Source organism: Ranitomeya variabilis, chromosome 2 (genome assembly GCF_051348905.1).
Source record: "Ranitomeya variabilis isolate aRanVar5 chromosome 2, aRanVar5.hap1, whole genome shotgun sequence".
Lineage (NCBI taxonomy): Eukaryota > Metazoa > Chordata > Amphibia > Anura > Dendrobatidae > Ranitomeya > Ranitomeya variabilis.
In genome coordinates, this window is record NC_135233.1 from 452,128,213 (window position 1) to 452,241,959 (window position 113,747).

The 113,747-nt window shown below is 45.3% G+C and overlaps 1 protein-coding gene and 1 long non-coding RNA gene across 3 annotated transcripts; one reads left to right on the plus strand and one right to left on the minus strand.

Annotated features, from left to right (window-relative positions):
- Positions 1-232: 232 nt before the first annotated feature.
- Positions 233-28,325, minus strand: CTCF (CCCTC-binding factor). 2 transcript variants are annotated; one of them, XM_077287285.1, is made up of 11 exons: positions 28,225-28,325; positions 14,050-14,830; positions 13,346-13,516; positions 13,002-13,135; positions 9,131-9,251; positions 5,634-5,783; positions 5,301-5,461; positions 4,674-4,856; positions 2,882-3,029; positions 2,302-2,472; positions 233-1,011 (listed from the first exon to the last, which is right to left on the minus strand). In XM_077287285.1, exons 2-11 carry the CDS (start codon positions 14,819-14,821, stop codon positions 827-829), a joined length of 2,196 nt encoding a protein of 731 aa, XP_077143400.1. In that variant the 5' UTR covers positions 14,822-14,830; positions 28,225-28,325; the 3' UTR covers positions 233-826. The 2 variants fall into 2 exon arrangements, with proteins under 2 accessions (XP_077143400.1, XP_077143399.1); XM_077287284.1 differs by having other exon boundaries at positions 28,107-28,255.
- Positions 28,326-28,377: 52 nt separating this feature from the next.
- On the plus strand, positions 28,378-86,217 carry LOC143806585 (uncharacterized). The gene is made up of 3 exons (XR_013221514.1): positions 28,378-28,464; positions 52,173-52,222; positions 85,809-86,217. It is a non-coding gene; the product is annotated as an uncharacterized LOC143806585 (long non-coding RNA).
- The last annotated feature ends 27,530 nt before the right edge of the window (positions 86,218-113,747 follow it).

Genomic DNA, 113,747 nt, shown 5'->3' on the forward strand with positions numbered 1-113,747 from the left:
ACAGTTTTCCACAGATTTAAACTTCTTGATAGAAAAAGATTAAATGTAAAAAAGTTATTTACAGAATCAAGTGTAGCACAACAAAGCCAAAGTCTGGAAAAGAAAGTCAAAATAAACATTTAAGCATGCTGTATATATATATATTTATACTAATGATGGACATCCATGGTTTGCAATCAGTTGTACTTATTGGAACAATGTTTTCCACCATAATTTTTCTTTTTATAAAAAAAATAAAAAAAAAAAAAAAATAATGTAGGCCTTACCAGAATTCAATGCTCCTGAATGCAAACATAACAGTTTAAGCAAAAGCAATATCTGACAATTTGGCCAGTCCATTTGCAGTTGACATTTGTCTATTTACCATTTAAAATTTGAAAGAATCTGCTAAAAGTACAAGCTATGCAGTTTATGTTTTTTTTTTTTTTTTTTATTGGTGGGGAAAAAAGAAAATTAAAAACCCCTTCTTGTGATCTCAATGCCAATACATAAAAAAATAAAAAATAAATGAGCAACCATGACCAGTAGTCAACTCTTCTTTTCCTCATGAAACCGCTAAAACGCCATCCTCACTACGTACAGCTCACGAGTCCATGACTTCAGGCTTTTCCGACATTGAAGACCACATCCTTTAGTCGGCTGATGTGCATCACCACTTTTCCCATTATGGGTTGTTTTTGTAAAAGTTCTTAAAACTTACCGAAAGCAAAAAATAAAATTAAAAAAGTGAACTAAAATAAAAAATAAAACAATTTCCCATAAAATAGTGAGCCATTTAAACACAGCCCGGGCCAGTTCAATCAGAAGGCAATAAATCTTTCAGTCATCACCGGTCCATCGTGCTAAAGATCATCTCTGCAGTAATATCTCCATTTGGAGCTTCGACAGTAGAAACAATTTGTGGAGCATCTACTACTACTTCTGCCTCCAGGTCAGATTCTTTCTTCACTTGTACTATAATGTCTTCAATTTCTCCCGTACTGTGATCCTCCACTTGAATAATTGTAGGAGCTATAAAGACAATACATTTTAAGAAGTGGTATGAAGATCAGTAAACTGGACTAAGATTATGTTTTTGATAGTGCTTAGACATTTGCAAGAAAACCATCTTCATCCAGTTAGGCAATCAACATTAAAACCTCAATCTTTGGAGACTAAAATTGACTTTGACTTGACTGATCTGCTGGCTAAAGAAAAGAGGCTGGAATACTTATCCCCTTCTTATTAGGCCGGTTTCACACGTCAGTGGCTCCGGTATGTGAGGTGATAGTTTCCTCACGTACCGGAGCCACTGACACACGTAGACACATTGAAATCAATGCATCTGTGCAGATGTCATTGATTTTTTGCGGACCGTGTCTCCGTGTGCCAAACACGAAGACATGTCAGTGTTCGTGGGAGCGCACGTATTACACGGACCCATTAAAGTCAATGGGTCCGTGTAAAACACGTAACGCAGATGGAGGTTTTCCCTGTGAAGTCCGTGTGCCATGCTGGAGACAGCGCTTACAGTAAGCGCTGTCCCCCCAGCATGGTGCTGAAGCCGCCATTCATCCGTTCTCTCCAGCGCTCGCTGGGGAGAAGGGATGAAAAATCTTTTTTTTTTAATTTTTTTTTTTATGTGTTTAAAATAAACTTTAGGGCATCCTCCCCCCTCCTGTGCGCCCGGCCGCCGGCATTAAAATACTCACCCGCCTCCCTCGACGCTTGCTCTCCGCCCTGCAGCTTCTCCTGTATGAGCGGTCACGTGGTGCCGCCCATTACAGTGATGAATATGCGGCTCCACCCCTATGGGAGGTGGAGCCGCATATTCATCATTTTTCATCCCTTCTCCCCAGCGAGCGCTGGAGAACGGATGAATGGCGGCTTCAGCACCATGCTGGGGGGACAGCGCTTACTGTAGCGCTGTCTCTCCTGCACGGTCCGTGTGGTACCCAGGCGGCACACGGCTGCCGCACGTGTGCCACACGGATGGCCTACGTGAGCTCACAGACACGGATAACTCCGGTACCGATTTTTTCCGGTACAAGAATTATCTGGACGTGTGGGACAGGCCTTTGGCACAGTTTGTAGTGGCTTTAAACTACAGATTACACACAACTACTGCAAAAATAAAATCTGCATCAGAGCATCAGTAGAAACCTCCTACTAGTGGCAGCAGAATACCCAATGGTTTCCTGTGTCCCCTAATGAAGCAATAGAGAAATAGGAGTTTTGTTCCTAAAACTAAAGGCTGGTAGAGGTTTTTTTTTATTACACTTCCACCTAACATAATGTGATCACAATAGAACTGAAACGTACTTTGTTTGTTAGCTTTTCCTGGAGGTCTTCCTCTGCGTTTCTTAACCGGTGGGCTTAGAGAGGTTAGGGCCTGTTCTGAGTCGTGATCATGGTCAGCGTCTATTTCAATTGGAAGATCGTCCTCATCATCCTCATCTTCTTCGTCATCCAAATCTGGATCTGCGTTATCCTCTAAAAATTGACAAAATACAACCTCCATCATCAAGAAGTTTGGAAATGAAAGCAGTAAAGAGAGTCTTATTCCCAGACTGATCATTTGGAACTGGGAGAAACCCCAACAATTGCTGTAACTATATGGTGGAAACCAACAGATGATTCGTGTCAATTCCACTGAAGATGGAGCCATATCTCCTGGGAGAGTGTATGGATTCAGACAATTTCTATAGCGGATTCACATTCAGCTTTCGACCCAAAGCCAAAAAAAAAAAAATTAAATTCAATGTTCCAGCAGCCAGACCACCATTTAATTAAACCTTTTGCCTATCACTGACGAAAAAAGTACAAAAGGACAATGATACTTTAAAAGGTAATCAGTTAGGCCAGGACTTGTGCGCCATTTATCCAAATGGTATTTTCTTACCACTATCAGTTGATCCTTCCTTTTTGGAGCGCATCTTTCTTTTGCGGCCACGTTTCCCTTTTTTATGCAATACTTCGCTGTGACCTCCATTCTCTCCATCTGTTCCATCAGGGCCAGTGCAATTATCTGCATGTCTTGACATTGTGTTCTGAAGAAACAAGTTGACAAATAATCATTATTGCATCCACCACACACAAAAAAAAAACAACAAACAACCCAAAAAACTATGCACCGTTTAATTCAAAGGCACAGAAACATGAACACAGAGGATTCAACCCTTCTCATCTCATACAGAGGTTGTAAATATTTGATGTTCAAAGGGATTGTGATGGCATGAATCAAGGAACGCTAGAGGTACATTAGGACATCAGTTTATGCAGTGCTTGTTAGGGGTAAAATGGTTTTGATAGTGGCTGTTATGCAGTATATAAAATAAAGTCCCTGAAAAGTAAAAAATTATACTTTTATTACAGTTGTTTCAGTTTTTTTTTTTATGCAAGACCCGGGCGCACTGGCTAGTAATTTCTGTTCACAACTTTTGCTTATTGGCATAACTTTTTCTTCGGCTAATACAGCTTTATTTTCTTATTTTTTACAAAAGCCGAACTTGTGGATATAATGCCTAGTACAAAAATCCCTTCCACGTGAAGTGCCCATTGCACTCCAACAAGGGGAAAAGGGGGCGAAACTCCCAAATAAATTGGATCCCATCAATAACCAGGAGCATAATGCCCCATAAATGTTCATGACAATAAATTCAGTATAAAAATATATAAGCTTTATTCAAGTAAATACAACATCAGAAAAATAATCGTACAGTACCAAATGATGAGGACAACGTGAAAGACTAAACCGGAAACCAGCCACATGGGAACACACGCTTGTTAGGCTTACCCTCGGCAGCCCCCCGAGGAAGCACAGCACGCGAAACGCGCGTCGGGGCTATCTGCTGGTCACCGACTGCACGGGAGTACACACATGGGTAAGCCTAACAAGCGGCACGCCACTTAGGCGTTTTTAAGGTCACTTGCACTTTATGGGCACTGTTGCAATATGGATGGGTTAAAAAGGGATAGGAAAGAGTAATGTCTTAGGCTAGGTTCACATTGCGTTAGGGCAATCCGTTTAGCGCTAGCGGATTGCGCTAACGCAATGTTTATTTAGGGGCCGCGTTAATGTCCCCGCTCTCGCAGATCCCCGATCTGCGAGAGCGGGGAACGGACCTCGGGCACGCCACGGACGCTGCAAGCAGCGTCCGAGGCGCGCCACAGAAGAACGGCACACCGCTAGCGCGAGCCGAAAAAGGCACGCGCTAGCGATGCGCTGCAGGCGAAATTTACATTGCTGTCAATGGGTGCGCTAACGGACCCGTTGCACAGCGTTAATTGCGACATTTTCGCCGTGCAACGCTGTCCGTTAGCGTGCACACATTAACGCAATGTGAACCTAGCCTTAAAGTTATTGGCCATTGTGCCTCAGACTATTATGCCTCCCCTCCATTAGCGCCTTAGATAATGCCCTGTCTTTTTTCTTGAGACAGTTACTATATTAGCTGCTGATTGGCAGTACCCCTACTCTTTGGGTGTGTGTTCCCATGGGGCTGGTTTTCAGTTTAGTCTTTCACCTTGTCCTCATCATTTGGTACTGTACTATTATTTTTCTGATGTTGTATTTACTTGAATAAAGCTTATATATTTTTATACTGAATTTATTGTCATGAACATTTATGGGGCATTATGCTCCTGGTTATTGATAGGATCCAGCTTTATTTTCTTAGAAGCAAACACCTTACCCTTCGTGTAAAGGTTTTCCCACACTTGGAACAGACAAAAGCAGCGGGAACGAAGCTTGGATCGTGGTATCTCTTGAAATGCATGTCCAGGAGTTGCTTCTGGCGGAAAGTTTTGTCACAATGGCTACAGGCGTAAGGCTTCTCGCCGGTGTGAGTACGTTTATGCATTATCATGTGACGCTCCTGAATAAAATACAAAAAAAAAAAAAAACTCTTAAATTATAGACAGTAGCTCCCCATATAATCACTTTAAAAAAAAAAAATCCATGAAATTGGACTTCAGATTTCGTTTTCTTTTAGTGTATTTGTGTAACTTTTTAAATTCACTTTATTAACCCCTTCAGACTTTATGATGAATATGCACATCATGGAAAGGGTCAGGAGTATATGAGCAGGCTCAGGAGCTGAATTTGCACCGCAAACGACAGAAACCAGCTGTGTTAGAGAGCCATCAGAGGTGTGATAACCCCTTTACTACATGATAGGGTGGGGCTTCATGAGAGATCAGGATTTACCCTATACACTATAAAAAAAACAGACTAATATATATATATATATATATATATATATATACACACACACAAAAAAAACAAACAAAAAAACTGTCACCCCACTTCATTATGTTACCTGTCTGCAGGCATATTCACACTGGTCGCATCTGAATCTTTTTTCGTTTTTATGAGACTTCTGGTGCTGTATGAGGGCATAACGCTCATGGAAGACTGTATCGCAATAGCGGCACTTCTTGCCTTGCTCGATGAAGGAATGCTGTTTACGTAGATGGACACCTTAAGAAGAAAAAAAAATAAAAATAAACCTAAAGTGTTACTGGCTTGCCTATAACTCCATTTGTCAGTCTCTTCTGTGCTTTAGCTAAAGATCATTGCATAGCAAGTCTATAACAGGGTTTGCAGACACGTCCCTTACTTCTGTAGGGCTTGTACCCAGCGTGTAACTTACCCAAATCACTTTTCCTTGCAATAACTGTATCGCAGTGTGGACAGTGGAACTTAGCGACATTCTCTGTATGCTTCTGTAATATGTGCATTTTCATAGTGCCACTTTGGGTAAAACGTGCGTGGCAAATATAGCATTCATATGGCTTTTCACCTAGAAGAAATTGAAGAATTTGCAGATTACCAGCAGAAAACAGAGGAAGTAAGATACTGATCATCTCTAGTCTGTTGTGACCGTATATTAATTTATTGTATTTTCTAATACAGATTCTCCATGTCAGTCTATTAAGCTTATAGTGTCCAGAATGCAAACTATAGACTTGTTTAATTACAGGCAGTGAAAGGATTTTTTTTTTTTTTTCAATGAGCAGCTTATTAAAAAACTGCAATCACTTTTCAGTAGAGCCCTTATCACAGGTAGAAATATAATGAAGCACAAAACACCCGAAATCCACTGACAACAGGAGACAACGGTCACAGCTCTCTTCCATTACTGTACAGGACACAGACCATGTCTAAAAAATGCTATTAACCCCTTTCTGTCATCGGACATACTATTCCGTCCATGTGGGGTGGGCCCTAATTCCCAAGGACGGAATAGTAAGTTCAGCGCGATGAGCCTCGCTCACGGGGGGAGCGCGCCCAAGTGTCAGCTGACTATCGCAGATGACATCCGGCACTATGTGCCAGGAGCGGTCACGGACCGCCCCCGGCACACTGCGATCAAACATGATCGCAGTGTGACGGCGGTATAGGGAAGCATCGCTCAGGGAGGGGGCTCCCTGCGGGCTTCCCTGAGACGATCGGTACAAGGCGATGTGCTCACCTTGTACCGAGCGTCTCCTCCCTGCAGTCCCCAAATCCAAAAAGGCCGCGGGGCTGCATCCGGGTCATGCAGGGAGGTGGCTTCACAGCGCCTGCTCAGAGCAGGCGCCGGGAAGCCTCCCTGCTGTGCTGTGTGATCGCCGATCTGACACAGTGCACAGCAAAGTGTCAGATCGGCGACCTGTCACTTTACTGTGATGTCCCCCCCTGGGGCAAAGTAAAAATGTAAAAAAAAAAAAAAAAAAATTTACATGTGTAAAAAAAAATAAAAAAATTCCTAAATAAATTAAAAAAAAATATTGTTCCAATAAATACATTCCTTTAGCAAAATAAAAAAACAATAAAAGTACACATATTTAGTATCGCCGCATCCGTAACGACCCGACCTATAAAAAAACTGTCCCACTAGTTAACCCCTTCAGTGATCACTAAAAAAAACACACACACAAAAAAAAAAAAAACAAGGCAAGAAACAACGCTTTATTATCATACAGCCGAACAAAAAGTGGAATAACATGCGATCAAAAAGACAGAAATAAATAACCATGGTACCGCTGAAAGAGTCATCTTGTCCCGCAAAAAACGAGCCGCCATACAGCATCATCAGCGAAAAAATAAAAAAGTTATAGTCCTCAGAATAAAGCGATGCAAATCTAATTATTTTTTCTGTAAAATAGTTTTTATCGTATAAAAGCACCAAAACATAAAAATGATATAAATGAGGTATCGCTGTAATCGTACTGACCCGAAGAATAAAACTGCTTTATCCATTTTACCACACGCGGAACGGTATATAACACTGGCGGTATTATGTGAGATCTATATGACGGTATTATGTGTGCTCTATATGGCGGTATTACGTATGTTTTATATGGCGGTATGTGAGAACACTGGCGGTATTATGTGAGATCTATATGACGGTATTATGTGTGCTCTATATGGCGGTATTATGTGTGTTTTATATGGCGGTATGTGAGAACACTGGCGGTATTATGTGAGATCTATATGGCGGTATTATGCGTGCTCTATATGGCGGTATTATGTGAGATCTATATGTCGGTATTATGTGAGAATACTATGGCGTCGTTATTTGCAATCTATATGATGGTATTATGTGAGAACTATAGGACAGTATTATGTGTGCTCTATATGGCGGTATTGTCTGCTCTATATGGCGGTATTGTCTGCTCTATATGGCGGTATTGTGGTATGTGAGAACACTGGCGGTATTATGTGAGATCTATATGACGGTATTATGTGTGCTCTATATGGCGGTACTGTGGTATGTGAGAACACTGGCGGTATTATGTGAGATCTATATGACGGTATTATGTGAGATCTATATGGCGGTATTATGTGAGAACACTATGGCGTCGTTATTTGCAATCTATATGATGGTATTATGTGAGAACTATAGGACAGTATTATGTGAGAACTATAGGACAGTATTATGTGAGAACTATAGGACAGTATTATGTGTGTTATATATGGCTGTATTATGTGAGAACACTATGGCAGTATTATCTTCATAAAGGGGACCCATTCTAGGGTGGTCCTGGCTGAGCAGCTGCACACGGGTCTGGGGTAATAGAGGCGGCAGTAGTCAGGGGAAGGCTGGTGAGGTAGCTGAAGAGAGGGGGTCTCATGTTTATCGTTACTATATGGCTACATTTCTTTCCCAGCGTCACCCCGGACTGCGCCTGTCGCCTCGCTTTCACACATCGCCAGGACAGGATGGAGAAGACAGGATCTGAGGAGGGGAATGGGGTCTTTGCATGCAAAGTCTGGATCAGAACAGGCCATCAATCCACAGAAATGTTTCCTGGATTTCTGTGGCGCAGACAAGCAGACGGACCATCCATGTGTATAAAAGACAGCGCTCTATGTACAATCCCTGGCCGCTCCGCGCACTGAATATGGTGCTTCCATACACCAGCACCCTGCTCTCCTGAAATACTCCATGCTGCTGTCACCCTGCTCCCTCCACCATATATCTCCCAGAATCCTTGCTGCCTGCCATCCTTGGGGACTGTCTACTTGTCAGTATAAGGCTGCCGTCACACTATCAGAATTTGGTCAGTATTTTACCTCAGTATTTTTAAGTCAAAATCAGGAGTGGGTGATAAATGCAGAAGTGGTGCATATGTTTCTATTATACTTTTCCTCTGATTGTCCCACTCCTGGTTTTGGCTTACAAATACTGAGGTAAAATACTGACCAAATACTGATAGTGTGACGGCAGCCTTACTCTGCAGTCACCAACAAAATGGCTGCTCACTGGGTTCCTGAATCTCATCCTCTCTTATCCCTTAGCAGACACCCAGAAGGGAAGGAGAGGAGACATCACACACGTCAGCAGACTCCGCCCATATTTACTGCAGTGCAGTAATGTGAGCTAGTTGTACACTAGGTTTTTCTGAAATTTCAGCAGCTGCTCTCCCTAGTGTTTAAAAGTGGAAATTCCAAAACTTTTCAAATTATTTTTCAGATTTTACTAAATTATAAACAAATGATAATATTTTTTAAGAAAATGTAAACATTAATTCTTTACATTTTTAGAATTGCTGTAAAAAATTTTTTTTTATGGCACCTTCCCTTTAAGTCTAGTTTTTCCATGTACAAACAGCTGCATAAAGCGTACGCTTTGAACTTGAGGCGATGGTGTGTGGAACTTACCTGAATGAGTTCTCATGTGTCGCTTCAGTTTGTATGTGTCTCTGCTGGCATAACTGCACAAACTGCACTGAAAAGGACGCTCCCCGGTATGAGAACGAATGTGTCTCTTCAACTTGCTTACCTGATCAACAGAAAAAGGTCAAATTTTTAATAGTAGTTAAAGTCTTAGTGACTCTCTAAGGTTTGGTGGAAAACACCTTTTTGTATAGCAAATCGCAGGAGTGGATTTAAAGGGAACCTGTCAGCAGGACTGTGCCGAGTAACTTACAGACTGTCAGGTTGGCGCCATTATACTGATTAAAATGATACCTTGGTTGATGAAATCAGTCTTGTGGTTGTTTAATCTTTATTTTCAGTTTATGATATCTCGTGTTCCAGGGCGGCCTGTGGGGTGGGGGTGAGATCGTTGTGGTGCTCTGCTTAGCTATTCATCTGTATGGCTTTTGAAAGGTCACTGGTCCCTCAGTGGCCTGCCTTCTATTTTACATAATGAATATTCTATATATTAAGAAAAAAAAACAAACAAAAAACCAGCAGGCAGGTGCCTGCGCTACAGCATGATCGCATGTAAAATGTGCATATATTTCAGTTAATTGGTGCAATAAATAATTTAAAAAAAAAAAAGCCTCCTCCAAGATTATACCGCCTGTGCAGTAGCAGCTATTGGCGATTGCCGATAGATGCCACTGCACAAGCGATGATATCTCGCTAGAGAAAGAAAAAAAATAGCCTCCGCAACGACTGCGCCGCCGGCACCTGCGCAGTATCATCTGTCAGATCGCCGATAGATGCTACTGCACAGGAGGGGATTGAGTCATCATAGTGGAGACAATAAGATGGTGCCGTAACCGAAAGCTGCTACTGCGCAGGCAGCGTCATCTTGGAGGAGTTTATTTTTTTTTCCTGTAAATTTATAGCACCAGTGAACTGAATTATATGCACATTTTACATGCGATCATGCTGTAGCGCAGGGGCGCCGCGATCAAGCTGTAGCGCAGGGGTGCCGCGATCAAGCTGTAGCGCAGGGGCGCCGCGATCATGCTGTAGCGCAGAAGTGAAAGTGTTTTTTTTCTCCAATATACAGAATATTCATTATGTAAAATAGGGCAAAGGTTACTAGGGATCAGTAACCTGTCAGAAGCAACACAGATGAATAGCTAATCAGAGCACCACATGAAGTTCTTTTCGAATGATGATTGCCAACAAATGTTAGTAATCATTCAAAACACCTATCAAGCACGGTGGGGTTTTTTTTGGCCAGTGATCTGCACTAGTTAAGGTTGATTTCAAACTTGCGTTTGACTGGTCTGCGTATGGCTGCGTACATCCTCCCTTAAGCTTCGCCTGCCTACTTCCGCATGCATCCTGCGTGCCTATCTTTAACATTAGGTTCGCAAGGACATGCGTTGTATGTGGATGAGTCCGCATGTGGCATTTTGACATTCCCGTGCGGTCGGCGGGCATGTCAAAACGCCGCATACAACGCATGCCCTTGCGTACCCAATGTTAACCCCTTAGTGACGGAGCCAAATTTTTGAAATCTCACCAGTGTCACTCTATGTGGTAATAACTCTGCAACGCTTCAACAAATCCCAGTGATTTTGACATTGTTTTTTCGTGAAACATTGTACTTTATGATAAATGGTAAATTTAGGTCAATATGTTGTGTGTTTATTTATAAAAAATATCAAAAATTTGAGAAAAATGTTAAAAAATTAGCAATTTTCTAAATTTGAATGATTATCCCTTTAATCCAGATGGTCATACCACAGCAAACAATTAATAATAAACAACATTTCCCACATGTCGGCTTTACATCAGCACCATTTGTAAAATGTTATTTTATTTTGGTAGCATTTTAGGAGGTTTAAAAATGTAGCAGCAGTTTTTCATTTTTTTCAAGGAAACTTACAAAATTTTTTTTTTTAGGGACCGATCCATGTTTGAAGTGACTTTAGGGGTCCCATATATTGAGAAACCCCCAAACATGATACCATTTTAAAAACAGCACCCCTAGACATATTGAAAACTGCTGTCAGGTAGTTTATTAACCCTTCAGGTGCTTTACAGGAATTAATGCAAAGTGCTATGAGAGAAATGAAAATGTGTATTTTTACCACCTAAATGCCTCTAACTTCTGAACAGATTACTAGAGCCGTCAGACTCTAAGGCCGCTATTTGGTCATGAATTGCCATGGCAAACATCAGGACCACAAAATCATGATCTGAGGGCACCAGTTTGGATAAAGAGGAAGCCCCCGCACTCTGTTAACCATTTATACTGATGTAGTCACGATTGACAGCAGCATCTAAGGGGTTAAACAGATTTGGATGGTGCAAACACTGATCGTGGCTGATGCAGCAAGTTGTCAGCTATAGTGTACAGCCGACAGCTGCTGGATTGTCACCTTTATGGGGAGGCTATTCTCTTATATCTCAGGTCAGTTAAAAGACGTATTGGCGGTCATTAAGGGGTTAAAGATAGGTGTGCGGGACACATGCGAAAGTAGGCGGAGCTTAAGGGAGGGGATGTACACAGCCATACGCAGACCAGCCAAATGCAAGTGTGTAACCAGCCTTTGTCACTGGCTGGAAAACAGTCAATAATGGCTGATGTCTGTCATATTTGCAGGCATCAACAAATGATTGTTCATCAGCCCATTTTCATCTAATTATGTAAAATTTCATAATTTGCCATCCATTACACACTTTAAAGCCATCTCTGACAATTACTTTGAAGTTCTAAATTAGCAGTGAAAAAAAAGAAAATTAAATACAGTCGTGGCCAAAAGATTTGAAGCTGACAATTTTTAAATTTTCACAAATTTTGCTCCTTCAGCAAACATAGAAACATCTGCCTAAAAGATCTAAAACCACTGATGTACAATAAGCTTTTAATAAGTTTTTAAAATTTTGACAAATACATCAAGACTATTTACAATGTTGTCCCTTATTTCTCCAGACTTTTCGCCCTGGCAGCTCGATATCAGCTTCTGGGCTAAATCGTGACTGATGCCCCAATCTTGTCTGATGAGTGCTTGGAGATTTTCACAATTTCTGCCTTTTTGTTTATCCGCCGGCATTTTAAGGTTTGAATACAGGTTCTCTATAAGCTTGAGATCTGGGGAGTTCTCTGGCCTAGAACCCAAAATGTTAATGTTTCCTTCACAGAGACAACAAATTACCACTTTTCCCCTGTGACATGGTCTCCATCATGTAGGAAAATGCATTGTTCATCACCGCTTTGCTCCTGGATCGCCTTAAGAAATTGCTCTTAGAGGAAGTTTAGATCTCATGCTTTGTGGCCGGGTTCTTAACACAATTAACTGAGCCCCCTCTGTGGATGAAAAGCCCCCACACACGAATGGGCTGAGGATACATGACTGTTGCCATGGCGGAGGGCTCACAGAAGTGCCTTGGCCTTGTTAATACTTTCTCCAGAGAAAACTTGAAATGAAGTAAGCAAGTCATTTTGTGGTAGGGTTAAATTTCAGTGTATTTTTTTCCATTAAAGGGGTTGTCCACTACTAGGACAACGCCATTCTTTATCTAAATGTTTAGCCCATGTAAAATAAAGCCTATACTCGCCTCCTTTGTCGATGCCGTTCCAGCGGTGTCAGCACTTGCTGTCCTGGGGGTCTCGTTCAGTTGTTATAAACACATCTTAGTAGTGGACAACCCCTTTAAGTTAATTTTCATAGCAAGAAAGGACTTTGCATTATCTCTAAGACTGTGTTGAAGGGTGAAAAATAATGGAAATTGCTACTAGAAGATCTGAAGTAGTAAACTTTGTGAAAAATTTAAAATTTGTCGGTCTCAATTTTTGGCAACTAATGGACTATGTAAAAGATAAATCCACAGTTTCACTTACCTCAACACTGGCATAATCGCACATGGAACATTTAAAAGGTTTCTCATGAGTATGTTTGTAACGGCGATGTCTGACCAACTCGCCACTTGTCACGAAGGCCATGTCACAGTCTGGACACTTATGAGGCCGAGTACCTAGTAATAAATGAGCAGATAAGCAACATTATAGGACATCACCAAAAAGCTGTACTGAACAGGAGATTTTACACAAGTACAGCATTAACAATCTTGGAAATTAGATATCTTAACACAATTCAATTTATGACGTTTATGCCAATAAATCTACCCTTTCTTTATTCTGATATACAATATAACAGTAAAGAAAAACTGATGATTAAAGCCAACCTGTATGAGTGTTAAGATGGTTCCTAAGCAAGGTAACCGTTCTAAATGCCCGACCACATAGATGGCATTTGTGAGGTCGTTCGTCGGTATGACTCTTCATATGGCGATCGAGGTTTGAACGTCTTGGACAAGTATAACTACAAAGTTCGCACTGAAAAGTTTTCTTTACACCTGAAAGAAAAAAAAATACAAGTAAGTCGAAAGCTTATCTGCCAGACGTAGGGCATTAAAGGACGTCTCAGCACGTAAGGGACTTTCAAACACATTACTTTTGCACTGGGAGGCGAGTGGTGCTGATGCGGCACACACAACGACAAGTATTATGGCACTGCTCACTTCCGCATCGGGAGTGCACGATACCCGAGGATTGCGCACGTGTCATGGCAGGTACGTGCAGATCATCACTGCTTCTGACCTTGCACCGCGGGATCGAGTGGCGTCTGTCAACTCCACGGGTGTCATATAGCAGGTTGGGCAGAACTAAGCCTAATGTGTAACCTTTATGCCGACAGGTATGATATAATGCCACACAGAAGTATTTTAGTGTACTATATCAGTGATTCACTTTTACATGTTAGACATTTTATTTAAAATATAACGTCAGTATTGTGCCAATTTTTCAGTGAACAACAAAGTTCAAGGCACATTGCCTGAATTGCGGTTCCTTCCCCCATCCACCCCCCAAAAAAGTTGGATTACTGCACCTTTCTTTTTAATTTTTGTTGGTTTAGGGGGCTTCATATTTCCGACTACTTTTTCTGCGTTCACTTCAGACAGCAATCCTTCCTGCTGTTCCTCTTCAAAGTCGTAAACTGAAACGTCAACGTCCTTCCCTTCCTCTGTGTAGCGCAGTTTACTTTTCTTAATTTTCTTTATTTTTTTGATGGGTGGTGCGTAATCGGGATCTTTTTGCCATGGCGATTCATCTGGTGACTGAAGCTCGGTTTGCTCTAATGTTTCCACTTCACCATTTGCTCCAACCTTAACAACTTGGAAACCCTCTGGCAGAGGCAATGTGTGACAGATCATGGGTTCTCCTGTCAGAACATCTTTGACCACCTCATTGTCGTACGCTGCGTGAAGCTCACCCACTGAGGTAGCCGTAACGGGAACCGCTACCGGCACCTGAACAAGCTGGAGTTCTCCTAAATTAATTGGCTGTTCCTCCATATTTACAACTTGCAAGGTTATAATTTGTGTATCATCCACTGTAGAATCACCCTCTTGGGGGACTACACCCTCCATGTCTTCAGTCTTCATCTGTAGTATGGTAGAGTCAAGCTGCTCCATCATAACCATCTGAACGTTGCTGCCGACATCGCTGGACATGTCGCTCACGTCTGTCTGACTCTGGACAAGAACACAACCATCTTCGTCTGCGCCTCCCTCTCTGCGTCTCTGATAAGTCTTTGTTTCTTTTCTTTTCAGGAACGACTCAGAATCTTCCACAATGGCTTCTGCCATCTCGCCTTCCATTTTTAAAAACTAGAAGAAATAAAGATGCGAATGTAAAATATATAATTGTATAATGCAAATTCAAAACATAACATTTTTAAAGTCTTAGGCTATGTGCAGACGTTCAGGAATTCTTGCAGAAAATTCCTGAGAAAAACCTTTAGAATTGAGAGTCCTCAGTGGTTGATACCTTTTAATGTATTTTGAGAGTCCTCAGTGGTTATTTTTCTATCTACTGGCTAACACGGTACCAAGATATATTTCTTTCCTGTGAGAAAAACCTGAAATTTTCTGCAAGAAATCTGCCTGCGTTTTTTTGCACGTTTTTGGTGCGTTTTTTTCCAGACATTTCCCAATGCATTTGATAGTGGGAAATCCGCAAAAAAAAAAAAAAAAAAAAAGCAAAATTAATGAACATGCTGCGTTTTTTACCGCGATGCATCGTGTGCACAAAACATGCGGAATTCATTCTAAATGATGGGATGCATATTGTATGCTGTTTTTTTGCGGTTTTTAGCGTTTTTATTGGGAAAAAAAAAAACCGCGAAAAATCAGCAACGTGTGCACACAGCCTTAAAGGGGATTTCCAGTTCCAGAAAACTAGTCTGTGGCTATAGTATTTTTTATTTTTACCCATTGTACTTTTTTTTTTCGTCTTATAAACATTTTTAACTGATCGCAGGGCATGTTTACACAGAGCAATAATCAGGAATAGGTCTTCATATTAACTTTTTTTTTTTTTCCTAAGGCTTTATACCATTGCTCAATTGTGTAATTGTGGCTTCGATTTGACAGTGTCGGTCCCCTTGACCCTTCCCCACTCACAGGATAAACCATGGGCGATTGTAAGGAGAAGCCTTTGCCCGTGGTTTGGGCAGCATGAACCTCCTGAAAGTCTCCCTTTAGCTGAATGAGGCTAAAATGCAATGCCATCTAAATATCAAAAGTAAAGAACCCCTTCAATAAGTGCACACACAAAAAATGAAACTGTTGTAAAAACAAAAAAATAAATAATGGACATTCCACAAGCTATTAATAAAACCAGGAATCCATGATTTACTTGAAGACGCTGCAATTGTTAGAAGGGAAATGTGTGGAGTCTTCAGCTGCAAAACTAGATACTTGCAGACCACCAGCCTCTAATAATAAATCCTCCTCATATTGGAGGAAGCTGATGGACTGGTCCGGTCACATTCTCCTCCATCAGCAACAGTTTAATGGACATAAGTGCTGCTCAGTTTGTGAGAAAAGCTGCACTAACGGGAGAGAGAAATTGGCCAACCCCTTTAACCCCTTCACCCCAAAGCCTGTTTTCACCTAAGTGACAGGGCCAAGTTTTACAATTCTGACCACTGTCACTTTATGAGGTCATAACTCTGAAACGCTTCAACGGATCCTGGCGATTCTGAGAATGTTTTCTCGTGACATATTGTACTTTATGATAGTGGTAAAACTTCTTCGATATGACTTGCATTTATTTGTGAAAAAAACAGAAATTTGTCGAAAATTTAGCAATTTTCAAATTTTCCGTTTTTATGCCCTTAAATTAGAGAGTTATATCACATAATATAGTTAATAAACAACATTTCCCACATGTCTGCTTTACATCAGCACAATTTTGGAAACAATTTTTTTTTGTTAGGGAGTTATAAGGGTTAAAAGTTGACCAGCGATTTCTCATTTTTGCAACAAAATTTGCAAAACCATTTTTTTTACGGACCACCTCACACTTGAAGTGACTTTGAGGGGTCTATATGAAAGAAAATGCCCAAAAGTGACACCATTCTAAAAACTGCACCCCTCAAGGTACTCAAAACCACATTCAAAAAGTTTATTAACCCTTCAGGTGGTTCACAGGAATTTTTGGAATGTTTTAAAAAAATTGAACATTTAACTTTTTTTTTTTCACAATTTTTTTTTACTTCAGATCCAATTTGTTTTATTTTACCAAGGGTAACAGGAGAAATTGGACCAAAAAAGTTGTTGTACAATTTGTCCTGAGTACGCCGATACCCCACATGTTGGGGTAAACCATTGATTGGGCACATGGCAGAGCTCGGAAGGGAAGGAGCGCCATTTGACTTTTCAATGCAAAATTGGCTGGAATTGAGATCGGAACCCATGTCGTGTTTGGAGAGCCCCTGACGTGCCTAAACAGTGGAAACCCCCACAAGTGACAGCATTTTGGAAAGAACACCCCCTAAGGAACTTATCTAGATGTGTGGTGAGCACTTTTAACCCCCAATTGTTTCACTAAAGTTTAGAATGTAGCGCTGTGAAAATTAAAAAAAATCATTTTTTCTTTCCACAAAATGATGTTTTAGCCCGCAATTTTTTTTTTCCCAAGGGTAACAGGAGAAATTGGACCACAAAAGTTATTGTCCAATTTGTCCTGAGTACGCCGATACCCCATACATTGGGGGGAACCACTGTTTGGGCGCACGGCAGAGCTCGGAAGGGAAGGAGCGCCGTTTGAAATGCAGACTTAGATGGATTGGTCTGCAGGTGTCATTTGCAGAGCCCCTGATGTACCTAAACAGTAGAAACCCCCCACAAGTGACCCCGTATTGGAAACTAGACCCCCATGGAACTTATCTAGATGTGTTGTGAGAACTTTGAACCAACAAGTGTTTCACTACAGTTTATAACGCAGAGCTGCGAAAATAAAAAATATATTTTTTTCCACGAAAATTATATTTTAGCCCCCACGTTTTTATTTTCCCAAGGGTAACAGGACAAATTGGACCCCAAAAGTTGTTGTCCAACTTGTCCTGAGAACGCTGATACCCCATATGTTGGGGGGAACCACTGTTTGGGCGCACAGGAGAACTCGGAAGGGAAGGAGCACTGTTTTAGTTTTTCAAAGCAGAATTGGCTGGAATTGAGATCGGACGCCATGTCGCGTTTGGAGAGCCCCTGATGTGCCTAAAGAGTGAAAACTCCCCAATTCTAACTGAAACCCTAACCCCAACCCTAACCCCAGCCCTAGCGCTACTTTCACACTAGAGTTTTTTTTGCATACGTCGCAATGCGTCGTTTTGGGGAAAAAACGCATCCTGCAAAGTCATCTGCAGGATGCGTTTTTCCCCATAGCCTAACATTAGCGACGTATTGACACGTCGCAAGCGCCGTGCGACGTTGCGTCGTGTTGTGGCGGACCGCCGGCAGCAAAAAACGTTACATGTAACTTTTTTTGTGCCGACGGTCCACCATTTCCGACCGTGCATGCGCGGCTGGAACTCCGCCCCCACCTCCCCGCACCTCACAATGGGGCAGCGGATGCGTGGAAAAACAGCATCCGTTGCCCCCGTTGTGCGGTGCTTGCACAGTATGCGTCGGTATGTCGGGCCGACGCAGCGCGACGGCCCCGTACCGACGCTAGTGTGAAAGTAGCCTAACGGGAAAATGGAAATATATTTTTTAAAATTTTATTATTTTTCCCTAACTAAGGGGGTGATGAAGGGGGATTTGATTTACTTTTATAGCGTTTTTTGGGCGGATTTTTATGGTTGGCAGCCATCACACACTAAAAGACGCTTTTTATTGCAAAAAATAGTTTTTGCATCACCACATTTTGAGAGCTATAATTTTTCCATATTTTGGTCCACAGAGTCATGTGAGATCTTGTTTTTTGCGGGACGAGTTGACGTTTTTATTAGTACCATTTTCGGGTACATGACATTTTTTGATCGCTTTTTATTCCGATTTTTGGGAGGCGGAATGAACAAAAACCAGCAATTCCTGAAATTCTTTTAGGGGGGGCGTTTATACCGTTCCGCGTTTGGTAAAAAGGATAAAGCAGTTTTATTCTTCGGGTCAGTACGATTACAGCGATACCTCATTTATGTAATTTTTTTATGTTTTGGCGCTTTTACACAATAAAAACTATTTTATATAAAAAAATAATTGTTTTTGCATCGCTGTATTCTGAGAGCTATAACTTTTTTATTTTTCTGCTGATTATGCTGTATGGTTGCTTTTTTTTTGCGGGACAAGATGATGTTTTCAGTGGTACCATGGTTATTTATATCCGTCTTTTTGATCGCGTGTTATTCCACTTTTTGTTTGGCGGTATGGGAATAAAGCGTTGTTTTTTGCCTTGTTTTTTTTTTTTTTACGGTGTTCACTGAAGGGGTTAACTAGTGATATAGTTTTATATGTGGGGTCGTTACGGACGCGGCGATACTAAATATGTGTACTTTTATTGTGTGATTTTTTTTATTTAGATAAAGAAATGTATTTATGGGAATATTTATATTTATTTTTTTTTCTTTATTTAGGAATTTTTTTTTTTTTTTTACACACATGTGGAATTTTTTTTTTTTTACTTTGTCCCAGGAGGGGACATCACAGATCGGTGATCTGACAGTGTGCACAGCACTCTGTCAGATCACCGATGTGACAGGCACATTGCAGAGGCTTGCCGGCGCCTGCTATGAGGAATATGCCGGCAAGCAGGGTCATCTCATGACCCGGAAGGAGTCCCGCAGCCATCTTGGATCCGGGGACTCCTTCCAGGTCACCGGAGCAGCGCGATCTCATCGCGTTGCTCCGGTGGGAGAGCGCAGGGAGCCCCCGTCCCTGCGCGATCCCCCTCTATGCCGCTGTCACTATTGACAGCGGCATCAGAGGGCTTAAATGCCCGCGATCGGCGGGTGGGCATTGCTGCGGGGTGTCAGCTGTCATATACAGCTGACACCCGCACCCGATCACCACGGCGCTCAGCGTGAGACCGCGGTGATCGGGGCGCCGTACTAGTACGGCGCATGTCAGGAAGGGGTTAAAGAAGATGTCTTGGCATTTTTTCCGCAAATATGCATGTAAATGTGCTTTACATCAAAACACCAATCACTGTCTTCCCTAGTTCCCAGCGCTGCTCCTCTTTTGGCCCACACGCCCGGTAATCAGACTAGACGGCCCTTGTAGAGGGTTTGTGTGTGGCACTGAAGTCAGGGTGTTAATTTATGCCTATGGAGCCTTGTTTGGACTATGAAGAGTGATTCTGTCTCTGATTATATATATATATATATATATATATATATATATATATATATATATATATATATATATATATATATATATATATATATATATATAATTTATTTTCTTGGCTTTTCTGTGTACACCTCATCACGGTTATAGATTGCAGATGGAGCTTTTTAGTTGACATGTGACACTGGAGTCGCAATGTCGCTGGGTAGCCTAGAAATAAATGGAAGCTGTCATTTGCACTAAACTGCTGCCACCTTTGTTGGCTCGCCTAACAGTTTTCTACATGGGTCCACACAAGCATCTTATGAACAGACTCATCAGTGGGCCTAGGAACAGTGAGCGAAGCACTTTGCTTAAAAAAAAACTGCAACCGGTGATCAAGATTTTGTTGACAACCAACATCCCTTTTTAACCCCTTTCCAACATCGCGAGTAATAGTACGCCAATGTTGGACACCCTCCCTTTCATGTGGGCTCCGGCGGCGAGTCCACATCTTTTCCAGCACGTCAGCTGTTTTGAACAGCTGACATGTGCCGCTAACAGTTGCGGGAGGAATCACGATCCTACCGTGGCTGTTAACACGTTAAATGCCGCTGTCAAACTGACAGAGGCATATAACATGCGCTTCCATAAATCCCGCCCATCAGCACATGTGTCACCAGAGGTCTCTATGGTTGTCACTGCTGGTTTGCTATGAGCACCGCCCAGTGGTCGGCGCTCATAGCAAGTCTGCTACATACAGGAGATCTGATCATCGCCTGTATGTGGCAAAGCCAATCAGGTTATGGCAGCTTCTAGTCTTCCATGGAGACTATTGAAGCATGCCAAAAGTAAAAAAAAAAAAAAAAAAAAAAAAAAGGAAAAAACTGAACAAAAAACTAAAGTTCAAATCAGCCCCCTTTTGCCCCATTAAAAATAAAATTTTAAAAAATATCAAACATACATGTATTTGGTATCACCACATTCAGAATCACCCGATATAGATTATATATATAAAAAGAATTAACCCGATTGCTAAACGTCGTGAAGAGAAAGGAAAAAAAAAAAAAATGTAAAAACGCCAGAATTACATTTTTGGGTGGCCTCACCGCAACATTCCATTAAAATGCAATAACAGGTGATCAAAAGATCATATCTGCACCAAAATAGTATCTTTAAAAACGTCAGCTCGGCGCGTGAAAAGTAAGACCACAACCAACCCCAGATCACGGAAAATGGAGACGCTACAGGTATTGGAAAATGGCGCAATTTTTTTTTTTTGTAAACAAAAGTTGGAATTTTTTTTTTCACCACCAGATAATAATAAAAAAAAACCTAGACATGTTTAGTGTATGAACTCGTAATGACCTGGAGAATCATAATGGCAGGTCCGTTTTAGCATTTAATGAACCTAGCAAAACAAAACAATTGTGGAATTGCACTTTTTTTTTTTTTGCAATTTCACCACATATGTAATTTTATTCCCATTTTCCAATACACGATATGTTAAAACCCAATGGCGTTGTTCAACAGTCCAACTCGTCCCGCAAAAGACAAGCCCTCACGTGGGGGAAAAAAAAAAAAAAAGAAAAGTTATGGCTCTGGGAAGAAGGGAAGCAAAAAACGAAAACGCTAAAAACTAAAAAACCTCAGGTCATGGAGGGGTTAAAGAATATAGTGAAAGTTGAACTTCTTACTAGGGATGAGCGAATAGCTTTGGATAACTCCTTAGGCTACTTTCACACTAGCGTCGTGCACTGCACGTCACAATGTGACGTTGCGGCGTACCGACGCAAACTGTGAAAGCGCCGCACAACGGTGGCAGCGGATGCAGTTTTACAACGCATCCACTGCCCCATGGTGAGGTGCGGGGAGGCGGGGGCGGAGTTCCGGGCGCGCATACCCGGTCGGACAAGACGGTCACGACGCATGAAAAAAACGTTACATGTAACTTTTGTGGCGACGGTCCGACGCAACCGTCGCACGACGGTTGCGACGTGTGGCAATGCGTCGCTAATGCAAGTGTATGGAGAAAAAACTCATCCTGCAAGCAATTTTGCAGGATGCGTTTTTTCAACAAAACGACACATAGCGACGTGCAGAGCACGACGCTAGTGTGAAAGAGGCCTTATCTGAATAGCTGCATCGGGAACCCGGATACTTGGTGCGCTCCTGATAATTAGGCTATGTGCACACGTATTTGTGAGGGCTGCGGATTTGATAAATCCGCAGAGCAAAAGCACTGTTTTTTTCCTGCGGATTTACCGCGGTTTTTGTGCGGATTCCACTACGGTTTTCTATTATGGAGCAGGTGTAAAACCACTGCGGAATCCGCACAAAGAATTGACATGCTGCGGAATGCAAACCGCTGCATTTCCGCATGGTTTTTTTCGCAGCATGTGCACTGCGGATTGCGTTTCCCATAGGTTTACATTGTACTGTAAACGCATGGGAAACTGCTGCGGACCCGCAGCTGCGGAAACGCGGCGAATCCGCAGCAAGATCTGCAGCGTGTGAACATATTTAGCTGTTCGGTGCCGCAGTTGCATGTGTCACGACTAGTGTTGAGCGATACCGTCAGATACTTGAAAGTATCGGTATCGGATAGTATCGGCCGATACCCGAAAAGTATCAGATATCGCCGATACCGATACCAATACAAGTCAATGGGACACCAAGTATCGGAAGGTATCCTGATGGTTCCCAGGGTCTGAAGGAGAGGAAACTCTCCTTCAGGCCCTTGGATCCATATTACTGTGTAAAATAAAGAATTAAAATATTGATATACTCACCTCTCCGGAGGCCCCTGGACATCACCGCTGGTAACCAGCAGCCTTCTTTGCTTAAAATGAGCGCGTTTAGGGCCTTCCATGACGTCACGGCTTCTGATTGGTTGCGTGCCGCTCATGTGACCGCCTCGCGACCAATCACAAGCCGTGACGTCATTCTCAGGTCCTAAATTCCGAATTCTAGGACCTGAGTATCAAAAAGTACAAAAGTATCCGATCTCGGTATCTCAATTCCGATACCGCAAGTATCGGCCGATACCCGATACTTGCGGTATCGGAATACTCAACACTAGTCGCGACTGTATGACAGTCACAACACATGAAGAGAGACAAACAAACAGGCTATCCATGCATGTGTTGTGACTGTCACACAGCCGCGAGACATGAAGCTGCGGAGCCGGACAGCTGATTATCGGGAGCACTCCAGGTTCCCGATGCAGCAATTCAGTAAGCGCAATAGCTATTCGGATAAGGCGTTATCCGAAGCTATTCGCTCATTCCTACTTCTTACCCATTTTCAAAACTATATATTTTCCCCACATTTCCTTCACAAATGGAGAAGACACCCCAAATACAGATCTCATCCAATCCTACCAGCTGACTGTATTCAGCGGACGGGTGAACAATTTTGGGGTCGTTCCCTCTACAGGTGCAAAGAACCCACATAATACATATAATATCAGTGTCCATTCCCCCATATTACAGATATTCAGAGAACACCGACATTTTATTACAAGCCGAGAAGCATGGCAAGTTTTCCGTTTTTACTCACTTTGATATGATTCTCACAGTGAAAAAAAGATTCCATATGAAAATCAGTCATAAAAAGGTATGGTGTAGCCCAGGACACTTTGTTCTGTCAAACTACAGTCATATCGAAGCCTTAAGACTTTTTTTTTTTTTCATGAATTGTTGCACTTTTATTTAAACTTAAAGATTAAACATTTTACAAAATGTGCATTTGGACAGGCTGAAATTCAGCGAATGAATGTTCGCGGTCACTGTGTATGAACATGTTAGGCTACTTTCACACTAGCGTTAACTGCATTACGTTGCAAATGCGTCGTTTTGCCGAAAAAACGCATCCTGCAAAAGTGCTTGCAGGATGCGTTTTTTTCTGCATTGACTAACATTAGCGACGCATTTGCGACACAATGACACACATCGCAACCGTCGTGCGATGGTTGCGCCGTGCTGTGGCGGACCGTCGGGAGCAAAAAACGTTACATGTAACGTTTTTTGCTCCCGACGGTCCGCTTTTTCCGACCGCGCATGCGCGGCCGGAACTCCGCCCCCACGCACTTCCCCGCACCTTACAATGGGGCAGCGGATGCGCTGGAAAAATGCATCCGCTGCCCCCGTTGGGCGGCGGAGACAATGCTAGCGTCGGGGACCTCGGGTCGAGCCCGACGCTAGTGTGAAAGAAGCCTTAGTAATCACTGGAACAATGAGTAAAGCTCTCATTTGTCAAGTGATTGGACCATTTGCGGTGGCACAAAGGTCATAGTTATCTGCAGCACATTGCTCTGTAGGTAGAGGGAATATGCTGCCGATTACATGATACTATGGGGACTGTCGAGCTTCAGTAGCATCTGGAGAGTGCATTCATTGCTTCCAATACCAGTACGGCCCATGTTGGACCCATAGGTAAGTATGACAATGCCTCAAGGTCTTATTTTATGATAACCCAAGGCTAATATATATTGTATTAGCTCTGGGCAGGTATTTAGAATTTACTGTTCTGTAAGCCAACAAGGGGAATGGAAGAAAACAATGGCATATGTCAAATTGATCCATGATATCGTTCTGTTATCACCTTTACAGCATATGGATACAGCTGGCAAAAATACAACATATTAAGGGATGGGGAGGTCTATATTATCAAGCCAACAGGGGCATCATAACACGGAAAGTGGGCTGACTAGTCTGGAGCAACTAACACCATAATTAGTATAGGAAAATGGGACATTATAAATGCTTTTGTTAAATATTTGATAATATACAGGGCTGGTTAGGTGGAGAATTTAGTCATAGAAAGGTGAATACTGCTGGGTTGGAGGGCATGGGGGACCTGACAGGTTCTCTGATATCCAAGGCAAAAAATGCACAAGGCAGTCACATCGGTACGTTTGCAGATGTGTCTTAAACAGGGTATCAACATGACAATGCCTGGCCACATGTTGCTCGTACTACTGTGAGCATCTTACATAGTCTAAATGTGATCTCATGTCTGCAGCGTCTCTGGACTTGTCTCCCATCGGGGTCCTCATTGGTTGGTGATTACACAGAAGTTGCCAGCAGCGGATCTTGATGATTTGTCCAGTGCATTAACCTTCCTCAGAAAACCATTAAAGGGAACCTGTCACCCCCAAAAAGGAAGATGAGCTAAGCACACCGGCATCAGGGGCTTATCTACAGCATTCGAGAATGCTGTAGATAAGCCCCCGATGTATCCTGAAAGATGAGAAAAAGAGGTTAGATTATACTGAACTAGGCGGGCGGTCCGGGGCCTCCCATCTTCATAGGATGACGTCCTCTTCTTGTCTTCACGCTGCAGCTCCGGCGTACTTTGTCTTCCCTGTTGAGGGCAGAGCAAAGTACTGCAGTTCGCAGGGCCTCTCTGACCTTTCCCGGCGACTGCGCACTGCAGTACTTTGCTCTGCCCTCAACAGGGCAAAGTACGCCTGCGCCGGAGCGTGAAGACAAGAAGAGGACGTCATCGTAAGAAGATGGGAGGCCCGGACCGGACGCCCATCGGACCGCACCGAGGACCGCCCCTGAGTGAGTATAATCTAACCTCTTTTTCTCATCTTTCAGGATACATCGGGGGCTTATCTACAGCATTACAGAATGCTGTAGATAAGCCCCTGATGCCGGTGGGCTTAGCTCCCCTTCAATTTTGGGGGTGACAGGTTCCCTTTAATAACTTCAGTGTTCACAGCCGAGACTGCAAGTGCCGGGAATTCTGCATGAGGCACTTATGCTAAATACATTGAGATAAAATAGTTTGAAAATTTTGATTATATTTGCATTGAAGTAACATGTCTCCATCCTGTGAGATTTCCATAATTTATGACTTTTCCTTTCAATTTTTATGAAAAACACCTTTTCAACATGTTTGAGAACTGAGTCAAAGCTCTTTTTGTTGTCTGTATGCTTTTTTTGTATGTAAAAAAAAACAAACAAAAAAAAAAGCTATAAACCTGACAAAACTTAGAACATTGTTTACTTGCCCTAGTTGGTTTAAGGGTAATGCTTACACATATTATGGTGTCTTGGATGTCAGTCATATACGTCCAGCAGAGAACACTATAAAATACGAACTGGGGCTAAAACATTGCCTGCACCCACAGCCTCCGGGGTCACAAATGGGAGAGGAAAAAAAAAAAAACACAACAACTTGCCACCAACGACAATTCTGGCCTGAAAAGCGTTGGTAGATGTGAAACGGCCATTGCCTGTACCTTGTATCTAACAATTTATCACAGATGTGCCGCCAGTTTCTTTATACTTTGCATTGGACCTTTGAAGCGATAAACACACCAGCATCACATCCATTAGCCACAAGCCCCACTGTCTGCTCCAACCCCCACTGGCACAAGGCAAGACATGCACCCGCGCCACAAACCCACATCCCCCAAATACCGAGGCAACACCTGCACAAGCCCCCCCACCTCCGAGGCACCATAAGAACTCCCATCACCCCACCTCCAAGGCAACATCCGCACAAGCCTCCCATCCCTCCATCGACGAGGAACCGCAAGCCCTCCCATCCCCGAGGCACTGCAAGCCCCCCATCTCCGAGGCACCGCAAGCCCATCACCCCACCTCCGAGGCACCATAAGAACCCCCATCACCCCACCTCCAAGACAAAATCCGCACAAGCCCCATCCCTCCACCTCCGATGCACCATAAGAACCCCCATCACCCCACCTCCGAGGCAACATCCGCACAAGCCCCCCATCCCTCCACCTCCAAGACACCGCAAGCCCCCATCAGCCCTCCGAGGCACCGCAAGCCCCCCCATCCCTCCACCACCGAGGCACCGCAAGCCCCCCATGCCTCCACCACCGAGGCACCGCAAGCCCCCCATCCCTCCACAACCGAGGCACCGCAAGCCCCCCCATCCCTCCACCACCGAGGCACCGCAAGCCCCCCATGCCTCCACCACCGAGGCACCACAAGCCCCCCATCCCTCCACCACCGAGGCACCGCAAGCCCACATCACCCCACCTCTGAGGCACCGCAAGCCCCCATCACACCACCTCAGAATCACCGCAAGCCCCCCATCAGGCCATCTCAGAGGCACCGCAAGCCCCCCATTACCCCACCTCTGAGGCACCACAAGTCGCCCCCATCACCCCACCTCCGAGGCACCACAAGTCCCTATCACCCCACCTCCGAGGCACCACAAGTCCCTATCACCCCACCTCCGAGGCACCACAAGTCGCCCCCATCACCCCACCTCCGAGGCACCACAAGTCCCTATCACCCCACCTCCGAGGCACCGCAATCCCCCCCATCTCCAAGGCACCTCACGCCCTTATCCATCCTGAAGCAACAAACGCCCCATACCCCGCTGTGACAGACTATGCGTCCGCACCACACTGCCACATTTCTCCCTGACACTTTCCCCCCACAGCCCCAGATGCCCCTTCCAGCAACAAAATCTCCACCACAGGACCCTCAAACCGAGAACCGCACCTGTGTGACCGCGGCAGAAGGACACGCGCCCCAACCTCTGTATGTATGTATGGTTGTTAGGTGCCATACAGACTGAGGCGACAGGAGCGGAGGAGAGCTGCACCGGGGCTGGGCCGGGGACACCGGAGCCGCTCTCCTCTCCCGGGCTCCCGCATATAAGGCCGCCCCGCCAGCCGCTCAGTTACCGCCAAACCCAGGCAGCGGCGCCGAGCGCCCTCCGTCCTGAGGCGGCCTGTCCCCTCCGCGGAGGATCTGTCCGGCTCCATGCACGCAGGAGGACGCGAGCTGCTCGGGTGGATATATGGTTTTTTTTTTTTAATAACCAGGGAGTTTTTTGTATTTTTTTAATATATTTTTTCCCCTCACGAAATTAAAAAAATATAATAATAAAAAAAAAATGGTAAAAATATAAATGCGCGTAAAAACCGCGGGAACCGGCCGGGCGCGCAGAAATCTGTAATAATATAGTCCGCGTAATCATGAGGTGAAAAAATGGCGCACAAGCCGTCTAGAAACATATAGAAGTGACAGATTGTGGCGGCCGAGCGGCGCGACAGATCCGGCTGCACAAGAAAAAAAAGGCAGCAGAGAGGAAAATGGAGGAGAGGCCCAGAGGAGAGTCAGCGCCATCCGCAGCCCGGAGCAGCGCCATCCTGGGGAGCAGCGCGCATCGCACCGCCTCACAGCGGCTGCTCCTGGGCCCGGGCTGCACACAGCTTCCCAAAATACAAATAACGATAGAGGGAGACAAACACCCCATCAGCCGCCCGAACCGGAGCCCCATCGTGACACCTAGAGGCCGGAGAAAGATCCTGCAAAACCGCCTCTCCCCCTCTCCTTACCTCCCTAGAGCAGCTTTTTCTCTGTTTTTTTCTGCTTTTCCGCCAGATTTGGATGATCCAGACTCTACAAACCGGCGGGCGGCCGAGAACGGAGGCGCCAAGGCGATAACCAGCTCACCGTTTAATCTCTCCGAAACCCCTGCTTCACAAAATGGCGGAATAATCGGTGACTGAGCATGCGCACTCCGAGGCGTGGCCAGAAGGGCTTCTGGGAGTTGTAGTTTTGGAAGCGCTTGTAGACTAGGAAACTACATAACCGCTCCGGGGAGGGGGGAGGGAGAGGAGACGCGGTTTGGGCGCCAAAGTTTGAAAGGTGATGACGTAAGAGGAGGCCGTGCAGCCCCGGATGTTGGGGCAGGTGAGGTACAGGGGGGCTCCAGTGAAGTGCTCACATTAGAGGGTTCTAAAGTACAAGACTTATATGGAAATTATATTTGAACTTTACATAAACTTGCATTTGCTAAAAATGTGTAATTTTTCTTTTTCGCGCCAGCGCGTTGGCTGCCATCCTTACTGATCGTAAAAGGCCATGAAAGTGTTTAATTTTTATTTATTATTTTTTTTAATCCTTTTATTCTTCTCTGTGCCTCACCGTCATCCGTCGGGTGCTCACTGTGTCCCTGGGCGGCTCGTGCTGGGCCGGGAGGGATCTGCTCAAGTGCGGTAAGGGTCACACGACCACACGGTGCGCGCCTCGACCACACGGTGCGCGCCCCGACCACACGGTGCGCGCCTCGACCACACACGACCACACGGTGCGCGCCTCGACCACACGGTGCGCGCCTCGACCACACGGTGCGCGCCTCGACCACACGGTGCGCGCCTCGACCACACACGACCACACGGTGCGCGCCTCGACCACACACGACCACACGGTGCGCGCCTTGACCACACACGACCACACGGTGCGCGCCTTGACCACACACGACCACACGGTGCGCGCCCCGACCACACACGACCACACGGTGCGCGCCCCGACCACACACGACCACACGGTGCGCGCCTCGACCACACGGTGCGCGCCTCGACCACACACGACCACACGGTGCGCGCCTCGACCACACACGACCACACGGTGCGCGCCCCGACCACACACGACCACACGGTGCGCGCCCCGACCACACACGACCACACGGTGCGCGCCCCGACCACACACGACCACACGGTGCGCGCCCCGACCACACACGACCACACGGTGCGCGCCCCGACCACACACGACCACACGGTGCGCGCCCCGACCACACACGACCACACGGTGCGCGCCCCGACCACACACGACCACACGGTGCGCGCCCCGACCACACGGTGCGCGCCCCGACCAGACACGACCACACGGTGCGCGCCCCGACCAGACACGACCACACGGTGCGCGCCCCGACCAGACACGACCACACGGTGCGCGCCCCGACCAGACACGACCACACGGTGCGCGCCCCGACCAGACACGACCACACGGTGCGCGCCCCGACCAGACACGACCACACGGTGCGCGCCCCGACCACACACGACCACACGGTGCGCGCCCCGACCACACAGTGCGCGCCCCGACCACACACGACCACGGTGCGCGCCACGACCACATGGTGCGCGCCTCGACCACACGGTGCCCACCGCGCTCTCACACACGGACAGGTCCCTCCCTGGAGCCATCAAGACCACAAGTCCGGGCTGCGAGTGAGAGGCCGGGGATCAAAGGGTTAAGTGAGGAGACGAAAGTACTGATTTAGTTAGGGTAAGTTCACACTAGGCGGTTTGTTTTTTCTGCATTTTTTTTCTGCAGCAAAACCTGATCTCTTGGCAGGAAAGAAGCTGCAGAAAAATAGCAGATTTTGCTTTTTTTGCTGCAATTTTTTTTTTGTGTGCAGTTTTGGCATGCAAGATTTGTCTCTTGTGCATGCTAATAAAGTTTAGTAAAAAAAAAAATCCTAAAATTTGCATTAAAAAAAGCCTAGTGTGAACTTACCCTTATTTGATCATTGTAACATCACCCCCGCCTTACTACATATCGCAGTGATTGTCTTTCCGCTGTTTCTAACATCACGCTGCATCAACGGCTGTCAATCATCGTGGCAGGGAATGATTACAACCAACACTACCTGTATAGTGAACAGTGACTGTAATCGCTCTCTACCAACGCCTATATAACTGAAAGCTGGCGGCTACCAGGAGGAATAAAGTTCATTTTTACTCTTCGCCACGACAGCACCCCACTGGACAGCACCCCACTGGAGAGAGGGATCCGCCCCGCAGGAACAGGAAACCTATTGAGAAATAAAAGAGGGCGGTCCGCCTCTCCTCCTCAGTTTAGGTTTCCTGTTCCTGCAGGAACGACAGGATTTCTATGAAGAAAAAATACCTGGGCATGCACGCCGCCTGTGCGGTGTCTTTTAAGAACGGCAGGGGCTGCAGTCCAGAGGCAGCGTCGGGGGAGATCCGTTTGACGGCTCCCTCCTCGCCTGACAGAAGCCCGGATGATGACCTGGTCCGGGTAAGGCCGCCGGGCATCGTTTCCGAAGCAGGTGGCAATAGCAGGCGCCGGAATCCTCGCTGAGCAGGTGAGGACAGCGTTCCGGAAGTGAGTCCGGGGCTCGGACTGCGCACGCGCCGACCACCACCAAGGATTACCCGGAAGTATAGCTTGAACTTCCGGAGTATCCAAGCTGCGGCCGGCGGCGGGGGGAAAGGTGCGGTCCTTGCGCATGCGCAAGAGGGAGGACGCTTAGGCGCCATATTTAAATCAAATGAGCGCTACTATCCGGCGATGTAAGATGTCATCCCCAGGTGCCATGGACCCTGAAACAGGAGACCAAGTACCCCCTGCCAAAGATCGTCCCAGCAAAGGATCTTCAGACACCGGTCATAAGAGCGGTTCGGTGATCAGATCCAGGACAGGATCTCGGGCTTCTGATCCGGTATTATCAGCTTCACTGGGTGAGTGTGAGTGACTCTACCTATTAAGCTAATGCTATTTCCCCTCTCTCTCTCTCTCTCCCTCCTCCTTCTCTCATCAGCGCACGGGTCAGGGTAAAAAACGTGAAAAAACAAAACATAAAGAATGTGCTCTATGTAGCCAGCCCCTACCCGACTCATACCCCAAAAAACTTTGTCAAGGCTGTATATCTGAGACCACACAAGGAGCAGCAATGTCCATTACGGACTTGCGTACCATTATCAGGGAAGAATTAAGAGCCATATCCCAAGATAAACCGCATAAAGCCAAACCCAAAATACCGACACCCTCGTCAAATTCAGACAGTGACCAGGTTGTGTGTTCAGACGCCTCCCTGTCGTCATCATCATCATCATCATCTTCATCGTCTGAAATTGAGGGACGTCCTTGCTTCCCGGTGGAAAGTGTGGACAATTTAGTGAAATCAATACGAGACACTATGGGGTGTGAAGAGACAAAAGGAGCACAAACCACGCAAGATATAATGTTTGCGGGTTTGGCAGAGAGAAAAAGGAGATGCTTTCCGGTCATACCGGCAGTGAAAGCGTTAATAAAAAGGGAGTGGGAAAAGCAAGATCAGAGAAGCTTTTTACCCTCATCGTCAAAACGAAAATACCCGTTTAGTGACGACGAGCTTCTCACATGGACAAAAGTCCCTAAAGTTGATGCTGCTGTAGCCTCTACCTCGAAGCAGTCAACTCTGCCTGTAGAGGATGCGGGACTGCTCTCGGATCCTCTAGATCGCAAAGCCGAGTCCTCCCTAAAAAGATCCTGGGAGGCAACCGGGAATATTTAAGCCAGCAGTAGCAAGCACTTGCACAGCCAGATCAATGCTCATATGGATAGATCAATTGGACCAACAAATTGAGAATAAAACCCCAAGAGAGAAATTACGGGCAGCCATCCCCTTAATACGGGGTGCAGCAGCCTTCATGGCAGACGCATCCGCGGACTCCCTTCGGTTAGCGGCAAGGTCTGCAGGTCTGGTAAACAACGCAAGGCGTGCACTATGGATGAAAAGCTGGAAGGGCGATGCGCAGTCAAAATCTAAAATATGCGCCATCCCATGTGAGGGTGAGTTCCTCTTTGGCAAAACTCTAGATGACATACTAAAGAAGGCGAAAGACAGGAAAAAAGCTTTTCCTGACTCTTCCATTCCTTTTTATAGGAGAGCCTTCAAAAGGAGACCGTTTGGCAAAAGAAAGCAAACGGATAGGTCTACAACATGGACCGCTAAAGATGAAAAGCAGAGAGGTACCATGTTCAGAAGACCCAACCCCTCAAAAGATAACAAATACTGAGGATATACCAGTTGGGGGTAGATTGAAGTTTTTCGCCACTCAATGGGAAAAGATAACATCTAGCTCGTGGGTTTTAAATATCATCCGAGATGGAATTAAATTAAAATTCTCTCGTGTCCCCCACGAGTCTTATATTATAACATCTTTCAGCTCGCCTATACAGCAACAGGCGTTAGAGCTTGAAATTCAAACCCTATTATCAAAACGGGTCCTAGTCCAAGTTCCGGTGGGACAGGAGGGTAGGGGGTTCTACTCTCCCCTATTCCTAATCTCTAAACCCGACGGTTCTTTCAGGACAATCATTAACCTTAAAAAACTCAACTTATTTATCGAAAATTATACCTTTAAAATGGAGTCCATTAGATCCACCATAAAGCTCCTCTTCCCAAATTGTATGATGGGGGGCATTGATCTAAAAGATGCATATTATCATCTCCCTATTCATAACAGATACCAGAAATTCCTCAGGGTGGCGGTAAAAATCAACAACGAGGTTCATCATTTTCAATATGTGGCCCTGCCCTTTGGCCTCTCAACAGCACCGAGGATCTTCACCAAGATAATGCTAGAGGTGATGGCCTACCTTCGCCAGAAGGAAACCTTGATTGTGCCCTATCTGGATGATTTTCTGGTAATAGGAAATTCAGCTACTCAATGTACTGACCGTTTAGCTCACACAATTTCCTCTCTACAGGGCCTGGGCTGGATAATCAATACCGACAAATCCAGACTCACTCCACTTTCCCGTCAAGCGTTCTTGGGGTTCCATTTAGACTCTATATCTCAAAAGTGTCTTCTGCCACAGGTAAAAATTTCACTGATCAGACACAAAGTCCTAGCCGCAATAAACAATCCACATATATCCCTAAGACAGGCTATGTCATTATTAGGGTCTTTAATCTCTTGTATACCTGCAGTAAGATGGGCTCAACACCACACTAGAACACTGCAACATCAAGTTTTACAAGAGGATAAACGGTTATTGGGTCATCTAAATGCAAAAATAACCTTATCTCAGGAGGTTTTAACTTCCTTAGAGTGGTGGCTAGACTCAGACCATTTGATGAGTGGGGTTCCATGGGTAATAACGCCATCTCATACCATAACCACTGACGCCAGTCCTCATGGATGGGGCGCTCATATGGGGAATGATTATTGCCAGGGATCATGGAGCATAGAGGAAAGCTGCAGCTCCTCTAACTTCAAAGAACTAAATGCTGTAAAGTACGCCTTATACCATTTCCTCCCACAGCTTCGGGGGAAAAACGTCAGAGTCCTGTCCGACAACACCACCACCGTGGCGTATCTAAACCGTCAAGGAGGTACGCGATCAGAGACTCTGATGTCTTCTGCTACGGAAATTTTAAATCTAGCAGAAAATCATCTAGCATCCCTTACTGCGTTGCACATAAGAGGAGCAAGCAATCAGCAGGCGGACTTTCTAAGCCGACACACCCTAAAACAAGGGGAGTGGTGTCTAAACCAACAAATTTTCCTGGACATAGTATCTCTTTGGGGCCGTCCTCAGATAGATCTCTTCGCCACAAGAAGAAACAGAAAAGTTCAGAGATTCGCCTCCCTATCACCAGCGGATCATCCGGACATTCTGGACGCTCTCCAAGCCCCTTGGCAGTTCAGTCTGGCGTACGCGTTTCCTCCGATCATATTGCTACCTCAAGTCATACGCAAAATCAGGGAGGAAGGGGCGAGAGTTGTACTGATAGCTCCATTCTGGCCCAAGAGACCATGGTTCTCGTGGCTACAGACTATGTCGATCTCAGATCCTTGGGTCCTCCCCTCAACGCCCAATCTTCTCTTCCAAGGTCCGTTTTTCCACCCTCAGGTGGACAATCTTCACCTGACGGCCTGGAACTTGAGAGGCAGATGCTAAGGTCAAGAGGGTTCTCGGGGGGTTTGGTTGATACACTTCTCCATAGTAGGAAACCCTCCACCACAAAAATCTATACGAGAGTATGGAAAAAATTCCTGCAATTCCATACATCTACCAATACATCAGAAATTCCTATATACTCTATCTTGGAATTTCTTCAAAAAGGGAGAGAACTGGGTCTAACTGTAAACACCTTTAAAGGTTCATGTTTCAGCACTAGGAGCCCTCTATGGCCATAACATCGCGGGGGATAGATGGGTATCCAGATTTATTACGGCCTGCGAAAGAATGAATCCAGTTAACATACCTAGGATTCCACCCTGGGATTTAAATTTAGTCTTACAAGCCCTAACAGACTCTCCATTCGAGCCAATAGACTCAATATCAATTAAATGTCTATCACTAAAGACGGCCCTCTTGGTAGCACTGACTTCAGCTAGGAGAATCAGTGACATCCAAGCACTCTCCATAGATCCACCTTTTTTGTTAACCTTTCAGGATAAACTAATTCTTAAACCAGACCCTTCCTATCTACCCAAAGTAGCGAAAAAATTCCACAGGTCACAAGAAATAATCTTGCCCACTTTCTTCAGTAATCCATCCACTCCTAAAGAACAAAAATATCACACTCTAGACGTTAAAAGAGTAGTGTTAAAATACATTGAAAAGACCAGCAGCTGGCGACAGAGTAGGGCTCTGTTTATTTCCTTCCAGGGTGTCAAGAAGGGTCATGGAGTAACAAAAAGCACCTTATCCCGGTGGATCAGAGAATCTATCAGACTGGCTTACTCCGCGAGGAAAGAAATCCCTCCGGAAGGCATAACGGCACACTCCACCAGAGCGATGGCATCCTCCTGGGCAGAGAGGGGAGACGTCCCGATTGAAACTATATGTAAGGCGGCAACGTGGTCAAATCCTTCTACATTCTATAACCACTATAGGCTAGACCTATCGTCAACTTCTGACCTAGACTTTGGCAGGACTGTCCTCAGCACGGTGGTCCCCTCCCTAGGTGATGGTCTCTGAAAGATCTCCAGTGGGGTGCTGTCGTGGCGAAGAGTAAAAAGCCGGATTACTCACCGGTAATGCTCTTTTAATGAGTCCACGACAGCACCCTCTTACATCCCGCCCTAGATCAATATAATACTGATTGAGTAAATTCCTTTTAATCATAAGCAAATAAGTTTAAAGAATGAAATAAATGATATTTGCCTAATACTGGCGGTCCTCCGGGTACTCTGAAATCAAAACTGAGGAGGAGAGGCGGACCGCCCTCTTTTATTTCTCAATAGGTTTCCTGTTCCTGCGGGGCGGATCCCTCTCTCCAGTGGGGTGCTGTCCAGTGGGGTGCTGTCGTGGACTCATTAAAAGAGCATTACCGGTGAGTAATCCGGCTTTTCTCCCAGTAGCTGCAGTTTATGTAAGGCAGCCAATCAGCATTGTAGCCTGCAGATTATTTATTTTGAGAGCACCATTGATTCCATGGTGCTGGCTGTACGTGAGGAGGTCTTGCATACAAAATGTAAATTACGATGAACAAACTAATAATGACAGACTGCTACACAGGACTGTGGAGTTGGTAAGCCAAACCTCCGACTCCTCAATTTCCATGACTCCGACTTCACAAAAATGGACTCCACAGCCCTGCTGCTACATAGGGGAGAAGGCCCTGCCCTTGCACACTTACAGTCTGCAGGGTGATGGGGAGGTTGCAGCATCATCGGTGGTAACTTTGGTGGTGGTGAGGTGGCAGCTGGGTTATTGCAGGCTGTAAGCTTTCTTGATGCATTTTCAAGTTGTCTGAAAGTGTCTCCAACATTAGGAAATCAGACGTGTGGTGGCACAGAATTCTAGAAGATTGGGGGATGCTCAAGAGAAGTCTTGGAGGCAATTGGGTGAGAAACGTATGAGTGTGAAGGAGAGAAGATCTTGGGAGGACTAGAGTTAGGGTACTGTCACACAGTACCATTTTGATCGCTACGACGGCACGATCCGTGACGTCGCAGCGATCGTATGATTATCGCTCCAGCGTCGTAGACTGCGGTCACACGTTGCAATCACGGCGCTGGAGCGATGCCGAAGTCCCCGGTAACCAGGGTAAACATCGGGTAACTAAGCGCAGGGCCGCGCTTAGTAACCCGATGTTTACCCTGGTTACCAGCGTAAACGTAAAAAAAACAAACAGTACATACTCACATTCCGGTGTCTGTCCCCGGCGTTCTGCTTCTCTCCACTGTGTAAGCGCCATAGCCGGCAAGCACAGCGGTGACGTCAGACGTCACCGCTGTGCTCGCTTTCCGGCTGGCAGACGCTCACACAGTGGAGAGAAGCTGAGACGCTGGAGGACAGACACCGGAATGTACCGTATTTTCCGGCGTATAAGACGACTGGGCGTATAAGACGACCCCCCAACTTTACCAGTTAAAATATAAAATCTTCTTAAAAGTCGGGGGTCTTCTTATACACCCTATGTCGTCTTATAGGGCCGGTGAATATGTGCCTTTTGGGGGGGGGGGGGAGTGATCCTGATGACGAGGGGGCGTCTCACAGGAAAGTGAGTATCCCCCATTACCTTATCGTAGCGGTGCAGCGTGGGGGTCTCAGTGCTGGGAGTGGCGGCGGCGGCTGCTGTGCTCTGGTGCGGCGGCTGCTGTGCTCTGGTGCGGCGGCTCCTCTTCTGTGTGGGGCCTCTGTGCTGTGAGGTGGCGGTGGCGGCGGCATATCTTTATCCAGTTGGGGCTCCTCCGGCATCTCCTTAGCCCTGGAGGCCCCGCCGCAACTCCATCGGTGCAATGCAGCGGCCATTTTCCCGGAGGCAGCTCAATAGGTGCGATGCGGTGGCCTCCGGGAAAATGGCCGCTGCTCAGATTCAGATCTCGTCCCGAAATCTCGGGACACGAGATCTGAATCTGAGCAGCGGCCATTTTCCCGGAGGCCACCACATTGCACCGATGGAGTTGCGGCGGGGCCTCCAGGGCTAAGGAGATGCCGGAGGAGCCCCAACTGGATAAAGATATGCCGCCGCCACCGCCACCTCACAGCACAGAGGCCCCACACAGAAGAGGAGCCGCCGCACCAGAACACAGCAGCCGCCGCCGCTCCCAGCACTGACACCCCCACGCTGCACCGCTAGGATAAGGTAATGGGGATTACTCACTTTCCTGTGAGACGCCCCCTCGTCATCAGGATCACTCCCCCTCCCCACCCACCATATACACCGGCGTACAAGACGATTCCCGGCGTATAAGACGACCCCCGACTTTTAAGAAGATTTTCGGGGGTTAAAAAGTCGTCTTATACGCCGGAAAATACGGTAAGTATGTACTGTTTGTTTTTTTACGTTTACGCTGGTAACCACGGTAAACATCGGGTTACTAAGCGCGGCCCTGCGCTTAGTTACCCGATGTTTACCCTGGTTACAAGCGAACACATCGCTGGATCGCTGTCACACACAACGATCCAGCGATGTCAGCGGGTGATCAAGCGACGAAAGAAAGTTCCACACGATCTGCTACGACGTACGATTCTCAGCAGGATCCCTGATCGCTGCTGCGTGTCAGACACTGCGATATCGTAACGATATCGCTAGAACGTCACGAATCGTACCGTCGTAGCGATCAAAATGGTACTGTGTGACAGTACCCTTAAGGACAGACTGGAGAGGTGCAAGATTGTAAGCAGGTAGGCCACAGACGAGGAGGTTGAAGTGGTCGAGGTGGGAAATGATGAGGGCATGGACTAACGTTTTAGCAGATTGAGAGTTGAGGAAAGGATGGATTCTTTAAATATTTTTGCGTTCGAAGCAGCAGGAGGCGGAGAGAGCTTGGTTCTGCGGTTTGAATGACAGGGCAGAATCAAGGGTTACTCTGAAGCAGCTGAAATTCAGTACTGCGGATGGCATGATGTCATTCATTGTGATAGATCAGGTAGGGGGTTAGGTGAGATGGAGGAAAGATGATGAGTTTGGTTTTGTCCACATTATAGAACGCTGTAAATAAGCCCTGAAAGGCGGTGGCCGTATCTTATATCGGCCAAATCTGGTGACAGGTTCCCTTTAAGTTTTAGGAAGCGTAATGAGAAGGAGGATATGGCTTATAGACACTGGGATTCTGGACAGCAGAGAGGTAAATCTGAGTATCGCAAGCGTATAAGCGATACTTTATGCCATGGACTGGTCCCAGGTCAAAGGTATAAATGGAGAAAAGTAGGTGTCCCAAGGCAGAGCCTTGAGGGACACCAACAGAGAGATGGGTGGATGAGGAGGTAGTATAAGAATGGGAGACACTAAATGTGTGGTTATTAAGGTGTGAAGAGATCCTGGATAGGGCAAGGTCTTTGACACTAAGGGTACCGTCACACATTGAAATTTCCATCGCTACGACGTTACGATTCGTGACGTTCTAGCGATATCGTTACGATATCGCAGTGTCTGACACGCAGCAGCGATCAGGGATCCTGCTGAGAATCGTACGTCGTAGCAGATCGTTTGGAACTTTCTTTCGTCGCTTGATCACCCGCTGACATCGCTGGATCGTTGTGTGTGACAGCGATCCAGCGATGTCTTCGCTTGTAACCAGGGTAAACATCGGGTAACTAAGCGCAGGGCCGCGCTTAGTAACCCGATGTTTACCCTGGTTACAAGCGTAAACGTAAAAAAACAAACCGTACATACTCACCCGTCGGTGTCCTTCAGGTCCCTTGCAGTCTGCTTCCTGCTCTGAGTGCCGGCCGGAAAGTGAGAGAGCAGATCACAGCGGTGCTGCGCTCTGCTCTCACTGTACGGCTGCACTCAGAGCAGGAAGCAGACTGCAAGGGACCTGAAGGACACCGACGGGTGAGTATGTACGGTTTGTTTTTTTACGTTTACGCTTGTAACCAGGGTAAACATCGGGTTACTAAGCGCGGCCCTGCGCTTAGTTACCCGATGTTTACCCTGGTTACCCGGGGACTTCGGCATCGCTCCAGCGCCGTGATTGCAACGTGTGACCGCAGTCTACGACGCTGGAGCGATGATCATACGATCGCTGCGACGTCACGGATCGTGCCGTCGCAGCGATGAAAATTTCAATGTGTGACGGTACCCTAAGGGAAGAGAAGATATGAAGTAGGAGAAAATGGTCAACTGTCGAAGACAGAGGAGTATAGAGAACGGTCTGTTAGCTTTGGCTGTAATTCGTTAGTAATTTTGGTCAGGACAGTTTTGGTGGAGTGTTGGGGACAGAAACCGGATTATAGGCTGTCAAAGAGTGAGTGAGTTGGGTGGAACGTTCAGTATGGACATGCTGTGCGAGGAGTTTGGAGGTGAACGGGTGCAGCGATATGGGACGATAGCTGGTCAGGTCGAGAGATGGATTCTTCAGTAAAGGTGTGATTGATGTCTTCCCTTCTGCTTTCAAACATGCCACAGAGGTTAGCGATAGGTTGAAGAGATGGGTTAGGGCTGGGATGAGCGTGGCTGTGAGGTTCAGGAGGTGGGATGGGATCGGATCCTGTGCACAAGTGGTGAGATGCCATGTAGCGAGAAATTACTAAGCTCGCTTTCAGTGATGGTGGGGAGGAAGGTTATGGGGGAAGGGCATTGGCCTGTTAGATGTAGGGGTTGTGCTGTAGACTTGCCTGATTTGGTTGAGCTTGTTTTTTAAATGTGGGGCAATGGTGGGGGTGGACCAGGGAGTAAAGTGTTGAATAATGCTTATTTATACTCAGATAAATCGTTTTCTGAGGTGACAGGTTGCCTTTAAATCCTTCCCTTTTAGAAAAATTTTTCTTTTTGGGGTTTTTATGATTTTCTCCTGCTTCATTTTCCAAGAGCCGTAACCTTTTATTTTTCCATAGGTATAGCCGAATAAGGGCTTCTTTACTGTGGACGAGTTTTAGCTTTGAATGACGCTATTTATTTTTACTATACTATGTACTGAAAATGAGGAAGACGTTTCTAAGTGAGGTGAAATGGTGAACAAAAAAATAATACAATTCTTTTTTTTTTTCTTCTCTACAATGTTCATTGTGTGAGAAAAATGATCTGGTAACATGATTCTCCAGGTCAGTGTAATTACGACTGCCAAAACTTGAAAAGCTTTTTTTTATGTAATAAATTTGTGTTTAAAGAGGACCTTTCACCAGTTTGAGCATGTTATACTGGCCACACCATGGAATGGGGGCTACAGACTAAAATGTAGTTTTTATTTGTAAATTTCTTCTCTGTTGTGGAGACATTCACTTGTAAAGTCTAGATTTAAATACAAGGGGGCGTTACCAGAGATTTGTCTCTGGGGGTGTGTACTAACCCTGCATGAGGTTGACCAATCATAAGCAGGCAACACACAGGGGAAAAGTGACACGCCCTCTACAGTAGCTTAGATCAAGCTTCTCCTGTGTGAGGCGTGTAATGACAGACATATATGCTCCCACTGCACAGCTGTGTGTGATTACAAAGTACCAGGAGTAGAGCACTCCTCCGAGTGCTGACACCCTCCTACCCCCTCCAGTGCTCTTCCAGACTCACTTGCATTTGGTTTTTCTGCAAAATTTCTCATGACTGGCACATCTGACGCAAAAAAAGTATAATTTTTATCTGGTGACAAGTGCCTATGAATCGATACCACTACCTCCAGATGTAAAAACCAGATGACCTGTTCCCCTTTTTAAAAGTGTTGTTCACGATTGAACTATTAATATTTTATTTGTAGGATGGGTCATCATTATGGGATTGGCGGGGGTTTATCACCTGGTAGTCCCACCTTCAGCTGAAAACTGCACTGGACAGAACTAAGCACTATAAAGAGTTGCCATGTTTTGCCCCAGACCTCATTTAGTCCCATCTGCTGTCAGAGTAGTTGTCAGCTGATTAGTGACGGGTGTTGAGTGTACATCATATTGATGGCCTATCCCACACATAGGTTATCAATAGTTCAGTCGTATACAAATCTTTTAAGAATTCCCTTTAATAAAAGGGTTTCCATGACTGAGACTCGTTTATCCTTCAATATAGAAAAAATGCATTAAAGGCATATGCCCCGACAAAAAGCGGTGAGAAAAAAGGCTCTTATAGAGGGGGAGTATGTCAGAAGAAAATTGGCCATGCCCTGGCTAAAAAAGGCTCACCTTTTAAAGGGAACCTGTCAGCAGGATTGTGCTCATTAACCTACAGACAGTGTCAGGTCGGCGCCGTTATACTGATTACAATGATACCTTGGTTGATGAAATCCGTCTTGTGGTTGTTGTGTAATCTTTATTCTAAGTTTTGAATTCATGATATACTTGTGCTCCGGTGCATCCTGTGGGGGGTCTTCATGTGGTGGTGGTCTTCTTCGCTATTCATCTGTATGGCTTCTTACAGGTCACTGATCCCTCACTGACCAGCCCTCTATATTTTACATACTGAATAGAATGTTTTGAAGCAATAAAATTCACATGCCACAGGCAGGCGCCTGCACTGTAGCGTGATCGCATCCATTTTAATTATTGCATTTGGTGATTATCAATTTACTAGATGGAGGCCCGATACTATTGCATCAGGAGGGTGGTAATGTCACGATGGGGGCTGGCATGTGGCGCTGTTGTTGCCTAATGGCATCCTGTGGTAATCTATTGACTTTTGCATCAGGGGACTCATGTGCTTGACGCCTACGCTTATATGCATTGTTTTTGTCCCAGCGATGCTGTCGCTCTTCGAGTTTCATTTGCCCATTGTTGTCTTCGACGTTGTGCCTTTGCTGCTTTCCTTTCAGTGTCATTGGCGTACTTTTTAGGAGGAGCCATGATGGCCTTGATATTTGCTTTATAAAGGGGTTTTCCCACAAACAAAAGTTCATTTCAAAAATTGTCAGTGTCTGAGCGTGTACAGAACATACCACAGCTCCTGGGCAGGGGAGGAAGCAAAAGACAATACTGACATTACAGAAGGAGATCGCAGAGGATACATTTTGTGAGGTAAAATATTATTAAATATTTAAAAACAATCAGTGAAATATTTTACCTCACAAAATGTATCCTCTGCGATCCCCTCCTGTAATGTCAGTATTGTCTTTTGCTTCCTCCCCTGCCCAGGAGATGTGGTATGCTCTGTACACGGTCAGACACAGACAATTTTTGAAATGAACTTTCTTTCGTGGGAAAACCCCTTTAATGTGACCGGCTTCCTCTGCCTGTAGACACGTCGCGCATCTGCCGCTGGGATCAGCCAAATGATTTACTGCGCCTGTGCGGAATTCACGCTGCAAGGTAAATCAGACCACCGCCATCTTTGTGCAGACAGATAGCGGCGGTCACATTAAAACTGCGCATGTGCTCCTCCTGTACAAAGATGGCGGCGGTCAGTGAATCATTCGGCTGATCGCGGCAGCGTGTTAGTGACGGTGTTCCGCTGGTGATACCGCGCAAGAGGCTGTGTGAGTGTCAGTGTGAAAGTGTGTGTGTGGTGTGACTGTGTTCCGCTGGTGGCACCGCGCAATAGGTTGGTATTAGCAGCCGTTTCCATATTGAGACACCCATCACTTGGGTGTCCCAATATGGCGGTCTGTGAACTTCCTCCGCTTGGAATACTGGGACACAGTGACATCTGGACAGAACAGAAAATGAAACAATTACAAGGCAATTATATAAATAGATTTAGAAAAAATAAATTTTCAAAATGGCACCAGCCGTGCCTGCGTAGTAGCAGCTATCGGCGCTCCAATAGATGCTACAACACAGGTGCCGCTGGCACAATCTTGGTGGAGACAAATATATATTTTTTCCTCTAGCAAAATAGCGCCGGTGGTGCTTGCTCAGTAGCATCCATCTACTGCGCAGGTGCAGCCAGCGCCATTTTGGGAGATAATTATTTATTTCTGAATAAATTTATATCAACAAATACAACAATTATCTGGACAATATACTGTACATGCTTTCATGCTGCAGTGTCGCCGCCTGCCGAATGTGATTTTATTTTTTCCCAAAACACATTACGGTATATTCAGTATGTAAAATAGGCAGTGGGTCAGTGAGGGTTCAGTGACCAGTCTGAAGCCATCGGTATGACTAGTGTTGTCGCAGGTCTTGACCTACTCTCTGAGTCCACTGTAGAGATGACCTCACGGCACCGGAGAGACATGACACAGTACACCAGGGCTGTATCTGAAATATCTCTAGTCTTTAATAAGCTTACACACACTTTTTCTGCATTGTTGTGTTGGAGGCGGATTCTCCATGTATTGGCTAAGCTTCGGAGTGTATTACTCCCTTGCCTCCCTACGGTTTCGCAAACACATTTTTACACAGTACATTATTCGTTATTTTACCAAGGACATTCCCTGCTACAATTAGTTCTTAGGAATCAGCGATAACAGCACAATGAAGAATAGTGAATTATGTCTTGTTTTTCTGACCTCTAATAACACTTATACAAAATGGAGGCAAGCAAAATAAAATGGATCCTGCTCTAACATTCCCCCATTTTATTCACTATTCTGAATAAGCTGTACTGTTTCCTGGACGGAGGATTTGTTAGTATATATCATCATCAGCTATGTGAGTGCAGAATTTCCCAGCGCATACTACACCAAGGACCGAAAATACAGAGAAAACTGGAACGCAGCTACATGCCCCCTCCATAGCAGAGATAAGAAAATCACAGCATTCCTCAACACAGAAGAAAACAATTGCGCAGATGTTTGACTCCTCCCTCCCATCAGGTATTTTAGAAATTTCACACAGAAATGGAATACAGCAGTTCTCAGACTTAATTAATTTCTACAAAACCTTCATCACACAAATTCAAAGTCTTCTTCTTCTTCTACAGAAACTGATTATCTAGCAGGGAGACCCTCTGTCCCAAATTTTTAACTGTTTGCTTTCCCGACACATTAATCTCAGTCACTTTCTCAGTTCCTTCTTGCACCACAAAACATCCAGTTTTTTGTCATAGTAATAGACAACTTTTTTTCAACGTGACAAAACAATCAGAATTCACTTCCTCTGTTGATCCTCAATTTGCTATATATCAACCACTCAACTTGAAGCAGGTAAATCTTTTACCAATCTTTCAATCACACTGATAACCAAATAATCACTTACAAGTTTCCTTCTAAAACTAGGCACCATATTTCACCTTCAACTTCCAACTTCAAGTTACAATATTTCTTTCTACTGCAAAACAATATTGTTGCTTTAAACAAAACACAGATCTCCCAGCACATACAGAGATACACTTAAAAACTATTTTGAACACTATATATGCAATAAGGACAATCACAACTATATACAATAAGCTTTGTGAAATCCCAGCTACCCAGCCCCCGATCCCCTTAAACCAATTGGCTGGGTTTAGGAAAGAGAAAGTATCTGACCACCAGCTGTCCGACAGTAGTGTTCCACAACTGAACATTGTTCGTGGCATTGTTGGCAAGTGTGTCAGAACAATCAGTCCAGGCAAGCAGTTCCTCAGGTGACACAGGGATAGCTAGGAAGGGGATACTTGTGGCTGACAGTGAATGCGTACAGATCCAACAGTCTGATAAGGGCTGGGAATTTCTCAACAAGTCATCTATCAGTTTTCGGTGATGTTGCACAAACTTATTGTTCAAGGATGTTGGAGAATTTAGACTGTCCCATGCGATTACACATAATATCATGGAAATCGAAACCAGCCAAAACATTGTTTCCTTTATCGATTGTCGAGTTCTTTAACTCGCTTGCAGTGTGATGCGTGGATCTAACTAGATTTTCCTTCGAGCTTGACAGCTGTAGCTGTGGTCAGGAGCACTTGATATGGTCCGTCAAATCTTGGTACCAGGCTCTTCCGGACGTGCCGCTTTATCACTACCCAGTCTCCTGGCTCCAAGGGATGGTGTCCAGGAACCTTGTCTGGGTCTGGAAGAGAACTGAAGACAGTTAAATGCACTTTGGCAAGGTGTCCATGTAAGGCCTGCACATAGCTAGTCAAGTCCTGGTACTTGAGCTGCAACTGTTGTGGAAAGAAACATCCAAGATTGGGGCCCCTGCCAAACAGAATCTCATATGGTGACAGTCCTGTCTTCCTGTTTGGGGTATATCTTTACTGAAAACAAAGCTAGAGGAAGGCATTCTGTCCATGGTTTACCAGTCTCTGCCATTGCCTTCTGGATTTTAAGCTTAAGAGTTCCATTTAGTCTCTCCACTTTTCCACTGCTCTGTGGATGGTATGGAGTATGCAATGCTTGACTTACCCCCAGTGCTGCCATTACCTCTGACATGATCTCTCCAGTAAAATGGGAGCCCCGATCACTTTCAATGACTTCAGGAACTCCATACCTGCATATGATCTCAGCCATCAGTTTCTTCGCCGTTATCTTAGCCGTAGCTTTGGCAACTGGGTAGGCTTCTGGCCAACCTGAAAATAAATCAATGCAGATCAACACATACTCATACGTCCCTACCCTAGGCAACTGAATATAATCAATCTGCAGTCTCTGGAATGGGTAAAGGGGCCGGGGAGTGTGTTTGGATGGAGTTTTCACTGTCCTACCCTGATTATGTGTGGCACATATCATGCAGCTCTGTACCTGCCTTTCTGCGCAGGTGGAAAACCCGGGGGCAATCCATTGTTTCTGTAGGGTGTCACACATGGCCGTCTTCGAGTGGTACACATTCCCGTGCAGAACCTGTGCCATCATTGGGTACAGTACCTGTGGTAGGCAGACGTTTTCACCCCTCCCCCATAGTCCAGTGACGGTATCAGAGCAAGCCCCTATCTCTTGCCACCTATTTTTCTCCTCCTTACTTGCCTGTTCTTGTAACCGGGCTAAGATGTCTTTCAACACAAGTGGAGATGGTGGGGTGTCTAGGTGATGTACTTTAGAGGCTACAGGAGTGCTTGCTGCTTTCTTGGCAGCCTGGTCTGCCAGTGCGTTACCCTTTGCCTGTCCATCAGTGCCTTTGGTATGTGCCTTTACCTTTATGATGCCTACTTGGGTGGGAAGCTGTAGTGCATTCATAAGTTGCTGGACTGCCTCAGCATGTTTAATGGGGTGGCCATTTGCTGTCAGGAAAGCCCTGGCTCTCCAGATAGGCCCATAATCGTGTGCAATGCCAAAGGCATACCTGGAATCAGTGTAGGTATTTACAGTCTTGCCTTCTGCTAGTTTGCACGCTTCTGTGAGCGCCTTGAGCTCTGCTTCTTGTGCACACATATGAGCTGGCATTGACTCTGCCTTGATTACCTCATGTTCTGAGACCACAGCATATCTGGTACAGAAGCGTCCTTGGTCATCTTGGTGACGGGATCCATCTACAAAAAGCTCAAAATCAGCATTAGGTATGGGCACACTAGAGACAGTAGGGAGACCAGCCGTTTCCTGAGACATCAATTCTAGACAATCATGTGGTTTGGAAACCTGATCTTGTTCCTCTGGATCCATTCTAGAAAGAAAAAGAGTGTCCTTTTCCATGTCACCTACCCCTCCCCCATTTGGATCCATGGGAACTGGGAGAAGAGTAGCGGGGTTTAGGACAGTGCACCTTTTCAAAGTCACATTAGTAGGCATGAGAATAGCACACTGAAGTCGCAGCTGTCTGGCCATAGACAGGTGGCCAGGTTGTACTTGGTTAAGGATACTATGTACATCATGTGGGGTATGGACCATCAGTGGGTGACCCAAAACAATCTCTGAAGACTTGTGTAGCAACAGCTGGACAGACAACACGGCCCGAACACAAGAGGGACTTCCTCTTGCCACTGTATCCAGGCGGCCGCTGTAATAAGCAACAGGTCTCTGTTTGTCTCCATGAAGCTGAGTCAGCACACCCATAGCATGTCCTGCATTTTCATGAAGAAAGAGGTTAAAGGGAAAGGCATAATTGGGGATGCCCAAAGCTGGAGAAGAAACAATGCATAATTTCAGAGAGTAAAAACAGTCAAGTGCCTCTGGTGTAAGGCAGAAGGGGACAGATTGCATACGGTCATATAGAGGTTGCATTAAGATGGAGGCAGACCGAATCCATGGACGACAGTAGGAAGTTAGTCCTAGAAACACACGGAGGCCCTGCAAATTCCGTGGGGGCTGCATGTCCATGATAGCCTGTTTTTGCTCAGGGGTGAAGTGCTTTTTCCCTGGAGAGAGACAATGTCCTAGAAACACAACAGTACTTAAGCAAAACTGTAATTTTTGTTTGGATACCTTGCACCCCTGTTGATGGAGAAAAAAAGAGTAAAGAGATTTTGGCCATTTTTCACAGAGAACGAGAAGGAGCACACAGCAATAGGTCATCAACATACTGAATGAGAACTACTCCTTTAACATGCCAGCCTTGTGATACTGACAAACTAGGTGCAATGGAACACTGAAAAAGGCATTTGCTAAGTCAATCTCTGAAAAACAAATACTGTTAACAGGTATATGTGCCAACAAGGTGTGAGGGTTAGGAACCAAGGGAGCAAGCAGTCCTGTTGCGGCATTGACTGCTCTGAGGTAATGGACCATTCTATAATTCATTGGCTCCCCAGCCCTAACCTTCTTTACTGGATACAGGGGAGTGTTGCAAAAGGACTGTGTAGGCACAACAACCCCTGATTCCAGCAATTTTTGTAACTGTGCGTCTATTGCAGCCTCCTGAGCAGCACTCAGAGGGTACTGACGCAATAGGGGTGGTGCTACCCCTGGTTTCAATTTGACTATTATGGGAGGAACTTTGAGTTTTCCCACATCAGTTTTGCCTTTTGCCCACAGATCAGTGGGGAGTTGATCCAGGGCAGGTGCAGTGGGCAGATCACTTTCTGCAGTACTTGCAGCTGCATCCAGGGCCATAATCTTGCAGAGGGTACTGGGTTTAAGTCGAGGGGTCATAGTCACTGTTCCGTCATCATGGTAAGTAATAACCGCCTGTAGTTTCCGTAAAAAGTCAGCACCTAGCAAATTACATTGTCCCCTGGGGGCTACCATTAACTGAGTCAGAATGGTCTTCCCACAAATGGAGAGGGGAATGGTTTCCGTCATTCCCAAGGTCCGGGTTGGCGCATTGAAAGGTGTGGCCATGACAAAGTCGGTGGTGTCACGGAAGGATAATGGACAGTCTGAAAGCGTAATAACTGAGTTGTCAGCTCCCATGTCAACCTGAAAGTCAGCTGTAGTTCCTCCTGGCAGGCTCACCTGTACTATACAGTCGGGGGTGGGGGGTAGCGTGACTAAAGGACACAGTTGCAGGCTGCAAGTTACCTATTCGTCGGTCTGGGGGGGTAGCAGGGGTGGGAACCTTATCTGGGTATGGGTTTGTGCGACAATCTTTCCTAAAATGTCCTGGTTTCTTACATCCGTAACACAATCTAGGACCCGTAGTGGGTCCTCCACGTCCTCCACCTCTCTGTGAGGGTCCACTCCTCTGAAAGTGAACCTTAGTCTTTTGCTTCTGTGAGTCCAAACTGACTCCATGTGCAATCTTGGCAAGATCGCCTGGGGGGCAGGATCTCCAATCTGGTCTACTTGCCATCACCTTCTCTCTCACATACTTATCAATCCCTTGCATATATGCATGACTTAACAAACGTGTCGCAGTTCTATCATCTTCACCATAACCCATATCAGACCACCGTTGTTGCAACCTGTAGAAATAATGAATGGGGAGCTACTTCGGGTCCTGTATACAGTCTTCTAAATGCACCAATACTTCCTCCTGTCTAATCTTACAGGCTTTTTCTAGTGCCTCAACAAAGTCAGACCCTGACCTGGCATTGTTAGGTTCTCCGTCTTGGGGACCATTTCCCCCTGGGTACATTTTAAATGTCTCAGCTGTCAGTCGGGTGGAAGGTGCTTCCCCCAGGGCTGAACGCACTAACTGTTGCATGTCCTGTCTGGTTGCCTGGTAAGTGTTCTGTATCACCCCACACTGTATGGCAAAAGTCACAGGTCGTTGGTTAATGTCTGGCAGCTGGGCAGTCAAAGACATCTGTTCTGTGGGAGACCATGGCTGATAGCTACTAGCAACATGGTAAGTCGGAGGTCCACTGTCAGTTGCACCCTGTGGGTTTTCATGAAGTCATGCCATTTACCTGAATCTAATTCCCCTGAGGGGTGGAAGCCTCCTGCCTTCAAGAGCACACTAACCTGCTTCTCTTCTGGGATTCCTTCCCTTCTGGACTATTCTCTGGACTAATTCTCTAGCACTATGGAACCCTGCACTTAGTTCCCAATTCTATTGCTAGTATACTGGACTCTGGACTAATTCTCTAGCACTATGGAACCCTGTACTTAGTTCCCAATTCTATTGCTAGTATACTGGACTCTGGACTAATTCTCTAGCACTATGGAACCCTGTACTTAGTTCCCAATTCTATTGCTAGTATACGTGCAGGCTGAAAACTTATCAGACGGACCTTTCCTCCTCACCTAGAGTAGGCTATGTCCTCCTGCCTTAAGGTACCATCACACTAGGCGATATCGCCAGCGATCCGTGACGTTGCAGCGACCTGGATAGCGATATCGCTGTATTTGACACGCAGCAGCGATCTGGATCCCGCTGTGAAATTGCTGGTCGCTGCTAGAAGGTCTGCACTTTATTTGGTCGCTAGGTCGCCGTGTATCGCCGTGTTTGACAGCAAAAGCAAGGATACCAGCGATATTTTACACTGGTAACCAGGGTAAACATCGGGTTACTAAGCGCAGGGCCGCGCTTAGTAACCCGATGTTTACCCTGGTTACCAGCGTAAAAGTTAAAAAAACAAACAGCACATACTCACCAGCGCGTCCCCCAGCCTCTGCTTCCTGACACTGACTGAGCGCCGGCCCTAAACTGAAAGTGAAAGCACAGCGGTGACGTCACCGCTGTGCTGTTAGGGCCGGAGCTCAGTCAGTGTCAGGAAGCAGAGGCTGGGGGACGCGCTGGTGAGTATGTGCTGTTTGTTTTTTTAACTTTTACACTGGTAACCAGGGTAAACATCGGGTTACTAAGCGCGGCCCTGCGCTTAGCAACCCGATGCTTACCCTGGTTACCCGGGGACCTCGGCATCGTTGGTCGCTGGAGAGCGGTCTGTGTGACAGCTCTCCAGCGACCAAACAGCGACGCTGCAGCGATCGGCATCGCTGTCGCTATCGCTGCAGCGTCGCTTAATGTGACGGTACCTTTAGTCCTAAACCTATAGGTTTACTGTGCTTACAGGTTACTGTATTAGCTTGCTTCCAAGATTGATAACACAGGTATATGAACAGACAAACAACAAACACTCCACAAGCACAACATACAAAGAGTCAATCATTTTAGTCTAACAGTGGAGTCATCAGTAACCACACAATGAGGGTCAATATCTGGGTTCAAGGGTACCTGAGCCGGGCAAAGCCCTTGATCTTACCTGGTCCCGGTCGACTAGAAGCAGGGAAAAATCCGTCCACAAGTGGAATGACGTAGGCAGAATATAATCAGTATTCTCACCCCAGCGCTGTGTGATGCCACTAGTCCCGGGAAGTCCCCTGGTCCATTACTGGAGTCGGCCGGGTCTCAGATGAAGCACTCAGGTCCCTGTTCGGGCACCAGAATTGTTGTTGCAGGTCTCGACCTACTCTCTGAGTCCACTGTAGAGATGACGTCACGGCATCGGAGAGACATGACACAGTACACCAGGGCTGTATCTGAAATATCTCTAGTCTTTAATAAGCTTACACACACACTTTTTATGCATTGTTGTGTTGGAGGCGGATTCTCCATGTATTGGCTAAGCGTCGGAGTGTATTACTCCCTTGCCTCCCTACGGTTTCGCAAACACATTTTTACACAGTACATTATTCGTTATTTTACCAAGGACATTCCCTGCTACAATTAGTTCTTAGGAATCAGCGATAACAGCACAATGAAGAATAGTGAATTATGTCTTGTTTTTCTGACCTCTAATAACACTTATACAAAATGGAGGCAAGCAAAATAAAATGGATCCTGCTCTAACACTAGCAACACATGAAAATAACACACACACGCCAAATATGTGTATATTTGATTTATTTTATTGTGAAGGGGTGATTTTAAATATATAATTTTTTTTTTAGAAACATATCGCCTGTATGTAGCAGAAATCCTCACTTGCTATGAGCGCCGACCACCGGGAGACCTCTGGTTGTCATGCCAACCCATCGGTGACCCGTGATCACGTGACTGTGGTACCGATGGGTGGGATTTCCTGTGCGCCTCCCGGAAGCGCAAGTTAAATGCCGCTGTCAGGGATTGTCAGCGGCATTTAACTAGTTAACAGCTGTTGCGGGCACTTGTCAACTGTATGTATCAGCTGACATGAGCCCGGAAAGATGTGGTCTCAGTGCCGGGGCCCACATCAAAGGGGGAGACATGATATGCGCATGTCATTAAGAGGTTACTAGCTTGTGGAATATCCTTCTTTTTTTTTTTTTTACAACCTTTTCATTTTGAGGGGAGTCCGACATCGGCTTACTATTACACCCAATATCAGAAAGGGGTTAATTGCATATTAATGTGTATAACCTATTATTCTGTGTGTTGTAGTTTTAATACAACCAGCGTTTTATCAGCAGGAGATTATCACTGCAGGACTAGGTCTTACATGTAGACCAGTCAGGTTATTCTGTGTTAACTCCGCCCCCACCACTGATTGGCAGCTTTCTCACTGTGCACACAGGAAGCGTCCAATCAGACTTGGGTGGTTTATACACAGTTCAGCATTCTGAGATCTGCAGCAGAGATAATACCCCCAGTCTGCCCACCTTAGGGGAGAGATGTATGACAGTGGCCGTCTAGTACAAGCTGGTATCTCGGTGGCGTTCTGGGGCATGATGCGGGGTCAGCACACGGGCACCTCCACTGCTTCACTTCCCCGCCTTAATCTGCAACATCAAAAGCTCACAAGGGAACATAGCCTAAAAAAGAAAGCAGGAAGGATGTGTACCCAGCTACAGTACTTGATGTTCTTGGTTACACACTGCAGATTCTGATGGACTTATTTTTATTTTTTTTAGATATTCAAGAACTAGGAGTGGATCTTAAACATGTAAGATGTGACCAGTAAGTACAGTACCTATCGCATGTCTACATTTGTTAATGCACTGACATGACGTGCAGTCGCAGGTAAAATTGGGAATAGCTCTAAAAATGAAAAGCCATTGTGAGCCATCCCCGTATGTGAGACCTCCTCAGTGAACACAAATACACCAAAACCAGTCCTAGGGTATGTGCACACGTTCAGGTTGTTTCGCGATAAAAACGCTATGAAAACTAATTAAAAATGCATAAATTATGCATCCTATAATTTAGAATGCATTCTGCATGTTTTGTGCACATGGTGCGTTTTTTTCCGTGAAAAAAACGCATTGCGGTAAAAAAAGCAGCATGTTCGTCAATTTTGCGTTTTTTTTCACGTTTTTCCCGCTATTCTGTGCATTGGGAAAAAACGCGGTAAAATCGCGGTAAAAACGCATGCGGATTTCTGGCAGAAATGTCCGGTTTTTGTCAGGAAAATTTCTGCCAGAAATCCTGACGTGTGCACATAGCCCTACTGTACAAGTTACTATTCCTCCCTTTGTCACCTGCAGCTACTGGTTGCACAAGTCCCAAAACACAAAGGGCCCTTTGTTTGCCAGCAGGTGTGCTAATTGGAAGCAAGAATAGGCTGATAACTTGTAGCTTCCTGGCAGCAGCAGGCAGAGAGTAGATGTGCAGATAGATATGCAGATTTCTGCCCATAAACTAAAGAAACAAGACAGAAGAATCAAAGTCTTCGAACTATGGTGCTGGAGAAGGACGTTATTGATACCATGGATGGCAAGGAGAACCGTTTTGAAACAAATCAAGCCAGACATGTCACTCAAAGCAAGGATCATCAACCTATGACTTGTCTACTTTGGACACATCATCCAGAGTGAGAAATCACTGGAGAAGGACATCATGGTCAGAAGAATAGAAGGAACAAGGTGAAGAGGAAGACTAGCAACCCGATGGCCTGATACTTTCAAGATAACGGAGGAGAAGACCCTGGTGGACCTATCTAGGCTTGCGAAAGATCGATCTTCCTACAGAGCGTTCACCCATCAAGTCGCCATAGCTCGAGATCAAGCTGAAGGCCGATTAATAATAAATTATTATTAACCCCTTTCCGACATTGGGTGTAATAGTACGCCGATGTCGGACTCCCTCCCTTTGATGCGGTCTCCGGTGGTGAGTCCGCATCTTTCCCGGGACATGTCAGCTGTTTTGAACAGTTGAAATGTGCCCGCAATAGCCGCGGATGGAATCGTGATCCACCCACGGCTATTAATCAGTTAAATACCACTGACAGCGTCATTTAACAATATACGAAAATGGTTGCACTCAATCGCGTTAAAGGGAACCTGTCACCCCCCCCAAAATCGAAGATGAGCTAAACCCACCGGCATCAGGGGCTTATCTCCAGCATTCTGTAATGCTGTAGATAAGCCCCCGATGTATCCTGAAAGATGAGAAAAATAGGTTAGATTATACTCACCTGGGGAGGGGGGGCGGTCCAATCCAATGGGCGTCGCGGTCCGGTCCGGGGCCTTCTATCTTCATAGGATGATGTCCTCTTCTTGTCTTCTCGCTGCGGCTCTGGCGCAGGCGTACAGAGCAAAGTACTGCAGTGTGCAGGCGCGGGGCCTCTCTGACCTTTCCCGGTGCCTGCACTCTGCCCCTGGGTGAGTATAATCTAACCTCTTTTTCTCATCTTTCAGGATACATCGGGAGCTTATCTACAGCATTACAGAATGCTGTAGATAAGCCCCTGATGCCGGTGGCCTTGGCTCATCTTCGATTTTGGGGGTGACAGGTTCCCTTTAAAGCATGTTGAGAAATATATGAAATGTGAATAGCAAAAATGGCTTTGGAATATCAGAAAAAATACAGGAGATGCTTTGCACAAAATTTGGTCAAATAATGTCTGCTCATCAACCAACGTCAAGGTGGCCTCATGAGTCTGATGGGTCCTTGACTTCGATTACATCAATCTAATGCGTCCCTGATTTCAATTAAAGCTGTTTCCTGCGCTCCTAGCAAGTGAGTAATTCTGCTATATAGAGGCGATCTGATCATCGTCTCTATGTTGCAGAGCCGATCGGGTTATGACAGCTTCTCCCATGGAGACTATTGAAGCATGGCAAAAGTAAAAAAAAAAAAAAAAAAAAAAGTTTTAAAAATATATTAAAAAATGAAAATATAAAAGTTCACATCACCCTCCTTTCGCCCAATTCAAAATAAATAAAAAAAAAAAATCAAAAATACACATTTGGTATCGCCGCGTTCAGAATCGCCCGATCTATCAATAAAAAAGCGATAATCTGATCGCTAAACGGCGTAGTGAGGAAAAAAAGTAAAAACGCCAGAATTACTTTTTTTTTTTTTTTTTTGTCACTGCGACATTGCATTAAAATGCAATAACGGGCGATCAAAAGATCGTATCTGCACCAAAATGGTATCAATAAAAACGTCAGCTCGGCACACAATTAATAAGTCCTCACCTGACCCCAGATCACGAAAAATGGGGATGCTACGGGTATCGGAAAATGGCGCAATTGTGTTTTTTTTTGCAAAGTTTATCTTTTTTCACCACCTAGATAAAAAAGAACGTAGACATGTTTGGTGTCTATGAATTTGTATTGACCTGGAGAATCCTAATGGCAGGTCAGTTTTAGCATTTAGTGAACCTAGTAATAATAATAATAATTTTATTTATATATCGCCAACATATTCCGCAGCACTTTACATTATAGAGGGTCTATGTACAGACAATAGACGTTACAGCGTAACAATAAACACAGATCAAAACAGATATCAAGAGGAGTGCGGGCCCTGCTGCTCACAAGGTACAATCTATGAGGAAAAAGGGGGGACACGAGAGGTGGATGGTAACAATTGCATTTGTTGTCCGGACCAGCCATAGTGTAAGGATCGGGTGTTCATGTAATGCTGCATGAACCAGTTAACAGCCTAAATATGTAATAGTACAGACACAGAGGACTGTTAACTACATAAAGTGTATGAGAACATGATGCGAGGAACCTGATTATGGTTTAAGTTTTTTGAATGGGCCACACAGGGATAGTTAGGTTAATGCATTGAGGCAGTAGGCCAGTGTCACGATCCAATTTTGGATTTGCGGCAGATCTGGTTTCCCTCAGTTTAAAACCTTTTTTCCTTTCTGGTCATTGGGGGTTAATGCAGTAGGCATCCCCAAGGCCGCTAGTGTTATTGTATTGCTGCTGGGTCAGCTGATGTTGGTGGTGACCACTCCCACCATCCTTTAAGAGGTCACCTGGTGCATCAGCTGACTGTCAGTGTTAGTTCATCCTGCAGCGACCAAGCTTGGTAGAAGGCGCTTGCTGGGAACAGTTCTTCTGCTGTGTCAGGTGAATCTGGTGTTTCTTCCCGCTGTGCTGTGATTGCAGCAAAAAGCTAAGTGTTGTTTGCCTATACCTTGTCTGCCTTTCCTTACCCCTTGTTGTATTAGTGCAGCGGTGGGACCAGTGCTCTCACCTGCCAGTTCCCTATGTAGGGATAAGTGCAGGGCAAGTGAGGGACTAGGTATCCTGTTTGGCGACGGGGGTGAAAGAACCTGTATAGGGACGATAACAAGACCAGGGCACATCTGCAGGCCAGTGCAGGAGGTGCCCATTTCCCCAGTCCCTACCGACAGGGCCCACCATTGTAATTGTGTTCCCGATGTTCTCGTTTGTTGTGCTGTTTGTGGCAGACCTACAGTTGGGTCGTTTCATAACTGGTCAGTCACATCGTGACATTAACACCGACCGTCACATTATCTCTGGTGAGCCATGGCCCAAATACAGGCCTTTGCCCAACTGCTCCAGACACTCACTACTGAGCTTAAAGATCTGCTTGGTGAGGTGGTGCAGCAGCTGCAGCAGTTGTTGGGGTTCTAGGCCTCGGCTCAGGTACAGGCTCAACCAGAACCCAAAACATCTCTCCCTGACAGGTTCTCTGGAGGGAGAGATACATTTTTGGTTTTTAAGGAGGCCTGTAAGCTATACTTCAGGCTCCGGCCTCGTTTATCGGGGAGTGAGGAACAATGGGTGGGAATCATCGTTTCCCTTCTTAAGGGTGATCCCCAATCCTGGGCCTTCTCCCTGGCGACTGGTTCTCCATCTCTACGGTCAGTGGACGAGTTTTTTGCAGCTTTGGTATATGGTGATCCGGATGGCGTCTCCTTGGCGGAATCCTGACTCTATAAGATCAAGCAGGGGGGCCAGCCGGCTGAGGATTATTGTTCAGAGTCCAGGAGGTGGGCCACTGACACACAGTGGAATGACCCTGCCCTTTGGAGCCATTTTGTGAGGGTCTGTCCCCTAAACTGCAAGATACTCTGGTACAGTACGCCGCCCCCAGGTCGTTGGAGGCCGCCATGTCCCTTGCCATCCGGGTGGATAGACGCCTGAGGGAGAAGCATACATCAAATGTGCCCCCTGTAGTCCTTGCTAGGGAGGAGGACACACCTGACCAGGCGGATGAACCCATGCAGGTGGGAGGAGTTGGTTCCCAAACTGGGTTGTCTGTGGGTCGCCGTGGTGTGGGGGCATGTTTTTACTGTTGGCAGATCGGTTATTTTATCAATGTCTGTCCAGCTTGCACCAAAATACCTGTTCCACCTAAGAATCTGCGTCCCCCTGGTTGTGTGGAGGAAAGCGACCAGGGAGTGTATATTTTCTCCATTTTCTCGTCTCAGTGTACCTTACCTGCTGAGGTGGTTGTTGGTGGGGTAACTGAGAGTATTCCGGTGCTCGTGGACAGTGGAGCAGGAGTCAATTTGGTGGATTCTCATTTTGTCCAGACCCATGGCCTGATGAGTAGGATTCTAGCGAGACCCCTAAGGGTCCAGGCCGTTGACTCTGCCCCGCTCAGCCAGGGGAGCATTACACAAGTCGTAGACAATATACATCTGCGTATAGGGGATTGTCATGAAGAGTCCCTATCATGCTACATCTTGGAGGGCATACTAACTCCCATGGTCTTAGGAATCCCTTGGTTGAAAAAACACAACCCGGTCATAGACTGACAGTCCAGGGAAGTAGTCAGCTGGGGTCAGTCGTGTGAGGACTGCTGCCCGGGAGCTACGATCTCTGCCGTCCTTTTACTAACTGCCTCTTCTTCTCCAGTGGGGGCAGTAGAGGTGCTTCCAGGGAGTAGAGGCAAGACTCTACCCTCTCTACATGCTATCCTGGTATGTCAGAAACCTCTTAGGAGGAGGGGTCAGAGGAGGGTGGTGGTTCTCTCGGTGCATAGTGGGGGTGTGAGTTTGGTGACACAGGGGGATACCTCTGTTGTCGGTTCTGTAAAGAGTTCACCATCTTGTGGCAGACGCATGCGTGAAAATAAATGTTCAGGTCCGGACCTGTGTGTGAATGAATACGTATGGGTGTCCACCAAAAATATCAGGTGGAAGTGTGGTACTGGAATCTGGAGTTCGAGGGTTATCGGGCGTCAGCTATTGTCAGCCCGGGGACTTACCAGTTGGAGTTACCTTCAGTAATGCCCATACACAACTCATTCCACAGGTCGGTGCTCTGGATATTTTTGCCGCCTACGTTGTCATCTCCATCGTGCTGTGCCCACCGTAAACCTGAGGGTCAGGTGACTGACAAGGTGAACTCTGGTGAATCGAGACGTCCTCACTGTAGGTTGTTTACTGGTGAGGTCCAGTGTTGAGAATCCAGAGGCCCCTCATTGAAAGGGGGGTACTGTCACGATCCAATTTTGAATTTGTTTCTGGTTTCGACCTGCTGTTGGGTTGTTTCATACCTGGTCGGTCACATCGTGACAGCCAGTCTGAACAAATGCGTTTTTAGGGCACTCTTAAAACTGTGGGGATTGGGGATTAATCATATTAACCTGGATAGTGCATTCCAATTAATTGGCGAAGCACGCGAAGTCTTGGAGACAGGAGTGGGAGGTTCTGATTGAGGATGTTAATCTCAGGTCATTAGCAGAACGGAGAGTGCATGTAGGGTGGTAGGCTGAGACCAGGGAGAAGATGTAGGGTGGTGCTGAGCCATGGCGTGCTTTGTGGATGAGGGTAATAAGTTTGTACTGGATTCTGGAGTGGATGGGTAACCAGTGTAATGACTGGCACAAGGTTGAGGCATCGGAATAACGGTTGGTGAGGAATATGATCCTGGCTGCAGCATTCAGGACAGATTGGAGAGGGGAGAGTTTGGTAAGAGGGAGGCCGATTAGTAGAGAGTTACAATAGTCCAGACGTGAATGAATAAGTGAAACAGTAAAGGTACCGTCACATTAAGCGACGCTGCAGCGATATCGACAACGATGCCGATCGCTGCAGCGTCGCTGTGTGGTCGCTGGAGAGCTGTCACACAGACAGCTCTCCAGCGACCAACGATGCCGAAGTCCCTGGGTAACCAGGGTAAACATCAGGTTACTAAGCGCAGGGCCGCGCTTAGTAACCCGATGTTTACCCTGGTTACCATTGTAAATGTAAAAAAAAAAAACAGTACATACTCACCTTCTGATGTCCGTCAGGTCCCTGGCCGTCTGCTTCCCGCACTGACTGAGCGCCGGCCGGCCGTAAAGCACAGCACAGCGGTGACGTCACCGCTGTGCTGTGCTTTACGGCCGGCCGGCGCTCAGTCAGTGCGGGAAGCAGACGGCCAGGGACCTGACGGACATCAGAAGGTGAGTATGTACTGTTTTTTTTTTTACATTTACAATGGTAACCAGGGTAAATATCGGGTTACTAAGCGTGGCCCTGCGCTTAGTAACCCGATATTTACCCTGGTTACCATTGTAAAACATTGCTGGCATCGTTGCTTTTGCTGTCAAACACGACGATACACGCCGATCTGCCGACCAAATAAAGTTCTGGACTTTCAGCAACGACCAGCGATATCACAGCAGGATCCAGATCGCTGCTGCGTGTCAAACACAACGATATCGCTATCCAGGATGCTGCAACGTCACGGATCGCTATCGTTATCGTTGCAAAGTCGTTTAGTGTGAAGGTATCTTAACAGTTTTTGCAGAGTCGAAAGTAAGAAAAGGGCGAATTCTTTTTTAGATGCAGATTAGAAGAGCGAGCCAGTGATCGGATGAGGGGGTGAAGAAAAGCTCTGAAGGTAGGTTAGTAGAGGGAGAAAACACGAGGAGTTCAGTTTTTGACAGGTTCAGTTTCAGATAGAGGGAGGACATGATGTTGGTGACAGCGGTAAAACAATCACTGGTGTTTTCTAAAAGGGCAGGTGTGATGTCAGGAGAAGTGTATAATTGGGTGTCATCAGCATAGAGATGGTACTGGAACCCAAATCTGCTGATTGTTTGCCCAATATGGGCGGTATACAAAGAGAATAGGAGGGGGCCTGGGACTGATCCCTGAGGAACCCCAACAGTAAGGGGAAGGTGAGAGGAGGAGGAATCAGCAAAGGATACTGTGAAAGAGCGGTCAGAGTAAAAAAAGCAAAACAAAAAACAAGTGTGGGATTGCACTTTTTTTGCAATTTCACCACACTTGGAATTTTTTTTACCGTTTTCTAGTACACGACATGCTAAAACCAATGGTGTCGTTAAAAAGTACAAGTCGTCCTGCAAAAAACAAGCCCCTCTCATGACCAAATTGACGGAAAAGTAAAAAAAAGTTATGGCTCTGGGAAGGAGGGCAAAAAACAAAAATGTAAAACCAAAAAAAGCTCCGGGAGTTAAGGGATTAATGCTAATAATAAACTACGGTAGCTCCGATTGTTTGGTTCTTGCACAACCTCTTCTTGCCCCAGCGAATCTTCATTAGTGTACTTTCTGGGGGGTTTTTCCTCCCTTTTAATTTCTAAAAATTATCTGACAATATGAGTCTTTAGGTCATGTATAGTACAGTTTTGACAATACTAAACTTGTATTTTTTTTTTTATTTTAATTTTATTTTTAAATGAAGGAAAGGGGGTGAATTGATCCTAGCTAGCTGCAGCCGCTGCTTTTGCAGGCATTTGCTCGGCTCCCACCCCTCCCCCAGCCTGGACCTGTCATACCCTGAATGTGTATTTAAGCTGAAGGCCGCTTTGCACTCTGCAATACCAGTTAGGTGGGAAAAGAACTGCCATTAATACAGTGGTTCTGTGTCTCTACAGCATGCATGTTGTCTACAGCACAATCTTTTTACACAGGGTGATGTGCTGCTGACTACAATGATTTTCGCGCCAGCACAAATCCAACCAGCTGGTAAATGAGTGTCAATTGCAGCATGTTTAGGCTGAGTTTATATGCTGTACTCAAGTTCTGTTTTTGATTGCGACTAAAATGCGCTGTCTTGATGCAATTTTCAAAAATCCTGCAAAAAAAAATGCAACATGTGTGAATGCATCTTTACAAGGGTCGATAATTAGGAACAAGCTTTCTTTACGAACTTTCATTTGCTGATCATTAGCAAGTGCCATGGCAGCAATCCGAGACTGAAACTTGGATTTCTGCTGTTTGACGTGCGTGCAGATTAGCGCATATTTTTCCATATTGAATCTGCAGCAATAATAAAGTTGCTGTGAATTTTATAATCTGCAGCTCAATCGTTATCCAGCATGGATTTTTTTTTTCTCCAGAGCATATGAATTGTGTAAAGTAAAACATTCACTTGCATCACTGGGGAAATGTCAGCCGATAATGTCAGTATGTAGTTGTGGAATCCACACACAAACCCTAAAAAGAAAATCAATGGCCTACTTAGAGGTCCTGTGCAAGGCTGTGTTCATGAATCCCTATACTTACTAACCTGGTAAACTAGATTTGGGTAAGATTTGTCTTGACCTGACATAATTTTATTTTATTTTTTACTGCTAGAAAAGAAGCCGGAAACATACAGAAGGTGAAATGAGTATTGAACTTGTCACCAGTTTTCTAAGTAAATATATTTCTAAAGATGTTATTGACATGAAATGCTCACGTGATGTCAGTAACAACCCATCCAATCCACACAGGCAAAGAAATCAAACCATGATGCCCATAAATTATGTGTAGTAATGAGAAATAATACAGGGAAAAGTATTGAATACGCTTACTGAAATGTGTTTAAAGAAGTTGTCCACTACACTGTGTGCAGAATTATTCGGCAAGTTGTATTTTGATCACATGATACTTTTTATACATGTTGTCCTACTCCAAGCTGTTCAGGCTTGAGAGCCAACTACCAATTAAGTAAATCAGGTGATGTGCATCTCTGTAATGAGGAAGGGTGTTGTCTAATAACATCAAAACCCTATATAAGGTGTGCTTAATTATTAGGCAACTTCCTTTCCTTTGGCAAAATGGGTCAGAAGAGAGATTTGATGGGCTCTGAAAAGTATAAAATTGTGAGATGTCTTGCAGAGGGATGCAGCAGTCTTGAAATTGCCAAACTTTTGAAGCGTGATCACCGAACAATCAAGCTTTACATGGCAAATAGCCAACAGGGTCGCAAGAAGCGTGTTGGGTAAAAAAGGTGCAAAATAACTGCCCTTGAATTGAGAAAAATCAAGCGACAAGCTGCCAAGATGCCATTTGCCACCAGTTTTGCCATATTTCAGATCTGCAACGTTACAGGAGTAACAAAAAGCACAAGGTGTGCGATACTCGGGGACATGGCCAAGGTAAGGAAGGCTGAAAAACGACCACCTTTGAACAAGAAACATAAGATATTTCTAGGCCCAGTCTTGACGTTTTATCTTAAGACTGACTTTTCAAAGGTTTTATGGACTGATGAAATGAGAGTGACTCTTGATGGGCCAGAGGCTGGATCAGTAAAGGGCAGAGAGCTCCATTCCGACTCAGACGCCAGCAAGGTGGAGGTGGGGGACTGGTATGGGCTGGTATCATCAAAGATGAACTTGAGAGACCTTTTTTGGGTTGAGGATGGAGTGAAGCTCAATTCCCAGACCTACTGTCAGTTTCTGGAAGACAACTTCTTCAAGCAGTGGTACATGATTTTCATGCAGTGGTACATGATTTTCATGCAGTGGTACATGATTTTCATGCAGGACAATGCTCCATCACATGCCTCCAACTACTCCACAGGGTGGCTGGCCAGTAAAGGTCTCAAAGAAGAAAAAATAATGACATGGCCCCCTTGTTCACCTGATCTAAACCCCATAGAGAACCTGTGGTCCCTCATAAAATGTGAGATCTACAGGGAGGGAAAACAGTACACCTCTCGGAACAGAGTCTGGGAGGCTGTGGTGGCTGCTGCACGCTATGTTGATCGTAAACAGATCAAGCAACTGACAGAATCTATGGATGGAAGGCTTCTGAGTGTCATCATAAAGAAAGGTGGCTATATTAGTCACTAATTTTTTTTGGCTTTTTGTTTTGCATGTCAGAAATGTTTATTTCTAAATTTTGTGCAGTTATATTGGTTTACCTGGTGAAAATAAACAAGTGAGATGGGAATATATTTGGGTTTTATTAAGTTGCCTAATAATTCTGCACAGTAATAGTTATCTGCACTAACAGATATCCTACTAAGATAGCCAAATCTAAAAAAAAAAACCACTCCAACTTCCAAAAATATTAAGCTTTGATATTTGAGTCTTTGGGGTTGATTGAGAACATAGTTGTTGATCAATAATAAAAATAATCCTCTAAAATACAACTTGCCTAATAATTCTGCATAAAGTGTACTTGGACAATTTCTGCCCGGAGGGGTGTATAGGCTTTATTATTTTATGGAGGCCAAACATTTTGATCAAGAAGGGGTTGTCCTAGTAGAAGACAACCCCTGTGCAAAAGCCTTTGTTGGTGATGACCGCTTTAAGACGCCTCCTGGAAAAACTAGTCACAGGCATTGCTCAGGTGTGATTTTGGCCCATTCTTCCACACAAACACTCTTCACGTCCCATGGACCCCTTCTATGAGCTCTGAGCGTTAGTTCCTTCCATACATTTTCTATTGGATTCAACTCAGGTTATTGGCTGGGCCATTCTAGCCGCTTTGTCTTTCTCTGAAACCAACTGAGAGTTTAACTGGCTGTGTGTTTGGGATCATTGTCTTACTGAAATGTCCACTCTGTTTCATCGTCATCATCCTGGTAGATGGCAGCAGATTTTTATCAAGAATGTGTCTATAAATTTGTCCATTCATCCTTCCATCTATTATATGGAGTTTGCCAGTGCCATGTTGTCCCTCCTCTATACACAAGAAGTTGGTACACAAAATGAGAATGCTGGGTCTGGGGGGAAAATGTGTGTAAATGGGTAAGTAACTGGCTTAGTGATAGAAAGCAGAGGGTGGTTATAAATGGTACAATGGTACTGGGTCGCTGTGACCAGTGGGGTACCGCAGGGGTCCGTGTTGGAACCAGTTCTCTTTAACATATTTATTAACGATCTGATAGAAGGTTTACACAGTAAAATATCGATATTTGCAGATGATACAAAACTATGTGATGCAGTCAATACAAGAGAAGATAGTATTCTACTACAGATGGATCTGGATAAGTTGGAAACTTGGGCCGAGAGGTGGCAGATGCGGTTTAACCATGATAAATGCAAGATTATACACACGGGAAGAAGGAATCAATATCACCATTACACACTGAACGGAACTTAACTGGGTAAATCTAACATGGAGAAGGACTTGGGGATCCTAGTTAATGATAAATCTACCTGGAGCAGCCAGTGCCAGGCAGCGGCTGCCAAGGCAAACAGGATCATGGGGTGCATTAAAAGAGGTCTGGATACACATGATGAGAACATTATACTGCCTCTGTACAAATCCCTGGTTAGACCGCACATGGAGTACTGGATACAGTTTTGGGCACCAGTGCTCAGGAAGGATATAATGGAACTAGAGCGAGTACAAAGGAGGGCAACAAAATTAATAGAGGATGAGGGAAATACAATACCCAGAGAGATTAGCAAAATTAGGATTATTTAGTCTAGAAAAAAAGACGTGAGGGGGCGATCTAATAACCATGTATAAGTATATAAGGGGACAATACAAATATCTCTCCGAGGATCTGGTTATACCAAGGAAGGTGATGGTCACAAGGGGTTATTCTCTGCATCTGTAGAAGAGAAGGTTTTTCCACCAACATAGAAAAGGATTATTTACTGTTAGGGCCCTGAGAATCTGGAATTCCTTGCCTGAGGTGGTGGTGATAGCAAACTCAGTCGAGGGGTTCAAGAGAGGCCTGGATGTCTTCCTGGAGCGTAACAATATTGTATCTTACAGTTATTAGGTTCTTTAGAACGTAGATCTGGGGATTTATTCTGACGGAATATAGGCTGAACTGGATGGACAAATGTCTTTTTGGCCTTGCTAACTATGTTACTATACAGTGGGGGAAATAAGTATTTGATCCCTTGCTGATTTTGTAAGTTTGCCCACTGACAATGACATGAACAGTCTAGAATTTTAAGGGTAGGTTAATTTTAACATTCAGTAAAAGAATATCAAAAATAAAATCCAGAAAATCACATTGTATAAATTATATAAATTTATTTGCATTTTGCAGTGAGAAATAAGTATTTGATCCCCTACCAACCATTAAGAGTTCTGGCTCCTACAGACCAGTTAGACGCTCCTAATCAACCTGTCTTTAAATAATCACCTTTATAAAAGACTCCTGTCCACAGTCTCAATTAATCAGTCAGACTCTAACCTCTATAACATAGGCAAGACCAAAGAGCTTTATAAGGATGTCAGGGACAAGATCATAGACCTGCACAAAGCTGGAATGGGCTACAAAACTGTAAGTAAGACGCTGGGTGAGAAGGAGACAACTATTGATGCAATAGTAAGAAAATTGAAGAAATACAAAATGACTGTCAATCGACATTGATCTGGGGCACCATGCAAAATCTCACCTTGTGGGGTATTCTTGATCATGAGGAAGGTGAGAGATCAGCCTAAAACTACACGGGGGGGGGGGGAACTTGTCAATGATCTCAAGGCAGCTGGGACCACAGTCACCAAGAAAACAATTGCTAACACATTACCCCATAAAGGTTTAAAATCCTGCAGTGCCTGCAAGGTCCACCTGCTCAAGAAGGCACATGTGCAGGCTTGTCTGAAGTTTGCCAGTGAGCACCTGCATGATTCTGTGAGTGATTGGAAGAGGGTGCTGTGGTCAGATGAGACAAAAAATTTAGGTCTTTGGCATTAACTCAACTTGCCGTGTTTGGAGGAAGAGAAATGCTGCCTATTACCCAAAGAACACAGTCCCTACTGTCAAGCATGGCGGTGGAAACATTATTCTTTGGGGGCGTTTCTCTGCTAAGGGCACAGGACTACTGCACCGCATCAATGGGAGAATGGATGGAGCCATGTACGGTAAAAACCTGAATGACAACCTCCTTCCCTCTGCCAGGACATTAAAAATGGGTTGTGGCTAGGTCTTCCAGGAGGCAATGACCCAAAACATATACAGCCCAGGCAACAAAGGAGTGGCTCAAAAAGATGCACATTAAGGTCACGGAGTGGCCTAGCCAGTCTCCAGACCTTAATCCCATGGAAAACTTATGGAGGGAGTTGAAGCTCTGAGTTGCCAAGCGACGGCCTCAAAATCTTAATGATTTAGAGATGATCTGCAAAGAGGAGTAGAGCAAAATTCCTCCTGACATGTGCGCGCAAACCTCATCATCAACTGCAAAACCGTCTGACTGCTGTGCTTGCCAACAAGGGTTTTGCCACCAAGTATTAAGTCTTGTTTGCCAGAGGGATCAAATACTTATTTCTCACTGCAAAGTGTAAATACATTTATATAATTTATACGAGTTTCTGGATTTTATTTTTCATATTCTATCTCTCAATAGTAAAATTAACCTACCCTTAAAATTATAGACTGTTCATGTCTTTGTCAATGGGCAAACTTACAAAATCAGCAAGGGATCAAATACTTATTTCCCCCACTGTCATGGCTAGGGATAGCACAGGACAAGCAAAGTACAAATATATTACGGACGAGCTCTAGGGTGATGGAACCTGGGCTGACCGCTGCCCTACGCCTGACAAACGCAACTAGAGATAGCCAGGGAGCGTGCCCACGCTGGTTCCAGACGCCACGCACCAGCCTAAGAGCCAACCAGCACTGCAGAGAAAATAAAGACCTCACCTGCCTCCAGCGGAATGAACCCCAAAAGATATAGTTGCCCCCCACATGTATTGACGGTGAAATGAGAGGAAGGCACACACATAGAGATGATATATATAGTTTTAGCAAATTGAGGCCCGCTGTAAACTAGAAAGCAGAACGATACAAAAGGGGACTGAGCGGTCAGCAAAAAACCCTAATCAAAAAAACCATCCTGAGATTACAAGAACCCATGTGCCAACTCATGGCACATGGGGAGAACCTCAGTCCACTAGAGCCACCAGCTAGCATAGAGACATAATAAGCAAGCTGGACAAAAAAACCAAACAACTGAAAATCAGCACTTAGCTTATCCTGAAAGATCTGGGAGCAGGTAGGCAGGAACCAAACAGAGCACATCTGAATACATTGATAGCCGGCAAGGGAAATTACAGAAAGGCCAGGTAAAATAGGAAACAGAAGAAAAAAAAAAATGAGACAAAACCAGCTCACCTACTAGGCATTTGTTGTGGGGAAGCCCGGATGACGTGCAGTCTTCACGTGAGGCAATAGAACAAATAGAGGAGAAAATCCAGCTTCCAAAAATATCAAAATTTATTAAAGATAAGCAGCTTTGAAAAAGAACTTATTGTTCGAAACATGTAGCTTGCTGCTATTTCTTCTCCTGTGAACCATGTTTTTGGACTTTGGATTTTATCTTTAATAAATTTTGATATTTTTGGAAGCTGGATTTTCTCCTCTATTTGTTAAAATAGGAAACACCCAGCCACTGATGGACAGGTGGAAACCAAAGGCCGCAACCCACCAAAGTCACCCAGTACCAGCAGTAACCACCAGAGGGAGCCCACAAACAGAATCCACAACAGTACCCCCCCCTTGAGGAGGGGTCACCGAACCCTCACGAGAACCCCCAGGGCGATCAGGGTGAGCTCTATGGAAGGCGCGGACCAAATCAGTCGCATGAACATCGGAGGCGACCACCCAGGAATTATCCTCCTGACCATAACCCTTCCACTTAACCAAATACTGGAGTTTGCGTCTGGAAACACGAGAATCCAAGATCTTCTCAACAACATACTCCAATTCTCCCTCCACCAGCACCGGAGCAGGAGGCTCAACCGAAGGAACAACGGGCACCTCATACCTCCGCAACAACGACCGATGGAACACATTATGAATAGCAAACGATGCTGGGAGATCCAAACGAAAAGATACAGGGTTAAGAATCTCCGAGATCCTATAAGGACCGATGAACCGAGGCTTGAACTTAGGAGAAGAGACCTTCATAGGGACAAAACGAGAAGACAACCACACCAAATCCCCAACAAGAAGTCGGGGACCCACGCGGCGACGGCGATTAGCAAACTGCTGAGTCTTCTCCTGAGATAACTTCAAATTGTCCACCACCTGATTCCAAATCTGATGTAGCCTGTCCACCACCACGTCCACTCCAGGACAATCCGAAGGCTCCACCTGACCAGAGGAAAAACGAGGATGAAACCCCGAATTACAAAAAAAAGGAGAGACCAACGTGGCCGAACTAGCCCGATTATTAAGAGCAAATTCGGCCAGTGGCAAAAAAGCAACCCAGTCATCTTGATCAGCAGAAACAAAACACCTCAAATAAGTTTCCAAGGTCTGATTAGTTCGCTCCGTCTGGCCATTCGTCTGAGGATGGAATGCAGACGAGAAAGACAAATCAATGCCCATCTTGGCACAAAACGTCCGCCAAAATCTAGACACAAACTGGGATCCCCTGTCAGAAACGATATTCTCCGGAATCCCATGCAAACGAACCACGTTCTGAAAAAATAAAGGGACCAACTCAGAGGAGGAAGGCAACTTAGGCAAGGGCACCAAATGAACCATCTTAGAAAAGCGGTCACACACAACCCAGATAACGGACATTTTCTGTGAAACCGGGAGATCAGAAATAAAATCCATGGAAATGTGCGTCCAAGGCCTCTTCGGGATGGGCAAGGATAACAACAACCCACTGGCCCGAGAACAGCAAGGCTTAGCTCGAGCACACACTTCACAAGACTGCACAAAGGTACGCACATCCCTAGACAAGGAAGGCCACCAAAAAGACCTGGCCACCAAGTCTCTAGTACCAAATATTCCAGGATGACCAGCCAACACAGAAGAATGGACCTCGGAGATGACTCTACTGGTCCAATCATCCGGAACAAACAGTCTTTCTGGTGGACAACGATCCGGTTTATCCACCTGAAACTCCTGCAATGCACGTCGCAAGTCTGGGGATACGGCGGACAATATTACCCCATCCCTAAGGATACCAGTAGGCCCAGAGTCTCCAGGAGAGTCAGGCACAAAACTCCTGGAAAGAGCATCTGCCTTCACATTCTTTGAACCTGGCAGGTATGAAACCACGAAATTGAAACGAGAAAAAAACAACGACCAACGAGCCTGTCTAGGATTCAAACGCCTGGCAGACTCAAGGTAAATGAGATTCTTGTGATCAGTCAAGACCACCACACGATGTTTAGCACCCTCCAGCCAATGACGCCACTCCTCAAATGCCCACTTCATGGCCAAAAGCTCCCGATTACCCACATCATAATTGCGCTCGGCGGGCGAGAATTTTCTAGAGAAGAATGCACATGGCTTCATCACCGAGCCATTAGAACTTCTCTGTGACAAAACCGCCCCCGCTCCAATCTCGGAAGCATCAACCTCAACCTGAAAAGGAAGTGAAACATCTGGTTGACACAACACAGGAGCAGAAGAAAACCGGCGCTTAAGTTCCTGAAAGGCCTCCACGGCCGCAGGAGACCAATCAGCAACATCAGCACCCTTTTTAGTCAAATCAGTCAAAGGTTTAACAATACTGGAAAAATTAGCAATGAACCGACGATAAAAATTAGCAAACCCCAAGAACTTCTGAAGGCTCTTAACAGATGTAGGTTGTGTCCAGTCACAAATCGCCTGAACCTTGACGGGATCCATCTCAATAGTAGAAGGAGAAAAAATGTACCCCAAAAAAGAAATCTTCAGGACTCCGAAGAGACACTTTGAGCCCTTCACAAACAGAGAATTGGCCCGCAGAACCTGAAACACCTTCCTGACCTGTAGAACATGAGACTCCCAGTCATCAGAAAACACCAAAATATCATCCAAATACACAATCATAAACTTATCCAGATATTCACGGAAAATATTGTGCATAAAGGACTGAAAGACTGACGGAGCATTGGAGAGTCCAAAAGGCATTACCAAATACTCAAAATGGCCCTCAGGCGTATTAAATGTGGTTTTCCACTCATCACCCTGTTTTATCCGCACCAGATTATACGCACCGCGAAGATCTATCTTAGTGAACCACCTAGCCCCCTTAATGCGAGCAAACAAATCAGTCAATAATGGCAATGGATACTGATACTTGACTGTAATCTTATTCAGAAGGCGATAATCTATACAAGGCCTCAGGGAACCATCTTTTTTTGCCACAAAAAAAAACCCTGCTCCCAGAGGGGACGAAGATGGACGAATATGTCCCTTTTCCAAGGACTCCTTAATATAATTCCGCATAGCAGTATGCTCTGGCAGTGACAGATTAAATAAACGACCCTTAGGGAACTTACTGCCAGGAATCAATTCTATAGCACAGTCACAATCTCTATGCGGAGGGAGCGAATTGAGCTTAGGCTCCTCAAAAACATCCCTATAGTCAGACAAAAACGCAGGGATCTCAGAAGGAGTAGATGAAGCGATAGAAATCGGAGGTGCATCAACATGAACCCCCTGACATCCCCAGCTTAACACAGACATTGTTTTCCAGTCCAGGACAGGATTATGAGTTTGTAACCATGGCAGACCAAGCACTAGTACATCATGTAAATTATAAAGTACAAGGAAGCGAATCACCTCCTGATGAACGGGAGTCATGCGCATGGTCACTTGTGTCCAATACTGCGGTTTATTCATAGCCAATGGTGTAGAGTCAATTCCCTTCAGAGGAATAGGAACTTCCAGAGGTTCCAGACTAAAACCGCAGCGTTTAGCAAATGACCAATCCATAAGACTCAGGGCAGCGCCCGAATCCACATAGGCATCGACGGAAATGGAAGACAGTGAAAAAATCAGAGTCACAGACAAAATGAACTTAGGCTGCAGAGTACCAATGGCAAAAGATTTATCAACCCTTTTTGTGCGTTTAGAGCATGCTGATATAACATGAGCTGAATCACCACAATAGAAACACAATCCATTTTTCCTATAATTTTGCCGTTCACTTCTGGACTGAATTCTATCACATTGCATAGTCTCAGGTGCCTGTTCAGAAGACACCGCCAACTGGTGCACGGGTTTGCGCTCCCGTAAACGCCGATCAATCTGAATGGCCATAGCCATAGACTCATTCAGACCTGTAGGCGTAGGGAACCCCACAATAATATCCTTAATGGCCTCAGAAAGACCATTTCTGAAGTTTGCAGCCAGGGCGCACTCATTCCACTGAGTAAGCACCGACCATTTCCGAAACTTCTGACAATATATCTCCGCTTCATCATGCCCCTGAGAGGGCTAATAAAGCCTTTTCAGCCTGAATCTCCAGGTTAGGTTCCTCATAGAGCAATCCCAATGCCAGAAAAAACGCATCCACACTGAGCAATGCAGGATCCCCTTGTGCCAATGCAAATGCCCAATTCTGAGGGTCGCCCCGCAGGAAAGATATAACAATCTTGACCTGTTGAGCAGGGTCTCCAGAGGAGCGAGATTTTAAAGAAAGAAACAATTTACAATTGTTCCTGAAATTCAGGAAGGTAGATCTATCTCCAGAAAAGAACTCTGGAATAGGAATTCTAGGTTCAGACATGGGAGTGTGAACAACAAAATCCTGTATGTTTTGAACTTTTGCCGCGAGATTACTCAGGCTGGAAGCCAAACTCTGGACATCCATGTTAAACAGCTAAGATCAGAGCCATTCAAGGGTTAAGAGGAGGTAAGAAGCAGCTAGACAGCAATTAAGGGCTAGGCAGCAAAACTCTGAAGGGAAAAAAAAAAAAAAAAAAAAAAATTTCCCTTAAACACTTCTCTTTCTCCTGCTTCAGCCCAAACAATTAACACTTTGTGGGCCGGCTATACTGTCATGAATCCCAATGGCTAGGGATAGCACAGGACAAGCAAAGTACAAATATATTACGGACGAGCTCTAGGGTGATGGAACCTGGGCTGACCGCTGCCCTACGCCTGACAAACGCAACTAGAGATAGCCAGGGAGCGTGCCCACGCTGGTTCCAGACGCCACGCACCAGCCTAAGAGCCAACCAGCACTGCAGAGAAAATAAAGACCTCACCTGCCTCCAGCGGAATGAACCCCAAAAGATATAGTTGCCCCCCACATGTATTGACGGTGAAATGAGAGGAAGGCACACACATAGAGATGATATATATAGTTTTAGCAAATTGAGGCCCGCTGTAAACTAGAAAGCAGAACGATACAAAAGGGGACTGAGCGGTCAGCAAAAAACCCTAATCAAAAAAACCATCCTGAGATTACAAGAACCCATGTGCCAACTCATGGCACATGGGGAGAACCTCAGTCCACTAGAGCCACCAGCTAGCATAGAGACATAATAAGCAAGCTGGACAAAAAAACCAAACAACTGAAAATCAGCACTTAGCTTATCCTGAAAGATCTGGGAGCAGGTAGGCAGGAACCAAACAGAGCACATCTGAATACATTGATAGCCGGCAAGGGAAATGACAGAAAGGCCAGGTAAAATAGGAAACACCCAGCCACTGATGGACAGGTGGAAACCAAAGGCTGCAACCCACCAAAGTCACCCAGTACCAGCAGTAACCACCAGAGGGAGCCCACAAACAGAATCCACAACACCCCACTGTACCTCACTGTTGGTATGTTGTTTTAACATGGTGCGTGTTATGACATTCAAAGAGTTCAATTTTGGTCTCATCGGACCAGACTGTATTCTCCCAGTATTTAACATGCTTCTCTAACTGTTCAGCAGTGAAGTCTTGAGTGGTGATCGTGCATACAGGACATAGAGGTTGCGTGCATTACTTATTTTCTTTTACACAATTGTACGCGCATATTCCAGGTCTTTCTGTAGCTCTCCACAGGTGGTCCTTGTCTCTTGGACAACTGTTCAGATAATTCTTTTCATGCCTCTGATATCTTGCGGGAAGCACCTGGTCATGCTCAGTTTACGATGAAATAACGTTCTTTCCACTTTCGGATAATTGCCCTAACAGTGTTCACTGAAAGTTTAGTAGTTTAGAAAATCTTCTGTAACCAATACAATCAGTATGTTTTGCAACAATAAGGTTGTGAAGGTCTTGAGAGAGCTCACTGGTTTTACCCATCATGAGATGTTTCTTGTGTGGCACCTTTTATTTGAGACACCTTTTAATAGGACACCAGTTGAACCAGCTGATATTATTTTTACACTAAGTGGCAAAATTGCTTTCTAATTGCTGACAGATTTCAGCTGGTAACATGACTTTGCGGGACTTTTTTCATCTCTTCTTAATGTGTTCAATACGTTTCCCTGGGTAATTTCTCATTATTACACATAACTTAACGTAAGGCTGCCGTCACACTAGCAGTATTTGTAGAAAAAAAAAAGGGAGAGGGCTGACAGCACTCACTCAAGGGGGCGCCCGTTCCATGTCCAGGGAACCATCCTGGATACTCCAAACAGTCCAAAAATCGATGAACAGCGCTCCAGCCAGGTGTAATAGTATCAAGAAGAATATTTATTTCGCCATGAAACAGCAACGTTTCGACCAGAATCTGGTCTTTTTCAAGCATATACAAGAATACAAAATGCCGGCTTAAATAGTGTGGATACCACGCAGGGCACCAATCACCATCAAGCTGCTAACTACTAAAAATACACCACATAACATACATCAGATAAACACATAATCACTAGTGACCAATAAAATATAACCTACAGTATAGATAAATGTGAAACCATTACAAAATGCAAAGTTAATGCTATGTTTATCTTCTGTTGAACAAATCAAGAGTCCGGCATCACCGTGTCCATAGTGATGTTCCACCAATAAATGAGCCCGTGTAATAATCCTCCAGACCAATCCGGTGTATCCAAGGCATCGGCGCCAAAGACAGAGACAACCAGTCCCACCTTAACATATATTCAAGCGCGCCCTAGGGAGCCAATCAGAGATTAACTTACATAGTACATCCGTACCTACATCATAACCCTGCGTCCCATCACCGGTTCCACCGCTCAGTCGCAGGTCCTGCGAGAGCCGCAACAAGAGAGCGCAAGCGCGTCACACAGTAGGCCCACCCCATCACATGACCGCGACATGGGCACGCCCCGAAATGACACGCATGTGAACCCTCCCACAGCGTGAACCGCATAATGGGAGCGCAAGCGTGCCACACTACGGACCCGCCCACATCACATGACCGCGACACAGGTACGCCCACCGGTGACGCGCATATGGCTTCCCTCACAGCTGACACACAAGTCCGCGGCCCCAGCCGGTTACCAAGGTGACGCTATTGGAGAAAAACTCTGACACGGTCACCTGTCAGGTTGCCTAGCAACTTACATAAATAAACACAAGCAGATCCAGCCCATCTTATCATACTACTTTAACCCCTTCACCCCGAAGCCTGTTTTCACCTAAGTGACAGGGCCAATTTTTACAATTCTGACCACTGTCACTTTATGAGGTCATAACTCTGAAACGCTTCAACGGATCCTGGTGATTCTGAGATTGTTTTCTCGTGACATATTGTACTTCATGATAGTGGTAAAACTTCTTCGATATGACTTGCATTTATTTGTGAAAAAAACTAAAATTTGTCAAATTATGAAAATTTAGCAATTTTCAAACTTTTAGTTTTTATGCCCTTAAATTAAAGAGTTATATCACATAATATAGTTAATAAACAACATTTCCCACATGTCTGCTTTACATCAGCACAATTTTGGAAACTTTTGGAAATTTTTTTTTGTTAGGGAGTTATAAGGGTTAAAAGTTGACCAGCGATTTCTCATTTTTGCAACAAAATTTGCAAAACCATTTTTTTTACGGACCACCTCACACTTGAAGTGACTTTGAGGGGTCTATATGACAGAAAATGCCCAAAAGTGACACCATTCTAAAAACTGCACCCCTCAAGGTACTCAAAACCACATTCAAAAAGTTTATTAACCCCTCAGGTGCTTCACAGGAATTTTTGGAATGTTTAAAAAAAATTGAACATTTAACTTTTTTTTCACAAAATTTTTACTTCAGATCCAATTTGTTTTATTTTACCAAGGGTAACAGGAGAAATTGGACCACAAAAGTTGTTGTACAATTTGTCCTGAGTACGCCGATACCCCACATGTTGGGGTAAACCATTGATTGGGCACATGGCAGAGCTTGGAAGGGAAGGAGCGCCATTTGACTTTTCAATGCAAAATTGGCTGGAATTGAGATCGGAACCCATGTCGCCTTTGGAGAGCCCCTGACATGTCTAAACAGTGGAAACCCCCCACAATGGACCCCATTTTGGAAAGAAGACCCCCTAAGGAACTTATCTAGATGTGTGGTGAGCACTTTTAACCCCCAATTGTTTCACTAAAGCTTAGAATGTAGCGCTGTGAAAATTAAAAAAAAATCATTTTTTCTTTCCACAAAATGATGTTTCAGCCCGCAATTTTTTTTTTCCCAAGGGTAACAGGAGAAATTGGACCACAAAAGTTATTGTCCAATTTGTCCTGAGTATGCTGATATCCCATACATGGGGGGGGTGGGGACCACTGTTTGGGCGCACGGCAGAGCTCGGAAGGGAAGGAGCGCCGTTTGAAATGCAGACTTAGATGGATTGGTCTGCAGGTGTCATGTTGCATTTGCAGAGCCCCTGATGTACCTAAACAGTAGAAACCCCCCAAAAGTGACCCCATATTGGAAACTAGACCCCCCAAGGAACTTATCTAGACGTGTTGTGAGAACTTTGAACCAACAAGTGTTTCACTACAGTTTATAACGCAGAGCCGTGAAAATAAAAAATCCTTTTTTTTCCACGAAAATGATATTTTAGCCCCCACGTTTTTATTTTCCCAAGGGTAACAGGACAAATTGGACCCCAAAAGTTGTTGTCCAACTTGTCCTGAGAACGCTGATACCCCATATGTTGGGGGGGACCACTGTTTGGGCGCACAGGAGAACTCGGAAGGGAAGGAGCACTGTTTTAGTTTTTCAAAGCAGAATTGGCTGGAATTGAGATCGGACGCCATGTAGCGTTTAGAGAGCCCCTGATGTGCCTAAACAGTGGAAACCCCCAATTCTAACTGAAATCCTAACCCCAACCTTAACCCCAGCCCCAACCCTAGCCCTAACCCTAACCCTAGCCCTAACCCTAGCCCTAACCGTAGCCCTAACCCTAATGGGAAAATGGAAATCCATACATTTTTTAAAATTTTATTATTTTTCCCTAACTAAGGGGGTGATGAAGGGGGGTTTGATTTACTTTTATAGCGTTTTTTTGGCGGATTTTTATGGTTGGCAGCCATCACACACTAAAAGACGCTTTTTATTACAAAAAATAGTTTTTGCATCACCACATTTTGAGAGCTATAATTTATCCATATTTTGGCCCACAGAGTCATGTGAGATCTTGTTTTTTGCGGGACGAGTTGACGTTTTTATTAGTACCATTTTCGGGCACATTACATTTTTTGATCGCTTTTTATTCCGATTTTTGGGAGGCGGAATGAACAAAAACCAGCAATTCCTGAAATTCTTTTAGGGGGGGGCGTTTATACCGTTCCACGTGTGGTAAAATTGATAAAGCAGCTTTATTCTTCAGGTCAGTACGATTACAGCGATACCTCATTTATGTAATTTTTTTATGTTTTGGCGCTTTTACACAATAAAAACTATTTTATATAAAAAAATAATTGTTTTTGCATCGCTTTATTCTGAGAGCTATAACTTTTTTATTTTTCTGTTGATGATGCTGTATGGCGGCTTTTTTTTTGCGGGACAAGATGACGTTTTCAACGGTACCATGGTTATTTATATCCGTCTTTTTGATCGCGTGTTATTCCACTTCTTGTTCGCCTGTATGATAATAAAGCGTTGTTTTTTGCCTTGTTTTTTATTTTTATTTTTTGCGGTGTTCACTGAAGGGGTTAACTAGTGGGATAGTTTTATAGAGCGGGTCGTTACGGACGCGGCGATACCAAATATGTGTACTTTTTATTTTTATTTTTTTTTATTTACAAAAATAAATGGAATTACTGGGAAATGTTTTTTTTTTTTTCTTTATTTGGGGATTTTTTTTATTTTTTATACATTGTATTTTTTTTTTTTTTACTTTTTACCATTGCCCCAGGGTGGGACATCACTGTTTTAGATCAGGTAGTTGATCTGACAGTGTGCATAGCACGTTCCAGAGGCTTGCCGGCGCCTGCTATTAGGAACTCTCAGAAGGCGCCGGCAAGCCAGGTCAGTAAATGACCCGGAAGGAGTCCCGCGGCCATCTTGGATCCGGGGACTCCTTCCAGGTCACCGGAGCAGCGCGATCTCATCGCGTTGCTCCGGTGGGAGAGAGCAGGGAGCCCCCGTCCCTGCGCGATCCACCTCTATGCCACTGTCACTATCGACAGCGATAGCGCCGATCGTGGGCATTGCTGCGGGGTGTCAGCTGTCATATACAGCTGACACCCGCACCTGATACCGCGGCGCTCAGCGCGAGACCGCGGTGATTGGTCCGCCGTACTAGTACTGTGGCTGGCACAAATGCAGTGCCGGCAGCGCCGTACTAGTACGGCGGATGGCGCGAAGGGGTTAAACAAATAATTTGGAAAAAAGAAAAACACGGAAAAATCACCAGACAAACATTAAGCATATGTAATGGGACAGTTACATGAAGGTCTTAATGGGGTGTACCTGGAGTTACAATTTACTTTGACACATTCTACTACTCAACTCCAATTTCTGGATACTTTGGTGTACAAGGATGGTGATAAATTAAAGACAGACATTTTTGTAAAGGATACTGATAGTGATAGGAATGGTTTGCTATCATTTGATAGTAACCATCCAAGGAAGATGGTCAACTCGTTACCCTGGAGTCAACTATTGAGGGTACGGAGAATAGTGTCGGATGACACTATGGTTGACCAACGATTGGAAGAGATGTGCTCTAAATTTGTGGCTAGAGGATATCCAAGGAAGGAGTTGAGTAGGTTTAATGTAAGGGCTCGTAGTTTATCACGTGAATCTATCCGTAAGAGGATTTCCTCTAAACGCCCTTGTGAACATATTCCATTTGTGTCAACATATAATTCAGCGAGTAGTCATGTCATGTTTTTCTCCAATAGCGTCATCTTGGTAACCGGCTGGGGCCGCGGACTTGTGTGTCCGCTGTGAGGGAAGCCATATGCGCGTCACCGGTGGGCGTACCTGTGTCGCGGTCATGTGATGTTGGCGGGTCCGTAGTGTGGCACGCTTGCGCTCCCATTATGCGGTTCACGCTGTGGGAGGGTTCACATGCGTGTCATTTCGGGGGCGTGCCCATGTCGCGGTCATGTGATGGGGTGGGCCTACTGTGTGACGCGCTTGCGCTCTCTTGTTGCGGCTCTCGCAGGACCTGCGACCAAGCGGTGGAACCAGTGATGGGACGCAGGGTTATGATGTAGGTACGGATGTACTATGTAAGTTAATCTCTGATTGGCTCCCTAGGGCGCGCTTGAATATATGTTAAGGTGGGACTGGTTGTCTCTGTCTTTGGCGCCGATGCCTTGTATATACTTGAAAAAGACCAGATTCTGGTCGAAACGTTGCTGTTTCATGGCGAAATAAATATTCTTCTTGATACTATTACACCTGGCTGGAGCGCTGTTCATCGATTTTTGGACTAGCAGTATTTGGTCAGTATTTTACATCAGTATTTGTAAGCCAAAACCAGGAGTGGGTGATAAATGCAGAAGTGGTGCATATGTTTCTATTATACTTTTCCTCTAATTGTTCCACTCCTGGTTTTGGCTTACAAATACTGATGTAAAATACTGACCAAATACTGCTAGTGTGACAGCAGCCTAATTCATGGACTTCTATTGTTTTGATTTCTTTGTCTATGTGGATTGGATGGATTGTTACCGACATCTGGTGAGAATTTCATTCCAAAATTGGTGATATGTTCAATACTTATTTCACCAGCTGTATGCATCATAGAATTAGATACAAGCCTCAAGTGTCAGCTAGTTATAAAATCAAGTCTATTAAAGAAGCACTCCTCCCATCAAAGTTTTTATACTCTTAAATATATTGCAGTCATCATATTATATAGCACTGTGTACTTACAATTGCTCATGTTTCCTTTCTACCCAGATGATTCTTCTGTTTTCTCTGCTCTATGTAGAAACAGGAAGTCTCTTGTCCCTGCCGACATCATTCCTCTCCAGCTCCAGCTGCTCTCTCCTTCCTGCCAGGGACTTTTGCAGTGACTTATGACTCCTACAGGGAGAACTGATCTCCTGTTTCTACACAGGGCTTTGAAGTATTCAGCTAGTCAGTTTTTTGTCATGTAATGTCATAGACCTAATGGAAAAGAAAACTTAGCTTGGTATAAACGCAAAATGAGCAATTGTAATTACACAGTGCTGTATAATATGATGACTGGACTTATGGTCGTGAGCCAACAATTGTTCAAATTACTTCTGAGCCCCTAGAATCCAATGTGAGCGTCATTTCTGGAGACTATTGTACTTCTTGCACTGTTCACCCAGTTTGGATGTTATTACCCATACAATGTCTGCTAGTGGGGAGCAAGTCACCAGACATGTCCATCATCAGTTTCTTCCAGTAGAATTCCCATGTGAGGTCTCTTTAAATTGGGCTAGGCTGATGGACAGGTCTGGTCACACACTACTGTACCAACAGCCAATGTACAGTTTTTGAGGAACGCTACACCTAACAAGTCCAGGAGAAGAACGTTCTAATTGAGAATAAAATTGAGACAACTTGGAATAAATGTTTTCTATTGGTAAAAAAGTCCAGATGACTGGCAGCAGGTTGATCACCTGAAAACGCCTACTGTGAAGCCATGCTGTTGTGATGGATGCAGTACATGGTTTAGCTGAAATATACAAGGCCTTACCTGAAATACATGTTGGCTGGATGAATCGCATGTTGTTCTAACACCTCTATATAATGCTCTGCTTCAGTAGGACCTTTTATAAGTATGCTGCCCATGGCATAGGCACAAATGCAGCCCCTTAGCATCAGAGATGCCAGAACTGTATGCTGATAAGCTAGCTGGATGGTCCCTCTCTTTGTGAGACTGCAAGAAACAGAGGCTATAATAACCTATACACAAGCCAACACCCACGGTTTATGATACTAATCAGTGAAACAACATGGAGGGTTGCAAGGATGTATAGGGAAAGTTCAGTGCAAGAACAATGAAAATCATATAAAGAGAAAAGCACTAATAGAACCAAAAAAACACTAAAAGTAAAAAAACTTTATTGAAATCACAATAAAACATGTAATCTGAACACATGAGAAATATACAGGGAAATGACAATAGTAAGCCAAAAAATGGATGGGTCCACTGTAGTGTTACAGGCAAAGAGAGTAAAGAACCTCAGGCCAAGTAAACATGTCAGTCAGCTGAAAAGTGTATATGCATAGTGCTATAGAATATATCAGTGTATAGTTACAGAATGATTCCAGACTCAATGATTACAAAAGTGAAGATACACGGAAAGCACAGAAAATCCATAAAGGCTAGCAGCCATACATAAGAAAAAGTGCAGAGACAAGGGTCATTAGCATAAAGTGCATAGAGACCTGAGGGATTACCTGTAGCGCCACCCACCCAAGTTCTGTGAAGTGGGAGACTCAAATCAAAACTCATGCTAAAAATCTACTTTGTGATACTACAGATTTTCAGAAGAAAACTGTTTACAGATGGAGACGTATGGCTCTATCCAATAGAGAACATAGATCTCCCTCTGTCTCCTCTGTGTCCTCATCGGTTGAGGCATCCGATACTTCCCAGCATTCCATGCGGACTCGTTTCGGTAATACTGGTAAGAGAAAGTGAGAACGGAAACCATCACATAATAAACGCGGCCCTGCTCACATTGAGAAGAGGGATACTCTCAAGGTAATTAACCTTTCTGAGCATTTCTTTAGTCCTGATGAAATTTCTCTCCTTACTAAAGGTTTTTCATTCTCACCTAGCATGCGGTTTGATCTCTTTCTGGATCTGAAAGATTTACATATGTTTGCGCGATCCCTGCTTTTTAAGAACTGGCATCATAATGAGGAAATTCAACAAGCTTTTCCATTACCTGAGGAACAACTAGTTTTTTAGGGATTGGAACAGGAACATATTAATCCATCCTTGGGTAAGGTGCCTCCTTCCTTACATCCCAGATCCAGAAAGTTCCCCCCTTGTCACTATGTCCGAATGTTGATATTTTTGTAAAACTTGTTTCTATATTGCTTTTGAACACATTTCTACTTCAATTCGACATAATAATCTCTCCCGAGCTGAACAAATTGGTCTTAAGAGACTTAAACAGCTCAAGGGCATAGTATTTAAACCAGCTGACAAGGGGGGAATGTTGTGATCTGGCCAACTAAACTTTATCTGGCAGAGGCATACCGCCTTCCTAGGGATCCTTCGTGCTATAAGAAGTTGACATTCAACCCTTTAATTTCTTATAGGGAAGAACTTTGTAAAATACTGCAGAGGCTGTATCTGATGGTGTAATTACAAGTTCGAGACATCTTGATTACAAAGGACCACTGCTTTCCGACACTGTATCTTCTACCGAAGGTTCACAAGAACCTTCAGAACCCTCCAGGTAGGCCCATCATTTCTGGAGTGTGTGGTCTTACAGAGGGTATTGGAAGGTACATTGATTTGTTCCTTAAGCCCCTGGTGGAGACTATTCCTTCCTACCTTAAAGATAGTTCTGATTTTCTTAAAAAAAATTGACTCCGTACATGTTGATGAGGATATGATCCTCATCACATGTGACGTTGAGTCTCTTTACACAAATATTCGCCACCAGGATAGTTCTGAGAGCTGTTTCTCAGTTTTTGTTTTTTTATCCATGACTAGCTTTTCCTTTAGTGACACTTATTTTTTGGTATTAATGTTGAATTTTCTTTTGACTCACAATTTTTTCTTGTTCAATGGATCCTTCTACCTACAGCTCCAGGGGACAGCCATGGGTGCTGCCTGCGCACCTTCGTACGCAAATCTGTTCCTGGGGCTGTGGGAGAAGGTTCCATTCTTGTCTGATTAGGGCTCGTCGATGGAGGCGGTCATATTTTGGGCCCGCTACATCGACGATATTTTCCTGATCTGGCGGGGTACACCTTTTGAGTTGCAGTCTTTTTTTCGTGAGCTGAATGATAATCCGCTTAATATACATCTCTTAGAAATTAGATTTTCATCAGATTGATTTTTTAGATGTTCTGGTGGATAGGGGTGTGGATGGCATGTTGCTTGCCAATGCCTTCCGTAAGGATATAGCAGTCAGTTATGTACTGCATGCTTCATCGTCCCACCCCACGTGATCAATGGTGTTCCTACTGGCCAGTTTCTCTGCATTAAGAGGATTTGCTCCTCCAATAAAGCCTTTGAAGTCCATGCTGAGGAAATGAAAAATCACTTCCTGAATCGGGGTTCTAGCAAGAGGAGCATCAAAAAGGCCTATAAAAGGGCGAAGAACGCTGACACCCCAACTTCTCTATTCCACTACTAAAATCAAGACCAGTTACCTGGTAAGACTGGTGACTCAGTACCATTCACATTGGAGGGAGATGCAGGATTCAGTGGCTAAATACTGGCCCATACTTCTTGCCAATCCTACTTTGAGGCAATACTTACCATCTCGACCCTCAATTACAGCCCGGAGGTCACAAAATTTGGGTAATCATCTAGTTAGGAGCTATTGAACACCTGTTAAGCCGCCACCCATTTTTCCCATAGAGTCTGCTCCCCATGTTTCTACATGGGGTTGCAGACCCTGTGGGAATTGTGTTGCATGTCCCAATATTGTTTGTGCCAGTCATTTTTAATCTGATGGCAAGGAATTTTTGATTGCCCAAACAATCTCCTTTTCAACCACTATGGTTGTATACCATGGGACATGCCCATGCAATAAAATTTATGTGGACCTCACAATACATGCCCTCAATGTTTGGGCACGAGAGCATGTCCGTAACATTCTGGCGGCTGCCAAAGAAACCAATGTTGAGTCTCTTAAAACAATTCTTCGACATTTCAAGTTGCATATTTCGTGTGATCCTTCTGGATTCAGAATTAAAGGGTTAGATCGGATTGTCTCCAGCCTTCGGGGTGGTAATTTGGGTCGCCTGTTGGCACAGAGGGAATCTCGGTGGATTTGGAGGCTCAGGACTATACAACCACATGGCCTTAATAAAACGTTGAGTTTTGCTCCTTTCCTCTGATCGCATGTCTCATGTTTTTCAATTGACATCTGTTTATTTTTCCATTCCTTTTTTTATTTTTGCATAATGTTGTGATTTTAACTGTTCCTCTATTTATTTTATATAGCCAATCATGGATTCTGGTCTTCCCATTTACTTTTTACATTTTTTTACTGTGGATTCAAGGTTTCATCATTTAAAGAAATAATGGCATTTCTTCATTATTATTTTTTCCGTCCCCTTGGGTAGTTTATATGTTGATTTCAATATGAATATTCTGTCACCTTTTTTTTTTTTGGGGGGTGTACATACATGTCCCTATATATATTGTGTATTACTTTTAAATAGGTTTTCCTGTGATATATTTATATGTACCTTATTTTGTTTCTCAGATATACATTGGTTGTAATATTTTTTTTCTTTTCATGTTTTGTGCATTTTTCAAGGTTATTCCCATGATTACAATGATTTCGTTTATGGTTCACCTTTTTAACATATCCTGGTATTATCCCTTATTATTTTTTGCCATTGTTTTCTTTATTTCTCCTCTTTTTTATTATGTGTTATCACATTTATTTAGGCATTGTTCCCTTAATTGCTTTCACTTCACTATTGCTGTTACTACTTTACCTTTTCCTACGTGTTCCGCAAGTATGCATTTGCCCTGAGCGCATGCGCGCCCTGTTGCTGGGCATCGCCGACGGTGTCTTTTCTCGACTCTATTTGGGCTCGCGTCCATGGCTCCGTCTGTGTGACTCGTGTGGGCATGGCCTAGTGACGCTAGCTCCCTCATCCGATGACACTCTTGGTGATGTGGAGTTTTGGGAGCGGCTGACTGCGCATGTGCTGCTGTGAATCAGCGTCACATCCTCTACACATTGCCACCCGGATTGGCTCCCCATGTATATTTAAAGTCCATCATTTCCTTTGATGCCATACCCCCGGAAGGAGGCACTACTCCGAAACGTGCGTGGGGGGGGGGGGTTGGGGGGTTGGGGCTCTACGGCGCTACAGGTAATCCCTCAGGTCTCTATGCCCTTTATGCTCTGCATTTTTTCTTATGTATGGCTGCTAGCCTTTATGGATTTTCTGTGCTTTCAGTGTATCTTCACTTTTGGAATCATTGAGTCTGGAATCATTCTGTAACTATACACTGATATACTCTATAGCACTATGCATATGCACTTTTCAGCTGACTGACATGTTTACTTGGCCTGAGGTTTTTTACTCTCTTTGCCTGTAACACTACCGTGGACCCATCCTTTTTTTTTGGCTTACTATTGTCATTTCCCTGTATATTTCTCATGTTTCCAGATTACATGTTTTCTTGTGATTTCAATAAAGTTTTTTACTTTTAGTATTTTTGGTTCTATTAGTGCTTTTCTCTTTATATGATTTTTAAGAAACAGAGGCTGCAGTTTCCATTATTAATAAGCATAAGCCCAGAGAAGACTGCTGTTTTTCAAGGTTATGTTGAAAGATGGCTTCTTTGCATGATGAAGCTGTAACTTGCATTTGGGAATTGCACAGTGACTTCTAGACCATGATTTCTGGAAGTATTCCTGAGCCCAGCAGGGAAACCGACTGGCAGAGGTATTTTGTTCCAAATTCTGTAGATAGGCCACTGACACCCAGTAGAATGATCCTGCCATTAAGAGTCAGTTTTGTCAGGGCCTGTTTTAATGGTTAAAGGATGCATTGGCGCAGTATGAAATGCCAGCGTCGTTGGAGGCCGCCATGTCTATTGCCATACGTATTGATGGACGTATTGTGGTATTTCCTAAAGCTGAAGTTCTCCCTGTGTGCGCTGAAGAATCTGTGCAGTAAGGGGGGCCTTCCTGCTGCTATGGGTCTCTTGCGGTTCGCTGCAAGATGGGGGGTGTCCTTTACTGTGGCAAAAAGGGTCATTTCATTGGAATTTGTCCTTTTTATACCTAAAACGCCAGAAACTGTTGGAAAACTTCCGACCCCAGGTTGTGTGGAAGATGACAACCTGGGCATATATTCTCCGCAGGTGTTTGTTTATCCTACCTGCAGAAGTGGTTATAGGTATGGAAACTGAGACAAAACTGGAAACTGTCCTACTGGATAGTGAGGCAGGAGCCAACATGGCGGATGTTCAGTTCGTGGGTTCGGGAAAGCTGTATGCAATGATGCATAAGGTGACCCTTCCTATAGGGGCTCTTCACAGGGAGATCCTATATAGCAGAGTCTAGGCATAAATTTGTATAAGTAAATCAGAAGACCAATAGTAAATATTATAGCTCTATGAATACAGATCCAATGTTTTTAAAGGTGTTACATCACAATAAAGATTGTATTGGAGAATAAGGATGTGTAAATTCCCCCAAAATATATTAAAGTGCAAGTGCTTTTGGAGTTGTAGAAACGCCAATTTTTAAATACCAAAAAATAAGTAGCAGTCTTATTATGGATTATTCTATCCTCAACATAACTGAATAATTCAAACGTAAATATATAAATCTGTAGGAACATTAGTGATTAGAAAATTGCCAGTGTTTATAGTATCAGAGCTACCATAAGCAAGTTCCTATTCATAAAGACAGTATGTAGTATATTAATAAAGGGTTCTAAAAGGGAACAAGATAACTACTGATCAGTGTATGTATTCTCTATTAGATATTATATGGATGTACTTACATTTTGTACAGGCTAACACAGCTATATATACATCTCTATATCTATCGCCACTTTAAACACTGGCATTTTTCTGATCACTAATGTTCCTACAAATTTATATATTTACTTTTGAATTATCCTGTTAGTATGGGTTCTTCTTACCTCTTGCAAAAAAATAGGGAGACAGAAAAGCGCAATAGGGTCATATCCATGTTAGAAAGGAGAGTATCATGGATTCACAGTGGTTTGTTCTACGTGTTTCGGGGCTCTCATGCCCCCTTCATCAGGAAATACCACACAATATGTACAGGCATCACAAGTATATAGCTGAGAGAGGATGCTGAGTTTCTTAAAAAAAAAAAAAACAAGCGCCAACAAATCAGATGACAAGGTGTCAAAGTTCATATCTCTGTGACTGCTAACAATTCCAACAGGTTATATTATATACATAATGGGACAGTTTATTCTGATCAAATTAATGATGTCTTATACTTTCAGGTAGCAACTCCAGTTTACAGCATTAAAAAGAAGAAAATCAGGAGGAAAAAAAGACCCGACTTCCACTGAATGGCCGAGAACTTATAATGAGAAGGTCATTCCAGTATAAAAGCTGATGCCTTACAGCTGGGCTGTCAAATAGATCAGGCGGGTTTCCTTTCCCAATAGAATTTTTATATATAATGTAAAATAAAATCATTTTTATTAATTCCCATTAAAATACAATAAGAATAAAAACAAATGTATTAATTAACAGTGTGGTGGTATTCAAAGAATTTCTATAAATATGATATGTAAAATAAACGTATATAAAAAAAAGTGCTTGTTTTTTTAGTAGATTGTGAGCCCTCGCAGGCAGGGTCCTCTCTCCTCCTGTACCAGTTGTGACTTGTGGTGTTCAAGATTATTGTACTTGTTTTTATTATATATACCCCTCCTCACATGTAAAGCGCCATGGAATAAATGGCGCTATAATAATAGTACGAGAACATGCAGGAATAGCCCTTAACATTAAAACCGGCATTCCAAGCTAGCGTAAGACAGCAGGACCGAATGAACACACCGCTTCACTAATCAGGAGAAGTAGAACAGATCAAGCAAGTAACAAGAGACTTCGTAAATCATTCAATTACAGAAAAGAGAGAGCGAGCCCCTGCATACCATTCTTTAGTACAGACAAAAACAGCAGGAGGAGAATGAATACACCATAGCCCAGCGGAGAACGAATGAGCCACCACCGCTAGCCAGGACAACCGGACCAGGGGATCACATCAGGGTCAAGGCATCACCCAGGGAGCAGAGAAGGGAAAGGGAAAGGAACAGCAACAAATACATAAGTACCGTAAACATACTTTTGTTATCATACATAGCTCACCAGAAACCACTATATGGGATACAGCTGGTTTCCAATTCTGGGAGCACAATTGAGGGACAATTCAAACCTACACTCATATGAAAGCCCGACTATTACCTCACAGCAAAAATGAATGAGATTGCCGCAGAGAAAAATAGGATACAAATTTATAGTACAGAAAGATCATTTATTAATGATATGAACAAGCAAAGAAACAGAAGACGGCAATGCGGTACTGGTCACACACAGTGTATATCTGCCTAGAACCCACGAACCAACATGTAAAAAATGAACAACTAGACAATGATGTATAAACAAGTCTATGCAAGGTAATACCTGAAATAAGAAGGTATGTGTGTATATAATATAACAATTTGTTCAGTAATTAGGGAGTTAAAGACCGGCAACCAATAGGACCATAGTGGCAACTGGGAGAAAAAAATCATATGATAATTTAGCAAGGATGTTAAGGGTAGTGGCTTAAACAGCTGGGAGAAAAAATAGTAGAATGATAGTGTAGCAAGAATATTAAAGATAGTAGCTTAAACGTGTAGTGAATAGCGCTACAGTCAATCTCAGAGTTGTCCTAAACACTATCCAAAACTGCTCGAGCGTCAAACAGGAGCATCATGCCGATGTGGCCGCTACATTGCGAAGTAACGTAAGTGCAAAAAGATTACGGTATGTAACGAATAACCCAAAAACCTAGTACATGGTTACCTGTGTGGCTCAGAGGATGTAGGCAGACACGCGGCCGATTCGCGTTTCGGAACAAATTCCTTAGTCGTTCCTTCCTGACGAAGGAATTTGTTCCGAAACGTGCGTCGGGGCGCGTGTCTGCCTACACTGGGTATTAAGGGGACTACGTCGGACACGATAGTATTATATGTTGGTTTATTATTTTTTGATTGATTGTTTGCAGGAGACGAGGGCGTCCTGGATTAGGCATTCAGTAAGTACGGTAAATTTAAATTCAATAAAGGAGTCTGATTATTTCAAGTAAAGTACTTTATTCTGGGTGTCTGTGTTTCTATACAAAATCACTATGGGGTTAGTAATGAATGTGTCTTATAGACGCCTCTCCATTACTAACCTGTGGGCTTGATGTCACCTGACAATACAAAGGTGACATCAACCCCACAAATATGAACACTTGCCACCGCTACAGGGCATGTGGGAAGAGCGATGCTAAGCATCAGAATTGACGCATTTTTAAGATGCGCCATTTCTGGGGCGGCTGAGAGCTGATGTTTTTAGCCTGGGGGATGCCAATTTCCATGGCCCCTTCCCAGGCTATTAATATCAGCCCGCAGCTGTCTGCCTAGCCTTTGCTGGTTCGATATTATAGGGGGACCCCATGCTAATTTTTTTTTTTCCCTGGGGTCCCCATGTAAAATAGCCAGTAAAGGCTAAGCAAACCGCTGTGAGTGATATTAATAGCCTGGGAACCTTTGGGTATTGGCTCCTTCCCAGAATATTAACATCAGCCCTCAGTTGTCAGCTTTCCCTCTGCTGGTTATGAAAATTATGCCTGGAGCCCACACAATTTTTTTATTTTTTTTTTTAAATAAAATGATATTGCATTTCATGCAAATTTCTGACAGTTGCTGTTTTGCTACAGCATACAGTTAAGTCCATATATATTTGGACACAGACAACATTTTTCTAATTTTGGTTATAGACATTACCACAATGAATTTTAAACAAAACAATTGAGATGCAGTTGAAGTTCATACTTTCGGCTTTCATTTGAGGGTATCCACATTAAAATTGGATGAAGGGTTTAGGCGTTTCAGCTCCTTAACATGTGCCACCCTGTTTTTAAAGGGACCAAAAGTAATTGGACAGATTCAATAATTTTAAATAAAATGTTCGTTTCTAGTACTTGGTTGAAAACCCTTTGTTGGCAATGACTGCCTGAAGTCTTGAACTCATGGACATCACCAGACGCAGAGTTTCCTCCTTTTTGATGCCCTCAAATGAAAGTCTGAACTTCAGCTGCATCTGAATTGTTTTGTTTAAAATTCATTGTGGTAATGTCTATAACCAAAATTAGAAAAATGTTGTTTCTGTCCAAATATATATGGACTTAAAGGGGTTGTCCACTACTTTCAGTTAACCCCCCAATGTATCCCCCCGGGGCCCCTAATGAATTGTGTAAATACCTTCTGTTGCCGTTTTCGCCTGTGAGCGGCGCTATGGCAGCGGCTGGCTGAGTCCGGGTCACGTGACCCCCAGGCTGCAGCCGCCGCTTATTTCCGCCGACGTCACGTCAATTTCCAGACTCTGGAAATTGACATGACATCAGCAACAGGCGTGACCAAGGCTCCACAAGCAGTAGTCACTCATGAGTGACTGGGCTGTGGGCTGGGATCTGCTGGTGCCGTGGCGGCGGCCGGTGCAACGGCGGGGGTCTGAGCGGTGAAGGTCTGTGCCGAAGGTGCTGGAGTGTGCGGGGGGCTGTGCGGCAGTGGCGTCTCTGTGCAGGCATCGTCCGATGGGACTACAAGTCCCATCGGGCTCTGCCTGCTACAGTGACAGTGAGTGACACATTAGCCAATGATGGGACAGTAGTAGTCCCATCATCCGGCTAATGTGTTGAATGTAAAAACAAAACACATACACAATACATAGAACACACATACAGGACATGAGACATGCAGCATCTGACATGCACCATACGACATGTGACAACAAGCGCCATGCGACAACATGTGACATGCGACATTCGACGGCATGTGACATCATGCGACATTCGACGGCATGCACCATGTGACGACATGCAGCGACATGTGGCAACATGCGACGACATGCAACATGCGGTGACATTCAACAACATGCAGCATGCGACAACATGTGACGACATGCACCATGCGACGTGACGACATGCACCATGCGATTACATGCAGCATGTGACATGCCACATACAGTACATATAACATAGATTACATACTCACCATCACTTGTCACTTTGTTCCCCGAAGCCAGTGTCACCTATAAAAAACATATTAAAACGCATCCTGCGAGCACATTTGCAGGATCCGTTTTTTTCCCAAAAAGACAGATTGATAAAAACGCAAGTGTGAAAGTAGCCTTAGGCTGCTTTCACACTAGCGTCGGTGCGGGGCCGTCGCGCTGCGTCGGCCCGACGTACCGACGCATACTGTGACAAAAATGCCTGACGTGGGCATCGGAAGCAGTCTTAAGACGCTTCCGCTGCCCCATTGCAAGGTCCGGGGAGGAGGGGGGCTGCGTCTCGCCCGCGCATGCGCGGTCGAAAATGGCGGACTTGACGCACAAAAAAAGTTACATGTAACTTTTTGTGCAGGCGGTGCGCCAAAACACAGCGCAACTGTCGCACAATGGTTGCGACGTGTGGCACTGCATCGCAATGCGTCGCTAATAAAAGTCTATGGAGAAAAAACGCATCCTGCGGGCAACTTTGCAGGATGCGTTTTTTCTCTACGACGCATTGCGACGTGCAGTGCACGACGCTAGTGTGAAAGAGGCCTTAGAAACATCGGCCTTTCTATTATATATCTATGGATATATCTATCCATAGATATATTTATCTATAGATATACCTATAGATACATAGATGTTTCTATCCATATATTTGGCTGCTTTCACACACCAGGTTTTTGCCGTGAGGCACAATGCGGCGAATTATGAAAAAACCGGATCCATTTTTTTCCGCCGGATCCGTTTTTTTCTCATAGAGTTGTATTAGCGCCGGATTGCGCCTGATGGCCACACGTTTCATCCGTTTTTTGCCGGATCCGTCAAAAAAGCTGTTTCCGCCGGACGGAAAACACAGGAATGTTTTTTGTGTCTGGCAAAAAACCGCACAGCGACGGATCCGGCAAAAAAAGTATGAAACTGAGGTGTGAAATGATGAATCCGGCCTTGGAATCCGTTTTTTCATGCATGTTTCCATTCAAATCATGCACATTTTCCGTTTATTTATTTACAAAAACGGCATATAAACCGCACCATAAAAAGCATCAAAACTGCATCAAAACCTGGTGCAGTTTTGATGCAGTTTTTTTGTGCGGTTTTTATGGAGTTTTTGATGCGGTTTTTGACCAGTTTTGATGCAGTTTTTGGTGCGGTTTTGTTGCAGTGTTGATGCAATTTTGGTGCGGTTTTGATGCCTTTTTTTTGCAGTTTTGCTGCGTTTTTTATGCAGTTTTTTTGCACGGTTTTGATGCATTTTTTAATTCATTTTTGCACGGTTTTTATGCGTTTTGGTGCGTTTTTGAAAGCTAAATAAAGATGTATTATTGAACAACAAAAAAAAGATTTGTGATGTCATTATTGTCCAACGTCCTCTTTTACATTTGTCCAACCCACACTCCATTACACACACAGATAGACAGATAGATGATAGATGAAATGGATAGACAGAGCTGCGTATAGATAGATCTATAGATGCATACATCTATCTATTCATATATCTAACTATAGATGTGTCTGGATGCCAAAACAGGGAAAAAAAGGCAGTACTCCAGTTCTTTTAAAGATGGAAAAACTGACGTTTATTCAGACCCACATTTCTATACGACGTTTCGGCTCACTCTGAGCCTTTCTCAAGCAGTGGGTGGTAACAATTCATGTGCTTTTATACATATAATCACCAATCATTTACATCCTGTGATAGCCATACATGTGTTTTCTATAAGCGTGTATAAAAATATATCACGTAACAATTGAAACTTGCTCCATGTGCTCTCTTATAAATTACAAAGTGCATTGTGCAATAAGTGCTCTGATACAGATATTCATCTCCATATTTCTCTCAATACTGCCACTTTCCTATATTTCACCCATATCTTCTTACAGTCTATATACATATATTTTCATTAATGTCCCTTACCCCGCCGGACAGATGAAATCACACGGAGGACGCCATGTCTGTTAGTTTCGGCGTCCTATTACTGTTACTGCGCATGTCTCTACCTTACACACGCCCATGTTAGATCGCTGACCGGTGAGAATGTTTCGCCTGCGCACAACTCCTTTGTCCACATCGAACCGCCATCTTGGTTGTGGTGCCTAGATAGCTCTGTATGGATAGCGTAGGGTGTGTGTCCACTGTCCGGATTACATCCAAATGAGCTGCAGATTGGATGCTGCGTACTTGTAGTCCCATCGGATGATGCCTACACACAGACCCCAAAAGACCCCCCGCACAGCCCTGCAAACACACGAACAGTCCCGCACACACCCGAACAGCCCCGCACACACACGAACAGTCCCGCACAGGGCTGTACACATCTGAACAGACCCGCACACATCCGAACAGCCCGCACACACCTGAACAGTCCCGCACACATCCAAACAGCCCGCAGACCCAGCAAGCACATACACGCACACAGTCACCGCCCACATTGCGCCCACACACTTCGATCCTCCCGAGCTGCAGCGTTTCTCGGACCCACATCCGCATCTAAATTGCAGATCTTTTTTACATCTGCGTTTTTGCTGCGGATGTGCCCGACTCAATGAAAGTCTAATGGTGCAGAAACACTGCTGTTCCGCACAAAGGAAGTGACATGCTGCGAGAAAAAAGAGCTGCTTTTCGGTGCGGCTTTTTCCGCAGCATGTGCACAACAAGTCAGCGGCTCCCATAGACTTACATTGGTTGTGCACTACACTGCAGATTTGATGCATTCAAAAGCTCCAGGAGTGAAGGGGTTTAGAAACATGGATATGGACATATCTATGGAAATAGACATAGATATATCTATGTATTCATCCATCTATCTATTTGTTATCTATCTTTCTTATCTATCTATTATCTGTCTGTGTGTAATGGAGTGTGGGTTGGACAAATGTACAAGGGGAGGTTGGACAGAAATTACATCACAAATCTTTTTGAAGATAGAGGGGGGAGAGGAGGGAGGGGTTGGGGTGTGTTTTGGAGTGGGTGTGCCAGGTGCAGAGTTACAGGCGAGTGCAATGCATCATGGAACTTGTAGTATTAGAGCACAGTAAGTCAGGAGAAAGGAAGTTGTCGATTAACCCCATGAGAGCTGGATCCAGCACTGAAGATGTGCTGCTACAGCATGATAAAAGGTAATATTGCTAAAATAAACACAGTGGATGTTTTCAGTGGCACATAATAGCAAGATTTATGGAAAAAAAAAAGGTTATAGTAGTGGACAACTTCTTTAACTATATGTAGGTTAATTATGTTAATACTCCTACATAGGCTGGTGACTGTGTGTGTGTCTTTATTTAATATTTTTGAGGGTATCTGGCTGAAGAGGATGAACAAGGAAATGACATCACAATTTATTTATTTTTAATATATCTTTATTTAGCTTTATGGAGTTACAAAAACGCGCGTATTCAGCTGCGTTTTTCTGCCAAGAGATGCAGAAACCTTGCAGAAATTTCTGCAAGCAAATACGCAACGTGCCCACATAGCCTTAAATGGATTTAGTTCCCTTGGTGCTGAAGAGGTTAACGACCCTTTCTATTCTGGTTAGAAGCTTGCATCTCCATCTCACAGCTGCTTCTGACCTGGTCATTTCCTCCCACTATAAAATCTGGTCAGACCTGCTCTTCCTTGCCAGTGAAAGCTTTGCTTCCTAGCTCCTTGGAGATGCTGTGCTAAATTGGAGATCATTGTTGTTACTTGTGATTGTTGCGTGTTGTTCTTGGGTGTATGCCTTCCTCATTGTCCTATTCCCATTTGGTTGGTACATTCCTATCCTTCCCTAAATACCTCTCTACCTTTTGGTGAGTGTTTTTGTATGTTGCCCAAACCTCCTCACCTCACCATTAGAGGTACATTTGGGAGGAGGGATAGTTAGGGCCCCAGTCCTAGGGATGGTTTAGGGCCTTTTTCACTAATGTACAGTCACTGCGTGACACTTTCATGGTTGTGGAGGGTATACGTTTTGTAGTTTTATTAAACACTAGATGGTGGCCCGATTCTAACGCATCGGGTATTCTAGAATATGTATGTCCACGTAGTATATTGCTCAGCCACGTAGTATATTGCCCAGCGACGTAGTATATTGCCCAGTGACGTATATACAGCACAGAGCCACGTTGTATATTGGGCAGTCACGTAGTATATTGCCCAGCTACGTAGTATATTGCCCAGCCATGTATGTCACAGGTTAAAAAAATAAACATACCTTCCGCAGGCGCGTTGTAGTTCTGTCACCTGTGTTCGGTGCAGGCGGCAGCTTCCGGTCCCAGGGTGTGATGACGTCGTGGTCACGTGACCGTGACGTCATGGCAGGTCCTTCTCGTGCAGACCTTGTGATGACGTCGCGGTCACATGACCGTGACGTCATGGCAGGTCCTTCTCCCAGACCATCCTTGCCACCAGAATGTGCCGCTTGCATGGACAGGCCGGAGCATCGTGAGGAGCTGGAAAGGCAGCGGAAGGTGAGTATATAATGATTTTTTATTATTTTTAACATTAGATGCTTTTACTATTGACGCTGCATAGGCTGCGTCAATAGTAAAAACTTGGTCACACAGGGTTAATAGCGGCGGTAACGGAGTGCGTTACCCGCGGCATAACGCGGTCCGTTACCGCCGGCATTAACCCTGTGTGAGCGGTGACCGGAGGGGTGTATGCGAGCGCCGGGCACTGAGTGCGGGGCGTAAGGAGCGGCCATTTTCTTCCGGACTGTGCGCATTGCTGATTGGTCATGGCAATGGTCGTGGGCGTTTTGCCACAACCAATCAGCGACTTGGATTCCATGACAGACAGAGGCCGCGACCAATGAATATCCGTGACAGACAGAAAGACGGAAGTGACCCTTAGGCTGCCGTCACACTAGCAGTATTTGGTCAGTATTTTACATCAGTATTTGTAAGCCAAAACCAGGGAGTGGAACAATTAGAGGAAAAGTATAATAGAAACATATGCACCACTTCTGCATTTATCACCCACTCCTGGTTTTGGCTTACAAATACTGATGTAAAATACTTACCAAATGCTGCTAGTGTGACGGCAGCCTTAGACAAATAGTAGATGTCAATTTAATCACAATTTTACACCCAATAAAAAGATTAGCAAGGACCTCTAGATGTTCATCAGGGCCAGCAGAGATCAGATATTTGGCAGAATAAAGGCTTTCATATGACTGTGAGTTTAATTCCTATGTAGATCAGGTAGGAAATGGCCCATTTAATGAATGCGCACACTTGTCCCCGGTATCCTGGGCACCGTTTGTCCTTCCCCCTGGGTTGGCTGCCCTCTGGTGTGCTCCTTGTCGAGTTTTGCAAGTTGCCCGAAGCTTATCAATGACCTCATCTAACCGAATCCAATTTAGGGTCCATTTAGACACATACTTTGTGTCTTGGAATTAAGACTCCTAGGCCTATATTTGGTTTGCTCCACCATCTGTGCTTTTTGTATTTGTGCTTGCATTCAACCCTGCTGCGTTCCACTTCATCCTTCCTGTGTGCCAAGTCCTCACAGCCCACATGCCTTTCTGCTTCCTACATCAATGCCCGGGGTCCGTGTGTCCACCTGTACGTAAAGCTTAGAGGATCCTCCTCATCTGGTGAGCCCAAAAGTGCACAGTATTGTAACGATTTTTTTTTTATATATAGTGTCAACTCTAGTGATGAGCAAGTGTACTCGTTGCTCGGGCGGTCTCTGAGTATTTATGACTGCTCAGTAGTGTTGAGCATTCCGATACCGCAAGTATCGGGTATCGGCCGATACTTGCGGTATCGGAATTCCGATACCGAGTTCCGATATTTTTGTGGTATCGGAAGTTCCCAGTGTATGGTTCCCAGGGTCTGGAGGAGAGGAGACTCTCCTTCAGGCCCTGGGATCCATATTCATGTAAAAAATAAAGAATTAAAATAAAAAATATGGATATACTCACCCGTCCGGCGGCCCCTGGACCTTACCGATTGTAACCGGCAGCCTCCGTTCCTAAGAATGAGGAGTTTAGGACCCTCGAAGACGTCGCGGCTTGTGATTGGTCGCGTGCCGCTCATGTGACGGCTCACGCAACCAATCACAAGCTGCGACGTCATCGCAGGTCCTAAACTCCTCATTGCCATAATGCAGCACTCCGGATGTGATGCCGCTTGCCTCCATGGTGGGCTCTCGGCATTACCAGCTCCCCCTGTTCTTCTAAAGGATGTGGAGCCAGCACAGGTAAGTGCATGGTGTAATGTTGTGTAGAAGGGCTAGGCCTCTAGGCTGATGCTAGCCTCATGTCTGGATGCTGAAGCTGGGCCTAGAGCATCATGTGAGGAAGTTTGATTTCAGATACGCAGCTAGTCCTGGGGCTTCCAGGCTATAGTTAGGCTGCGTGTATGGGCTACATCTCATGATTTCACTTCAGTTAGTTGCGTGTCATGGCTGCACAGGGCCTTATGAATGGGCTTCAAAGTTTGGCTTATGCCAAGCATGTTTACCTTTTTTTTTTTTGTTGTTTAAGAAACAAGTGCTTCACTGTTGTCTGCAGCTTAGGCTACTTTCACACTAGCGTTAACTGCAAACCGTCTCAAATCGTCTTTTTTGCCGAAAAAACGGATGCATCAAAAAAGTGAAAAACGTATGCAACGCATACAGCATTTTGACGGATCCGTCGCAAATCCGCTAAACGTTTCCGTCGAAATACTGGATGCGTTGCATACGTTGCATACGTTTTTACCATCCGTTGCATCCGTTTTTACGACGGATCCGTTTTTAAAATGGGAGGCTCCCAAATTTGATTGGCTACTGGAAAATATGGAAAACTATATAGTTACTGTTTTTACAGCCCATCTTTGAGGGTTTTAGTTTTGTGGCAGCGATGGAAGGTGTTCTTGTGAGGATTGCTAGTTTGGTTACCGACGTTATCTTTGAGACGAATCGCCTGGATATCATAGTGCGGGAGAAGGAGGCGGCAGCGGAAAAACGTAGGATGCTTCTGCAGCAACGGAGACGGAGACGACTCTGGATACATCCGATTAATGAACTACGGATGACCCGGGGTGTCCAGTCCACTCTGTACCTGGAGTTGCGGCACAATCCACACAAATTCTATAACTACGTGCGGATGAGGCTGGAAAATTTTGACTTTTTGCTTCAAAAACTGGAGGATGTCATCCGAAGGCAGGACACAAGGATGAGGCTTGCCATCACACCGGCGGAGCGGCTGATGGTGACCCTGCGGTAAGCCTCTTTTTTTTATTTCATTCCTGATATTGAATGTTATATTACATGCTGCAGACAATACTGCGCTGACATATTGCGCACTATTTTCTGCAGCATGTAATTTTTGTTTTGTTTGCGGCCATTCCACTGTTTTTTTTTAATGTCATTGCTCATATTGAATGTCCTATAACAGACTGCAGAAAATACTGCGCTGAAATACTGCGTTGCATTTTCTGCACTTTTTTTTGGGGGGGGGGGGGGTTTGTTGACATTGAACTGCTTTTTTTTCTGTCATTGGTCATTTTTAATGTTAGATTACATGCTGCAGAGAATACTGCGCTGAGGTCCTGGTTGGGACTAGAGGCCGGGTCGGCTTGCTGCGGCTGTGGTCCTGGTTGGGACTAGAGGCGGCGGCTTGCTGCGGCTGTGGTCCTGGTGTATCTGTAAGTTAAAAGACACTTGCAATCTGCTCTACACATTGAAGTAGCAGATTTGGGGTCTTCAAAACTTACTTGAAAAGATTGGTGGCTGTGGTCCTGGTTGGGACTAGAGGCCGGGTCGGCTTGCTGCGGCTGTGGTCCTGGTTGGGACTAGAGGCGGCGGCTTGCTGCGGCTGTGGTCCTGGTGTATCTGTAAGTTAAAAGACACTTGCAATCTGCTCTACACATTGAAGTAGCAGATTTGGGGTCTTCAAAACTTACTTGAAAAGATTGGTGGCTGTGGTCCTGGTTGGGACTAGAGGCCGGGTCGGCTTGCTGCGGCTGTGGTCCTGGTTGGGACTAGAGGCGGCGGCTTGCTGCGGCTGTGGTCCTGGTGTATCTGTAAGTTAAAAGACACTTGCAATCTGCTCTACAAATTGAAGTAGCAGATTTGGGGTCTTCAAAACTTACTTGAAAAGATTGGTGGCTGTGGTCCTGTGGGATGACCGGTGGCTGTGGTCCTGGTTGGGACTAGAGGCGGCGGATGTGGTCCTGGTCCCTGGTGTATCTGTAATATGTATAATGGATTTATAGTTAGACCACCCCCTGAACTAGGTAATGTTTCAGATAAACACCCTGCTGAATTGATGTGAGAAATGTTCATTAAAGGTGAACACTAAAACCCAAAAACAGGTGCACGTTATACCATTCATTTCCATGTCCCAAAAAATATTTTTAAAAATGTGAACCCACCATGTAAAAATATATTTACCACATTTTATTTTCAAAAATCACCTCCCCCAAAAAACCTTTACAGTATATCCTTTATTAAAAAATGAGATGTCAACCAACTCTTTATTGCATGTGTAACCATTGGTACATACACCAGTTTTAAATTTACCTTTCTGAAATGATACTACGGACATTTTTTTTAACAAACATTTTATTATCCTTTTTTTTTTTTCACATCACAATTGGGAGCTGAAATGCTCTTTATTTTAAATACAAGTACGGTACATCAACTGCAAATGGTTTCAACAGAAAATCAACACTTTGAAATAGAAAAAAAAAAACACACTCACACATTCAAACCACAAGCTGCAGACTAGACTTTGCAAAAATACATCAGATTTAAAAAAAAAAAAAAAAAAAGAAAAGAAAAAAAAAATACACACATTTAAACCACAGGCTGCACAGACCACTATACTTAGTAAATCCATCAGAAAAAGGCAATTAACCAATTAGGCATGGACAAATGCACATGCAATCAACATGATGCGCACAAACATGCCTGGTATGTGTCCACGTTCAGGATTGCATCAGGATTTGGTCAGGATTTTCCATCAGTATTTGTAATCCAAAACCAGGAGTGGAACAATTAGGGCTCATTTCCACATGCAAGGCACACGTCCGTATCTCGCATGTGGAAACCAAGCTGTGGAGCCGGCACTGAGGAGCGGAGCATGCGGCCGCATAGGAACACATGGAGCTGCACAGCTCCGCTCCTAAGTGCCGGCGCCAGAGCTTGGTTTCCACATGCGAGATACGGACGTGTGCCTCGCATGTGGAAATGAGCCCTTAGAGGAAAAGTATAATAGAAACATATGCACCACTTCTGCATTTATCACCCACACAAATACTGATGAAAAATCCTGACCAAATGCTGATGAAATCCTGAACGTGGACACATACCCTCCCACATGAACAGGCATAAGATTGGCAAAGGCATAATAAGGTTCAGGCACATGAAGACATACTTACAAAAGCACACAGCCGTACAAAAATGCACACACACACACACACACACACACACACACACACACACACACACACACACACACACACACACACACACACACACACACACACACACACACACGCGCGCGCGCACATAAGCTTTATGAAAATACACATATGTACAATTAAGGCAGAAAGGTGGACCCAATCAGAAGACGCATACGCACACACATACACACACACGTAAAAAAGGCTGACAATCCTCTGGCTGGAGCTGCATGTCTTCACAGTGGCTGGCATCAGGGTGGATCTGGACTCTAGCATGGCACTGGCTGGTGCAGGACGATGGCAGGCCTCTGGTTCTCTTCAGGTTTTAAGCTCTTGCTGTAGTCAGTACCTCATACACACAAATGCACAGGCACACAGATGCACACAAAAATTGCAATACTCACACTGGCTCTATGGTGGCTGGAGTCTTGTGGCAGGCTTGCTGGAGTCTTGTGGCTGGGTTGCTGGAGTCTTGTGGCTGGCTCCTGTGTCAGGCTGGGGTCTTGTGGCTGGCTCCTGTGGCAGGCTGGGGTGTTGTGGCTGGCTGGGGTCTTGCTGGCAGTCTTCTCCTCTCTGGGTCTTGCTGGCATATGTGGGGTTGAAGGCCCAGGCCAGGTTTATATAGATTTGGGGGTGTCTGGCCAATTGGCAACAAAATCCTTCTTCTGAGCATGCTCAGTGTAAAAAAACGTATTGCAGCGCTGCATTGCTTCGTACGACGTGTCCCGACGCATCCGTCGCTCATAGGCTTCCATTGTAGCCAACGACACATGCCGAAGGATGCGTCGCGACACGTTTTTTAGGCGGAGACAAAAAACGTTACAATCAATTTTCGACGCATACATCGTACGATGGACACGACGTATGCCAATCCGTCGCAATACGTCGCCAATACAAGTCTATGGGGAAAAAACGCATCCTGCAAACACTTTTGCAGGATGCGTTTTTTCTGAAAAAAGACGATTTGCGACGTAATGCAGTTAACGCTAGTGTGAAAGTAGCCTTAAAGGCTGTGTGCCCACGTTCAGGAATTTAAGCATTTTTTTTCGGTTTTCTGCTGCAAAAACACTAAAAAAACGCTTACATTAAGCATCCCATATTTAGAATGCATTCCGCAATTTTTGTGCCCATGCTGTGCTTTTTCCGCAAAAAAAGTATCACGGGAAAAAAGCGCAGCATGTTCAATAACCCCTTCACGACCTTGCCCTTTTGCTCACTGCGCCTGCCCAAGGCATGACAAAAGAGCGCAGGCGCCGGATCATTTCAATACAGCGCTGAGGAGGCGGTGCCCGGCCCCAAGAAGACTTGAGTGACGGCTGTGTGGCGTCTGCAGCAGGGGGGAAAAGGCCTGCCTCCAGGACTGAAGAAAGGTATTTAGGACAAATTACAAAACGGATTATTTCTGCAGTTACAGCACCAATAACTAAAAGAGCCGCCTTGTCAGAATGCAGCATTACTGCTGCACAAGGTGGCTCTTTTAGTTTCAAACGCCTGGGGGGGTTGACAGGTTCCCTTTAAAAGCAAACTCGGGGCGCAGCCAGATGGCCGCATAACTGGCATGAGGGTAGCATTGCAGTGCATGGACTGGCCATATAACTGGCAGGAGGGTCGCAACACAGTGCATGGACTGACTATATAACTGGCAGTAGGGTCGTGACACAGTGCACGGACTGGCCATATAACTGGCACAAGGATTGCAAGACCATGCACGGACTGGCCATTGGCTCTCCTGTTGTGAATTCCGCTCTTGGGCTCCCTCCGGTGGTTATAAGTGGTAATGTTGTGAGTTCTGATCTTGGGCTCCCTCCGGTGGTTATAAGTGGTACTGCTGCTCCTTTGGATTTCAGCAATTATCAGGTGCGTCCACTTATTACCAGTTCTGATTGGGCTATTTAATCTGGCTAGACCCTTTCCTTAGTGCCAGTTGTCAATTGTTCTTTGGTGGATTCACATCTCTGCTTGGATTCTCCTGCTATTCTGACCAAATCATCAAAGATAAGTCCTGGCTTGGTTTTTTTTGCAGTCCACATGCTGTGGACTTAATAGTTCAGTGCATTTTATGTTTTCTCTTGTCCAGCTTTGTCAGTATGGATTTATTCAGTTAAGCTGGAAGCTCTGGAGAAGCAGATTTACCCTCCACACCTTTAGTCAGGTGTGGAGATTTTTGTAATCTCTGTGGTGGATTTTTCTAGTATTTTAATACTGACCGCACAGTATTCTGTCCTGTAATTTCTATCTAGCTAGAGTGACCTCATTTGCTAAATCCTGGTTTCATTCTGCGTTTGTTATTTTCCTCTCCTCTCACAGTCAATATTTGTGGGGGGCTGTCTATCCTTTGGGGATTTTCTCTGAGGCAAGATAGCTTTCCTGTTTCTATCTTTAGGGGTATTTAGTCCTCAGACTGTGACGAGGTGTCTAGGCAGTGTTAGGAACATCCCACGGCTACTTCTAGTTGTTGTGTTAAGTTTAGGGTCTGCGGTCAGTACAGGCTCCACCTCCTCCAGAGCACATCCCATGTTGCTCCTAAACCACCAGATCATAACAGTACAACTGGCCACCAATTAGTTAAATGCATCTCAAAAGAAGGAAAGAAAAGTTCTGAGCCATTTATTTTTCTGCAGTCTGTTATGTCTTTCCTTTCCTCTTAATCTCTGGGTGGTTCAGGACTTTGGCGCTGGCATGGATGTTCAGGGTTTGTCTTCTCGTGTGGATCAACTTGCTGCAAGAGAACAGGGTATTCTAGATTATGTTGTTCAGACTCTGGCTTTAGAGCCTAGAATTCCTACTCCTGATTTGTTTTTTGGGGACAGGTCCAAGTTTTTGAACTTTAAAAATAACTGCAAACTGTTTTTTGCTCTGAAACCCCATTCCTCTGGTGATCCCATTCAGCAGGTTAAAATTGTCATCTCTCTGCTGCGTAGTGATCCTCAGGACTGGGCATTCTCCCTTGAATCAGGGAATCCGGCATTGCTTAATGTAGACGTATTTTTTCAAGCGCTAGGATTATTGTATGACGAACCTAATTCAGTGGATCATGCAGAAAAGACCTTGTTAACCCTGTGTCAGGGTCAGGAAGCGGCAGAATTATACTGCCAGAAATTTAGAAAATGGTCTGTACTGACTAAATGGAATGAGGATGCTTTGGCAGCAATTTTCAGAAAGGGTCTTTCTGAAGCCGTTAAAGATGTTATGGTGGGGTTCCCCACGCCTGCTGGTCTGAGTGATTCTATGTCTCTGGCCATTCAGATTGATCGGCGCTTGCGCGAGCGCAGAGTTGTGCACACTATGGCGTTGTCCTCTGAGCAGAGTCCAGAGCCTATGCAGTGTGATAGGATTTTGACTAGAGCTGAGCGGCAGGGATTCAGACGTCAGAATAGGCTGTGTTTTTACTGTGGCGATTCTGCTCATGTTATTTCTGATTGCCCTAAGCGTACTAAGAGAGTCGCTAGGTCTGTTACCATCAATACTGTACAGCCTAAATTTCTCTTATCTGTGACCTTGATCTGCTCATTATCATCATTTTCTGTCATGGCATTTGTGGATTCAGGCGCTGCTCTGAACTTAATGGACTTAGAATTCGCCAAGCGTTGTGGTTTCTCCTTGCAGTCTTTGCAGAACCCTATTCCTTTGAGGGGTATTGATGCTACCCCTTTGGCCAAAGATAAACCTCAGTTTTGGACACAGCTGACCATGTGCATGGCGCCAGCACATCAGGAAGATTGCCGTTTTCTGGTGTTGCATAATTTGCATGATGTTGTTGTACTGGGTTTCCCATGGTTACAGGTACATAATCTGGTGCTGGATTGGAAATCTTTGTCTGTGATTAGTTGGGGTTGTCAAGGGGTTCATAGTGACGTTCCTTTGATGTCAATCTCCTCTTCCCCCTCTTCTGAAGTTCCTGAGTTTTTGTCGGATTTCCAGGATGTATTTGATGAGCCCAAGTCCAGTTCCCTTCCTCCACATAGGGACTGTGATTGTGCTATTAACTTGATTCCTGGCTGTAAGTTCCCTAAGGGCCGACTTTTCAATCTGTCTGTGCCAGAGCATGCCGCCATGCGGAGTTATGTTAAGGAGTCTTTGGAGAAAGGGCATATTCAGCCATCTTCGTCACCATTGGGAGCGGGATTCTTTTTTGTTGCCAAGAAGGATGGCTCATTGAGACCCTGTATTGATTATCGCCTTCTTAATAAGATCACGGTCAAATTTCAATACCCTTTGCCTTTGCTTTCTGATTTGTTTGCTAGTATTAAGGGGGCTTTGCTAATTTTTATCGCCGTTTCATTGCCAACTTTTCCAGTGTGGTTAAGCCCCTGACCGATTTGACGAAGAAAGGCGCTGATGTTACGAATTGGTCCTCTGCGGCGGTTGCTGCCTTTCAGGAGCTTAAACGCCGATTTACTTCTGCCCCTGTGTTGCGTCAGCCGGATGTTTCTCTTCCTTTTCAGGTTGAGGTTGACGCTTCTGAGATTGGGGCAGGGGCCGTTTTGTCTCAGAGGAATTCTGATGGTTCTTTGATGAAACCGTGTGCCTTCTTTTCCAGAAAGTTTTCGCCTGCGGAGCGCAATTATGATGTCGGCAATCGGGAGTTGTTGGCTATGAAGTGGGCATTTGAGGAGTGGCGACATTGGCTTGAGAGAGCCAAGCACCGCGTTGTGGTCTTGACCGATCATAAGAATCTGATTTACCTCGAGTCTGCCAAGCGGCTGAATCCTAGACAGGCTCGATGGTCCCTGTTTTTCTCCCGTTTTGATTTTGTGGTCTCGTATCTTCCGGGTTCTAAGAATGTTAAGGCTGATGCCCTCTCTAGGAGTTTTTTGCCTGATTCTCCTGGAGTCCTTGAGCCGGTTGGCATTCTCAAGGAAGGGGTGATTCTTTCTGCCATCTCCCCTGATTTACGGCGGGTTCTTCAGGAATTTCAGGCTGATAAACCTGACCGCTGTCCAGTGGGGAAACTGTTTGTTCCTGATAGATGGACTAGTAAGGTAATTTCTGAGGTTCATTGTTCTGTGTTGGCTGGTCATCCTGGGATTTTTGGTACCAGAGATTTGGTTGCTAGGTCCTTTTGGTGGCCTTCCTTGTCGCGTGATGTGCGTTCTTTTGTGTAGTCCTGTGGGACTTGTGCGCGGGCCAAGCCTTGCTGTTCCCGCGCTAGTGGGTTGCTTTTGTCTTTGCCGGTCCCTGAGAGGCCTTGGACGCATATTTCCATGGATTTTATTTCAGATCTTCCTGTTTCCCAGAAGATGTCTGTTATCTGGGTGGTTTGTGATCGGTTTTCTAAGATGGTCCATTTGGTACCTTTGCCTAAATTGCCTTCCTCCTCTGATTTGGTTCCGTTGTTTTTTCAGCATGTGGTTCGTTTGCATGGCATTCCAGAGAATATTGTGTCTGACAGAGGTTCCCAGTTTGTTTCTAGGTTTTGGCGGGCCTTTTGTGCTAGGATGGGCATTGATTTGTCTTTTTCTTCAGCATTTCATCCTCAGACAAATGGCCAAACTGAACGAACTAATCAGACCTTGGAAACCTATTTGAGATCCTTTGTGTCTGCTGATCAGGATGATTGGGTGGCTTTCTTGCCGTTGGCCGAGTTTGCCCTTAATAATCGGGCTAGTTCGGCTACTTTGGTTTCGCCCTTCTTTTGTAATTTTGGTTTTCATCCTCGTTTTTCTTCAGGGCAGGTTGAGCCTTCTGATTGTCCTGGTGTGGATTCTGTGGTGGACAGGTTACAGCAGATTTGGACTCATGTGGTAGACAATTTGACGTTGTCTCAGGAGAAGGCTCAACGTTTTGCTAACCGTCGTCGGTGTGTTGGTCCCCGGCTTCGGGTTGGGGATTTAGTCTGGTTATCTTCTCGTCATGTTCCTATGAAGGTTTCTTCCCCTAAGTTCAAGCCTCGGTTTATTGGTCCTTATAAGATTTCTGAGATTATCAATCCTGTGTCTTTTCGTTTGGCCCTTCCAGCCTCTTTTGCCATCCATAATGTTTTCCATAGATCTTTGTTGCGGAGATATGTGATGCCTGTTGTTCCCTCTGCTGATCCTCCTGCCCCGGTGTTGGTTGAGGGGGAGTTGGAATATGTGGTTGAGAAAATTTTGGATTCTCGTTTTTCGAGGCGGAGGCTTCAGTATCTTGTCAAATGGAAGGGTTATGGCCAGGAGGATAATTCTTGGGTTGTTGCCTCCGATGTTCATGCTGCCGATTTGGTTCGTGCTTTTCACTTGGCTCGTCCTGATCGGCCTGGGGGCTCTGGTGAGGGTTCGGTGACCCCTCCTCAAGGGGGGGGTACTGTTGTGAATTCCGCTCTTGGGCTCCCTCCGGTGGTTATAAGTGGTAATGTTGTGAGTTCTGATCTTGGGCTCCCTCTTTTGGTTATAAGTGGTACTGCTGCTCCTTTGGATTTCAGCAATTATCAGGTGCGTCCACTTATTACCAGTTCTGATTGGGCTATTTAATCTGGCTAGACCCTTTCCTTAGTGCCAGTTGTCAATTGTTCTTTGGTGGATTCACATCTCTGCTTGGATTCTCCTGCTATTCTGACCAAATCATCAAAGATAAGTCCTGGCTTGGTTTTTTTTGCAGTCCACATGCTGTGGACTTAATAGTTCAGTGCATTTTATGTTTTCTCTTGTCCAGCTTTGTCAGTATGGATTTATTCAGTTAAGCTGGAAGCTCTGGAGAAGCAGATTTACCCTCCACACCTTTAGTCAGGTGTGGAGATTTTTGTAATCTCTGTGGTGGATTTTTCTAGTATTTTCATACTGACCGCACAGTATTCTGTCCTGTACTTTCTATCTAGCTAGAGTGGCCTCCTTTGCTAAATCCTGGTTTCATTCTGCGGTTGTTATTTTCCTCTCCTCTCACAGTCAATATTTGTGGGGGGCTGTCTATCCTTTGGGGATTTTCTCTGAGGCAAGATAGCTTTCCTGTTTCTACCAAAATCCACAATGAAGGACAGCATCCAATCCAGGTGAAGTCTTAAAAAACGTTTCCTTTATTTGCCAGATGCAACGTTTCGACCACAGAGGTCTTTTTCAAGCTTTCCTGTTTCTACCTTTAGGGGTATTTAGTCCTCAGGCTGTGACGAGGTGTCTAGGCAGTGTTAGGAACATCCCACGGCTACTTCTAGTTGTTGTGTTAAGTTCAGGGTCTGCGGTCAGTATAGGCTCCACCTCCTCCAGAGCACATCCCATGTTGCTCCTAAACCACCAGATCATAACACTCTCCCAAGCATGACGGCTGCATAGAAAAACATTCTGCCACACTACGGTCATGAAAACCAGCCGGACAGTCTGTGCATTTGCGGCGCCCCAGTGTCCTGGTCGTTGCAGTGATGTCATTATCCTTTCAGGGGAGAAGTGATGTCATGTCTGAAGGCAATGAAAGACAACCACATTCAGGTGTTACACACATGCAACATGTTCACACTCCAGACCAGAAGGGGGAACTCTAAGCCTGTTTAGGGTGAACTCCCCTATTTACATCCTGATTTGGAGGAAAAGGAGTTCAGTTCCTGTCAGGAGAGAGAAGGAGAGGAGCTCTGCTGGCATGACGTGCTGCAACTCCTGGGAAAAGATACTAAAAGGTGAATATACTGCAGAGAGTGTGCAGGAAAGCGGAGCATAGGAGAGAAATACCAGAGGGAGAACAGCCAGGAACAAGCTGCTCCTTTCTGAGGCGCAGAAGCCGGTAGCCAGATACACCGAGGGAGTAACTGTCTCCAAGCCTTGCTCCAGAGACCGGCAGACAGTCAATTCCAAGTTGGCTGCCCGACCTTAATACCTAAGAAGACACAGAGGCAAATTGTGGGAGAGGGGCGTCTCAAGGGTCCCTATAAATAAGCTCCAGGCCTACCCAGTCATACGGGTTGTCCTATCCATACCATCTGGGGGACAGAGAGAGAGAGAACATCAAAAACATCCACAAAAGTTGTGAGGACTATCCCGTGGTGCTCAGCAGGGAGGTACTACAACACACAGGCGCTAGTAGGAAGGCTACTGATTTCCACCTGGATAAGGGGACTCTGGAATTGCCTTCAGACCGACCGGACCCTGCCTGGACTGTCATCTGGCGCTCCGGGCTGAGGATACCATCTGAAGTCTTCAGTAAACAAGGTAAAAGATTGCAAACCTGTCTCCTCGTTCTTTATTCCACCTTGCCCATATATAAACTCTTTTACTGGACACCCCTGAGGGCCACGGACCAGGTCAGCCACCGTGACATCCCCCGAACCGCAGGACCCGGTGCCGAGTACCCAATTGCCCTACACTGGGGTGATCCATTTTGGCGTCACGAACAGGATCTACTTAAGCCTGGAAAAATCGGGTCATGTGCGCCTAAGAACTGTGCCAGAACTGTATGTGGACTACGATTTGCTTAAAGACTGAGTTGCAAATTGCCGCCAAAATCCGCCATTGCCGCGCCGTGTGGAGCACGAGGGGAGGAGCCATAGCTTTGTGCTGCTGCCTGGGAAAGCCGGAAGTGGAGACGCCGTGCAGCAGAGCCGCCAGAAGAGACACTGCAAAGTGCCGATTCCAGAGAGGAGCCCCGACTTCCACCAGGTTAGTAGAGGGGAGGAACGGCCATGTCCGATCCGGGAAGGGAAGCAGCGGCGGTCGCAGCCGCAGACCTGGAAGCACTTCCAGGCCCCACAATAGGTGCAGCCGCAGGCCTTGTACCACCGCCGGGTTCCGCAGAGCTTGCCTCTTCCATCAGCCAGCCGGGCACCATTACGGCTACAGCGGCCATAATGCACTTCTCCATGCCATACATACCTGGAGCAGCCTGGCTCCCACTATACTCTGGAGAATCGCATACATTAACTCACTTAAAGGAAGGGATCTGCAGCCTGCTTGAGTTTTATCCCCTGACAGAGCCTCAGAAAGTTCACATGATAACGGGCCAACTGTTTGGAGCGGCTCTGAGAGAAGTGAAGTCCTGGCCCGCTTCGGATAAGAGAACTGCGCAGCAGGTCTTTGCAAAGCTTAAAACCACCTTTGACACCCGCACCGCTACAGAAATTAAATTTGACGTGCTATGGGTGCAACAGAGGCTGCAGGATAGCTTACGGGACTATGCCCTTAGTCTCCAGGAGGCACTGCGGGCAATCAAGCAGGATGATCCAAACAGCATGCAAGATGAGGAGAAACTCTTAAAGGAGCGGTTCATTGAGGGGCTCCTGTGCAGTCACCAAAGGGCCCAACTGCACCTCCTGGCCATGCAGAACCCTGACCTGACCTTTGCGCAATTTAATGACAAGGCCATCCAAGTGCTACAGGAGCGACAGCCCAGCTGTGCAGTACTTCCCAGGCGTCAAGCCCTCACGTACCACCAGGAGGTGGCGCCAGATGCTCAAGTTTCTGCCGAGGCCGATGTCCAGATCCTGGAAGATGATTCCCCTGCAGGACTACGCCTCCAGATGCAGGAGCTGACCAAGAGCGTTGCTGCCTTAGCTCGGACCGTGCAGTCCCTACAGGAGGCCCCCAAGGAGAAGATCAAGCTGGCTTCCAGACCGGAGGATGTTCCCTGGCGACGACAGAAGAGGATCCCGCCGACCAGAGGCAGAGACGACGATCGCTTTCATCAGGACGGACGACCCATCTGCCGCCGCTGCAACCAGGTGGACCACATTGCAAGGTACTGTCATTTAAACGAGCAACCCCTGGGGCAGAGGGCCAACCCCCAGGAGTAGGACGACCAGGCCCGCAAAACTGGAGAGCCAAGTACATTGGAGGACGACCTGTTCTCCCCATTGTGATCGACAGTATTCCCATGAACGCTCTGTTGGACACCAGCTCTCAGGTGACAACTATGCCTTACATCCTTTATAAACGTTATTGGGAGGACACCGACATTACTCGTGGCCCTGATGATGATTTCACCATAGTAGCCAGTAACGTTCAGCCATTGCCACAAGTGGGGTACAAAGAGGTCACCATTAAAGTGGGGCAGGTAGAAATGAAAGCCCAAGGAATTGTGATTGTTGATATTGACCGACGTGAATGTAACCCCATGATGACCATTGGTACTAATGTCATAGAAAATTGTCTTGCAGAGGTTATTGTCTTGTTACAGCAGGTGGCAGAAACAGCTGGTTACAGTGAACAGCGTGCCTTGCAGAAAGAAATCTGAGCTCTGATGCAGAGACAGCAGGTAGAACTGACTGGTGGAGAAATTGGCCGTGTCACCGTGAGTGATTCAATCCCCATTGCAATACCCCCCAGGAGCGAAATGTTAATTGCTGTCAGGCAGCAATAGGCCTCAGGGGTAGAGACTATCAAGCCCTGGTAGAACCTGTATATTCAGATAGTAGGCCCACCCTCCTGACAGCCAGAGGGGTGGTTGAAGTCCGCTAGGGGAGGGTGCCAATACGTGTCCTTAACTGTGGAGAGGAAGAGGTCCACCTAACCAAATATGCCACACTTGCCAAATTGTTTGCTGTTGATAATAATGTGATACAGGCAACAGAACCCTTGGTCCCGTCCAACCGGGCAGAGGACAATGGCTCTGCAGGGCAAATGGAAGATTGGTGTCAGAAATTGCACATAGGAACTGACTCTACCCCATCACACCAAAAACAAGGGGCTTACAGGGTGGTTCATGAGTATGAGCGGGTATTCAGCAAGCATCCCCTAGATTTTGGGCAGGTAAAAGGGATTCAACATCATATTCCCACAGGAGATCATCCACCCATTAAAGAGAGATACCGTCCTGTACCCCCAGCTCATTATCAGTGTGCCAAAGACATGTTGCGAGAGATGAAGGGGGCTGGGGTAGTGAGAGACAGTTGTAGCCCCTGGGCAGCTCCATTAGTCCTTGTCAGAAAGAAGGATGGCACAATGAGGATGTGTGTTGATTATAGGCAGATAAACCGCATTACACATAAGGATGCATACCCACTGCCCAGAATAGAAGAGTCCTTAGCTGCTTTAAAATCTGCTAACTACTTCTCTACCTTGGATCTCACCAGTGGGTACTGGCAGGTTCCCGTAGCAGAGGCGGACAAGGAAAAGACGGCCTTCACCACACCGATGGGTCTCTGTGAATTCAACTACATGCCATTCGGACTGTGCAACGCCCCAGGAACGATCCAGAGGATGATGGAGTGCTGTCTTGGACACAAGAACTTTGAAACCGTGTTGCTATATCTGGACGATGTCATTGTTTTCTCCAAGACTTATGAGGACCATCTGAAGCACCTGGCCGAGGTGTTCGAAGCCCTGTCCAACTTTGGCCTAAAGGTAAAACCGTCCAAATGCCATCTGTTAAAGCCCAAAGTGCAGTACCTGGGCCATGTAGTGAGTGCCGAAGGGGTGGCCCCAGACCCTGACAAGGTCACTGTGATCAGAGACTGGCCGAAGCCCAGCAACCTCCATGAAGTCCGGCAGTTCCTCGGGTTGGTAGGCTACTACAGGAGGTTTATCAAAGACTTCACCAAGAAAGACTCGCCATTGCAAGACCTGTCGGTGGGCCAATCCAAGAAAACCAAGGGTAAGAATACCCCATTTGACTGGAACGACGGACTGGAGGGATCCTTCACTTGTTTGAAGTTGGCGCTGACGGGAGAAGAGGTACTGGCCTACCCTGAATATGACCAACCGTTTGTGCTGTATACGGATGCCAGCAACATGGGACTGGGAGCCGTGTTGTCCCAGGTCCAGAAAGGCAAAGAGAGGGTAATTGCTTACGCCAGCAGGAAACTTCGTCCCACTGAAAGGAACCCTGACAACTACAGTTCCTTTAAGCTGTAGTTCCTCGCCATCGTTTGGGCAGTGACGGAGAGGTTCAAGCACTACCTGGCCTCAGCAAAATTCACCATCTTCACGGACAACAATCCACTGACACACTTGGACACAGCAAAACTTGGTGCCTTAGAGCAGCGGTGGATAGCTCGGTTGTCCAATTATGATTTCACCATCAAGTACCGGGCAGGGCACAAGAATGCGAATGCCGATGCATTGTCCAGGATGCCCAACTTACCAGAAACGGGAGAAGACTTGGAAGCACTCGAAGAATTAGAGTTGCCAGCTTTTCATCGCCCCAAGGCCACTCAGTATTCCCATCATGTGGGGAACAGGCGCAAGAACAAGCAGGACGCCACGCTGAATCCCCTGCCACACCATGGATGGGCAGAGACTCAGGACAGTGACCCCGCGGTCCGTCGGGTGAAAGAGCTCCTGACGCAAGCAGGTTCGTACCCTGGCCCAGAGGATCTACAGGAGACGCAACAGCTGTGGAAGGGGAGAGGCAAGCTGTTTATCTACGATGGTAAGCTGTGCCGAAGAAGCATCGACCCATGCACCCATGAGTTGGTATGGCAGATAGTAGTCCCAAAGCAAGATGCGCCAATGGTTCTGGAAGCGTACCATGATGGAGCAGGACACTTCGGATGGAGGAAGTTGGAGAGTCTGCTTCGTGGAAGGTTCTACTGGATTGGCATGAAGAAAGCCATCGAAAAGTGTTGCCGAGTGTGTGGCCCATGTATCCTACGCAGGAAGGACCATGACAGCCAGAGGGCTCCACTCCAGCCCATTATCACCAAACGACCGCGCGAACTGGTCACGCTAGTTCATGTGAAGCTAACACCCAGCCGGTCAGGCTATGTCTACGCCCTAACCATCGTAGATCACTACTCTAGATTCCTGGTAGTTGTGCCTGTCAAAGATCTGACAGCAAGGACAGCAGCCAAATCCTTCCAGCAGTACTTCTGTAGACCACACGGGTACCCGGAAAAGGTACTGACTGATCAAGGACCAGCCTTTGAAGCAGAAGTGTTCCAGGAATTCTGCAACTTATACAGGTGTAAAAAGATCAGGACGACACCGTATCACCCCCAAACCAACGGGATTTGTGAAAAGATGAACCAAGTGGTAATTGACTTACTGAAGACTTTGCATGTGGAGGAACGGAACTTATGGCCAGCAAAGTTGCCCGACTTGGTAGACATGTACAACCACATCCCAGTGAATTCCACCAACTGTACCCCAGCACACCTGATGAGAGGAAGATCCAGCAAGTTACCTGTTGATCTAGATATGGGGGTCCTAACCCCAGAAGATACCTCGCCAGATGCAGATTGGGATACAGAAAGGCAGCAAAGGTACCCCAAAGTACAGGAATGCGTGGAAAGAAGTCTAGCCCAAGCCAGACAAAAACAAGAAAGGGACTACAAACAACATGCTCCTGCAATTCCCTTGTCGCCAGGTGAACAAGTACTCAAACGGAAGAGGAGGCTACACAAACTTGACGACCAATGGGAAGCGGAACCATATACCATCGTGCCATCTGACTTTGACAATACAAAGGTCTGTCTCATCAGCAAAGATGGAGGAGAAACTTCGACAGCAATATCCAGGGACCACCTCAAAGTATGCCCTGACAAGCTGAGAGATAGAGAAACCGATCCAAGAACATCGCCACCTGTGGAAGAGGAGAAGGTGATACACACTGTTCTTGGGGACTTTCCCCAGTCTTGGACTCAAATAAATCAGGCCATCGTGGTACCTGTTTTGACGTTTCATCAGCCGAAACCGCGGAACCAAATGTGAAGCCAGATCATCTGGAGCAGAGGTGTCAAACTGCATTCCTCGAGGGCCGCAAACAGGTCATGTTTTCAGGATTTCCTTGTATTGCACAGGTGATAATTTAATCACCTGCACAGAATGATTCCAGCACCTTGTGGAATGCTAAGGAAATCCTGAAAATATGACCTGTTTGCGGCCCTCGAGGAATGCAGTTTGACACCCCTGATCTGGAGCCAAGCGAGACTCTGCACCAACAGATTCCAACAGCCGACGCGATCCCAGCCGTAACTCAACAACAGCAGACTCCAACAGAGGATGCCATGCCAACAGTTGAATCGGCAAGTCCACCCTCTGCTGTCGGTGAATCTGCCATGCCTACAAGTAGTAGAAGCAGTCCTGAGAGCTCCAGCATACCAGTGCTACCTAGATTCACTAGAAGTGTAGCCAAAAGACAGTGCACTACACCAGCGATAGCAAGCACAGTGGACCCTGTTAGGTCACTAGCAACCCCTGCATTGCGGAGGTCTACACGTAGCACTAAAAATCAGACCCCAATTCACTACAAAACTTGGAAATATTAACGGTTGCTGCTGTTTGGTTGAAAATGTTTGTATATATATCTTTGTTACAGATTTAAAATGGACAATGGAGTAATGGACAGTGAATTGCTCCAAAACTTTCATTATACTTTTAAAAGGGATCCCTTTGTTTACCCGGGATCCCTGCTGTTTCAAGTTTGCACTCCCTGAACTGGGAGTCATGAACTGTGCATGACCGAGACTTTCGCAACATTCAAGTGTCCTCACCTCCCACAAAGGGAAGCACTGTTAAATTAATTTGTTTTAAAGCATTTCAAAATTTTGTATGTCTTTTTGCTAATGTATTGTTGTTCTTCTTTTCCCAGTCCCGGAGTACTGGATTTAACAGGGGGGGAGTGCGGTGCCCCAGTGTCCTGCTCGTCGCAGTGATGTCATTATCCTTTCAGGGAAGAAGTGATGTCATGTCTGAAGGCAATGAAAGACAACCACATTCAGGTATTATACACATGCAACATGTTCACACTCCAGACCAGAAGGGGGAGCTCTAAGCCTGTTTAGGGTGAACTCCCCTATTTACATCCTGATTTGGAGGAAAAGGAGTTCAGTTCCTGTCAAGAGAGAGAAGGAGAGGAGCTCTGCTGGCATGACGTGCTGCAACTCCTGGGAAAAAATACTAAAAGGTGAATATACTCCAATGG

Bases quoted from the DNA above. Each gene is read 5' to 3' on its own strand.
- CTCF (XM_077287285.1), bottom strand. From the start codon at position 14,821: ATGGAAGGCGAGATGGCAGAAGCCATTGTGGAAGATTCTGAGTCGTTC. The intron at 5,784-9,130 runs GTAAGTTCCACA...AATTTCTTCTAG, and splicing joins ACACATGAGAACTCATTCAG to GTGAAAAGCCATATGAATGC. The intron at 4,857-5,300 runs GTAACATAATGA...TATTTTATTCAG, and splicing joins GTGAATATGCCTGCAGACAG to GAGCGTCACATGATAATGCA.